This window comes from Vigna umbellata, chromosome 3 (assembly GCF_029865625.1).
Source record: "Vigna umbellata cultivar VRB3 chromosome 3, Vumbellata_1.0, whole genome shotgun sequence".
In the NCBI taxonomy this organism is placed as follows: domain Eukaryota; kingdom Viridiplantae; phylum Streptophyta; class Magnoliopsida; order Fabales; family Fabaceae; genus Vigna; species Vigna umbellata.
This window is the reverse complement of record NC_142167.1, coordinates 50,818,737-50,961,240: the sequence shown is the minus strand read 5'-3', so window position 1 is coordinate 50,961,240 and position 142,504 is coordinate 50,818,737. Positions and strand designations below refer to the sequence as shown.

Below are 142,504 nucleotides of genomic sequence, written 5' to 3'. Positions count from 1 at the left end.
GATAAGAAATTTTGCAGTCAGGACTTACAGTTTGCCCATTGGAGTTCACTCTTAGCTTAGCATCATGGACCGAATAGGGTTGTTTTCACAAACATCAACACTGACCAAAATTTTACCCCAGGTTAGAATAGTTAATACCAAAAATTCTGAGAAAACAAAACAAAATTATTACCTTGCAATGTAACACAAGTAATCACTTTTATCTTTTGTGACAACCTTTAATCCAAAAGTTGAGGAGCCCAGCGAGAAACCAAAGGGTCTATCTTTCATTTGCACATGGGGCTCACGCCTCCATTGCCAATTCAATATTGACCAAGGTATTAAAATTCGCAACTTGGAAAATAAGATCGATTTCCTGATTTATAAATATACCATAAGGCATCCCACAACATTTTTAAAGCAAAGAAAAGACTAATCCTTGTAGTCTTGGAAATAGGTAGACTGATTAGTTGCATCACAAGTAAACCAATGAAAAGTAAAAAAAAAAAAAAACCGTATAATTCTGTTTGCCAGAAAAGCTACGTAATCAATACCAACAATTTATCCAATTGTAACTAGTAGAAAAATTAAACTAATTATTTTACTCTATAGAGTTCATTCTAAAAGGAGATGGTTGTGTAAGAAAATTTCTGAGTTTTGATTGAATTACCTTAACACATTATAAAAATTGGTTTTCTTAGGCAACTGCTAAGTGGGGACATATTAGCGCCATGAAGTACGATCAGATGATGCAGTGATACAATAATCTCTATTCAAAGGCAAATTCCATGCACAAAGTACGTGTTACCTCTATACCTAAGAATTCTACTGTCTGCTCCAACACACCACATATGGCCCTGCAAGTCCAAATGCCCTTTCATTTCAGCCATTTCCCACACAAACTTGAAAATCCCTAGTGCCCGGTCCAACTGCTTCACACCACGCCCAATCATCTTCTCACTATCTGAAGTCAGGATTCTTCCCATAAACAAGCAAAACTTGCCATTACTTCCATTTGCATAGACCCCACCACACATGTCTACTTCAATATCTACCACCCTTCCATAGAGGTAATACAGTAATAAAGTGAATAAGCAGCGAGAGGAGTGACCCAACATTTTGGAAAGCTTCTTCCTCACAAGGCTTTCTTGATGCTGAGCTTCCTTATATCCAACACTGTTGTCAACTGAAACATCCCTTATGTGCAAAAGCCCCTCCTTCATGATCTCAGCCTTAGCTACATGCAACTTCAACCTTGTTTCCTTTTTACAGCATTCAATAAGATCATTGAACATCACAAGAACATCTTCCCATTTTTGTGGGTCACCGAAATCAAACATTTTAGAAGATGAAAGCTTCATCCATGAAGAAGACCCGGGATCCGAAAAGACACCAATTTCAGTCAGAAAGTTCAAACAGCTATGAACAATTTGGCCGCCCAATAAAGCATCGTTATTTAAGCCCCGAGAAGACAAACAATCCAAATCAACTGCAAAACCATTCAGAACTTCTTTAAGTGCACCAGTCCATATGTGATGCTGAGTAACCTGGGAGCACACTTTGTGACGAACCAACTTCCTTTGTTGGGCAGAAACACTAAGAAAGTTGCTCACTTTAGTTAGTGAATCAACCACCATAGGCTCTCTTTCATTTGCTTTACCAAAAGGGGTAAAAGATTCATGTTTTGCATTTAAAACAAAAGAGGTCATAACATGTTTCATTTTGTGCTGAACAAATGCGGACCCAACATACCCACGAACAAGGGACTTGAAGGTACACATGTCACGCTCAATGTCATCATCAAAAAGGGTTGAATTATTCTTTACATCAATGAGGCTACCATTAACTGCATCCACATGTGCTAGTAAATGGGTCAATTCCTTCACCTTGGGAAACTCATTCTGATACCATTGCAGGCTGAGAGCATCTTTTGAAGTGTGATAAAACATTGAGTTCAGGTAGAAAGCTGCAAACTTATTGGTTCTAATAAAATGGTTTCCACAATAAAGTAGCTCCAAAGATCTACAACGCATTGTGCCAAAAGTAAGTCACCTTCCAAGCAAGTAAAACAAGAGTCAAATGACTCTAAGAAAAGGTACTTGTATTCTTTCAGGCATCCTTCCAAACATATTGCTTGCAGTGACCCTGAAAAGTAAAAGGAACAAGGAACGCTTCTATGAGTATGCACCCAGACACGTTGTAACTATAGTCTATAAATGCACAGTGGTAGCTGAGTGTTACATCATGAATTTGGGTTAGTATGGACAAATATGTAACATCTCGTCTTACACAATACATTAGTCTATGATATTGACATGGATTGTATAGTCTATGATGAGTCAGTTTATTAAAATCATTAGATTTACTATTACAACATTAAATGGTTAAGATAAAGAAAGTAAACTTGGCATACTAGTTATTAATCATATTCCCAACATAAATTTAATTTACTCATTTGTCCTTTTGTTTAGGTGGTCATAGCTTACACCTAGGGTTTTCCCCTCAAGCTAGGGTTTTCCTCTCTCGTTTTTTTGGAATGGCTTCTCTTGGAATGACTTCTTCTATGTCTGCTACACCTAATATTACCACTGCAAAACTCAACTAGAAAAATTACTTATCTTGGTCCGCTTATGTGGAGTTATGGTTTCTTGGTCAAGGATACCATAATCATCTTGAACAAGATGTCTCTACTAATCCAGACTAAGAAAAACCTCAGTGGCAGAAACTGAATTTTCAATTATGTGCTGATTTGTGGCAATTTGTTGAGCAAGAGGTCATAGAAATTTTGAGACTTTATATGTTAGGTTCCTTGGAGACAAGAAACTAGATTTATAATTCAGTTTAAGGAATTAACATACAAATCTTACTGCACAATGGAAATAACACTCTAATTCTGAAAAACATAATACAAGAAAACATCCAATAGCTTCCAAGGGAAGAAATTCCCTTCTACACAGGACAAGCCTTGTTCTGAAACAAAATACACAGCACCACCAGGAGGAACTGTTTCCTCCTTAAAAGATAACCCTTACTAGATTAAATAACTTCTTCTAACCACCCATAAATTGTCCAACTACCGTCAACTGTTTTGTAACTTCTAATTTTGAACCTTTTCCTAACATATAATGTTGGAAGTCTCACATCGACTAGAGATAAAGTCAATTTATATATAGAAGTAGGTGCAAACCTCACCTTACAAGCCGGTTTTGTGGGATTGAGTTAGGCTTAAAGTCCACTTCTTAACATGGTATCAGAGCCAAGTTAGAGCCTATCCTAGTGATATTGTTGTTTGTTGGGCATATTGTTCCACCCGCTATCGGGCTGCTATCGGACCACCCATTAATGTCTAATTCACGCTCGATATGTATATACATTGGCGTGAGAGGAGTGTGTTGGAAGCCTCACATCGATTAGAGATAAAACCAATTTATAGTATATAAGTGGGGGCAAACTTCACCTTACATGGTATCAGGGGGCCGTTGAATGTACCCTTTTTGAAATAGTTTATGGGAGGCATCCACCCACTTTAACAAGGTTTATCCCCAAGGAAACGGTGGTCGAAGCAGTAGCGCAAGAGTTGCAAACCAACATTGAAGTATCATCTGGCCAGAGCCCAAGACCAAATGACGCAGTATGCGAACAGGAAAAGGAGGGCATCTAATATAAAGGAGGGGTACTGGGTTTTCTTAAAGATCAGACCTCATAGGTAAGCTTCCATGCCTACAAGATTACACCCTAAGCTGTCGGCCCGTTATTACGGACCCTTCCAGGTGCTCAAACAAATTTGACCAGTTGCTTTTCGGTTTCAGCTTCCAAAAACAGCTCGGATTCACCCTATGTTTCACGTCTCCCAGTTGAAACTGGCGATTGGGACACAACAGGTGGAAGGGAACCTACCAGCAAAGCTACAGGTCGAGGGGCCTCTTTGTTGGCCATTGAAAGTGCTACAAAGAAGGGTAAAGCAGCAACAGGGGGAGATGGTGCCACAGGTATTGATTGAGTGGCAAGAAGGGGGAAAAGAAGGAGCTACGTGGGAGGATGAGTTGAAAATCAAGGAACAATTTACAGAATTCAACTTCGAGAGTGACAGACTTCTTGACTAAAGAAGCCTATCACCTTCTCACATATAATTAACAAATAAACAATTAATAATCTAATTACCGTGAAAGGTAAGCCTAAGTAGATTAGATGGTCAAGAATGACCACGTTTACAAAAAAGAAAAGAAGAAAAACGTAATTTGAAAACCCCTTGCACTTTTTATGTGTTTTAAATATGCATTTAAAGTATTGGATATGCTTAAATAATTATAAGCAGAGTTCTCTGTCACTATTGCTATGGTTTCTAGAAACTCTTGTTCCAATCTCAAGCTTAACAGATAAGAAGGCCTATAACAACAGTGCTGATGATAGGAGGCACTACTGCATGGTGTAGTTTTGACCATCACAATAAATAGATAAGAGCGAGATTTCTGATAGGGAAAAGATTGTGCATGGAGATGAAGGCACGAATTGGAAAATACAAAGAAAAATAAAATGTTATTTTATTTAACTACTCCAGTGGATATATGTCAAGGTTTTCCATGCTAAAATCTCTTTCTTTTTGCTGCTGAGAAGATGCAAAAAGTTAATTTATAAACCTTTTGACATTAAAAAACACTAACAACTAATAGGTGAACCATGATTACCAAAATCTCAGGCATACTACGGGATACTAATGACTGTCACTTCTCTGCTTTTATATACAGTCCAACCTTTTGAGAAAGAACAGAATATGATAAGCAATAATACCCATCAGACCCTGTCGTTAAATCCTATATTCTAGACAACACTAAAGTGTTCATTTAATCTAGACTTATAACCATATAGCAATGTTAGTGACTATCATAGTACAAGAGGTATCAGTGCAGCAAGGCATTAGTGTCACGCAAAAAGAACAGCTTACATAAATAACATTTTCAGTTCTCAAGTTATTCTGCCAGGCTTAATTCACATTCTCTCAACCACATTTCATCAGCTGAACATGTATATCATATGAGGGCAATATCATATCCAGGAATTATTAGGCAAATAGAAAGTACACAAATTAATCAGATATCCAAAAAGATAAGCAATCCAAATACAAGTCTGAAATAATGTAATCACTTGTACCTAGCAACAAAATTGCACGCTTTACCCATTCCAATGTGTTTTTAATTCAACTTTTACTCCTCATTAAACCAACCCTCATGCTTGCATACTTTATGACAGTAGAGTAATAATTCTAAGAAAAATTACATTCCATTCATTTACAAGGTATGTCACCAGTAATAGTCTTGCTTTTATTTATTAACTAACTACTTATTATTTATGCAACGAAAAAAAATGCAAATTGAAACAATTAACCTAACCAAATAAAACCCTAACTTGCATACTAACCAACGGCGGTGACAGTGTGGAACACGTAGGACAACGACCGAACAGCACTGACAAGGTGGAATCACGATCCAACAACGGTGACAAGGTGGAACTCGAAGGACAACGATCGAACGGCGGTGACAAGGTGGAACTCAGGTGACCATCGAACGGCAGTGACAAAGAGGAACTCGGGCAACCGAGGCAATGGTGTTGTATTCAGAGAATGGTGTTAGCGGTGTGATTAAGGGGAAATGAGAATGGTCTTACTTCAGAGTTATTTTCAAAGGGGGAGAACTTTAGGCAATTTTTCACGTTTTTTTTAAGTTTGACGGGTGTGGGAAAATTTCCACTCAGGTTTACTTTTAGGTCACTCTTATTTTTTTAAAGTCCTGTAAGGAGTTATTTTCTTATTAAATAATTAATGACAAATAATTAATTAAATAAAACCTATATTTAACATCATGAGCATTATATATGCTTAGAATATATTAAACGTGAACCCGACAAGCTTAAACTGTGAAATCATGTTATAGCCTCCATATTTTTGTTCATCATTTCATCATCTTTTTAATTGTCATTTATGAAAAGATTTCAAATATGCCTTTTTTTATTTCTTTTCTATACTAAATTTATAATTTATTAATAAAGATCATATAAATCTCCTTAAAAAATAGTATATATTTTCTATATGATACAACATATAAGACTAATACTCTAATTTCCTTTTACAATTATATTTACTTCTAGAAAGTTTATATTCATTTATAATCATTTTAGTTTAATTAGTAATTTAGTTCATATATTTAAGTTTAATTTTTATGTTTTTTTATTTAATTAAATATTAGTATTTTCTGATAGAGTGAATTTTGTTCTTCTATTATACGCTTTAATGACATGTGAAAAGTATTGTGTTTCAAAGTGTTAGGTGTTAAAAACTGAAAGATTATGTGTCTAGACAGATTTTAGTAAAGATGATCCAAATTTTAACATTTTTAAACAATGTAAACGTTAATGTAAAATAATAGACTAAATTAACTATATTTTTTAAACACAATTAAATTCAATTGAATACAAGTATATTGAAATTGAAATGAATCTTATAATTAAATATAAAAACCAAAGTAAAGTTTTCTTACTTTCATTTCAATTTTGTGTTTATATAAGGCAGCAGTGTCTCTCCAAATTAAATTTGAACTGCCAAAAATATATTTAAAACGGTTTTACAACTATTTAATTATTTACTAAAAATATCGTTATAATACAAACTTATTTTTCTATTTAACAAGGAAGTTGGGAACTTACTTACCCTATTTTATTTTATAAGTTTTTTAGTTTGAATTTAGAAGGCTTGATATGATTCTAAAATCTTCAGTTTAAAAAGTTCTTCTTTCTTTCGCATTTAATTCAATTGTATAGCAGTTGTAAGTTTGATTATTGTTAAATTGAGATAGGAGAAACTAGTGAAGTGGAGAGTATTTTTTTTTTTACTTAGTGATTATTCATATATTCTACTCTTTGAAAACTTGCTTTTTCTTTATTTCTGTCCTCCAAATAGTGTGAAAAAAGTTATGCTTGTTCCAAATCTAAAATCACTTATCCACAATATCGTGAACAACTTTTGTCTACCTAATTTTTCTTATTTCAAACGGTATTGACTATGTTAAAGATAGAGATGAAAGCAAAGTCGAAGACGATTTGAGAATGGAAGATTTGAAGGTTCATTGTTTACAACATCAAACATAAATATTAATTATTTTTTCTTCTTCTAAGAAGCATATGTTTCTTTTCTGCTTTAAACACTTTTGTTGACGTCTAAGGTTTAATCGAAAAAGTTCAACAAAACAAAGATGGTGTTTACGTGTGTTTAAGACAGAGTTTCTTGATTATTATCAGGACACTTTGGATTTCTTAGACTTTTGTAAATAACAACATAACTTTCTTTTTGTTTTTTTAATATATTTAAACTCTTTTTTTTAACAATTTTATAACTTTTTAATGAATTTGAACATAAAAACTCTTTTCAACCTGTTTTGTTTACATACAAACCTTTAAAAAACTCAAAAATGGAAGTAACTTTTAGTTTTAATAAGATATAACTAAGTATATTTTGAGTAAGCATAGAGAAAAGATATATAATATCTTGCACCATTATGAGCTATAACAAGCGATAGACTCCAGACATTAAAAAAATTATAAAAATCAATTGTCGTATTGTTTGGTATGTCCTGTTTTTAGTTTCATGTTGTTCTTTTAGTACCTTGTTTGCATTAGATTGTGTTGGTTTTTGTTTATTTGTCGTCCCCTCTTCTATTCAGTTTTCCTTCCATTGAGGATACACTTCCATTTGAGGGAAAAGCTCTCTCACGTTGTTCGAATTGTTGTTTGTTAGGCTTTCGTTGGTGTGCCCTATTTTCCCTTCCCTCGTTGTTTTGGCGTGTTGTTTGCATTGTAGTGTGATAAGTTTTTATTGCTCTGCCATCCTTTCCCTTTGTTTCTTTTATCATTGACTTAGTTGTTTTTGGTTTTTGGTAGTGTGGTGTTGGCGTCTTCGAAGACACTGTAACACCCCGATTTAGGCGTTACAATTTATTTTCCACAAAATACATATGTAATTCGTCTTTAACAAATTTCAACACCCATAAAATATTAAGTTCTTTATTACAGCACAAGTCTTCTGAAAATAAAATTCCACACAGTTCATAGACTTCTGAAATTTAAAATTTCTCACAGTTCGGAAATTCAAACACAGATTTATTTTAGAAATTCCCCATGTCTCCTTTTCCCCACAGATCTCTCATCTTCTAAGCGAGTCCAGAACCATCTGCTAATTCATCTGATATAGTTTCTGCTCCCGTATAATATCACACATTATACGATCATCGCATTCACATGCACAAACACAAACACAAACAGTAGGGTGAGCTAACCGATTCAAGAAATATACATCATCCACAATCTTACTAACATCACAAGTATGGCAATCAGTCAAATACATGCATCTCAAACATACTCAAAAACCAACTATTACACTGATACTTTATAATATTTCTCCAGTCAAAATCATCAGTCGATTCACTAGAGTCAATACAACATATTATTAATCTGCCTACTTACCAAAGCACAATAGTCAACAATCCTTCTGTCTACTTACCAAAGTAGTATAACCATGATATACTGATTACTTACCAAAGTAATCTAACAAGGTGATTTTTATTATCTACTTACCAAAGTAGCACAAACCAAGTTCTTCTGCCTACTTACCAAAGTAGCGCAGCAAGATAATACTGTCTACTTACCAAAGTAGCACAGTATAGTTAATCTGCCTACTCATCAAAGTAGCCCGATTTATATCATTCTCTTTATCTCTTCATTCATCATCTCATCCTGCCTACTTATCAAAGTAGCGCAAATCACCCTGCTTACTTACCAAAGTAACACAGACCCAACATCTTCTCGCCTACTTACCAAAGTAGTGCAAACCAAGTTCTTCTGCCTACTTACCAAAGTAGCGCAGCAAGACAATACTGTCTACTTACCAAAGTAGCTCAAATTAACCAAATTACATTTTCCTAACATATCATTCATAACCAATCACATTCCATCTCAACCACTAATCCCAAACCAATCATGTTCAACAAGCACATAATAACCAATTAACATATCCCAGTTTCAATTCTGCCTACTTACCAAAGTAGCACAAATTAACCAAATTACCTTTCTCAACATATTATTTATCAACGATCTGAACCAATCAAACTAATCAACAACATGTTTAGATCATATGGTAAGATTTTCAGTCCAATCCAACGGTTAATGAGGCGGAAATCATAATTTATGTATAAATGATCCAAAAACATAAATTAAGCAATATTAAGATCCCTGAGAAGATACGAAATTAATATCTATAAATCTGTATCTCCGATTTCAAATCGGAACGGTCCAAGTATGACACTATCGTTTAGAAACAACATATTAAAATTTCAGGGTAATCCAACGGTTAACTAAGTAGATATGGAGGTTTTACCGAGGTAACTCAGAGACAGAAACTTAAGTGGTTCTCGGTTAAACTCAAAATGCGGAATGAATTACTCTAAGCACAGACATCTAATTCCAAATCTGAACGGTCAAGATCACCTAATATGTCTTATGAACTACATACTAAAGTTTGGGCTCAATCTAACGGTAAATGGAATATATATGAAATATTTACCATTATAACTTAAGAACAGAATTGCAGTGTTCATCAAATATTTCAAACTTTCGAAATTTCTTTCTCTAAACAGAGACCTTCAATTCCAAATCCGATCGGTCAAATTGTAATAATGTATTCTAAGAATCATATATCCAATTTTCAAGTTGATCTAACAGTCCCATAAGTCAGAATCTATACTTTACCAAGGGAACTCAGTAATAGAACTGCAAGGGTAATTAATTCACTCAAACATGCAGGATATATATCTCCAAGTACAGAATACTAATTACAAATCCGAACGGTCAAAGTGTATTAATATGTCTTAGGGATCATATATCAAATTTTGAGGTTGATCTAACGGTGCAATAGGTCAGAATCTATATTATACCGAGACAACTCAGTAACAGAACTACAGGGGCAACTAATTTACTCAAACTTGCAGGATTTATTTCTCCAATTACAGACTTCTATTTTCAAATCCGAACGGTCAAAGTTTAGTAATAGGTCTTAGGATTCACATACTAAAATTTTAGCTAAATCCAACGGTGAAAACAATTAATAGAAATTTTTCACCACAGTAACTCGAAAATAAGAAATTATAATCATGAAACCCAAATTTTTCACAAGTCAATAGATAACTACCATTACCAAATTTTAACACATTCATACTCATATTCATGATCATAATCAAGAAAGGATTAGCTCCCCTACCTCTTCTCCTTGCAAGAAATTCTTCACTCTTGATACCTCTAGACCACCACCTTTGCTTGTTTTCACTTTCAATTTCAAGGAAAATTCTAACTTAAATCTCTCTTCTTCCAAGAGAGCAATTCTTCTCCTCCTTGCTAGACCAAGTCAGTCTCCACACTTAGAACACTTAGGATTTTCGTTCACCTCCCACCAAGGACCTCTCTACTCTCCCCCAAAACTCCAAATCTGATTTGGAATTAAAGAAGATGCCTTAGACAACAAAGGACCTATGCACTTGGTACTTAGCAATAATAAACAACCAATGAACCATCCTAAACCATTTTTTTTTCAGCCCTAAAACATGGTAGGAAAGTCTCCAAAGGTTCCAAAATGTTCTCCTAGTTCAGAACACAACCTACCCACTCCAAAAAAATCGCAACTTGTAAAAATGTACCTAAAATTAAGGTTGGACGCTAGCCCCTGGACAGCAACACTGTCACGTTTTCCCCAGCTCAGTTAGACACCTTCCCGAAGTCCAAAATATGCGTATGAGTAGTCAAATTGAAGCTCTTTGAGTCTAGTTTCCAATGAAACAAGAATCAACTCAATTGGAGTTCGGTAGAGAAAGTAATAAGCAAAACAGTCATCATAGGTCAAAACTGAACATACCTGAGCGTGATTAACGTTTCCGAGTTTTAATAATTTTACTGCAGCTAGCCCGGTAGTCCAAAAATTTATATTTATATGTCCAATTAAAGATATTTGAGTCTAGTTTCCAATAAAACAAGAATCAACTCAATTGATATTTTCTACAAAAAGTTATAATTAAAATAGTAAACCATGTCAAACCTGACAGCATTCCATTTTACATTATAACTTGAACTTTTTACAACTTGGTAAATTCTTGAGGTTCTAGGGTCTTACATTCTACCCCCCTTAAAAAATTTTCGTCCTCGAAAATTAAGATGTTACTCAAACAAATGAGGGTATTCTTTTATCATATAATCCTCTAGCTCCCATGTCATCTCTTGGGTTTCCTCGTTCCAAAGCACCTTCACTGTATGAATTTCCTTTCCCCGTAACTTCTTTGTTTGAACTTCTAACACCCTTACTGGCATCACTTCGATAGTAAGATCTTCACGCACTTGAATGTCATCTGTTTCCAAAACATGAGTCAGATCAGAGACATACTTCCTCAGTTGCGACACGTGGAACACATTATGCAAGTTCGCCAACTGTGGTGGTAACGCTACCTCATATGCTACTGGTCCAATCCTCCTAAGAATATCGTAAGGACCAAGAAACTTTGGTGACAACTTCCTTGATTTAATAGCCCTACCTATGCCGGTAATTGGTGTCACACGTAGAAACACATGATCTCCTTCGTTGAACTCAAGAGGTCTTCTTCTCTTGTCTGCATAAGATTTTTGTCGACTTTGTGTTGCACGCATCCGGTCTTGTATCAACTTGACTTTTTCTGTTGTTTGCTGCAATAACTCGGGACCTACTAAAATTGTTTCTCCATCCTGAAACCAGCACAAAGGTGTCCTGCACCTTCTCCCATACAATGCTTCATACGGTGCCATTCCAATGCTCGCATGAAAGCTGTTGTTGTATGTGAATTCCACCAAAGGCAAAACCTCACTCCAACCTCCCAAATGATCCAATACACACGTTCTCAGCAGATCTTCCAATGACTGAATAGTCCTTTCAGTTTGTCCATCTGTTTGAGGATGATATGCTGAACTCATTCTTAACTTCGAACCCAAAGCCTCTTGCAATTGCTGCCAGAACCTTGACGTAAACCTTGGATCCCGATCTGAAACAATGCTATTTGGTACACCATGCAATCTCACTATTTCCTGAATATACAACTCTGCCAACTTCTGCATTGACATTCTCAGGTTGATTGGCAAAAAGTGAGCACTTTTCGTCAATCGATCAACTATCACCCAAATGGAATCATGACCCTTCAATGATCTTGGTAAGTGAGTTACAAAGTCCATCGAGATGCTGTCCCATTTCCATTGGGGAATATCCAACTGTTGTAACATTCCACCTGGCCTTTGATGTTCTATCTTAGCCTTCTGACATACCAAACAAGAAGATACAAACTTTGCCACATCCTTTTTCATCCCACTCCACCAGAAAGATTCTTTCAAGTCTTTGTACATCTTAGTCATACCAGGATGTATGCTAAGACGACTCTTGTGTCCTTCTTCTAGAATCATCTTCTTCAACTCATCCTTTGCTGGAATGCAGACTCTATTCTTAAAACGAATAATACCATCTAATCCCAAACTGAAGTCTTTAGCTTGATCCGTTCCCAACAACTCCACTGTATCTTGTAGACTTGTGTCTTCCTTTTGTCCCAATTTGATCTTTTCCAAGAAATCATTTGTGATCTTTAAATGACAACACCAAAGGTGATCTTGGCTCAACTTCAATCCCAAGTTCATATCTCTGAACTTCTCTATTAACTCAAACTCCTTCACCATCAAAGCTGACATATGCATTCGCTTCCTACTCAAAGCATCGGCTACAACATTTGCCTTCCCTGGATGGTACTGTAACTCAAAATTAAAGTCCTTCAAATACTCCATCCATCTTCTCTGCCTCATGTTCAACTCCTTCTGATCGAAGAGATACTTCAAACTCTTGTGATCACTAAAGATTTGAAAATGTGATCCGTACAAATAATGCCTCCAAGTCTTTAAAGCAAAAACCACAGCCGCTAACTCGATGTCGTGCGTCGGATAGTTCCTTTCATGTACCTTCAACTGTCTCGATGCATAAGCTACTGGTCGCTTCTCCTGCATCAATACACAACCGAGCCCATGGTATGAGGCATCACAAAACACTTCAAAAACTTTAGAAGTATCAGGAACTGCTAATACTGGAGCACTTGTCAACCGTTTCTTCATCTCTTCAAAACTTGTTTCACACTTGTCGGTCCATAAGAAAGGTTGTTCTTTACGAGTCAACTGTGTCAAAGGACCCATTATCTTGGAGAAACCTTCGACAAACTTCCTGTAATACCCAGCTAGGCCCACAAAACTTCTTACTTCTGTTACCGTCTTTGGACGTTCCCATTTTAGCACTGCCTCCACCTTCGTTGGATCTACAGAAATCCCTTTGGCAGAAATCACGTGGCCAAGGAATTGTATTTCCTCCAACCAAAATTCACATTTAGATAATTTCCCAAACAATTGATGCTCTCTAAGAGTCTCCAACACAATCCTCAAATGTTCAGCATGTTCTTCACGATCCCTTGAATATATAAGAATATCGTCTATGAACACAACAACGAATTTATCTAGCCACGGTCGAAATATTCGATTCATGTAATCCATGAATATAGCAGGAGCATTGGTCACTCCAAACGGCATCACCACATACTCGTAGTGACCATAACGTGACCTGAAAGCCGTCTTCTGACTATCCTCTGGCTTGACCAAGATCTGATGGTAACCAGACCTCAGGTCAATCTTTGAAAACACACCAGCTCCTCGCAACTGATCCAACAAGTCATCAATTCTTGGCAGTGGGTACTTGTTCTTAATCGTCAACTTATTCAGCTGCCGATAGTCGATGCACAACCTTGAACTACCATCTTTCTTCTTTACTAACAAGACTGGAGCTCCCCATGGTGACACACTCGGCCTGATAAACCTCTTCTTCAGTAGTTCCTCAATTTGTCTCTTCAGCTCTGCTAGCTCTGTCGGAGCCATCCTATACGGAGCCATAGACACTGGTCCAGCTCCTGGTACCAAGTCTATAGAGAACTCCACTTCCCTGCTTGGTGGCAACCCTGGTACTTCATCTGGAAAGACATCCTCGAACTCTTCCACTACTGGGATACCCATCGTCTGAACCTCAAAACTCTTCTTCTCTTGAGCTACCAGTACAAAACACATGGCCCCATCACTAACATCCTTTAGAACTTCTTTGGTTGAGATCAGTTCTAAACCATCCGAGTCTGGAAAAACCAATCGTTGTTGTCCACAGTCAAGAAGAACGTGATTGGCGGTCAACCAATCCATTCCCAGAATTACATCTAAGCCTTCGAGAGGTAAGGAAATCAAGTTCACTTTGAACTTGCGCCCGAAGACTACAATCGGGCATCCAACACAGATTGAACTGGTTGAGATCTGACCCGATGTTGGTGTCGAAACCACCAATTCATACCTTAGATTACTCACCGGTATACTGAAGTCTTTCAAACAAGTAGAAGAAACAAAGGAGTGCGTAGCTCCGGAATCAAACAATACATGCACACATTTACCAAACAAAAGGCATGTGTCAAGGATGAGATTACCTGGCTTTGCAGCCTCTTCACCGGTCAAAGCGAAAACTCTTCCAGCTATCTTGGGCTTCACGCCTGAAGAACTTGGTTGTTGTGGTGCATATGCTATCTTCTTCTCAGGACAAACATGAGCGAAATGTCCTGGCTTGTTACACACAAAGCACCTCTTCTCTTCAACCTTCACTCCAGAGAGCTTAGGACAATCCTTCTTGTAGTGCGCACCACCGCATTCAAAACATTTCACGGCTGTTCGCATAAGCGGTTGGGGTCGCTGATATGGCTTCTTCCATGGCTTTCCTCTAATAAACTTGTCCTTCTGAGTCTTGTCAACTCGGTTTCGGTTCATTTCCAGTAACTCCACCTTTTTTGTCTTCTCAACTAAGGCTGGAAACTTCTTGATTTCAAGAGGTACAATCATTCTCCTCAGGTCATACCTCAGACCCTGCTCAAATCTTTGACACTTCCACCCTTCCGTCATGTGCTGACTATAAAAACGGATAAGATACTCAAACCTGTCGATGTACTCTTGCACTGACATCCCACTTTGACGCAAGGCCAAGAACTCTTGCTCCCTTTCGATCTTGGCACTAGTCGGGAAGTACTTTTCCAAAAACTTGTCCTTGAAACTGTTCCAAGTAATAGCCTCTTCATCAAATTCCATCAGTCGCTTCATACCATCCCACCAGTACTCTGCTTCCTCTTTCAGTATGAAGGTTGCGTAATCTAGTTTTTCCTCATCTGTGCACTTGATCACATGAAAGATCTTCTCAATGTCCTTGATCCAAGCATCTGCTTTATCTGGCGTAGCTCTTCCATTGAACCTTGTTGGGTCGTGCCTCAAAAAGTCATTCAGCCTCGAATAAGTCCTCGGTTCCTGAGTGGTATGCTGCCTCTCCATTGCGTTGATCATCCGATCAACAGCCCGATTAAAATCATCAATTGGAGGTGTTTGACCAACATTGTTAGATCGACGTGCCATGTTCTACCATATACGTCAAAAGAAATTAATTTAAACACAAGTCAAAACAATGCATATCTCTACCTTTCAAACCAACGCTCTCCAAAAGAGCTACAAAATAATCACAACAAATCACAGAGTCACACAACAGAAGTTAACGAGCTCACTTCCCAAAAGCCCCAAAAGATTTTTGAAAACCATGGCTCTGATACCAAACAGTGTAACACCCCGATTTAGGCGTTACAATTTATTTTCCACAAAATACATATGTAATTCGTCTTTAACAAATTTCAACACCCATAAAATATTAAGTTCTTTATTACAGCACAAGTCTTCTGAAAATAAAATTCCACACAGTTCATAGACTTCTGAAATTTAAAATTTCTCACAGTTCGGAAATTCAAACACAGATTTATTTTAGAAATTCCCCATGTCTCCTTTTCCCCACAGATCTCTCATCTTCTAAGCGAGTCCAGAACCATCTGCTAATTCATCTGATATAGTTTCTGCTCCCGTATAATATCACACATTATACGATCATCGCATTCACATGCACAAACACAAACACAAACAGTAGGGTGAGCTAACCGATTCAAGAAATATACATCATCCACAATCTTACTAACATCACAAGTATGGCAATCAGTCAAATACATGCATCTCAAACATACTCAAAAACCAACTATTACACTGATACTTTATAATATTTCTCCAGTCAAAATCATCAGTCGATTCACTAGAGTCAATACAACATATTATTAATCTGCCTACTTACCAAAGCACAATAGTCAACAATCCTTCTGTCTACTTACCAAAGTAGTATAACCATGATATACTGATTACTTACCAAAGTAATCTAACAAGGTGATTTTTATTATCTACTTACCAAAGTAGCACAAACCAAGTTCTTCTGCCTACTTACCAAAGTAGCGCAGCAAGATAATACTGTCTACTTACCAAAGTAGCACAGTATAGTTAATCTGCCTACTCATCAAAGTAGCCCGATTTATATCATTCTCTTTATCTCTTCATTCATCATCTCATCCTGCCTACTTATCAAAGTAGCGCAAATCACCCTGCTTACTTACCAAAGTAACGCAGACCCAACATCTTCTCGCCTACTTACCAAAGTAGTGCAAACCAAGTTCTTCTGCCTACTTACCAAAGTAGCGCAGCAAGACAATATTGTCTACTTACCAAAGTAGCTCAAATTAACCAAATTACATTTTCCTAACATATCATTCATAACCAATCACATTCCATCTCAACCACTAATCCCAAACCAATCATGTTCAACAAGCACATAATAACCAATTAACATATCCCAGTTTCAATTCTGCCTACTTACCAAAGTAGCACAAATTAACCAAATTACCTTTCTCAACATATTATTTATCAACGATCTGAACCAATCAAACTAATCAACAACATGTTTAGATCATATGGTAAGATTTTCAGTCCAATCCAACGGTTAATGAGGCGGAAATCATAATTTATGTATAAATGATCCAAAAACATAAATTAAGCAATATTAAGATCCCTGAGAAGATACGAAATTAATATCTATAAATCTGTATCTCCGATTTCAAATCGGAACGGTCCAAGTATGACACTATCGTTTAGAAACAACATATTAAAATTTCAGGGTAATCCAACGGTTAACTAAGTAGATATGGAGGTTTTACCGAGGTAACTCAGAGACAGAAACTTAAGTGGTTCTCGGTTAAACTCAAAATGCGGAATGAATTACTCTAAGCACAGACATCTAATTCCAAATCTGAACGGTCAAGATCACCTAATATGTCTTATGAACTACATACTAAAGTTTGGGCTCAATCTAACGGTAAATGGAATATATATGAAATATTTACCATTATAACTTAAGAACAGAATTGCAGTGTTCATCAAATATTTCAAACTTTCGAAATTTCTTTCTCTAAACAGAGACCTTCAATTCCAAATCCGATCGGTCAAATTGTAATAATGTATTCTAAGAATCATATATCCAATTTTCAAGTTGATCTAACAGTCCCATAAGTCAGAATCTATACTTTACCAAGGGAACTCAGTAATAGAACTGCAAGGGTAATTAATTCACTCAAACATGCAGGATATATATCTCCAAGTACAGAATACTAATTACAAATCCGAACGGTCAAAGTGTATTAATATGTCTTAGGGATCATATATCAAATTTTGAGGTTGATCTAACGGTGCAATAGGTCAGAATCTATATTATACCGAGACAACTCAGTAACAGAACTACAGGGGCAACTAATTTACTCAAACTTGCAGGATTTATTTCTCCAATTACAGACTTCTATTTTCAAATCCGAACGGTCAAAGTTTAGTAATAGGTCTTAGGATTCACATACTAAAATTTTAGCTAAATCCAACGGTGAAAACAATTAATAGAAATTTTTCACCACAGTAACTCGAAAATAAGAAATTATAATCATGAAACCCAAATTTTTCACAAGTCAATAGATAACTACCATTACCAAATTTTAACACATTCATACTCATATTCATGATCATAATCAAGAAAGGATTAGCTCCCCTACCTCTTCTCCTTGCAAGAAATTCTTCACTCTTGATACCTCTAGACCACCACCTTTGCTTGTTTTCACTTTCAATTTCAAGGAAAATTCTAACTTAAATCTCTCTTCTTCCAAGAGAGCAATTCTTCTCCTCCTTGCTAGACCAAGTCAGTCTCCACACTTAGAACACTTAGGATTTTCGTTCACCTCCCACCAAGGACCTCTCTACTCTCCCCCAAAACTCCAAATCTGATTTGGAATTAAAGAAGATGCCTTAGACAACAAAGGACCTATGCACTTGGTACTTAGCAATAATAAACAACCAATGAACCATCCTAAACCATTTTTTTTTCAGCCCTAAAACATGGTAGGAAAGTCTCCAAAGGTTCCAAAATGTTCTCCTAGTTCAGAACACAACCTACCCACTCCAAAAAAATCGCAACTTGTAAAAATGTACCTAAAATTAAGGTTGGACGCTAGCCCCTGGACAGCAACACTGTCACGTTTTCCCCAGCTCAGTTAGACACCTTCCCGAAGTCCAAAATATGCGTATGAGTAGTCAAATTGAAGCTCTTTGAGTCTAGTTTCCAATGAAACAAGAATCAACTCAATTGGAGTTCGGTAGAGAAAGTAATAAGCAAAACAGTCATCATAGGTCAAAACTGAACATACCTGAGCGTGATTAACGTTTCCGAGTTTTAATAATTTTACTGCAGCTAGCCCGGTAGTCCAAAAATTTATATTTATATGTCCAATTAAAGATATTTGAGTCTAGTTTCCAATAAAACAAGAATCAACTCAATTGATATTTTCTACAAAAAGTTATAATTAAAATAGTAAACCATGTCAAACCTGACAGCATTCCATTTTACATTATAACTTGAACTTTTTACAACTTGGTAAATTCTTGAGGTTCTAGGGTCTTACAGACACTGGTGATAAGAAAATTGCACAATGTTTACACATCTGTATATATCTGATTATTGTGGTTTGATTATTTTTTTTTGTCTTTGTATTCATTTTAGTTTTGGAAACCCCTATTTTGTTTTTGATTTTAGGGTTTCATTTGTTTTTTGTTATTGACTCACGTTAGTTGGACAAGGTGTTTACTTTTATGTAGATTATTGAAAACATTGTTATAACTTTGGGAATTTGTTGGTCTATTTCACTAATGAATTTTAGACAAAATTGTCTGACAATACATGTTGTAAAGGAATCTTTCAAGTGGTACAAAATTGAAGATAAATTATCTTCAAAAATAAGGATATGATAAAAAACTATCTCCCCAACATTTATAAGAAAAACTTTAAGAATAAAATTTGCAATTTAAGGGATTTAGGACAAGATCAAAGATAAAAACATGTCTCTTAATTTTTATAATGTTTCATAAAGAAGAAAACCTAAATAACATGAAGATCATGAGCATAACTAAAGAATAATTTAGGAAATTAAATAAAGAATTTAGGAAATTAAATAAATTGTAATTTTATTTTAATTTTACATAATGTTAAATTCGTTGGGCGAGCGGACCTCGTTAGGCGAAAGTTTATATCTGTAATTTTCGTTTTATGTTATTTTTATGTGTTTTGGGCTTTATTTTAGGGTTTATAGGTTTTCTCAAACTTATGTGCCTATATATAGGTACTAAAAGTTGATGTAAACACTTTTGAGTCATATTATATACATTTGCATTCTTTGAGTGAGGATTCTCTTGGTTTTTGGATTACAATTCTAATTCTTATCAAAGATTAAGAAGACGTATTAAGAAGTTTCCCGTATCAATGATGATGGTTTTGAGAAAGTGATGGTTTTGAGAAACTTAAGGCGTGTCCTTCTAAGCATAATTCCGAAGAACTAAAACCTGTCCTATTTATCGAACCATAAACTAGTTCAATTGATGTAGAGGACTGTCATTTGCAAATGCTAAAAGGTATCAAGTTTTGCATAAACATATATGTTGTGTGGGAAACATCATGGAGAAAGCACAAATGACCTCCTTATATAGTGGACAAATGACCTCTACAATTCAAAAAGATTGGCAAATATGATCAATGTTAGTATAGTATAAGGGATAACCTATAGTATAAATTTCAAACGAAATTGAAAAATATACAACCTCAAATATTGTTGACCTTATATGTACAAAATTTCTAACAAATAATTAAGGCACACAAAACATAACACAACCAATATAAAACAAATTTTAGTCAATCAAGTTGAAATAATAAACCTATAAATTCCAAATCAAATTCCAAATCATTACGTGGCAAGCTCATGTCAATTGAGATGTAAGTTAAATATATTGATGTGAAAAAGTTAAAGAAAATAACAATTAGGTTAGAAGCAATTCATCATTAAAGCTTTATTTAAAAAACAAAACACAAAAAACTTCAAAATGCAAGATCACATATTCCAAAAACCCCAAAAGTGCAAGATCAAACTACAACGGTAGATCATCCCAAAAAGTGAAATCATAAAACAAACCCCCAATTCAAAAACCCTAACCCTTAAATCACATTAACAAAATGCAAAGGAGAAACAAGACACAAGAAATTCCCAAATCAGAACTCTCAATCCCAAACGAAAACCCTAAAATCCCCAAATCACAAAATCACGAAGAATCTCCACCATTACACTACCAACCTGTAGAGAAAATAAAACATAAACCCAATTCAAGGAAGAAAACCCAACGTCACAAGATCATAATCCCAAAAATAGAAACTCAATTCAAAGTCCTAATATGAACAAAACTAGAACAAGAAGAAGGAAAAAGAAAAGTTTCTTACGATGTCAACCTAGAAACAAAGGAGATGAAGGAGGAGGGTGTCTCCATGAGCGATGAGGAACACACTACTTGGTTTGTTCGAGAAAGAGGAAGTCCCGAAAATGGAAGTCAAGAGTTTCTAAAATTTTGAATAAGGTAAAGGGTAATTCACCTAAGCTTGCCACATAATGAATAACTATTGACTAAGGTGGACAATATGCTTTTTTAACATCCTTAGTAAAAAGAACCATTGAACCATTTTTACACAAAACATGGGACTACTATCAACAATTCAAAAATAGGAGAATCACTTTAAATATAACTAAGATAGGAGGATTACTTTAAATACAACTAACATTAAGCACTAAAATTGGTATTAAGCCTTTATAAAATAACTTTCTATTTTTATTTTAAAAAGAATATTATATTTAAATATATAATATTTTCAAATGCTATTTTTTTATTTCTTTATACTTATATGGTTTACTTTATTGATTTTTTCAAAGTTGATGTTAGATATTATATTTTATTGTTTTTAATCATATTTCTAAATGTATTTTCACCCATTTCTATAATCCAACTTATTAATTGTATATAGAAAATTATAAATGAAAGAAGTTTTACTTTATTTTCAGACTATTAAAATTAAAAATTATACTTTTGTCTTCTAACATTATGTGGAATCCATTTATTGCCTATGTATTGAAAACAAATAATCACTTCAAATTGTAATAATTAGTATACTAGTATATAATGCCCTAAACGGGATATTAAGAACAAAATTAGTAATTTCGAATTTCAAAATGGTGAAAAACAAAGAAAATTATTTACAGAAATTAAAACAAAAGTTCATAAATTATACAGGGACTCAAACAAAGATTTTAAATTTTATATATAAAAAAAACAACTTGAATCAAAATCAAAACTCTCTTAATGCATAGAAATTAAATCCATATACATATCTAATGCCTCAAAATTTTAGATTAATAATTATATATTAAAAAAAACCTTTTATAAATTTCAATCATCATCCCATACACACATAACTACAAATATTTGACATTTTTCCAGCATACTCTAAAAATGTACCTACTTTTTTTTTAACATCCTCTTCCTTTGTACTTATTTTTCCTACTCGAGACTAAAAGATACAAAGGAAATGAAAAAGCCGAACCCGACCCGTTTTAGGATCCATCCTAATCACATTGAATGACCCAAATGGCTTTCCTCAGTGGCGCAATTCCGAGCATAAGTTCAACTTCAGAACATCTTAGTTACGTTACATTCAACCATAAATATATATAAAGAACCTCGATTGCACACTCCAATTGAATGAAAGTCGAAGAATGGATCAATCACAGAATCAGCGACCAGCTACATCGACAACACCTTCGCGTTCTCTCCAGTTCCACCCTGCTCGTGGCACCATTCTCGATCTCTTCAACCTCTACTTAGGACTCGGCGTATTTTCTCTTCCTCTCTTTTTCGTCTGTCGTCTTCTTCTTCTACTTCTTCTTCTACTCTTTCTCTATGTTTTTTCCTTTTCATTCTCATTTTTTTTTTTCATTTTCACAGCGAAATAGCCGCCACAAACCCGAAGAATCACTTCGCGAACCACCGTAAGTTCTCTCACTCTGTAATTGTTACGTTTTTCTAAATTTGCTGCTGGAACTTTGAGAATTTATCACGATTTGCACCGGTGATTTTTGACGCAAAGAACTGCTTTCACTTAATGCTTTATGCAAACGTGGTTATAGGTTTTTTCGATATTGAAATGTTCGAATGCTTTTATTCTACATCTGCATAATAATAGTTGTCATAATTATTATAGTTTTTACAGCGCTTTGTTTTCTGAATTACTTATTGTACTTAAGTTCTGAATGATTACTTTCCAATTCAGTGTTTTTATTTATTTCCCAAAGTTGGTGAATAAGAAATGTGAGAATTTTTTCGCATGAGTTTTACAATATTTAGGGTCTGAATGGATAAACTTGTTCAAAGAAACATATACTTTACAATATTTAGGGTATGATTAGATAAATTTCTTCAACGAAGAAAAGTTGAATTAAACTTGTCCATAAGTTAAAGTTAAATTATTAACAGGTTAATTTATAGAAACTTTATCACATTATTGTTTTTAGAAGACAAATTTTAACTAAATTTTTCTTATTGAAAAACTTATTTAATTGTTTTTTCTTATTTTGTCTTCCAAAAATAGGCATAATGATGAGTAGGGTTGTGTGGTATGTTTTTGTTTTGCGCCTTCTTAAATTTTTCAAAGTTGGAATGATTACTTTCAGGAACAAGACTCAGAAACGTGTACACGCACTTAATCGGGAGCTTCCTCCACCAAATGAGCAATTCATTCTAGATTTTGAGCAACTCCAGAGCCAGTTTCCTGTGAGTTTGAAATTATATGTTGCAATTTTTGTTGTGTTGACTTTGGTTTGTTTTAATTTAAAAAACATGACATTTTATTTTATTTTAGAAGGATTGAGTGACTAATAGTTTTTTTATAAGCGTGATTTACTACAAAATTTGTGGCGTTGATTGATTTGTGCAGTCGACTTCACCATGTGGTAAAACTTTGGTTGATGTTGTTTATTTGTTGATTACATGGTTTCTTTTCAGGACCAAGATCAATTACGCTCTGTTACAGAAGCAATTCTTATATCGCTTGTAGTGCAGTGTAGTGGCCATGGACCAAGGGCAGACTTTCTTCTTTTTGTTTTACGTGGCTTATGTGGTATTGGATGCATTAACTGGGACTCCCTTCTGCAGTCCCTTCTTTCCTCGGTTTCTTCTGCAGAATTACCTGTTGGTCAACTGAGTCAAGCAGTGCCAACTGTTTCCTCATCGAGCTTATCACAGACGGGAATGCTGCCACCTCCAAGCACGATTGCTAATTCTTCTAATTTTCAGTCTTCAAATCCTGCATCTCCTTTGACATCTGTTCATGCTATTGGCTCCCCTGCTCAGTCAACGATAGAACCATTATCATGTGCAGCTATGTCTCCTGTCAAATCATCTGATATTTCCTCTGCTGGACAACAATCTAAACTAAGAGGTGGTTCATCTGTTAGAAATAATGATATCAGTAATAGTAGCCTTCGTCAGCTATGTTGCAAGATCATTTTAATTGGTCTTGAGTTCAGTTTAAAACCAGTGACTTATGCGGAAATTTTCAACCATATGCTAAATTGGTTGTTGAATTGGGACCAGAGGCAACAGGGAATCAATGAATCTGATGTTATAAAATCGTGGAGACCTGACAAATCTGTGATTGCATGGCTACACAGTTGTCTGGATGTGATTTGGCTTTTAGTTGATGAGGGAAAATGTCGGGTACCCTTCTATGAATTGTTACGTAGTGATTTGCAATTCATAGAAAATATTCCTGATGACGAAGCACTATTCACTCTTATCTTGGAGATCCATAGGAGACGAGATATGATGGCTATGCACATGCAAATGTTAGATCAACATCTTCATTGCCCTACCTTTGGGACTCATCGGATCCTGACTCAGACGACACCTACTGTTTCAGGTGAAGCTGTAACCCACATGCGACTATCACCAATTACATATTCAAGTGTACTTGGAGAACCATTGCATGGAGAGGTGATGGATCTCATTTCCATTTCAAGATGTTCATTAGTGATGTATGAGCATGTTTTTAAATACCAAGTACTATTATTATCATTGGTATCATGTTCTGGAAAATTGTCAGAAGACTAGTTAAGGATAGAAGCATATGCTATTTAGTATGTGACATATGTCTTTGATAACTTGCTTCACTCTTGATATCTTGTAATTCAGACAACATAGATACTTATAAAAACACTTCCTATCTCTAGTTGGAAAGATGAATATAATAATTGTTTTCTACTCCATTACTTGTATTGAATTTTAACTGCAATATTTTGTGGCATCAGTAGTTAGTGTTAGAATAATTACTGTTACATATCATCATTAAGGCTAGTCTGCTAGACCAGTAATGAGTAGTACCTAGTTCTGTACCTAGAGGTCTAGTCCAGACTCTTGATGTTCCATGTACTCTTGTGTTTTCAATATATATAGAAGATAATGAGAGGGACCTGTTAAGCCCTCAAGAATATATTTTTATCAGTTTTAATCTCAAGTTGGTATCAGAGCAGGTTCATTCTGCTCTGGTTTCTGTCCTGGTTGTCCACCAACATTGTCATTGTCATTGCTATTCGCATCTGTCCGGTGCCCTTTGCCGTTGTCCGCGGTTGTCTTGTCACTATCTGCAGCTGTCAATCTCAGTTTGAAGCTCTTCAACTTGGTTCCCTGCCATCTCGCATCTGTCCGCCGCCGTTCGCCGCCGTTCGCCGCCATCCGCCGTCACTGTTCCGTTCGGCGACCACTAGATCTGGTTCGTCTCTTCACGCGACGACCACCCCCACCGGTGCTAGAGTCTGATTCTCCTCCACGCCACACGCAACTTCTTTGTGCGCTGCGAACAGGTGCGTACTGTTCACACACCGCCCTTTGCCCATCAGAAAGTCACCGCGACACCTTCATAGCTGTCGCCTGAGCCTCCTATATCTTAAATGTCTCAGTCAATCCAAGTCATGCTCAAGGTCCTCCCGAACCTTCCTCTCCACATATTGATATCTTCCGACCCAGTACCCCGATGGGTAGTCGTCTTCCAGAAAATGGTGGATCTCCTCCTTCAGATTCTTCTCCCTCACCCCCTCCTGCCACGCCTCCTGGTGAAGATGATTCTGGTTGGCCCATTGCTCTCAAAAAAGGTACTCGTTCCACTCGAAACCCTCATCCCATTTATAATTTTCTTAACTATCACAGATTGTCGTCCTCCTTTTATTCCCTTTTATCCTCAGTGTCTTCTGTGGTTATACCCAAAAATGTGAAAGAAGCACTTGATCATCCTGGATGGCGACAAACCATGATTGCAGAAATGCAGGCTCTTGATCACAGTAATACTTGGGAGCTTGTGCCACTCCTCCCGGGCAAAAAGGCTGTTGGTTGTCGATGGGTATATGTAGTTAAAGTCGGCCCTAATGGTGACATTGATAGGCTAAAAGCCCGACTAGTTGCAAAAGGATACACTCAGGTTTATGGCCTTGATTATTGTGACACCTTTTCTCCCGTGGCCAAGATGACTACCATTCGTCTTTTCTTTGCAATGGCAGCCATTCGTCATTGGCCACTTCATCAATTGGATATCAAAAATGCCTTTCTCCATGGTGATCTTGAGGAAGAAGTTTATATGGAGCAACCTCCTGGGTTTGTTGCTCAGGGGGAGTCTGGTATGGTTTGCAAATTGCACCGATCTCTATATGGGCTCAAGCAATCACCACGTGCTTGGTTTGGAAAATTCAGCTCCATTGTTAAAAAATTTGTGCTAAAACGCAGTGAAACAGATCATTCAGTCTTTTATTATCATTCGTCTCTCGGAAAATGTGTTTACTTAATAGTATATGTTAATGATATAGTCATTACAGGAAATGATACTGCTGGAATATCTCAATTGAAGGAGTACTTGCGTAGACATTTCCAAACCAAGGATCTTGGAAGCCTCAAATACTTCTTAGGCATTGAAGTAGCTCAGTCAAAAGATGGAGTTGTAATCTCCTAAAGGAAGTATGCTCTGGATATTTTGCAAGAAACAGGCATGATTGATTGTAGGCCGGTTGACAGTCCTATGGACCCAAATAAAAAATTAACAACAAAAGAAGGTGAGTTATTTTCCGACCTAGAGAGATATAGGAGGCTAGTTGGAAAACTAATCTATCTCACTATTACAAGGCCGGATCTATCTTTTTGCAGTTGGAGTGGTTAGTCAGTTCATGCAAGCTCCATGTGTTGGCCATTGGAATGCTATCATTCACATTCTAAGGTATGTGAAAAAGGCTCCCGGGCAAGGGCTGTTATATGAAGAGAAAGGAAGCCTTCAGGTATTAGGATATTGTGATGCCGATTAGGCAGGTTCTCTTATTGATAGACGATCTACTACTGGATATTGTGTTTTCCTTGGAGAAAACATTATCTCATGGAAAAGTAAGAAACAAAATGTAGTGTCTCGATCAACAGCTGAAGCTGAATATAGGGCAATGACGTCACTAACATGTGAACTTATATGGGTGAAGCAGTTCCTTCAAGAGCTTAGCTTCTGTGACATCTAGAGTATGAAGATGTATTGTGATAACCAAGCTGCTCTTCACATTGCATCAAATCCAGTGTTTCACGAGAGAACTAAACATATAGAAATTGATTGTCATTTTGTTCGGGAACAGTTATTGTCAAAAGATATATGTACCGAGTTTGTTGGATCAAATGACCAACTCGCAGATGTGTTGACTAAGTCATTAAGGGGACCTCGGATTGAGTTTATTTGTTCCAACCTTGGTACATACAATCTGTATGCTCCAGCTTGAGGGGGAGTGTTAGAATAATTACTGTTACATATCATCATTAAGGCTAGTCTGCTAGACCAGTAATGAGTAGTACCTAGTTCTGTACTTAGAGGTCTAGTGCAAACTCTTGATGTTCCATGTACTCTTGTGTTTTCAATATATATAGAAGATAATGAGAGGGATCTGTTAAGCCCTCAAGAATATATTTTATCAGTTTTAATCTCAAGTGTTAGAAAGTAACCACTTAGTCAGCCAAGAGTTGAATACAAAAAATAAGGGCCTGGAATGCTTATAATAATTTTAATGAATTTAATTTTAATTATTACAAGTGTATGCAGTCCATTTGGTGATAGAATGAAAGTTTCCCATTTCATTGTCTTTATTTTGCTATGCTGCTTTTATTGAGCTGTAGTGTATTTTTTTGTATTTTTCATGACGTTCCTTTTACAGTCGTTGAAAAAAGGAGCATATCTTGTATAATAAAGAATATCTATATCATATATGTCGTATTAGTAATGATTTTATTTATTCCCGTGTCATATCTTCATTATTAAGTATATCAAATCTCCTTTATTTATTGTTTTGATTCCATTTTCTTACTATAAATAAAGTATCAGTGCTGTCTCATTTTTCAGCTCAGTGTCTTTCTCTTCTGTATTGTTCAACAATTCCCATTTATAGTGAAGTTGTTGATTCAGGATATGCCCCCAGTTTAAATCTACTTTTGGATTTTGCTTACTGATTTTGTGACTACTATTTGATTAGTGATAGCAGATTTAAGTAAAAAATTATGAGGATTGTCTATTCTTAAGCTCAAATTATTCATTGAGATCTTATATTTTATTTGAAAAGGCTTTTGATAAGTGGTGGTTTGTGACATCCATCAATTAGCATAGGCTCTTTGAACTAATGAGTTTTCTATACTTCCATGCATAAACTGTAGTGTTGTTTATAACTTCAGTATGAAGTATGGTTCTTGTTAGAATCTATTTTATTTCTGTCAGAAATCATTGTTTTTTATTAGTTATATTTTTTCCTTATTTAGCAGATTATAATTATTGTGAATAATGGGGATATTCCTCAATCATAGGGATCTGATTGTCTAGGAGTTATTATTATGCTTCCTAAAATAGCTTCCAAGCCTTGTAAGCCTTGTATATATGGATTGTATTCTCAGCACAATAATAATATAAGATTCTACCCTAAATTATGAGAGTTTTGTAATTTTGTTATTTAGAAGAGGACAGAGGTGTGAATCTCAAAACTGATTATTTGATGGCTATTGTGTTTTGAATATCCTCGTGCATGAAAGAGTTAGATGGTTTCACACTAGTTCTTAAATTGTGAACTTTCAATTGGAGGCGTAGACTTAATTGATGTGTAATAGTGATGCTTTGCTTTATGGCTTTATCTATTGTGAGTTCTATCCTCTAGCAATCACATTGTAATTAAATATATAAATGCTTATTTGATTATTATTTTTGTTTTTATGTATGACTTCACCTCTGTGATATGTGTGAGATATAACGGGCTTTTGCCTATATCTTTTTATTTTCCTATTTATAAATGCATAATACAACCCTATGTGCTCAATACACGATATTCAACTTATGTCTCTCTTTCATTTCAATAATATGGAATAACTATATTGGTTTTGATTGATCTATTGTGTGTGGACATTTGCTAATGTTTAATTTCTACAATCCATTTTTCATTTATGATTGGTGACATTTGTTTACCGGCCTTCTTTTCAGTATTTCATTATTCTTGTTTGTATGATTAATTGACTTTTCTCATTTAAATTTTTCTAGTTTCCTGTCTAATATTCTGTTTTATTGGAATGTATTTTCATAATTGCGCATTTATTTCTTTTAATTACTTGAATGTAGTTGACAGGTATGCTAATATGGTTTGCAACATACTAGCATGTAACTAAGCTATTTTACACTCTGAGAATTTGTCCTGAATTGGTAATTTTGTCACTTAATGCTGTGTATAGGATATCGCATCCTCTATTCAGAAGGGAAGTTTGGACTGGGAGAGAGCTGTACGTTGTATAAGGCATGCTTTACGTACTACACCATCACCTGATTGGTGGAGACGCGTGCTGGTGTTGGCACCTTGCTATAGACTTTCATCTCAAATGCCAACTGCTGGTGCTGTTTTTTCTTCGGAGATGATCTGTGAAGCAACTATTGATAGAATAGTTGAATTATTGAAAATGACAAATTCAGGCAATAATTTTTATCTCACTCTTTATAACTGTATGCATTACATAGAGTTCTTATTAGGCTTTGTTGGATAGATAAGTAGATTTGAATTCTGCTGTTTTGCTATGAGTTAGCCTTAAAATAAGTTTAGAAAAGGGATGTACATTAATTATTGTATTTTTTACATTCACTAATCTCCATCTTATGGGTAAACGACTATGCTTAAAAGGGGCAATAACAATATAGGGAATAAGGAAACAACAACACCAGGGAAGCAAATATCTAAAGAATAAATACAGAGATATTTTTAACCTCCTAATTGTCTATGATTCCTGAAACATTCCTCATCAAGTTGATAAATCAATACCAACAAACTTTTATTAGTTGTAAACAATCTGAATGCAATACCACTGAATTGCAGTACCCTCCTTAAAATATCCTAATTATCTTAGTTGTATACTGTCAGACTTATTCATATATTTGAAAGTCTTGATTGGCTTATAGAACTTGTTTTTTTCTAAAAAGAAAAGTCTTTCAAAATGTTTTGAAATATTAATCCACTGCATCCTCTTAGGTTTCCTCTTGACTCCTTTTTTTGGTTTTGTTTAATGTTTTTGAGTTTGTGGAGGATTCCCTGTCTTCCCATTTTCAGCCGTTCCCTTTAATGAAATATGTTCTTCCATAAAAAAATGATTATATGGAAATGAGTGTACAGATTAGTTGGAGCATTTGGTTGGGACAGGAATTCCTTATTTTCATACTGTCTTTTCTCTGCCAGATTTTGTTCTTTAGATTATTTTATGGCCTCTCTCTGATACTATGCTGATGTTTGCTGCAAGAGATTGGACAACTATGTTCTACTTTGTTTTCCTATTTTCTTTAGCTATTTTCTTATTAGGAGTACTTAATATTAAACAGAAAAATATGTTTTTGAGGGGATAATTCACACCCTTCCTCTACCCGTGTAAATATAGAATGACAACTCTCTATGAATTGAAAAGCCACTAAAGCATCTAACTCACACAACTAGCAATAATTAACATACAACTAGCATTAACCTACAACTAGCATTTTCTTATTCTAACACTCTCTCAAGCTGGAGTATGTACGTACGAAGCTTGGAATAAATAAATTAAATCCTAGGTCTCCTTGGGGACTTGGTTAACATATGTGCAAGTTGATCGTTTGATCTGACAAACTTTGTACAAACTTCTTTAGACAACAATTTTTCTCGAATAAAATGATAGTTAATTTTTGTGTTTAGTTCTCTCGTGGAATACTGGATTGGAAGTTATGTGGAGAGTAAGTAAGGAGTTTGTTCAAAAAAGGTAACATTAGTAAGGATAACATTGATACCCTTTTTGAAGTCAAGAATAACCCATGAACACAATAGCACAAGCAGAAAGTTTATCTAACCCTAGAGACATTTCATGAACAAAACATACAACCAAATACGAGAAACTTGAAAAGGAGGATCATTTGGAAAGAGAATGCAACAAACAACATTATTATTAAGTGAAGAGTATGACATTCGATTGATAAGAAAACATGCATTTAGGATGACATCTTCCAATGATAGATAGGAATATTGACACCATGTAATAGGGTACAAGCAATTTCAGCCAAGTGTCTATTTTTCCTTTTTACTATACCATTTTGTTATGGTGTGTGTGGACAAGTAGACTGATGTAATATAACTTATGAAATGTATTAAGTTTATGTTGTTTTTGTGTGTGCGCACCCAACTTAAGAGGTGGATTGTATTCTGTCATGGTATTCTATATATATATATAGAATACCAAAACCTTGTAAGAGTGAATGAATGAATAAAATGTTTCAGTTAGTTCTCTAACATGGTATCAAGAGCCAGACCCAGTGTGCCACTGCTGTCCCTGTCACTTTCCGCCGTCGCCGTCGCCGTTGTCCTCCGTCGCCTTTTGTCAGGCAAAGTTAAGGGTTAGGTTCGCCCTGAGAAGAGCGACCCAACCCTGGTGGTCGCCTCCCCTCCGCCGTCGCCGTCGCCGTTGCCGCCGTCCGCCGTCGTCCTCCGTCGCCGTTTGTCAGGCAAAGTTAAGGGTTAGGCTCGCCCTGAGAAGCGTGACCCAACCCTGGTGGTCACCTCCTCAGAAACCTCCGCACGCCCCTCCACGCGCCGCTTCTCTCCAGCAAGTCTCCGGCACGTGTTCCTCACGCGCCGCCTTCTCGGTGTCAGATCGACACCACGCCATTGCAGATCGTTTCGCCGGAGCTTCCTAAGCCTGTTTCGGCCCTTGCTTCGCTGTTTTGGTGGCTCTAGTTTGCACCTAGGGTTTTCTCCCTCAAGCTGTTTGTCTTCCTCAACGCTGTTAGCCTTCATTACTTGTGGAACCAGATTTCAGTTCCATATTGGGCCTTCTTCCTCATTAATACCAGATTTGGCAGTCTACTGTTGATAAGCTTCATTTCTTAGTATGGTTAGACAGGGATTCTGATTTCCCATAGTCATAAGACATTGTCTCTGTTTTGGATCCTAAGTTCTGTTTCTTCTCACAGATTTAGAATGGCATCCTTTACTAAAATTAATTTCTCCTTATCTGCCACTTCAAGGAGAGGAGCTAATCGAGGAGGCCATGGTAGTCGAAGTGGGTATGTGCAATGCTCATACTGTAAGAAATTTGGTCATACCCAGAAAAGATGTTATTCATTACATAGTTTTCTAGATCAAACTGTGCATCCTTACAAATTTGATAATTTAGAATCAAGAATCACAAATGAAGAGTATCAAGAATTTCTGAGATACAAGTCTGACAAATCCACCGGCCTTTGTCAGTTTCCTTTCGTGCCAAGTGTGTCAACTGCATGCATCTCACAATCTGTGGAATGTCAAGGTTCATGGATTCTTGACTCAGGTGTCTCAAACCATTTGTCAGGTAACACTCGTTTATTTTCCTCCATTACCCCTAAAAAGTTCCTCAATTGGTTACTGTTGCCAATGGATCCAAATTGACATCTCAAGGAAGTGGCAAAGTGTCCTTATCTCCTTCATTAAACTTAAATTCTGTTTGTATATTCCTCATTGTCCTTATAATTTAATCTCCTTGAGTTAATTGACACGTTCATTAAATTGTTCTATAACCTTTACTGCTACTTCCTTTGTCATACAGGAACATGGTACGGGTCGTCGAATTGGAGAAGGATATGAGTCAGGAGGACTGTATTTCCTAAAACCTAACTCTTTGTTTCCTGCATTTCAACTTCATCTCCTAAAATTTTACATGATCGTTTGGGTCACCCAAGTTTGTCTAAGCTGAAGTTGATGGTTCCAAGTCTTAAACACATTCCTATCTTAGATTGTGAGTCTTGTCAATTAGGAAAATATGTTAGATCTTCTTATCCAAAGAAATCTGAGACACAATGTAAGTCTATTTTCTCTACCATTCACTCTGATATTTGGGGACCGAGTCGAGTTACTTCCTTTGGTTTTAACTATTTTGTAACCATCATTGATGAATTTTCTCGGTGTACGTGGGTTTATCTTATGAAAGAGAGATATGAACTTTTAGTCACTTTTATGTCCTTTGTTAATGAAATTAAGAATCAATTTGGAAAGACAATTAAAATTCTCAGAAGTGATAATGCTAAGGAATATTTTTCTGCTGCATTTTCTTCATTTTTATCTTCCAAAGGAATTTTACATCAGTCAACATGTCCTCACACTCCACAACAAAATGGCATAGCTGAGAGAAAGAATAGACATCTCATTGAAATAGCACGTTCCCTGATGATAAATACTAATGTTCCTGTTCATCATTGGGGGATGCAATTCTCACTGCTTGTTTTTTGATCAATAGGATGCCTTCTTCATCTCTTGACAATAAAGTTCCTCACTCCGTAATTTTTCCAAATGATCCTCTTTACCATGTCTCTCCACATGTTTTTGGGAGCACTTGTTTTGTTCATAATGTCTCCCTAGGTCTTGATAAACTTTCTCCCAAGTCTATTAAATGTGTCTTTTTGGGATATTCTTGCATTCAACAGTGGCCACTTCACCAATTGGACATTAAAAATGCCTTTCTTCATGGTGATCTGGAAGAGGAGATATACATGGAGCAACCTCCTGGATTTAGTCGTGTTGCTCAGGGGGAGTCTAAGTTAGTTTGTAAATTACGTCGTTCACTCTACGGCTTGAAACAATCACCTCGAGCTTGGTTTGGTAAATTTAGTCATGTTGTGCAACAATTTGGATTGAAATGATGTGAAGCAGATCATTCAGTATTTTATGGGCATTCTACTCCTGATAAATGTGTTTATCTTATGGTTTAGGTTGATGATATTGTGATTACAGGAAACGATGTTGCGAGAATTGCTCAATTAAAGGATCATTTGTTCAACCACTTCCAAACCAAAGACCTAGGTCGTTTGAAATACTTCCTTGGTATTGAAGTGGCATAATCAAAAGTAGGAGTCATCATTTCACAAAGAAAATATGCCCTTGATATTTGGAGGAAACAGGTCTGACAGATTGCAAGCCCATTGATAGTCCTATGGACTCAAATCAAAAATTGATGAGAGACCACAGTGAACCTTTCTCAGATCCAGAAAGATACAGAAGGTTAGTTGAAAAACTAATCTATCTTACCATAACAAGACCTGATCTTTCTTATCCAGTGGGAGTTGTGAGCCAACTTATGCAAAATCCTCATATTGATCATTGGAATGCTGTGGTACGCATCCTTAGATATGTAAAAGGGAATCCGGGACATGGACTGCTGCTGTATGAGAACAAGGGAAGTACTGAGTTAGAAGGATATTGTGATGCAGATTGGGCTGGTTGTCCGAATGATCGAAGATCTACCACAGGATATTGTGTACTCCTTGGAGGGAACCTTGTATCATGGAAAAGCAAGAAACAAAGTGTTGTTGCTCGATCTAGTGCAGAAGCTGAATATCGATCTATGGCCATAGCAACATGTGAACTTATTTGGATCAAACAACTCCTTCAAGAATTAAAATTCTGTGAAAATAAGCCTATGAAGTTGTATTGTGATAACCAAGCAGCTCTTCACATTGCCTCCAATCCAGTGTTCCATGAAAGAACAAAATATATAGAAATTGATTGTCATTCATGAGAGAGAAGTTGTTGTCCAAGGATCTCATTACAGAGTTTGTCAATTCTAATGAATAATTTGCAGATATTTTGACTAAGTCTTTAAGAGGGTCTTGGATTCAGTTTATATGTTCCAAGCTTGGTGCATATGATCTATATGCTCCAGCTTGAGGGGGAGTGTTGAAATGTATTAAGTTTATGTTGTTTTTGTGTGTGTGCACCCAACTTAAGAGGTGGGTTGTATTCTGTCATGTATATAGAATACCAAAACCTTGTAAGAGTGAATGAATGAATAAAATGTTTCAGTTAGTTCTCTAACAATAACATGTCAACTTAAGACCGTAAAGAAGTTAGATGAGAAGTACTCTTTGACATTGTCACTTAAAAATTTTAATTATTTGACCGACTTGATTTCACTAAAAAAGGATGTGAAGATAGGCTACAATTCTGAACGGTCTTACATAAGATAAACTCAAGTACATCTCGAATATTCATCAATATACATGTCAAAGTATCTACAACTGAAAAATGAGACACGACTAGGGCCTCCAAATACCAAAATGGACAATAGAAAAACTAGAATTATACCTTGACTCAGTTCTTTTAGGGAAAGAAGATTTAACATGTTTTCCTAGTTGATCGGACTCACATTTTAAAGTTTGAAGACTACTAAATTTAGGGACCAATTTTTTTAATTTTGATAAATTAGGATGGCCTAACCGATCATTTAAATGTTTAGGACTTGGAGATACAAAACATGACACATGTGGACTAGATCCAAATAATAACCTTCTAAATTCATGTCCTTCTCCAATCCGTAGATAACCCCTTTACTGTGCTTGGAAAAGAACAAACAAGGAGCAAAATAGAGAGAGGGGGGATCTGCGAACCCAATTGAGGTGGCGCGACGTTGTTCTGGATGGTGGAAGGTGGCACGTGAGCTTCACACGCTAGATCGTGGTGAAGAGAAACAAGGTGGGGGACGGCGGAGACAGGGTCTGGGAGCGGCAGGGGTGGCTGTTGCTCAGAGAGGCAATTTAGATCCATTGGTCATTGGACAGAATTGTTACAGTGGCTGCTCGCCGGTGTATGGCGAGAGAAAAAACAGCAAAAAACATGTCTGAGATGGCTAAGACAGGTAGACTAGGATCGACTTGCTTTGATACCAACTTAATGTTAAACAAAGGGAAAAATATCTTTTTCAGGGGATAATTCACACCCTTCCTCTACGCGTGTATATGTAGAGTTTTAGGGAGCTATGATACATAAAATGACAACTGCCTATGAACGGGAAAGCCACTAAAGCATACAACTCACACAACTAGCAATAATTAACATACAGCTAGCATTTTCTTATTCTAACAGGAGTATTTTTATGTACTGAACTTCTCCACTCTCTGATGTATATTCTCTGTTCTTCTAAATTTTAAGAATCTAATATTCATTTATCCCAAAATGAAAATGATTGATTTTAGGGAGACTTTTGTTATCATATTCCAAAGCTGATTCTGTAAATATCTTGCAGAGGTAAATTGCTGGCAGGATTGGTTGGTCTTCTCTGATATATTCTATTTTCTTATTAAAAGTGGGTGCATTGATTTTGTTGATTTTGTGGACAAGCTGGTTTCACGACTTACAGAGGGTGATCATCATATACTTAAGACCAATCATGTGACCTGGTTGCTTGCACAGATAATTCGAATTGAGCAAGTTATGAATGCTTTGAACACTGATCCTAGAAAGGTAGTTAATTAAATGCAAAACCTTGTTATTTTATCTTGCTTCCAGTATGGACAAACAGTAAATTGTAGATCTACTTTTTTTGTGATCCAAACATAAAACATTTTCTAATGTTCTGTAAAATACACATTTTTTCTAGCCTCTAAATTCTTATCAAGAATGCAAAACCTTGTTATTTTATATTGCTTCCATTATGGACAAACAGTAAATTGTAGCTCTACTGTTTTTGTGATCCAAACATAACATTTTTTAATGTTATGTAAAATACACATTTTTTCTGGCCTCCAAATTCTTATCAAGAAATAAATATATATTTTTTTTCATACCCAGATTTACTAATTTCGTACAATTTAATGGAAGAACTGGTATTGGCAGTTGTGATAATACAGAAATAAGTGTCATCTTTATGGTTACAAATATCGGGATCATATCTTTATTAGATGATATAAAATCTCCTCTAATTATTGTATTGATTTCCTTTTCTCAGTATAAGTAAACCATCTATGCTATTGTAGAAACAAGGCTCAAACTCCATTCTTCTTTTTATCTTCACAATTTATCATGATATTATAGTGTACATCACTGGTGAGCCTCCCTAGTCAACATCAGAACACCCAACAATTTAATTATTTCTATTATCTTCCTAAATAAGGCCTTTGTTGGGGCATTCTTAATATATCTTAGGATCTGTACAACAACATCCCAATGTAAGGAGAATTCAAAAGTTGACATACTATGCTCATTGAAAGGGCAAGGTCACAGTGAATCATAGTAAGATACTTTAGGTTGCCAATTAACCATCTGCATCTCTCAGGATCTGGATATGACTCTTCTTGGTTTGGTACAAGTTTGATACTTGGATCATTGGTATGTCTTTGGCTTAGCATTTAACATCCTTTTTTCTTCTAAATATTTGAAGCATATTTCTTTGTGATATGAGCAAACCAACCTTGGACTAAGAAACTTTCATACTAAGGAAATACCACAATTGACTAAGGTTTTTTGTTTGGAACTATTCAGCATGATATTGTTTTAGATGGACAATACCCTCCATATCATTCCAAACTGCTGAATCACAATTTGAAAATGTCCAAACCATGCATGAGATGATTCCTTAAGGCCGTTAAGGCACTTGCAAAGATAACACACCTCATTAGACAACTCCCCTAGAACAACTAATATGCGGAAGGTTAGTGGAGAAATGCATTCTTTAGCAACAAAGAGAATGTGTTAGTGTAATCTTTGTAGGTGTACATCCTTTAGCAACCAAATAAGCTTTATAACGATGAATGTTCCCATCAGCACCAGTTTTAAGAGTGTATAGCCATTGAAACCCAACAATTGTTTTTCCAGTTGGAAGAGAAACCAACTCCCAAGTACCACTAATATGAAAGACCCAAATCTCGTCAATCATAGCTTGTTTCCATTCTGTTTGAGATAAAACTTCATTTAGGGAGTTATGAGTAGCCACAAAAGTTAAAAGGGAGACATGAGTATAGTGCATGGAGGAAAGATGATGATACCTGAGGTTAATGTAGTGTTGGTTGGGTGGGGGGGTGTTATGGGTAGAATGCATACTTTTTCGAACCAGTTGACTTCAAAATTTGAGGTTGAATTCGACATGAGTGATAGTGTCGAAGAAGGGCTAGAGATTGGTATATTTGAAGAGGTGTTGGAGAAACATCCCTAGGATTGGCAGAGTCATTTTGGTGGTGATGAAAGAAGATTGAGAAAGGAGGGGAAGTGACTGCATATGTCCTGGTTAGAAGGAAATCACGTATGGATATACCAAATTGTTTTCTAATTTCATTGTAAAATGTGTGGAAGATAGAAAACAACTCTGATTGATTTTTCATGAACCAAATCCTAGTACCTTAAAAATAATCATCAATAAAGGAAACCACATTTAAAACCAAAGAGGTAACAGTGTGAGGAGGATCCCAAGTATTAAAGGGAACTAAGAAAAAAGGAGACAAAACTTGTTTATTAATGCTACCAGAAAAGATTGATGCATGTGTTTATCTAACTGACGCGACTCACGATTTAAGCTTACACTTGGCACCATCTTCTACAATTTTGTCAATCTAGGATATCCTAATTGCTCATGAATCATCATTGGAGAAATGGTAGACACACATACAAGTGTTGATGGAGAGAGATAATACAGGCCATGTGGCTTGTCAGTCTCAATATCCGAACCTGCAAGGTGTTAGTATTTTTAGTGAATTTGAGTTTAATGTCATGGGATTTGGTCAATTGGGTAATGGACAGTAAATTAAATGGATAATTAATGAACAAAATCAAGAATAAGGGTTGGAAGTCGTTGGGTAGTGTCAATGCCATAGACTTGTGCATGTAAACTATTGACAATGATGATAGAGAGTATTTTGTCAGTAGTAGTAAGGGATTGCAAAGTCTTGATGTCCCAACCGTACAAAGCACAACCCTTAATAGGCATCCAGACTCACCTGAGGTACCAAAATCTCCACACTAGAAAAATTGTAGTCTAGAGTCCAGAGATATCAGTACTACTAGATTTGTCAACACTAGTAAACAACTGACATACTATTCACCAAGTCTCCAAAAGGACCACAAATTAATCACATTTTGTAGCAAGTTGAGCATATATGACTTATATGCTCTAATGCAAGGGGGAGTGTTATAATTATATAAATAAGAATCATATGTTTATAATTTTATATATTAGGATTATAGAATTGTATATGTTCTGAATGAATTGTGTGTCAAATGCAGACCACACAATATGTATTTATAGTATAATATAGAATCAATTATAATAAATACACCTAATAATTAGGAATGAATCATCATAGTTTCACATATTATGTAATGCTTAATTTCCTAGAAATTTGTAAGCATATATGTCTTATGTACCAAGCTTGTTACAAATGTACTCAATCCAAGGGCCTTTAAGGGACTTGGTGAGCTTGTAAGCTAATTGATTATTAGAGTTGACAAAATCAATAGGAACAGTAGCTGAAGCCATGGAAAAAAGTACCAAAAATGGGATAAAAAGCACTGCTAGGGTATGAGGTAGACAGGTTGAAGCATAGTCTGCCAGGTTAAAGCACGGTTTGCCGAGTTAAAGCATAGTCTGCCGGGTTGGAGCACGGTTGGCCAGGTTGGAGCACGATTGGTCGGGTTGGAGCACGGTCAGCTGGGTTGAAGCGGTGAATGAAGGGCAATGGTTGCCAGAGGAAGTCGATCTTGATCGCGGTGGTCACCAGAGGAAAAGGATGCTTGATAACAAAGGAAAGGGTCACACTGTGGTTGACGGTGAATAGAGGCAACAAATAATGGACAATAGCGAAAGAGGCACGACAGAGAACTGAAATTAGGAGAATAGTACTAAGGTACTCAGACACAAGTGTTTTTATAGTCGACGACGACCATGGCGGGTGGCAAAGATCGTTGTGGAAGAAACTCAAATACCATATAAAATTGTGTATGTTCTGAATGAATTGTGTATCCAATGCTAACCACACAACATGTATTTATAGCATAATATCAATTATAATAAATACACCTAATAATTAGGAATCAATCATCCTAATTTCCCATATTATGTAATGTCTAATTTCTTATAAATTTGTAACAACTGATTTCATTCTAACAGGGATCATATATTTGTAATAAAAGATGTCAAGATCATATCTTTGTTATAAGAGAATTCAAATCTCCTACAATTGAATTAATTTCTTGAATATAAATGAACCATTCGTGCAATCACAGAAACAAACTGTTTAAGCTCAGTGCTTCTCTTTATCTTTATAGTTTAGCAACAATAATACTTGTGTTGGTGTGTCATGGAAGTTTTATATTATGTTGTGCTAGGAACACTGTAACTGATGTGTAATATGGCACTGCATGGTAGGTGGAGACAACCAGAAAGATTTTATCATTCCATAGAGAAGACAAAAGTTCGGATCCTAATAATTCTCAAAGTATCTTGCTTGATTTTGTGAGCAGCTGTCAAAATTTACGTATTTGGTCGCTTAACTCATCAACCAGGGAATATCTGAACAATGAACAGCTTCAAAAAGGAAAGCAAATAGATGAATGGTGGAGACAAGCGAGCAAAGGTACACCAGAACACGATTATTTCACCCTAGTTTATCTTATTACATTGTCAAATCACTAATTTTTTACTGTTTATTTGGAAGATTATTTTGAAATATCATAATTTAACTTGCTCAAGTGTATGGTTTTGAAAAAAAACGTGAAGTTTTCATCTTTTTTATAAAAGTTTATGTGCCCTCTTATGGACATGGAAAGACTACAAATATGTATATTAATATGTATTACAAATTGTTGTATTTAGAGGAAAATCTTCCTAATTAGAGAAAATACATATAGAATCTTTCTAATTAGAGAAAATATTTTTAGAATCTTAGTTTATTTTTTCAATATAATGTTTCCTTATTTTTTTTTTTTTGGAAGATTAGATTGTTACAAATAGGTGTAAGGAGAATGTAACATGAATGATAATAATAAAATTCATTCTCTTTTGAAGTTGGTATCAGAACTCCTGATCTTGGGAGCTCTGTTTCTGTAGCCACTGCCACCTCTGTCTGGCCACTGCTGCTACCACCGTAGTTGTTGGTCGTCGAAAGGGCGGAATGGTGCACCCAACTCTAGCAAACACAATGTCAGAAATTGATCCAAGAATATGCTATTCCAGAGTGATCTATTTAAAATAATAACACTGATAAAGATTATAAATCGGTTCTATTTTAAAGATGTAAGGAATCAACAAACAAAAGTACTAACGCACAAACACCTATACTGTTACAAAGACAGTAGCTGGAAGCAGTTTTATTATTTTACAACAGTTACAACAATAAAAAACACCAGTGTAAACAAAACTACCCTCAAAAAGAGTAAAACCATCAACTCCAAGTGAGGTTCTATTTATTAGGTCCTTACCCACAACCACATAACTAACTACCCGGTTATAACTAATTGCAGTGTAGTCCATAATAATTAAATGCTCCTATTTCCAATAGTTCTGTACATTTTATAATATTTGACAGTTTTCTGAAATATTGTTCTGTTTTAGTTAAATGATCATTGCAGTGTTTTTTTGGTTGCATTATTATAACATACACTTGAATTTTAGGGGACAGAATGATGGATTATATGAATATGGATGAACGCTCGATAGGGATGTTTTGGGTTGTGACCTACACAATGGCACAACCTGCTTGTGAAACAGTAATGAATTGGTTAAATTCTGCCGGAGTTGCTGACTTACTGCCAGGAACAAATATGCAGCCTGCTGAGAGATTAATGGCTACACGAGAAGTGAGCCCACTGCCCATGTCATTGTTAGCTGGATTTTCAATAAACTTGTGCGTGAAGTTGTCTTATCAAATGGAAGATTCTCTATTTTCTGGGCAGGTTATTAAACTCTCTCTCTCTCTCTCTCTCTGTCATGTTAAGTAAGATTCCTTTACCAATATGATTGTTTTGCTCCATACCTTTTCTTATTATATAAGTATGCACCAGCACCACCATTGATAGGTTTCCGAACAAGAAACCCAACCAAGAACTCCCTCACAGTCTCTCACACCAAGAAAACAGAGAGATATATGATGAATTGTGTATTATTAACAGAAAGAATAGTGTGTTTTTACAAGATGCAGAGACATAACCCTCTTCACAGGTCTAAAGCCTGTCAACAAACAATGTACTCAAAATCTGCCTTCTAACTATCCAATCAATCTATTTATACAATTCCTCTGCCTTTTATCCTAATCCCCTTTCCCATTATATCCAAATACCCTATATCCTAACAACCATGCTATTCGGAATCCCAACTAAGTTAACACTCTAGATAACATCAATCACTTGTAGCATACTCAAATATTATTAATAACAAATGCAATATCACTTGTACCTCTTATTTCACAAACATAACTCCATCCATGAAAGAAAGCAAATAATCTTTCCATTCTATCAGCAATAGGCATGAAATGATTTTTTTTGGTTTTCCTTTGAAAATAGGCACACCAAGATATAACAATAGAATGTACTTGAAGAGAAACCTAACAGATCAATAATTCTACCTCGTGCAGCAGCAGGGGTAGGACCAGAATAGAATTTTGATTTTGATTTATTCTTTTGGCCACTTGCCTCTTCATATCTTTGCAATACAGCCATAAGATTCTTCAAATTGCTGATATTACCTCTATACAATAAATCATGATGTCATCTGCATAAAGAGAGTGTTTAGGAAAATTATATCCACTAGGAACAAACCATCCCTGTGTAATTTATCAATGCTCCTACTGAGAACTTCTGCTAAGCAAAAAAGAAAAGGAGAAAGTGGCTTTTAATAGTACAATCTGTACGACCATTGAGAAACGCCTAGTTATGATTTTTTTCAGTAAGGATTTCTTCTTCCAAGATGGTGATGAATAATGCTAGTGCATCTCTTATAGGTCAGAGGATATGATAGGTTGCTAGATAGAGGAATCCAAGAACACCATTGCAAAACACCCAACTCACTGAAAAGATCCTGTATTATTGATTCTAGGCACCAAGAACAGCAAGAATGCCTCCAAGGGACAATGTTCCCTTCACACAGGATGCCAATGATCCTGTCAACAATTCTCTAAAACATCCAAAAGCATCCCCTGCCTACAAAGACCCCCTCATTAAATAAAGGAAGTCTCACTCAACCTAACAACCCAACTAACAACTAATTTTTAATTTGTTTCCTCCTATCATACACATTATATCCTAGCATTACACACCACTACAGAACAATCTTGTCTTCAAGGTTGGAATGGTGAAGCTTGATCTGATGGCTCATCTTCATCAACATGTAATCATAAGAAGGGAACCCATTGGCTATTGTCCGCCAATTCAGGTCTGGATGCTTGGGAGGTGGTCGATATGACTCCTTCTGTTCCATTAATGATAAGAACTGCTTAAAATCAAAAGACCTGGAAAACCAGTGACTTCTTGCACGACTCAATTTCTATCGCATATCTTTGCGACAACTCTTGTTTTCTCATTTCTACTTCTAGATCTTCCATAATTACTTGGCCGTCCCCATAAAGCACAAGTGTCACAATATGCTTTAAAACTGTTTGCACTGCTTCCATTACTGAAGTTTCTTTCCTACCATCTTTACTTTCCTCCATTGTGAGTAATTCAAGATGGCTAGTTAAAAACAACTCTGCAAGAAAACCAGAAATTCCTTTGTAGCCATTGATAGAAGCAAGATCTACAGGTGTTATAACATCAGGAAATTCAGGATATGGATTTGTAACTGCTATAGTGGATGCACCCCTGGACACCAGGGCCTCAACTGGGTTGCTCCCTGACCCCACTATTTTAACCCCAGGCCTCAACAATTCTGCTCTCTCCTCATCTGGTTTACTAATTTGTGTAGATCTATCTTCCCTTTTCTCTTCATCATTAGCCAAGTACTCTCCTTCTGCAGAGAATTTATTGCCTTTCATGACAGATTTCTCACTTCCTTTTGAGCCCCTTCCATGATTTATGGGTTCTTGTAGCATGTCTTTCTTTTCTTGGACGATTTCTCTTATTTCTTGCACAATGTCTTTTTTTTCTGTAATGGCTCTTCCTTATTTGTTGGCCCCTTTCTCCAAAGTATTTACTCTTTCTTTCATCACCTCCTCAACCTCGTCCTTCCTTCCCCTTCTTTCCCCATCCACCGACCCTTGACTGCCCTCCGAATTCTTGTCTAAAATCTTGGAGTTTTTCATAAAATCTCTAAACATCTCCTTAAGTTCTTGATGATCCTCTTTTAGTTCCTCTTTTAGAAGAATCCAAGAACACCACTGCAAAACACCCAAACTCACTGAAAAGATCCTGTATTATTGATTCTAGGCACCAAGAGCAGCAAGAATGCCTCCAAGGGACAATTTTCCCTTCACACAGGATGCCAATGATCCTGTCAACAATTCTCTAAAACATCCAAAGACATCCCCTGCCTACAAAGACCCCCCACTATATAAAGGAAGTCTCACTCAACCTAACAACCCAACTAACAACTAATTTTTAATTTGTTTCCTCCTATCATACACATTATATCGTATCAGGATAACTACAGTCTGATATTTTTACTTGATACTGCAGGTTATACCCAGCATTGCAATGGTTGAAACTTATACCAGATTGCTGCTCTTAGCACCTCATTCACTCTTCCGTTCGCATTTCAATGTAATATTCTTCCCCCTTTGATGATAACATTTTTTTTCTTTATTATTTGGTTTTTGTACATAAAATTGTGTTATTTTTTGAATTTATTAAATGTTAGACGGAAGTAATTCTACTTTATCATTTGTTGAAATGGGAAATTGAATGTTAAATGAGTTATGCCTGTGGCAGAACTTTATTTTCTGGAAGTCATCGGGCTGCTTTTTTTTATCTTTATCTTGAAAAGAAGTCATATGGACAAATAAAGTAGGTGATCTAGCTTGTTACTGTGAATCTTTAATGTTAAATTACTTTGGTGAAAAACAAGAATGAGAACTAAAAGTCTAAAATAGTGCAATATAGATTTGTGTTTGTCACGTTTACTTGTTCATATAGAATCTAGCGTTCCCTAATTCTTATCCTTTTCCAGGCTTCATATTTTAGTCATTTTTGCTGCTCATTTGTATTCTTTATTTATTTAACCTTTTTTGTTCTCGCTAACTGATACAATGATTATCTCTAAAAAATGTGATTTATTACAGCATCTGGTTCAAAGAAATCCTTCTTTGTTGAGCAAACCTGGGGTAACACTTTTAGTGCTTGAGATATTGAACTACCGACTACTTCCACTTTACAGGTGATTATATCTAGACTTTAATACCATGTTCTGTCAGTGTAAAACCAACCAGAAGTCGCTGTTGGTATAATTTTTAAGGTAATTGTTATGAAAGTTAGCACACGATAGAAGGTTCTGGTTGTTGTGATTCGGTAAGTGCAAAATTGTTTTAGACTGACAAATGTGTAGACTATTTTCTCATTTAAGTCACAGAATTTATTTTCTTCTGTAAAATTTTTATTTTAACTGTATAGACATTTTTTTTTCGTTTCTAACATGTTCATGTTTTAAACTCATGTTAGAATTAAATTATGCTTTATGGTCCCATCTAGGCTTTTGCCCCAAAATTTATCTCTAGTTTCCAGAAATCAACATAGATGTGCAGATATCTTTTATTTTTAATTGAACCAGACATTAAAATTATGTTTCATAGTGTGAGAAAATCATGGTTGGTAGAATTCGAGGGAAGCATGGTTATCAAAATCACAGTCAAACGAGTTTACGTTCTCACACCCCTAAAATGATTTAACTCGTAGGTAGAATTGTTTTTTGATAGGCTCGTGTAAACTTGGCAAACTTGGTTAAACTTGTGTGAAATCGCAAATTTAGAGGCAATTCTGGGAGCTCAATTGGTCATTAGAAATTAGCTAGAAATGCCACTGACTTTGTTTGGTTCTAGGTCAATATATATGTAGAACGCATATAAGGAATGATTTCATGGTTCATTGGCTCTCTCTGGCAATAATCTGGCTGCTTTGGGTGTTGATGTTGATTCACCTATTGCACCAACAAATTTCTCCTATATCTTCTCCGCTATGCTCCATCTTTGTGTTTTTGTTCTTTATTCTTCTCCACGCTTTGCCATATCTTACTATTTTCAATTTTCTCTCCACCTCAGTTTTAAGGTCAGCGGCACAAACATGTTAGGGTTTTAACTTTTTCAGTTTTAGTCACCTCTTATTGTTTTGGACCATTGGGCCCCTTTACTATGCTGAACTTTTTGGCCAACATTTAAGTTCAACAACTTTTATTTATGTGAAGTATAAACTATAATCAATAAAAATTATGATGAAAGAATAATAGTATTAGAGAAAAATATTTAAAAATATATAATATGATAAACTAATAATTATAATACTGTAAAAAGAAATATTTATAACATTATAAATATTAAATTATTATGTTATTTATTTATATTTTAAAATATTTTTATATGAAGTAAACTCTTATGAGTTTATGATTCGAGTCTACGAATCTCTCACGAGCTTACGTAAACTCTCGAGTTTGACAATCTTAAAGGGAATACAGAATTGAGAAAAAGGTGTAAGCTGTATTCTAAGTGTAGTCTGGGGTAGAGTTGCATTTATATAGAGGTTAGTGAGCAGCATCGCAGACCAGAGCAGATAGCAGAACCATAGCTGGTAATAGTATAACTAACTACTGTTCAATGAGGGGAAACAGGTGCTAAGAACCATGTGTTTGAACTACATCACGGCCTTTGATTTACGTAGGGTCATTTCAATAAATACAAGCATTTATATAGGGATTTTGTTCCTATAATCATGATATATGATATGCCATAAAATAAAATGTATCATAGTTGCAAATATGTGATCAGATTTTCATCTGACTCAAATCAGAATTTCAACATAATACAACATAACATAATAAACAATAGCCATCTGCAGTAACTATTGCCACCTAAGTTTTCACTGTAGCTATATCCTAAAATAAATATAAAATTTCCATTTGTAGATACCAGGGAAAAAGCAAAGCCCTAATGTATGATGTTACAAAGATAATTTCGGCTATAAAAGGAAAACGAGGAGATCATCGAGTATTCAGATTAGCTGAAAACCTGTGCCTGAATCTTATTTTCTCGTTGCGTGACTTTTTCTTGGTTAAAAGGGAAGGAAAGGTACTTGCTTTTTTGTCTCAAAGCTGAAAACTGTATTCTTTATTCTTTTGTCAAGTACTAGTAGTCACTCGAAGCTAAACAAGACTTGTTTTATTTCCTGGACTATTTGCAGGGCCCGACAGACTTCACTGAAACTTTGAATCGAGTGACTGTTATAACTCTTGCTATCCTAATTAAAACTCGTGGAATTGCTGATGCTGAACACCTCCTTTACCTACAAAATATGTTGGAACAAATCATGGCAACTAGCAATCATACGTGGTCAGAGAAAACACTACATCACTTCCCTTCTGTTCTTCGTGAAGCATTGAGTGGTCGAACTGATAAAAGAAGCCTTGCTATACAAACATGGCAGCAGGTTTTTTATTCAAATTATGTTGCCATATCTATTGCATGTTTTGTAGATGAGAAAGAATAGAGTACATGATGGACCCAAATTTTGGTTTCATCTTGCAGAATTGTTTCCTTTTGTTCTAGAAAAAACTGAAAAATGCTTAAGCTAGAAACATTCAATGTCCCCCCTTAGTGTTAGTGAGGAGTTACCTTTATAGGCCTAGAAACAATTATTATATGGGGCAGATAATGGGTCTCCACAATAAGAAGGAATAATATTAGGGGTTTATTCCCCTAAGTGGACCTCGAGCCCAATTTTTGGAACAAAAATATATTAGATTTCTTGCCCTAAGGGGACAGACCACAGCCACCTAGGCTCAAGCCTTCAAGGTGAAGAACCTAAGAATTGTCCGATTATGGGTGAGTTAAGTTTGGACAAACTGATGACTTAGCATAAAAGCTTATGACATGGTAGGAACCGAGAGATTGCTACTTTAGCACAATGCTTTTTTAATATAAATGGGTGAGAGACCATTGTTAGCACATAGACTAACAGTCGAGAGACTACTACTTTGTGCTCCATTTAGTATTGTTAGAGTAGGTACTGAATACAGGTAGTAAGTAGTTGTATTGGAAACTTCTATACGAGCTGTTTACTTATTAGCATTAATTTTATAGAATTGTATATGTTCTGAATGTATTGTGCTAATGCATACCACCCAACATATATTACTATTTTATAGAATCAATTATAATAAAAACACCTAATAATTAGGAATCAATCATCCTAATTTCCTAGATCATGTAATGGTTAATTTCCTACAAATTTATAATAGTTGATTACATTCTAACACTCCCCTCCAAGCTGGAGCATATCTGTCATATGCACCAAGCTTGTTACAAATGTACTCAATATGAGAGTCTCTAAGGGACTTGGTGAATATGTCAGTCAACTGATTGCTAGAGTCGACAAAATGACAATCAATTTTCAATATGTTTGGTTCTTTCATGGAATACTAGATTTGATGCATTGTGAAGTGCAACTTGATTGTCACAAATAAACTTTGTTTCATGGATGTTCCCTATTTTTAGTTGTAGTAGTAGTTGCCTAAGCCACATACTCTCACAAGTGGCTGCTGTCATAGCATGATATTCTGCTTCTGCACTAGATTTGGCAACTATATTTTTCTTCTTGCTTCTCCATGAGGTAAAGGTTTCCTCCGATAAGAACATAGTACCTAGAAGTGGATCTTCTTTCTAATGGTGATCCTGCCCAATCCGCATTAGAGAAATAAGTGATCTTAGTACTGCCTTTGTCTTGATACAATAATCCTCGTCCTAGAGCATTTTTTATGTATCAAAGAATATGTGTAACAGCATCCCAATGGCCATCACAAGGAGCATTTAGAAATTGGCTTACCACACTAACTGCAGAAGTGATGTCGGGTCTGGTGATGATGAGATAGTTGAGTCTGCCCAATCCACGACCGAAGTAGAGTTTGTTGTTGCAACCGCTATTGTGAATCAAGCCTTATGGCTGAGAAACTTTTTACTCGATCTTGGCCTGGAAAGAAGGAAAGCACAAAGATTCTTGTTGACAACCAAGCTGCAATTGTTATCGCACATAATCCTGTGTTTCATGGAAAGACTAAAAACTTTAACATCAAGCTATTCTTCCTAAGGGAAGTACAAAAATATGGAGATGTGATTCTTATCTACTGCAAAACAGAAGATGAAGATCAAGTTGCATATCTTCTTACTAAACCATTGCCTACTTGCAAGTTTGAATTTTTAAGGTCAAGACTTGGAGTTTGCAACTCTTAAAGCAAGGAGGAGTGTTAAGAAAATGCTTTAGGAGTGTCTTACTGTTAATTTGATTGAGTCAAAGTCTGTTCCTGGTTTTTAGGAATTAGTTATTTTGTTTATTATGCTTTGCAGTGGTGGATTAAAATTAGGATCAAATTGTTAGTGGGTAGTTACTTTTTCAAGTTTTAAATATTGCAGCGTTTTCCATTAATTATACAGACGTTTTTTGGCTTCAATAGTGCTACAGTTTTTCTTTAGCTATAAGAGATATGACTAAATTATAATATATAAATTGTACAAACCTTTTCTTACAAGTTTGTTTTGTAAGGTTAAGTTAAACTTAAAATTCACGTTCTAAGAGTTATTGTTACACAATGTTATTTTGGATGGAGAAGTTATATAATTTTGGTTATGACTTAACTCAATCTTTCAATATTGAATTGTAAGATGAGTATTTCCTCCCTATTATCTACTTTAGTTTGGTCATATCATTAGTCAATGTCACATATTCAACACTGCAGTTCACATTGAGGATTGATATTTGTAGGGTGGTCTCAATGGCCGAAGAGCGGATGACTGAATTAACTCAACAATAATTCTTAGGATAGACTCTAATACTATTGTAGAGTTGTGTGCGAGTTAACTCAACTCTACAAAGTTAGTTTGTAAGGTGAGAATTGTCTCCCATTTATGTACTTAAATTTGACCATATCATTAGTGATTGGTTTGCCATAGGGTCAGGCTTGGCCTATAAATTGTACTCAATTTCGGATATGGGTTGGCCTCACTAGTCACACTTTTTCTACTTGGTCCATCAACTAGAGATGCACCACCCTGTTTGACACCTTTAGGTGTAAGATCTACAAGAAGCACCATCTAGGACAAATCTCTAAGTGATGTAAAGCTAATCCTGAACACAATGAAGGTGCTAGAAGCTGTGTTAGAATCCCTTCATTTTTGCTGCACTTAATGTTTTCTTGTACAGTTTTAACTACATAATTAGGAGATTTAATTACATTCATAACTAAGAGGATAATTTGGATGATATTAATAGGCTGACATTATATTTTATATTTATTGTTACAAGATCATTGATCCTGAATTGTAGGGATAGGTTATATCCATCATAAATTAGATTAAGTCTTTGTATTCTATTTTTCGTCTATTTCTCCCGTATGAATAATATCAGAAACAAATTTTCTGACAGGCCGTGATGGAGGCAAACCATAGAGTCCATAACTAAGACAGTTTTCCATTTCCTATATATTGACCATGATTAAACGATTGAGTTGTAGACTAGTGCCCTTGTTCCATGAACAATCTGGTTATAAAGTAAGTAGTCTATAGTTTATACATCTAAAACTAAGGTAAGAGGATAAGTGCTACTGGTCAACCATTGGTTTAATCCAGTAATTATAAGGAAGTCCTCTCCTTTCTTTGACTCTCCTTTTAATTAAACTGAATTTCTGAATGAGCTAAGATGGCCATGTGCTGTGTCACAATTGAAGCCTACGTGAATTTTGTATGAGGGTAAAAAAAAACTCTTCATAACCTTACCTTGTAGCATTGTTTATCCCTGTCATACACCATTTTTTGCCAACATAATTGTTAAAAAATTACCAAATTAAGAATGCCAGAGCCTGCAATTTTGTTCCACTTGTTTCTGTACACAGATACTTTTGAAGTGAAACTGTAGCAGTGATGTAAAGTTAACTCTTGGTTGGTGTAAAAAATCTTGTAATATATTTTGTTAGAAATTCATTGGATTTATGTGCTGATTGTATTCTTTGATGTGTAAAATTAACTTTTAATACTTGTGCAGGCTGAAACCACTGTAATAAACCAGTGCAACCAGCTTCTTTCACCATCAACTGATCCTAGTTATGTTTTGACCTATATCAGTCATAGTTTCCCTCAGCATCGACAATATCTATGTACTGGTGCATTGATATTAATGCATGGCCATGCAGAAAATATTAACAGTGGAAACCTGGTATCAATCTTTTAACTGCCTTCTTGATGCTTCCCATTTTACCATTACCTTTTTAAATTTACTATGAAACATATTGTTACGTACCTGAGTTTGGGCCGTAACCAGTAGGCTCACTCACACACTCGCACAGATAAGGAACACTGGAAATTTACTGAATATACCGCTGCTATTGAATAGAAAATACTGCACCAAAGATAACAACCAATAACTGGGAGCAGGATTCTCCAGTTCAGAGGTTCTTCCTGGCGTCCAACTCCATGCGGCACATTACCCCTGTCACTGTTCGATCCATCTCCTTCCCTACCAAACGGTCTATCGCCGTTTGGTTCTTCATCTTTCTTGCCCTCCTCTCGTTGATTTTTCTATTGACGGACCCTTGACTTCCTTCGTGTTTCCCGTCTAGGTATGGGGTTCGTGTGGTCATTACTCTCATTAGTTCTTGAAAATTCTTGCAGAGTGCGTCCATCTTGGTTTCCACCACGCCTATGGACACTTGCATGCTTTCCTGACTTAACCCCACGTGTTCCAATTTGATTTCGACGACGCTCATCCTTCCCTCCATGACGTCCTCTCTCTTTTCTGTCGCACCGGCTGGCCTCGTATTCTCCCTTGTCGGATCCGGCAGGTCGGACCAATTGTTAGTTTGGGCCGTAACCAGTAGGCTCACTCACACACTCGCATAGATAAGGAACACTGGAAATTTACTGAATATACCGCTGCTATTGAATAGAAAATACTGCACCAAAGATAACAACCAATAACTGGAAGCAGGATTTCCGTCAGTTACCTGAGAGTATAACCTCTCTTACAAATCTCACACATAAAAAACATATCTTTAACCATAGACTCTAACTTTATTTATACTAATCACTCTCTCCCGAAAAGGTAAAGAATCATAGTAATTATGCCTATTTATTAAGATTATCGGGTAAGAATATCTTCACCCTTATTTACTATATTTAATTTATATTTAATAATATCCTGAGATACGCCCTTAAATTCTAATAAATTTCCCGCCCATCCTAACTGCTGTGTCAGTTAGGATGCTCCTCGCTGCTCCCCACCGTTTGGCCCTCTATCCCTCTTCCTTCTACCGCTCGGTTAAGTCTCTCTCCCCCTTCTATCATCTGGACCGCTCGTTTCCTGTCATTAACCGTTCGACCATCGTGCTCCTCGTTCCTGTCACTAACCGTTCGGCCATCGTGCTCCCTCTTCCTTCTACCGCTCGGTTAAGTCTCTCTCCCCCTTCTATCATCTGGACCGCTCGTTCCCTGTCGTTAATCGTTCGGCCCATATCCTCTACCGTTCGGTCCTCTTTCTCTCTTCCTTCTACCGTTCGGTCTTTGTGCTCCACCCTCTCCACCGTTCGACCCATATCCTCTACCGTTCGGTTTCCCTCTTTTTCTCTCCTATATCTCTTTCTTTCATATACTCGCCAGCCCCTATCCTCTACCGTTCGCTTAGAATATATTAAACGTGAACCCGACAAGCTTAAACTGTGAAATCATGTTATAGCCTCCATATTTTTGTTCATCATTTCATCATCTTTTTAATTGTCATTTATGAAAAGATTTCAAATATGCCTTTTTTTATTTCTTTTCTATACTAAATTTATAATTTATTAATAAAGATCATATAAATCTCCTTAAAAAATAGTATATATTTTCTATATGATACAACATATAAGACTAATACTCTAATTTCCTTTTACAATTATATTTACTTCTAGAAAGTTTATATTCATTTATAATCATTTTAGTTTAATTAGTAATTTAGTTCATATATTTAAGTTTAATTTTTATGTTTTTTTATTTAATTAAATATTAGTATTTTCTGATAGAGTGAATTTTGTTCTTCTATTATACGCTTTAATGACATGTGAAAAGTATTGTGTTTCAAAGTGTTAGGTGTTAAAAACTGAAAGATTATGTGTCTAGACAGATTTTAGTAAAGATGATCCAAATTTTAACATTTTTAAACAATGTAAACGTTAATGTAAAATAATAGACTAAATTAACTATATTTTTTAAACACAATTAAATTCAATTGAATACAAGTATATTGAAATTGAAATGAATCTTATAATTAAATATAAAAACCAAAGTAAAGTTTTCTTACTTTCATTTCAATTTTGTGTTTATATAAGGCAGCAGTGTCTCTCCAAATTAAATTTGAACTGCCAAAAATATATTTAAAACGGTTTTACAACTATTTAATTATTTACTAAAAATATCGTTATAATACAAATTTATTTTTCTATTTAACAAGGAAGTTGGGAACTTACTTACCCTATTTTATTTTATAAGTTTTTTAGTTTGAATTTAGAAGGCTTGAGATAGGAGAAACTAGTGAAGTGGAGAGTATTTTTTTTTTTTGACTTAGTGATTATTCATATATTCTACTCTTTGAAAACTTGCTTTTTCTTTATTTCTGTCCTCCAAATAGTGTGAAAAAAAGTTATGCATGTTCCAAATCTAAAATCATTTATCCACAATATCGTGAACAACTTTTGTCTACCTAATTTTTCTTATTTCAAACGGTATTGACTATGTTAAAGATAGTGATGAAAGCAAAGTCGAAGACGATTTGAGAATGGAAGATTTGAAGGTTCATTGTTTACAACATCAAACATAAATATTAATTATTTTTTCTTCTTCTAAGAAGCATATGTTTCTTTTTTGCTTTAAACACTTTTGTTGACGTCTAAGGTTTAATCGAAAAAGTTCAACAAAACAAAGATGGTGTTTACGTGTGTTTAAGACAGAGTTTCTTGATTATTATCAGGACACTTTGGATTTCTTAGACTTTTGTAAATAACAACATAACTTTCTTTTTGTTTTTTTAATATATTTAAACTCTTATTTTTAACAATTTTATAACTTTTTAATGAATTTGAACATAAAAACTCTTTTCAACCTGTTTGGTTTACATACAAACCTTTAAAAAACTAAAAAATGGAAGTAACTTTTAGTTTTAATAAGATATAACTAAGTATATTTTGAGTAAGCATAGAGAAAAGATATATAATATCTTGCACCATTATGAGCTATAACAAGCGATAGACTCCAGACATTAAAAAAATTATAAAAATCAATTGTCGTATTGTTTGGTATGTCCTGTTTTTAGTTTCATGTTGTTCTTTTAGTACCTTGTTTGCATTAGATTGTGTTGGTTTTTGTTTATTTGTCGTCCCCTCTTCTATTCGGTTTTCCTTCCATTGAGGATACACTTCCATTTGAGGGAAAAGCTCTCTCACGTTGTTCGAATTGTTGTTTGTTAGGCTTTCGTTGGTGTGCCCTATTTTCCCTTCCCTCGTTGTTTTGGCGTGTTGTTTGCATTGTAGTGTGATAAGTTTTTATTGCTCTGCCATCCTTTCCCTTTGTTTCTTTTATCATTGACTTAGTTGTTTTTGGTTTTTGGTAGTGTGGTGTTGGCGTCTTCGAAGACACTGGTGATAAGAAAATTGCACAATGTTTACACATCCGTATATATCTGATTATTGTGGTTTGATTATTTTTTTTTTGTCTTTGTATTCATTTTAGTTTTGGAAACCCCTATTTTGTTTTTGATTTTAGGGTTTCATTTGTTTTTTGTTATTGACTCACGTTAGTTGGACAAGGTGTTTACTTTTATGTAGATTATTGAAAACATTGTTATAACTTTGGGAATTTGTTGGTCTATTTCACTAATGAATTTTAGACAAAATTGTCTGACAATACATGTTGTAAAGGAATCTTTCAAGTGGTACAAAATTGAAGATAAATTATCTTCAAAAATAAGGATATGATAAAAAACTATCTCCCCAACATTTATAAGAAAAACTTTAAGAATAAGATTTGCAATTTAAGGGATTTAGGACAAGATCAAAGATAAAAACATGTCTCTTAATTTTTATAATGTTTCATAAAGAAGAAAACCTGAATAACATGAAGATCATGAGCATAACTAAAGAATAATTTAGGAAATTAAATAAAGAATTTAGGAAATTAAATAAATTGTAATTTTATTTTAATTTTACATAATGTTAAATTCGTTGGGCGAGCGGACCTCGTTAGGCGAAAGTTTATATCTGTAATTTTCGTTTTATGTTATTTTTATGTGTTTTGGGCTTTATTTTAGGGTTTATAGGTTTTCTCAAACTTATGTGCCTATATATAGGTACTAAAAGTTGATGTAAACACTTTTGAGTCATATTATATACATTTGCATTCTTTGAGTGAGGATTCTCTTGGTTTTTGGATTACAATTCTAATTCTTATCAAAGATTAAGAAGACGTATTAAGAAGTTTCCCGTATCAATGATGGTGGTTTTGAGAAAGTGATGGTTTTGAGAAACTTAAGGCGTGTCCTTCTAAGCATAATTCCGAAGAACTAAAACCTGTCCTATTTATCGAACCATAAACTAGTTCAATTGATGTAGAGGACTGTCATTTGCAAATGCTAAAAGGTATCAAGTTTTGCATAAACATATATGTTGTGTGGGAAACATCATGGAGAAAGCACAAATGACCTCCTTATATAGTGGACAAATGACCTCTACAATTCAAAAAGATTGGCAAATATGATCAATGTTAGTATAGTATAAGGGATAACCTATAGTATAAATTTCAAACGAAATTGAAAAATATACAACCTCAAATATTGTTGACCTTATATGTACAAAATTTCTAACAAATAATTAAGGCACACAAAACATAACACAACCAATATAAAACAAATTTTAGTCAATCAAGTTGAAATAATAAACCTATAAATTCCAAATCAAATTCCAAATCATTACGTGGCAAGCTCATGTCAATTGAGATGTAAGTTAAATATATTGATGTGAAAAAGTTAAAGAAAATAACAATTAGGTTAGAAGCAATTCATCATTAAAGCTTTATTTAAAAAACAAAACACAAAAAACTTCAAAACGCAAGATCACATATTCCAAAAACCCCAAAAGTGCAAGATCAAACTACAACGGTAGATCATCCCAAAAAGTGAAATCATAAAACAAACCCCCAATTCAAAAACCCTAACCCTTAAATCACATTAACAATATGCAAAGGAGAAACAAGACACAAGAAATTCCCAAATCAGAACTCTCAATCCCAAACGAAAACCCTAAAATCCCCAAATCACAAAATCACGAAGAATCTCCACCATTACACTACCAACCTGTAGAGAAAATAAAACATAAACCCAATTCAAGGAAGAAAACCCAACGTCACAAGATCATAATCCCAAAAATAGAAACTCAATTCAAAGTCCTAATATGAACAAAACTAGAACAAGAAGAAGGAAAAAGAAAAGTTTCTTACGATGTCAACCTAGAAACAAAGGAGATGAAGGAGGAGGGTGTCTCCATGAGCGATGAGGAACACACTACTTGGTTTGTTCAAGAAAGAGGAAGTCCCGAAAATGGAAGTCAAGAGTTTCTAAAATTTTGAATAAGGTAAAGGGTAATTCACCTAAGCTTGCCACATAATGAATAACTATTGACTAAGGTGGACAATATGCTTTTTTAACATCCTTAGTAAAAAGAACCATTGAACCATTTTTACACAAAACATGGGACTACTATCAACAATTCAAAAATAGGAGAATCACTTTAAATATAACTAAGATAGGAGGATTACTTTAAATACAACTAACATTAAGCACTAAAATTGGTATTAAGCCTTTATAAAATAACTTTCTATTTTTATTTTAAAAAGAATATTATATTTAAATATATAATATTTTCAAATGCTATTTTTTTATTTCTTTATACTTATATGGTTTACTTTATTGATTTTTTCAAAGTTGATGTTAGATATTATATTTTATTGTTTTTAATCATATTTCTAAATGTATTTTCACCCATTTCTATAATCCAACTTATTAATTGTATATAGAAAATTATAAATGAAAGAAGTTTTACTTTATTTTCAGACTATTAAAATTAAAAATTATACTTTTGTCTTCTAACATTACGTGGAATCCATTTATTGCCTATGTATTGAAAACAAATAATCACTTCAAATTGTAATAATTAGTATACTAGTATATAATGCCCTAAACGGGATATTAAGAACAAAATTAGTAATTTCGAATTTCAAAATGGTGAAAAACAAAGAAAATTATTTACAGAAATTAAAACAAAAATTCATAAATTATACAGGGACTCAAACAAAGATTTTAAATTTTATATATAAAAAAAACAACTTGAATCAAAATCAAAACTCTCTTAATGCATAGAAATTAAATCCATATACATATCTAATGCCTCAAATTTTTAGATTAATAATTATATATTAAAAAAAACCTTTTATAAATTTCAATCATCATCCCATACACACATAACTACAAATATTTGACATTTTTCCAGCATACTCTAAAAATGTACCTACTTTTTTTTTAACATCCTCTTCCTTTGTACTTATTTTTCCTACTCGAGACTAAAAGATACAAAGGAAATGAAAAAGCCGAACCCGACCCGTTTTAGGATCCATCCTAATCACATTGAATGACCCAAATGGCTTTCCTCAGTGGCGCAATTCCGAGCATAAGTTCAACTTCAGAACATCTTAGTTACGTTACATTCAACCATAAATATATATAAAGAACCTCGATTGCACACTCCAATTGAATGAAAGTCGAAGAATGGATCAATCACAGAATCAGCGACCAGCTACATCGACAACACCTTCGCGTTCTCTCCAGTTCCACCCTGCTCGTGGCACCATTCTCGATCTCTTCAACCTCTACTTAGGACTCGGCGTATTTTCTCTTCCTCTCTTTTTCGTCTGTCGTCTTCTTCTTCTACTTCTTCTTCTACTCTTTCTCTATGTTTTTTCCTTTTCATTCTCATTTTTTTTTTCATTTTCACAGCGAAATAGCCGCCACAAACCCGAAGAATCACTTCGCGAACCACCGTAAGTTCTCTCACTCTGTAATTGTTACGTTTTTCTAAATTTGCTGCTGGAACTTTGAGAATTTATCACGATTTGCACCGGTGATTTTTGACGCAAAGAACTGCTTTCACTTAATGCTTTATGCAAACGTGGTTATAGGTTTTTTCGATATTGAAATGTTCGAATGCTTTTATTCTACATCTGCATAATAATAGTTGTCATAATTATTATAGTTTTTACAGCGCTTTGTTTTCTGAATTACTTATTGTACTTAAGTTCTGAATGATTACTTTCCAATTCAGTGTTTTTATTTATTTCCCAAAGTTGGTGAATAAGAAATGTGAGAATTTTTTCGCATGAGTTTTACAATATTTAGGGTCTGAATGGATAAACTTGTTCAAAGAAACATATACTTTACAATATTTAGGGTATGATTAGATAAATTTCTTCAACGAAGAAAAGTTGAATTAAACTTGTCCATAAGTTAAAGTTAAATTATTAACAGGTTAATTTATAGAAACTTTATCACATTATTGTTTTTAGAAGACAAATTTTAACTAAATTTTTCTTATTGAAAAACTTATTTAATTGTTTTTTCTTATTTTGTCTTCCAAAAATAGGCATAATGATGAGTAGGGTTGTGTGGTATGTTTTTGTTTTGCGCCTTCTTAAATTTTTCAAAGTTGGAATGATTACTTTCAGGAACAAGACTCAGAAACGTGTACACGCACTTAATCGGGAGCTTCCTCCACCAAATGAGCAATTCATTCTAGATTTTGAGCAACTCCAGAGCCAGTTTCCTGTGAGTTTGAAATTATATGTTGCAATTTTTGTTGTGTTGACTTTGGTTTGTTTTAATTTAAAAAACATGACATTTTATTTTATTTTAGAAGGATTGAGTGACTAATAGTTTTTTTATAAGCGTGATTTACTACAAAATTTGTGGCGTTGATTGATTTGTGCAGTCGACTTCACCATGTGGTAAAACTTTGGTTGATGTTGTTTATTTGTTGATTACATGGTTTCTTTTCAGGACCAAGATCAATTACGCTCTGTTACAGAAGCAATTCTTATATCGCTTGTAGTGCAGTGTAGTGGCCATGGACCAAGGGCAGACTTTCTTCTTTTTGTTTTACGTGGCTTATGTGGTATTGGATGCATTAACTGGGACTCCCTTCTGCAGTCCCTTCTTTCCTCGGTTTCTTCTGCAGAATTACCTGTTGGTCAACTGAGTCAAGCAGTGCCAACTGTTTCCTCATCGAGCTTATCACAGACGGGAATGCTGCCACCTCCAAGCACGATTGCTAATTCTTCTAATTTTCAGTCTTCAAATCCTGCATCTCCTTTGACATCTGTTCATGCTATTGGCTCCCCTGCTCAGTCAACGATAGAACCATTATCATGTGCAGCTATGTCTCCTGTCAAATCATCTGATATTTCCTCTGCTGGACAACAATCTAAACTAAGAGGTGGTTCATCTGTTAGAAATAATGATATCAGTAATAGTAGCCTTCGTCAGCTATGTTGCAAGATCATTTTAATTGGTCTTGAGTTCAGTTTAAAACCAGTGACTTATGCGGAAATTTTCAACCATATGCTAAATTGGTTGTTGAATTGGGACCAGAGGCAACAGGGAATCAATGAATCTGATGTTATAAAATCGTGGAGACCTGACAAATCTGTGATTGCATGGCTACACAGTTGTCTGGATGTGATTTGGCTTTTAGTTGATGAGGGAAAATGTCGGGTACCCTTCTATGAATTGTTACGTAGTGATTTGCAATTCATAGAAAATATTCCTGATGACGAAGCACTATTCACTCTTATCTTGGAGATCCATAGGAGACGAGATATGATGGCTATGCACATGCAAATGTTAGATCAACATCTTCATTGCCCTACCTTTGGGACTCATCGGATCCTGACTCAGACGACACCTACTGTTTCAGGTGAAGCTGTAACCCACATGCGACTATCACCAATTACATATTCAAGTGTACTTGGAGAACCATTGCATGGAGAGGTGATGGATCTCATTTCCATTTCAAGATGTTCATTAGTGATGTATGAGCATGTTTTTAAATACCAAGTACTATTATTATCATTGGTATCATGTTCTGGAAAATTGTCAGAAGACTAGTTAAGGATAGAAGCATATGCTATTTAGTATGTGACATATGTCTTTGATAACTTGCTTCACTCTTGATATCTTGTAATTCAGACAACATAGATACTTATAAAAACACTTCCTATCTCTAGTTGGAAAGATGAATATAATAATTGTTTTCTACTCCATTACTTGTATTGAATTTTAACTGCAATATTTTGTGGCATCAGTAGTTAGTGTTAGAATAATTACTGTTACATATCATCATTAAGGCTAGTCTGCTAGACCAGTAATGAGTAGTACCTAGTTCTGTACCTAGAGGTCTAGTCCAGACTCTTGATGTTCCATGTACTCTTGTGTTTTCAATATATATAGAAGATAATGAGAGGGACCTGTTAAGCCCTCAAGAATATATTTTTATCAGTTTTAATCTCAAGTTGGTATCAGAGCAGGTTCATTCTGCTCTGGTTTCTGTCCTGGTTGTCCACCAGCATTGTCATTGTCATTGCTATTCGCATCTGTCCGGTGCCCTTTGCCGTTGTCCGCGGTTTTCTTGTCACTATCTGCAGCTGTCAATCTCAGTTTGAAGCTCTTCAACTTGGTTCCCTGCCATCTCGCATCTGTCCGCCGCCGTTCGCCGCCGTTCGCCGCCATCCGCCGTCACTGTTCCGTTCGGCGACCACTAGATCTGGTTCGTCTCTTCACGCGACGACCACCCCCACCGGTGCTAGAGTCTGATTCTCCTCCACGCCACACGCAACTTCTTTGTGCGCTGCGAACAGGTGCGTACTGTTCACGCACCGCCCTTTGCCCATCGGAAAGTCACCGCGACACCTTCATAGCTGTCGCCTGAGCCTCCTATATCTTAAATGTCTCAGTCAATCCAAGTCATGCTCAAGGTCCTCCCGAACCTTCCTCTCCACATATTGATATCTTCCGACCCAGTACCCCGATGGGTAGTCGTCTTCCAGAAAATGGTGGATCTCCTCCTTCAGATTCTTCTCCCTCACCGCCTCCTGCCACGCCTCCTGGTGAAGATGATTCTGGTTGGCCCATTGCTCTCAAAAAAGGTACTCGTTCCACTCGAAACCCTCATCCCATTTATAATTTTCTTAGCTATCACAGATTGTCGTCCTCCTTTTATTCCCTTTTATCCTCAGTGTCTTCTGTGGTTATACCCAAAAATGTGAAAGAAGCACTTGATCATCCTGGATGGCGACAAGCCATGATTGCAAAAATGCAGGCTCTTGATCACAGTAATACTTGGGAGCTTGTGCCACTCCTCCCGGGCAAAAAGGCTGTTGGTTGTCGATGGGTATATGTAGTTAAAGTCGGCCCTAATGGTGACATTGATAGGCTAAAAGCCTGACTAGTTGCAAAAGGATACACTCAGGTTTATGGCCTTGATTATTGTGACACCTTTTCTCCCGTGGCCAAGATGACTACCATTCGTCTTTTCTTTGCAATGGCAGCCATTCGTCATTGGCCACTTCATCAATTGGATATCAAAAATGCCTTTCTCCATGGTGATCTTGAGGAAGAAGTTTATATGGAGCAACCTCCTGGGTTTGTTGCTCAGGGGGAGTCTGGTATGGTTTGCAAATTGCACCGATCTCTATATGGGCTCAAGCAATCACCACGTGCTTGGTTTGGAAAATTCAGCTCCATTGTTAAAAAATTTGTGCTAAAACGCAGTGAAACAGATCATTCAGTCTTTTATTATCATTCGTCTCTCGGAAAATGTGTTTACTTAATAGTATATGTTAATGATATAGTCATTACAGGAAATGATACTGCTGGAATATCTCAATTGAAGGAGTACTTGCGTAGACATTTCCAAACCAAGGATCTTGGAAGCCTCAAATACTTCTTAGGCATTGAAGTAGCTCAGTCAAAAGATGGAGTTGTAATCTCCTAAAGGAAGTATGCTCTGGATATTTTGCAAGAAACAGGCATGATTGATTGTAGGCCGGTTGACAGTCCTATGGACTCAAATAAAAAATTAACAACAAAAGAAGGTGAGTTATTTTCCGACCTAGAGAGATATAGGAGGCTAGTTGGAAAACTAATCTATCTCACTATTACAAGGCCGGATCTATCTTTTTGCAGTTGGAGTGGTTAGTCAGTTCATGCAAGCTCCATGTGTTGGCCATTGGAATGCTATCATTCACATTCTAAGGTATGTGAAAAAGGCTCCCGGGCAAGGGCTGTTATATGAAGAGAAAGGAAGCCTTCAGGTATTAGGATATTGTGATGCCGATTAGGCAGGTTCTCCTATTGATAGACGATCTACTACTGGATATTGTGTTTTCCTTGGAGAAAACATTATCTCATGGAAAAGTAAGAAACAAAATGTAGTGTCTCGATCAACAGCTGAAGCTGAATATAGGGCAATGACGTCACTAACATGTGAACTTATATGGGTGAAGCAGTTCCTTCAAGAGCTTAGCTTCTGTGACATCTAGAGTATGAAGATGTATTGTGATAACCAAGCTGCTCTTCACATTGCATCAAATCCAGTGTTTCACGAGAGAACTAAACATATAGAAATTGATTGTCATTTTGTTCGGGAACAGTTATTGTCAAAAGATATATGTACCGAGTTTGTTGGATCAAATGACCAACTCGCAGATGTGTTGACTAAGTCATTAAGGGGACCTCGGATTGAGTTTATTTGTTCCAAGCTTGGTACATACAATCTGTATGCTCCAGCTTGAGGGGGAGTGTTAGAATAATTACTGTTACATATCATCATTAAGGCTAGTCTGCTAGACCAGTAATGAGTAGTACCTAGTTCTGTACTTAGAGGTCTAGTGCAAACTCTTGATGTTCCATGTACTCTTGTGTTTTCAATATATATAGAAGATAATGAGAGGGATCTGTTAAGCCCTCAAGAATATATTTTATCAGTTTTAATCTCAAGTGTTAGAAAGTAACCACTTAGTCAGCCAAGAGTTGAATACAAAAAATAAGGGCCTGGAATGCTTATAATAATTTTAATGAATTTAATTTTAATTATTACAAGTGTATGCAGTCCATTTGGTGATAGAATGAAAGTTTCCCATTTCATTGTCTTTATTTTGCTATGCTGCTTTTATTGAGCTGTAGTGTATTTTTTTGTATTTTTCATGACGTTCCTTTTACAGTCGTTGAAAAAAGGAGCATATCTTGTATAATAAAGAATATCTATATCATATATGTCGTATTAGTAATGATTTTATTTATTCCCGTGTCATATCTTCATTATTAAGTATATCAAATCTCCTTTATTTATTGTTTTGATTCCATTTTCTTACTATAAATAAAGTATCAGTGCTGTCTCATTTTTCAGCTCAGTGTCTTTCTCTTCTGTATTGTTCAACAATTCCCATTTATAGTGAAGTTGTTGATTCAGGATATGCCCCCAGTTTAAATCTACTTTTGGATTTTGCTTACTGATTTTGTGACTACTATTTGATTAGTGATAGCAGATTTAAGTAAAAAATTATGAGGATTGTCTATTCTTAAGCTCAAATTATTCATTGAGATCTTATATTTTATTTGAAAAGGCTTTTGATAAGTGGTGGTTTGTGACATCCATCAATTAGCATAGGCTCTTTGAACTAATGAGTTTTCTATACTTCCATGCATAAACTGTAGTGTTGTTTATAACTTCAGTATGAAGTATGGTTCTTGTTAGAATCTATTTTATTTCTGTCAGAAATCATTGTTTTTTATTAGTTATATTTTTTCCTTATTTAGCAGATTATAATTATTGTGAATAATGGGGATATTCCTCAATCATAGGGATCTGATTGTCTAGGAGTTATTATTATGCTTCCTAAAATAGCTTCCAAGCCTTGTAAGCCTTGTATATATGGATTGTATTCTCAGCACAATAATAATATAAGATTCTACCCTAAATTATGAGAGTTTTGTAATTTTGTTATTTAGAAGAGGACAGAGGTGTGAATCTCAAAACTGATTATTTGATGGCTATTGTGTTTTGAATATCCTCGTGCATGAAAGAGTTAGATGGTTTCACACTAGTTCTTAAATTGTGAACTTTCAATTGGAGGCGTAGACTTAATTGATGTGTAATAGTGATGCTTTGCTTTATGGCTTTATCTATTGTGAGTTCTATCCTCTAGCAATCACATTGTAATTAAATATATAAATGCTTATTTGATTATTATTTTTGTTTTTATGTATGACTTCACCTCTGTGATATGTGTGAGATATAACGGGCTTTTGCCTATATCTTTTTATTTTCCTATTTATAAATGCATAATACAACCCTATGTGCTCAATACACGATATTCAACTTATGTCTCTCTTTCATTTCAATAATATGGAATAACTATATTGGTTTTGATTGATCTATTGTGTGTGGACATTTGCTAATGTTTAATTTCTACAATCCATTTTTCATTTATGATTGGTGACATTTGTTTACCGGCCTTCTTTTCAGTATTTCATTATTCTTGTTTGTATGATTAATTGACTTTTCTCATTTAAATTTTTCTAGTTTCCTGTCTAATATTCTGTTTTATTGGAATGTATTTTCATAATTGCGCATTTATTTCTTTTAATTACTTGAATGTAGTTGACAGGTATGCTAATATGGTTTGCAACATACTAGCATGTAACTAAGCTATTTTACACTCTGAGAATTTGTCCTGAATTGGTAATTTTGTCACTTAATGCTGTGTATAGGATATCGCATCCTCTATTCAGAAGGGAAGTTTGGACTGGGAGAGAGCTGTACGTTGTATAAGGCATGCTTTACGTACTACACCATCACCTGATTGGTGGAGACGCGTGCTGGTGTTGGCACCTTGCTATAGACTTTCATCTCAAATGCCAACTGCTGGTGCTGTTTTTTCTTCGGAGATGATCTGTGAAGCAACTATTGATAGAATAGTTGAATTATTGAAAATGACAAATTCAGGCAATAATTTTTTATCTCACTCTTTATAACTGTATGCATTACATAGAGTTCTTATTAGGCTTTGTTGGATAGATAAGTAGATTTGAATTCTGCTGTTTTGCTATGAGTTAGCCTTAAAATAAGTTTAGAAAAGGGATGTACATTAATTATTGTATTTTTTACATTCACTAATCTCCATCTTATGGGTAAACGACTATGCTTAAAAGGGGCAATAACAATATAGGGAATAAGGAAACAACAACACCAGGGAAGCAAATATCTAAAGAATAAATACAGAGATATTTTTAACCTCCTAATTGTCTATGATTCCTGAAACATTCCTCATCAAGTTGATAAATCAATACCAACAAACTTTTATTAGTTGTAAACAATCTGAATGCAATACCACTGAATTGCAGTACCCTCCTTAAAATATCCTAATTATCTTAGTTGTATACTGTCAGACTTATTCATATATTTGAAAGTCTTGATTGGCTTATAGAACTTGTTTTTTTCTAAAAAGAAAAGTCTTTCAAAATGTTTTGAAATATTAATCCACTGCATCCTCTTAGGTTTCCTCTTGACTCCTTTTTTTGGTTTTGTTTAATGTTTTTGAGTTTGTGGAGGATTCCCTGTCTTCCCATTTTCAGCCGTTCCCTTTAATGAAATATGTTCTTCCATAAAAAAATGATTATATGGAAATGAGTGTACAGATTAGTTGGAGCATTTGGTTGGGACAGGAATTCCTTATTTTCATACTGTCTTTTCTCTGCCAGATTTTGTTCTTTAGATTATTTTATGGCCTCTCTCTGATACTATGCTGATGTTTGCTGCAAGAGATTGGACAGCTATGTTCTACTTTGTTTTCCTATTTTCTTTTAGCTATTTTCTTATTAGGAGTACTTAATATTAAACAGAAAAATATGTTTTTGAGGGGATAATTCACACCCTTCCTCTACCCGTGTAAATATAGAATGACAACTCTCTATGAATTGAAAAGCCACTAAAGCATCTAACTCACACAACTAGCAATAATTAACATACAACTAGCATTAACCTACAACTAGCATTTTCTTATTCTAACACTCTCTCAAGCTGGAGTATGTACGTACGAAGCTTGGAATAAATAAATTAAATCCTAGGTCTCCTTAGGGACTTGGTTAACATATGTGCAAGTTGATCGTTTGATCTGACAAACTTCGTACAAACTTCTTTAGACAACAATTTTTCTCGAATAAAATGATAGTTAATTTTTGTGTTTAGTTCTCTCGTGGAATACTGGATTGGAAGTTATGTGGAGAGTAAGTAAGGAGTTTGTTCAAAAAAGGTAACATTAGTAAGGATAACATTGATACCCTTTTTGAAGTCAAGAATAACCCATGAACACAATAGCACAAGCAGAAAGTTTATCTAACCCTAGAGACATTTCATGAACAAAACATACAACCAAATACGAGAAACTTGAAAAGGAGGATCATTTGGAAAGAGAATGCAACAAACAACATTATTATTAAGTGAAGAGTATGACATTCGATTGATAAGAAAACATGCATTTAGGATGACATCTTCCAATGATAGATAGGAATATTGACACCATGTAATAGGGTACAAGCAATTTCAGCCAAGTGTCTATTTTTCCTTTCTACTATACCATTTTGTTATGGTGTGTGGACAAGTAGACTGATGTAATATAACTTATGAAATGTATTAAGTTTATGTTGTTTTTGTGTGTGCGCACCCAACTTAAGAGGTGGATTGTATTCTGTCATGGTATTCTATATATATATAGAATACCAAAACCTTGTAAGAGTGAATGAATGAATAAAATGTTTCAGTTAGTTTTCTAACATGGTATCAAGAGCCAGACCCAGTGTGCCACTGCTGTCCCTGTCACTTTCCGCCGTCGCCGTCGCCGTTGTCCTCCGTCGCCTTTTGTCAGGCAAAGTTAAGGGTTAGGTTCGCCCTGAGAAGAGCGACCCAACCCTGGTGGTCGCCTCCCCTCCGCCGTCGCCGTCGCCGTTGCCGCCGTCCGCCGTCGTCCTCCGTCGCCGTTTGTCAGGCAAAGTTAAGGGTTAGGCTCGCCCTGAGAAGCGTGACCCAACCCTGGTGGTCACCTCCTCAGAAACCTCCGCACGCCCCTCCACGCGCCGCTTCTCTCCAGCAAGTCTCCGGCACGTGTTCCTCACGCGCCGCCTTCTCGGTGTCAGATCGACAACACGCCACTGCAGATCGTTTCGCCGGAGCTTCCTAAGCCTGTTTCGGCCCTTGCTTCGCTGTTTTGGTGGCTCTAGTTTGCACCTAGGGTTTTCTCCCTCAAGCTGTTTGTCTTCCTCAACGCTGTTAGCCTTCATTACTTGTGGAACCAAATTTCAGTTCCATATTGGGCCTTCTTCCTCATTAATACCAGATTTGGCAGTCTACTGTTGATAAGCTTCATTTCTTAGTATGGTTAGACAGGGATTCTGATTTCCCATAGTCATAAGACATTGTCTCTGTTTTGGATCCTAAGTTCTGTTTCTTCTCACAGATTTAGAATGGCATCCTTTACTAAAATTAATTTCTCCTTATCTGCCACTTCAAGGAGAGGAGCTAATCGAGGAGGCCATGGTAGTCGAAGTGGGTATGTGCAATGCTCATACTGTAAGAAATTTGGTCATACCCAGAAAAGATGTTATTCATTACATAGTTTTCTAGATCAAACTGTGCATCCTTACAAATTTGATAATTTAGAATCAAGAATCACAAATGAAGAGTATCAAGAATTTCTGAGATACAAGTCTGACAAATCCACCGGCCTTTGTCAGTTTCCTTTCGTGCCAAGTGTGTCAACTGCATGCATCTCACAATCTGTGGAATGTCAAGGTTCATGGATTCTTGACTCAGGTGTCTCAAACCATTTGTCAGGTAACACTCGTTTATTTTCCTCCATTACCCCTAAAAAGTTCCTCAATTGGTTACTGTTGCCAATGGATCCAAATTGACATCTCAAGGAAGTGGCAAAGTGTCCTTATCTCCTTCATTAAACTTAAATTCTGTTTTGTATATTCCTCATTGTCCTTATAATTTAATCTCCTTGAGTTAATTGACACGTTCATTAAATTGTTCTATAACCTTTACTGCTACTTCCTTTGTCATACAGGAACATGGTACGGGTCGTCGAATTGGAGAAGGATATGAGTCAGGAGGACTGTATTTCCTAAAACCTAACTCTTTGTTTCCTGCATTTCAACTTCATCTCCTAAAATTTTACATGATCGTTTGGGTCACCCAAGTTTGTCTAAGCTGAAGTTGATGGTTCCAAGTCTTAAACACATTCCTATCTTAGATTGTGAGTCTTGTCAATTAGGAAAATATGTTAGATCTTCTTATCCAAAGAAATCTGAGACACAATGTAAGTCTATTTTCTCTACCATTCACTCTGATATTTGGGGACCGAGTCGAGTTACTTCCTTTGGTTTTAACTATTTTGTAACCATCATTGATGAATTTTCTCGGTGTACGTGGGTTTATCTTATGAAAGAGAGATATGAACTTTTAGTCACTTTTATGTCCTTTGTTAATGAAATTAAGAATCAATTTGGAAAGACAATTAAAATTCTCAGAAGTGATAATGCTAAGGAATATTTTTCTGCTGCATTTTCTTCATTTTTATCTTCCAAAGGAATTTTACATCAGTCAACATGTCCTCACACTCCACAACAAAATGGCATAGCTGAGAGAAAGAATAGACATCTCATTGAAATAGCACGTTCCCTGATGATAAATACTAATGTTCCTGTTCATCATTGGGGGATGCAATTCTCACTGCTTGTTTTTTGATCAATAGGATGCCTTCTTCATCTCTTGACAATAAAGTTCCTCACTCCGTAATTTTTCCAAATGATCCTCTTTACCATGTCTCTCCACATGTTTTTGGGAGCACTTGTTTTGTTCATAATGTCTCCCTAGGTCTTGATAAACTTTCTCCCAAGTCTATTAAATGTGTCTTTTTGGGATATTCTTGCATTCAACAGTGGCCACTTCACCAATTGGACATTAAAAATGCCTTTCTTCATGGTGATCTGGAAGAGGAGATATACATGGAGCAACCTCCTGGATTTAGTCGTGTTGCTCAGGGGGAGTCTAAGTTAGTTTGTAAATTACGTCGTTCACTCTACGGCTTGAAACAATCACCTCGAGCTTGGTTTGGTAAATTTAGTCATGTTGTGCAACAATTTGGATTGAAATGATGTGAAGCAGATCATTCAGTATTTTATGGGCATTCTACTCCTGATAAATGTGTTTATCTTATGGTTTAGGTTGATGATATTGTGATTACAGGAAACGATGTTGCGAGAATTGCTCAATTAAAGGATCATTTGTTCAACCACTTCCAAACCAAAGACCTAGGTCGTTTGAAATACTTCCTTGGTATTGAAGTGGCATAATCAAAAGTAGGAGTCATCATTTCACAAAGAAAATATGCCCTTGATATTTTGGAGGAAACAGGTCTGACAGATTGCAAGCCCATTGATAGTCCTATGGACTCAAATCAAAAATTGATGAGAGACCACAGTGAACCTTTCTCAGATCCAGAAAGATACAGAAGGTTAGTTGAAAAACTAATCTATCTTACCATAACAAGACCTGATCTTTCTTATCCAGTGGGAGTTGTGAGCCAACTTATGCAAAATCCTCATATTGATCATTGGAATGCTGTGGTACGCATCCTTAGATATGTAAAAGGGAATCCGGGACATGGACTGCTGCTGTATGAGAACAAGGGAAGTACTGAGTTAGAAGGATATTGTGATGCAGATTGGGCTGGTTGTCCGAATGATCGAAGATCTACCACAGGATATTGTGTACTCCTTGGAGGGAACCTTGTATCATGGAAAAGCAAGAAACAAAGTGTTGTTGCTCGATCTAGTGCAGAAGCTGAATATCGATCTATGGCCATAGCAACATGTGAACTTATTTGGATCAAACAACTCCTTCAAGAATTAAAATTCTGTGAAAATAAGCCTATGAAGTTGTATTGTGATAACCAAGCAGCTCTTCACATTGCCTCCAATCCAGTGTTCCATGAAAGAACAAAATATATAGAAATTGATTGTCATTCATGAGAGAGAAGTTGTTGTCCAAGGATCTCATTACAGAGTTTGTCAATTCTAATGAATAATTTGCAGATATTTTGACTAAGTCTTTAAGAGGGTCTTGGATTCAGTTTATATGTTCCAAGCTTGGTGCATATGATCTATATGCTCCAGCTTGAGGGGGAGTGTTGAAATGTATTAAGTTTATGTTGTTTTTGTGTGTGTGCACCCAACTTAAGAGGTGGGTTGTATTCTGTCATGTATATAGAATACCAAAACCTTGTAAGAGTGAATGAATGAATAAAATGTTTCAGTTAGTTCTCTAACAATAACATGTCAACTTAAGACCGTAAAGAAGTTAGATGAGAAGTACTCTTTGACATTGTCACTTAAAAATTTTAATTATTTGACCGACTTGATTTCACTAAAAAAGGATGTGAAGATAGGCTACAATTCTGAACGGTCTTACATAAGATAAACTCAAGTACATCTCGAATATTCATCAATATACATGTCAAAGTATCTACAACTGAAAAATGAGACACGACTAGGGCCTCCAAATACCAAAATGGACAATAGAAAAACTAGAATTATACCTTGACTCAGTTCTTTTAGGGAAAGAAGATTTAACATGTTTTCCTAGTTGATCGGACTCACATTTTAAAGTTTGAAGACTACTAAATTTAGGGACCAATTTTTTTAATTTTGATAAATTAGGATGGCCTAACCGATCATTTAAATGTTTAGGACTTGGAGATACAAAACATGACACATGTGGACTAGATCCAAATAATAACCTTCTAAATTCATGTCCTTCTCCAATCCGTAGATAACCCCTTTACTGTGCTTGGAAAAGAACAAACAAGGAGCAAAATAGAGAGAGGGGGGATCTGCGAACCCAATTGAGGTGGCGCGACGTTGTTCTGGATGGTGGAAGGTGGCACGTGAGCTTCACACGCTAGATCGTGGTGAAGAGAAACAAGGTGGGGGACGGCGGAGACAGGGTCTAGGAGCGGCAGGGGTGGCTGTTGCTCAGAGAGGCAATTTAGATCCATTGGTCATTGGACAGAATTGTTACAGTGGCTGCTCGCCGGTGTATGGCGAGAGAAAAAACAGCAAAAAACATGTCTGAGATGGCTAAGACAGGTAGACTAGGATCGACTTGCTTTGATACCAACTTAATGTTAAACAAAGGGAAAAATATGTTTTTCAGGGGATAATTCACACCCTTCCTCTACGCGTGTATATGTAGAGTTTTAGGGAGCTATGATACATAAAATGACAACTGCCTATGAACGGGAAAGCCACTAAAGCATACAACTCACACAACTAGCAATAATTAACATACAGCTAGCATTTTCTTATTCTAACAGGAGTATTTTTATGTACTGAACTTCTCCACTCTCTGATGTATATTCTCTGTTCTTCTAAATTTTAAGAATCTAATATTCATTTATCCCAAAATGAAAATGATTGATTTTAGGGAGACTTTTGTTATCATATTCCAAAGCTGATTCTGTAAATATCTTGCAGAGGTAAATTGCTGGCAGGATTGGTTGGTCTTCTCTGATATATTCTATTTTCTTATTAAAAGTGGGTGCATTGATTTTGTTGATTTTGTGGACAAGCTGGTTTCACGACTTACAGAGGGTGATCATCATATACTTAAGACCAATCATGTGACCTGGTTGCTTGCACAGATAATTCGAATTGAGCAAGTTATGAATGCTTTGAACACTGATCCTAGAAAGGTAGTTAATTAAATGCAAAACCTTGTTATTTTATCTTGCTTCCAGTATGGACAAACAGTAAATTGTAGATCTACTTTTTTTGTGATCCAAACATAAAACATTTTCTAATGTTCTGTAAAATACACATTTTTTCTAGCCTCTAAATTCTTATCAAGAATGCAAAACCTTGTTATTTTATATTGCTTCCATTATGGACAAACAGTAAATTGTAGCTCTACTGTTTTTGTGATCCAAACATAACATTTTTTAATGTTATGTAAAATACACATTTTTTCTGGCCTCCAAATTCTTATCAAGAAATAAATATATATTTTTTTTCATACCCAGATTTACTAATTTCGTACAATTTAATGGAAGAACTGGTATTGGCAGTTGTGATAATACAGAAATAAGTGTCATCTTTATGGTTACAAATATCGGGATCATATCTTTATTAGATGATATAAAATCTCCTCTAATTATTGTATTGATTTCCTTTTCTCAGTATAAGTAAACCATCTATGCTATTGTAGAAACAAGGCTCAAACTCCATTCTTCTTTTTATCTTCACAATTTATCATGATATTATAGTGTATATCACTGGTGAGCCTCCCTAGTCAACATCAGAACACCCAACAATTTAATTATTTCTATTATCTTCCTAAATAAGGCCTTTGTTGGGGCATTCTTAATATATCTTAGGATCTGTACAACAACATCCCAATGTAAGGAGAATTCGAAAGTTGACATACTATGCTCATTGAAAGGGCAAGGTCACAGTGAATCATAGTAAGATACTTTAGGTTGCCAATTAACCATCTGCATCTCTCAGGATCTGGATATGACTCTTCTTGGTTTGGTACAAGTTTGATACTTGGATCATTGGTATGTCTTTGGCTTAGCATTTAACATCCTTTTTTCTTCTAAAATATTTGAAGCATATTTCTTTGTGATATGAGCAAACCAACCTTGGACTAAGAAACTTTCATACTAAGGAAATACCACAATTGACTAAGGTTTTTTTGTTTGGAACTATTCAGCATGATATTGTTTTAGATGGACAATACCCTCCATATCATTCCAAACTGCTGAATCACAATTTGAAAATGTCCAAACCATGCATGAGATGATTCCTTAAGGCCGTTAAGGCACTTGCAAAGATAACACACCTCATTAGACAACTCCCCTAGAACAACTAATATGCGGAAGGTTAGTGGAGAAATGCATTCTTTAGCAACAAAGAGAATGTGTTAGTGTAATCTTTGTAGGTGTACATCCTTTAGCAACCAAATAAGCTTTATAACGATGAATGTTCCCATCAGCACCAGTTTTAAGAGTGTATAGCCATTGAAACCCAACAATTGTTTTTCCAGTTGGAAGAGAAACCAACTCCCAAGTACCACTAATATGAAAGACCCAAATCTCGTCAATCATAGCTTGTTTCCATTCTGTTTGAGATAAAACTTCATTTAGGGAGTTATGAGTAGCCACAAAAGTTAAAAGGGAGACATGAGTATAGTGCATGGAGGAAAGATGATGATACCTGAGGTTAATGTAGTGTTGGTTGGGTGGGGGGGTGTTATGGGTAGAATGCATACTTTTTCGAACCAGTTGACTTCAAAATTTGAGGTTGAATTCGACATGAGTGATAGTGTCGAAGAAGGGCTAGAGATTGGTATATTTGAAGAGGTGTTGGAGAAACATCCCTAGGATTGGCAGAGTCATTTTGGTGGTGATGAAAGAAGATTGAGAAAGGAGGGGAAGTGACTGCATATGTCCTGGTTAGAAGGAAATCACGTATGGATATACCAAATTGTTTTCTAATTTCATTGTAAAATGTGTGGAAGATAGAAAACAACTCTGATTGATTTTTCATGAACCAAATCCTAGTACCTTAAAAATAATCATCAATAAAGGAAACCACATTTAAAACCAAAGAGGTAACAGTGTGAGGAGGATCCCAAGTATTAAAGGGAACTAAGAAAAAAGGAGACAAAACTTGTTTATTAATGCTACCAGAAAAGATTGATGCATGTGTTTATCTAACTGACGCGACTCACGATTTAAGCTTACACTTGGCACCATCTTCTACAATTTTGTCAATCTAGGATATCCTAATTGCTCATGAATCATCATTGGAGAAATGGTAGACACACATACAAGTGTTGATGGAGAGAGATAATACAGGCCATGTGGCTTGTCAGTCTCAATATCCGAACCTGCAAGGTGTTAGTATTTTTAGTGAATTTGAGTTTAATGTCATGGGATTTGGTCAATTGGGTAATGGACAGTAAATTAAATGGATAATTAATGAACAAAATCAAGAATAAGGGTTGGAAGTCGTTGGGTAGTGTCAATGCCATAGACTTGTGCATGTAAACTATTGACAATGATGATAGAGAGTATTTTGTCAGTAGTAGTAAGGGATTGCAAAGTCTTGATGTCCCAACCGTACAAAGCACAACCCTTAATAGGCATCCAGACTCACCTGAGGTACCAAAATCTCCACACTAGAAAAATTGTAGTCTAGAGTCCAGAGATATCAGTACTACTAGATTTGTCAACACTAGTAAACAACTGACATACTATTCACCAAGTCTCCAAAAGGACCACAAATTAATCACATTTTGTAGCAAGTTGAGCATATATGACTTATATGCTCTAATGCAAGGGGGAGTGTTATAATTATATAAATAAGAATCATATGTTTATAATTTTATATATTAGGATTATAGAATTGTATATGTTCTGAATGAATTGTGTGTCAAATGCAGACCACACAATATGTATTTATAGTATAATATAGAATCAATTATAATAAATACACCTAATAATTAGGAATGAATCATCATAGTTTCACATATTATGTAATGCTTAATTTCCTAGAAATTTGTAAGCATATATGTCTTATGTACCAAGCTTGTTACAAATGTACTCAATCCAAGGGCCTTTAAGGGACTTGGTGAGCTTGTAAGCTAATTGATTATTAGAGTTGACAAAATCAATAGGAACAGTAGCTGAAGCCATGGAAAAAAGTACCAAAAATGGGATAAAAAGCACTGCTAGGGTATGAGGTAGACAGGTTGAAGCATAGTCTGCCAGGTTAAAGCACGGTTTGCCGAGTTAAAGCATAGTCTGCCGGGTTGGAGCACGGTTGGCCAGGTTGGAGCACGATTGGTCGGGTTGGAGCACGGTCAGCTGGGTTGAAGCGGTGAATGAAGGGCAATGGTTGCCAGAGGAAGTCGATCTTGATCGCGGTGGTCACCAGAGGAAAAGGATGCTTGATAACAAAGGAAAGGGTCACACTGTGGTTGACGGTGAATAGAGGCAACAAATAATGGACAATAGCGAAAGAGGCACGACAGAGAACTGAAATTAGGAGAATAGTACTAAGGTACTCAGACACAAGTGTTTTTATAGTCGACGACGACCATGGCGGGTGGCAAAGATCGTTGTGGAAGAAACTCAAATACCATATAAAATTGTGTATGTTCTGAATGAATTGTGTATCCAATGCTAACCACACAACATGTATTTATAGCATAATATCAATTATAATAAATACACCTAATAATTAGGAATCAATCATCCTAATTTCCCATATTATGTAATGTCTAATTTCTTATAAATTTGTAACAACTGATTTCATTCTAACAGGGATCATATATTTGTAATAAAAGATGTCAAGATCATATCTTTGTTATAAGAGAATTCAAATCTCCTACAATTGAATTAATTTCTTGAATATAAATGAACCATTCGTGCAATCACAGAAACAAACTGTTTAAGCTCAGTGCTTCTCTTTATCTTTATAGTTTAGCAACAATAATACTTGTGTTGGTGTGTCATGGAAGTTTTATATTATGTTGTGCTAGGAACACTGTAACTGATGTGTAATATGGCACTGCATGGTAGGTGGAGACAACCAGAAAGATTTTATCATTCCATAGAGAAGACAAAAGTTCGGATCCTAATAATTCTCAAAGTATCTTGCTTGATTTTGTGAGCAGCTGTCAAAATTTACGTATTTGGTCGCTTAACTCATCAACCAGGGAATATCTGAACAATGAACAGCTTCAAAAAGGAAAGCAAATAGATGAATGGTGGAGACAAGCGAGCAAAGGTACACCAGAACACGATTATTTCACCCTAGTTTATCTTATTACATTGTCAAATCACTAATTTTTTACTGTTTATTTGGAAGATTATTTTGAAATATCATAATTTAACTTGCTCAAGTGTATGGTTTTGAAAAAAAACGTGAAGTTTTCATCTTTTTTATAAAAGTTTATGTGCCCTCTTATGGACATGGAAAGACTACAAATATGTATATTAATATGTATTACAAATTGTTGTATTTAGAGGAAAATCTTCCTAATTAGAGAAAATACATATAGAATCTTTCTAATTAGAGAAAATATTTTTAGAATCTTAGTTTATTTTTTCAATATAATGTTTCCTTATTTTTTTTTTTTGGAAGATTAGATTGTTACAAATAGGTGTAAGGAGAATGTAACATGAATGATAATAATAAAATTCATTCTCTTTTGAAGTTGGTATCAGAACTCCTGATCTTGGGAGCTCTGTTTCTGTAGCCACTGCCACCTCTGTCTGGCCACTGCTGCTACCACCGTAGTTGTTGGTCGTCGAAAGGGCGGAATGGTGCGCCCAACTCTAGCAAACACAATGTCAGAAATTGATCCAAGAATATGCTATTCCAGAGTGATCTATTTAAAATAATAACACTGATAAAGATTATAAATCGGTTCTATTTTAAAGATGTAAGGAATCAACAAACAAAAGTACTAACGCACAAACACCTATACTGTTACAAAGACAGTAGCTGGAAGCAGTTTTATTATTTTACAACAGTTACAACAATAAAAAACACCAGTGTAAACAAAACTACCCTCAAAAAGAGTAAAACCATCAACTCCAAGTGAGGTTCTATTTATTAGGTCCTTACCCACAACCACATAACTAACTACCCGGTTATAACTAATTGCAGTGTAGTCCATAATAATTAAATGCTCCTATTTCCAATAGTTCTGTACATTTTATAATATTTGACAGTTTTCTGAAATATTGTTCTGTTTTAGTTAAATGATCATTGCAGTGTTTTTTTGGTTGCATTATTATAACATACACTTGAATTTTAGGGGACAGAATGATGGATTATATGAATATGGATGAACGCTCGATAGGGATGTTTTGGGTTGTGACCTACACAATGGCACAACCTGCTTGTGAAACAGTAATGAATTGGTTAAATTCTGCCGGAGTTGCTGACTTACTGCCAGGAACAAATATGCAGCCTGCTGAGAGATTAATGGCTACACGAGAAGTGAGCCCACTGCCCATGTCATTGTTAGCTGGATTTTCAATAAACTTGTGCGTGAAGTTGTCTTATCAAATGGAAGATTCTCTATTTTCTGGGCAGGTTATTAAACTCTCTCTCTCTCTCTCTCTCTGTCATGTTAAGTAAGATTCCTTTACCAATATGATTGTTTTGCTCCATACCTTTTCTTATTATATAAGTATGCACCAGCACCACCATTGATAGGTTTCCGAACAAGAAACCCAACCAAGAACTCCCTCACAGTCTCTCACACCAAGAAAACAGAGAGATATATGATGAATTGTGTATTATTAACAGAAAGAATAGTGTGTTTTTACAAGATGCAGAGACATAACCCTCTTCACAGGTCTAAAGCCTGTCAACAAACAATGTACTCAAAATCTGCCTTCTAACTATCCAATCAATCTATTTATACAATTCCTCTGCCTTTTATCCTAATCCCCTTTCCCATTATATCCAAATACCCTATATCCTAACAACCATGCTATTCGGAATCCCAACTAAGTTAACACTCTAGATAACATCAATCACTTGTAGCATACTCAAATATTATTAATAACAAATGCAATATCACTTGTACCTCTTATTTCACAAACATAACTCCATCCATGAAAGAAAGCAAATAATCTTTCCATTCTATCAGCAATAGGCATGAAATGATTTTTTTTGGTTTTCCTTTGAAAATAGGCACACCAAGATATAACAATAGAATGTACTTGAAGAGAAACCTAACAGATCAATAATTCTACCTCGTGCAGCAGCAGGGGTAGGACCAGAATAGAATTTTGATTTTGATTTATTCTTTTGGCCACTTGCCTCTTCATATCTTTGCAATACAGCCATAAGATTCTTCAAATTGCTGATATTACCTCTATACAATAAATCATGATGTCATCTGCATAAAGAGAGTGTTTAGGAAAATTATATCCACTAGGAACAAACCATCCCTGTGTAATTTATCAATGCTCCTACTGAGAACTTCTGCTAAGCAAAAAAGAAAAGGAGAAAGTGGCTTTTAATAGTACAATCTGTACGACCATTGAGAAACGCCTAGTTATGATTTTTTTCAGTAAGGATTTCTTCTTCCAAGATGGTGATGAATAATGCTAGTGCATCTCTTATAGGTCAGAGGATATGATAGGTTGCTAGATAGAGGAATCCAAGAACACCATTGCAAAACACCCAACTCACTGAAAAGATCCTGTATTATTGATTCTAGGCACCAAGAACAGCAAGAATGCCTCCAAGGGACAATGTTCCCTTCACACAGGATGCCAATGATCCTGTCAACAATTCTCTAAAACATCCAAAAGCATCCCCTGCCTACAAAGACCCCCTCATTAAATAAAGGAAGTCTCACTCAACCTAACAACCCAACTAACAACTAATTTTTAATTTGTTTCCTCCTATCATACACATTATATCCTAGCATTACACACCACTACAGAACAATCTTGTCTTCAAGGTTGGAATGGTGAAGCTTGATCTGATGGCTCATCTTCATCAACATGTAATCATAAGAAGGGAACCCATTGGCTATTGTCCGCCAATTCAGGTCTGGATGCTTGGGAGGTGGTCGATATGACTCCTTCTGTTCCATTAATGATAAGAACTGCTTAAAATCAAAAGACCTGGAAAACCAGTGACTTCTTGCACGACTCAATTTCTATCGCATATCTTTGCGACAACTCTTGTTTTCTCATTTCTACTTCTAGATCTTCCATAATTACTTGGCCGTCCCCATAAAGCACAAGTGTCACAATATGCTTTAAAACTGTTTGCACTGCTTCCATTACTGAAGTTTCTTTCCTACCATCTTTACTTTCCTCCATTGTGAGTAATTCAAGATGGCTAGTTAAAAACAACTCTGCAAGAAAACCAGAAATTCCTTTGTAGCCATTGATAGAAGCAAGATCTACAGGTGTTATAACATCAGGAAATTCAGGATATGGATTTGTAACTGCTATAGTGGATGCACCCCTGGACACCAGGGCCTCAACTGGGTTGCTCCCTGACCCCACTATTTTAACCCCAGGCCTCAACAATTCTGCTCTCTCCTCATCTGGTTTACTAATTTGTGTAGATCTATCTTCCCTTTTCTCTTCATCATTAGCCAAGTACTCTCCTTCTGCAGAGAATTTATTGCCTTTCATGACAGATTTCTCACTTCCTTTTGAGCCCCTTCCATGATTTATGGGTTCTTGTAGCATGTCTTTCTTTTCTTGGACGATTTCTCTTATTTCTTGCACAATGTCTTTTTTTTCTGTAATGGCTCTTCCTTATTTGTTGGCCCCTTTCTCCAAAGTATTTACTCTTTCTTTCATCACCTCCTCAACCTCGTCCTTCCTTCCCCTTCTTTCCCCATCCACCGACCCTTGACTGCCCTCCGAATTCTTGTCTAAAATCTTGGAGTTTTTCATAAAATCTCTAAACATCTCCTTAAGTTCTTGATGATCCTCTTTTAGTTCCTCTTTTAGAAGAATCCAAGAACACCACTGCAAAACACCCAAACTCACTGAAAAGATCCTGTATTATTGATTCTAGGCACCAAGAGCAGCAAGAATGCCTCCAAGGGACAATTTTCCCTTCACACAGGATGCCAATGATCCTGTCAACAATTCTCTAAAACATCCAAAGACATCCCCTGCCTACAAAGACCCCCCACTATATAAAGGAAGTCTCACTCAACCTAACAACCCAACTAACAACTAATTTTTAATTTGTTTCCTCCTATCATACACATTATATCGTATCAGGATAACTACAGTCTGATATTTTTACTTGATACTGCAGGTTATACCCAGCATTGCAATGGTTGAAACTTATACCAGATTGCTGCTCTTAGCACCTCATTCACTCTTCCGTTCGCATTTCAATGTAATATTCTTCCCCCTTTGATGATAACATTTTTTTTCTTTATTATTTGGTTTTTGTACATAAAATTGTGTTATTTTTTGAATTTATTAAATGTTAGACGGAAGTAATTCTACTTTATCATTTGTTGAAATGGGAAATTGAATGTTAAATGAGTTATGCCTGTGGCAGAACTTTATTTTCTGGAAGTCATCGGGCTGCTTTTTTTTATCTTTATCTTGAAAAGAAGTCATATGGACAAATAAAGTAGGTGATCTAGCTTGTTACTGTGAATCTTTAATGTTAAATTACTTTGGTGAAAAACAAGAATGAGAACTAAAAGTCTAAAATAGTGCAATATAGATTTGTGTTTGTCACGTTTACTTGTTCATATAGAATCTAGCGTTCCCTAATTCTTATCCTTTTCCAGGCTTCATATTTTAGTCATTTTTGCTGCTCATTTGTATTCTTTATTTATTTAACCTTTTTTGTTCTCGCTAACTGATACAATGATTATCTCTAAAAAATGTGATTTATTACAGCATCTGGTTCAAAGAAATCCTTCTTTGTTGAGCAAACCTGGGGTAACACTTTTAGTGCTTGAGATATTGAACTACCGACTACTTCCACTTTACAGGTGATTATATCTAGACTTTAATACCATGTTCTGTCAGTGTAAAACCAACCAGAAGTCGCTGTTGGTATAATTTTTAAGGTAATTGTTATGAAAGTTAGCACACGATAGAAGGTTCTGGTTGTTGTGATTCGGTAAGTGCAAAATTGTTTTAGACTGACAAATGTGTAGACTATTTTCTCATTTAAGTCACAGAATTTATTTTCTTCTGTAAAATTTTTATTTTAACTGTATAGACATTTTTTTTTCGTTTCTAACATGTTCATGTTTTAAACTCATGTTAGAATTAAATTATGCTTTATGGTCCCATCTAGGCTTTTGCCCCAAAATTTATCTCTAGTTTCCAGAAATCAACATAGATGTGCAGATATCTTTTATTTTTAATTGAACCAGACATTAAAATTATGTTTCATAGTGTGAGAAAATCATGGTTGGTAGAATTCGAGGGAAGCATGGTTATCAAAATCACAGTCAAACGAGTTTACGTTCTCACACCCCTAAAATGATTTAACTCGTAGGTAGAATTGTTTTTTGATAGGCTCGTGTAAACTTGGCAAACTTGGTTAAACTTGTGTGAAATCGCAAATTTAGAGGCAATTCTGGGAGCTCAATTGGTCATTAGAAATTAGCTAGAAATGCCACTGACTTTGTTTGGTTCTAGGTCAATATATATGTAGAACGCATATAAGGAATGATTTCATGGTTCATTGGCTCTCTCTGGCAATAATCTGGCTGCTTTGGGTGTTGATGTTGATTCACCTATTGCACCAACAAATTTCTCCTATATCTTCTCCGCTATGCTCCATCTTTGTGTTTTTGTTCTTTATTCTTCTCCACGCTTTGCCATATCTTACTATTTTCAATTTTCTCTCCACCTCAGTTTTAAGGTCAGCGGCACAAACATGTTAGGGTTTTAACTTTTTCAGTTTTAGTCACCTCTTATTGTTTTGGACCATTGGGCCCCTTTACTATGCTGAACTTTTTGGCCAACATTTAAGTTCAACAACTTTTATTTATGTGAAGTATAAACTATAATCAATAAAAATTATGATGAAAGAATAATAGTATTAGAGAAAAATATTTAAAAATATATAATATGATAAACTAATAATTATAATACTGTAAAAAGAAATATTTATAACATTATAAATATTAAATTATTATGTTATTTATTTATATTTTAAAATATTTTTATATGAAGTAAACTCTTATGAGTTTATGATTCGAGTCTACGAATCTCTCACGAGCTTACGTAAACTCTCGAGTTTGACAATCTTAAAGGGAATACAGAATTGAGAAAAAGGTGTAAGCTGTATTCTAAGTGTAGTCTGGGGTAGAGTTGCATTTATATAGAGGTTAGTGAGCAGCATCGCAGACCAGAGCAGATAGCAGAACCATAGCTGGTAATAGTATAACTAACTACTGTTCAATGAGGGGAAACAGGTGCTAAGAACCATGTGTTTGAACTACATCACGGCCTTTGATTTACGTAGGGTCATTTCAATAAATACAAGCATTTATATAGGGATTTTGTTCCTATAATCATGATATATGATATGCCATAAAATAAAATGTATCATAGTTGCAAATATGTGATCAGATTTTCATCTGACTCAAATCAGAATTTCAACATAATACAACATAACATAATAAACAATAGCCATCTGCAGTAACTATTGCCACCTAAGTTTTCACTGTAGCTATATCCTAAAATAAATATAAAATTTCCATTTGTAGATACCAGGGAAAAAGCAAAGCCCTAATGTATGATGTTACAAAGATAATTTCGGCTATAAAAGGAAAACGAGGAGATCATCGAGTATTCAGATTAGCTGAAAACCTGTGCCTGAATCTTATTTTCTCGTTGCGTGACTTTTTCTTGGTTAAAAGGGAAGGAAAGGTACTTGCTTTTTTGTCTCAAAGCTGAAAACTGTATTCTTTATTCTTTTGTCAAGTACTAGTAGTCACTCGAAGCTAAACAAGACTTGTTTTATTTCCTGGACTATTTGCAGGGCCCGACAGACTTCACTGAAACTTTGAATCGAGTGACTGTTATAACTCTTGCTATCCTAATTAAAACTCGTGGAATTGCTGATGCTGAACACCTCCTTTACCTACAAAATATGTTGGAACAAATCATGGCAACTAGCAATCATACGTGGTCAGAGAAAACACTACATCACTTCCCTTCTGTTCTTCGTGAAGCATTGAGTGGTCGAACTGATAAAAGAAGCCTTGCTATACAAACATGGCAGCAGGTTTTTTATTCAAATTATGTTGCCATATCTATTGCATGTTTTGTAGATGAGAAAGAATAGAGTACATGATGGACCCAAATTTTGGTTTCATCTTGCAGAATTGTTTCCTTTTGTTCTAGAAAAAACTGAAAAATGCTTAAGCTAGAAACATTCAATGTCCCCCCTTAGTGTTAGTGAGGAGTTACCTTTATAGGCCTAGAAACAATTATTATATGGGGCAGATAATGGGTCTCCACAATAAGAAGGAATAATATTAGGGGTTTATTCCCCTAAGTGGACCTCGAGCCCAATTTTTGGAACAAAAATATATTAGATTTCTTGCCCTAAGGGGACAGACCACAGCCACCTAGGCTCAAGCCTTCAAGGTGAAGAACCTAAGAATTGTCCGATTATGGGTGAGTTAAGTTTGGACAAACTGATGACTTAGCATAAAAGCTTATGACATGGTAGGAACCGAGAGATTGCTACTTTAGCACAATGCTTTTTTAATATAAATGGGTGAGAGACCATTGTTAGCACATAGACTAACAGTCGAGAGACTACTACTTTGTGCTCCATTTAGTATTGTTAGAGTAGGTACTGAATACAGGTAGTAAGTAGTTGTATTGGAAACTTCTATACGAGCTGTTTACTTATTAGCATTAATTTTATAGAATTGTATATGTTCTGAATGTATTGTGCTAATGCATACCACCCAACATATATTACTATTTTATAGAATCAATTATAATAAAAACACCTAATAATTAGGAATCAATCATCCTAATTTCCTAGATCATGTAATGGTTAATTTCCTACAAATTTATAATAGTTGATTACATTCTAACACTCCCCTCCAAGCTGGAGCATATCTGTCATATGCACCAAGCTTGTTACAAATGTACTCAATATGAGAGTCTCTAAGGGACTTGGTGAATATGTCAGTCAACTGATTGCTAGAGTCGACAAAATGACAATCAATTTTCAATATGTTTGGTTCTTTCATGGAATACTAGATTTGATGCATTGTGAAGTGCAACTTGATTGTCACAAATAAACTTTGTTTCATGGATGTTCCCTATTTTTAGTTGTAGTAGTAGTTGCCTAAGCCACATACTCTCACAAGTGGCTGCTGTCATAGCATGATATTCTGCTTCTGCACTAGATTTGGCAACTATATTTTTCTTCTTGCTTCTCCATGAGGTAAAGGTTTCCTCCGATAAGAACATAGTACCTAGAAGTGGATCTTCTTTCTAATGGTGATCCTGCCCAATCCGCATTAGAGAAATAAGTGATCTTAGTACTGCCTTTGTCTTGATACAATAATCCTCGTCCTAGAGCATTTTTTATGTATCAAAGAATATGTGTAACAGCATCCCAATGGCCATCACAAGGAGCATTTAGAAATTGGCTTACCACACTAACTGCAGAAGTGATGTCGGGTCTGGTGATGATGAGATAGTTGAGTCTGCCCAATCCACGACCGAAGTAGAGTTTGTTGTTGCAACCGCTATTGTGAATCAAGCCTTATGGCTGAGAAACTTTTTACTCGATCTTGGCCTGGAAAGAAGGAAAGCACAAAGATTCTTGTTGACAACCAAGCTGCAATTGTTATCGCACATAATCCTGTGTTTCATGGAAAGACTAAAAACTTTAACATCAAGCTATTCTTCCTAAGGGAAGTACAAAAATATGGAGATGTGATTCTTATCTACTGCAAAACAGAAGATGAAGATCAAGTTGCATATCTTCTTACTAAACCATTGCCTACTTGCAAGTTTGAATTTTTAAGGTCAAGACTTGGAGTTTGCAACTCTTAAAGCAAGGAGGAGTGTTAAGAAAATGCTTTAGGAGTGTCTTACTGTTAATTTGATTGAGTCAAAGTCTGTTCCTGGTTTTTAGGAATTAGTTATTTTGTTTATTATGCTTTGCAGTGGTGGATTAAAATTAGGATCAAATTGTTAGTGGGTAGTTACTTTTTCAAGTTTTAAATATTGCAGCGTTTTCCATTAATTATACAGACGTTTTTTGGCTTCAATAGTGCTACAGTTTTTCTTTAGCTATAAGAGATATGACTAAATTATAATATATAAATTGTACAAACCTTTTCTTACAAGTTTGTTTTGTAAGGTTAAGTTAAACTTAAAATTCACGTTCTAAGAGTTATTGTTACACAATGTTATTTTGGATGGAGAAGTTATATAATTTTGGTTATGACTTAACTCAATCTTTCAATATTGAATTGTAAGATGAGTATTTCCTCCCTATTATCTACTTTAGTTTGGTCATATCATTAGTCAATGTCACATATTCAACACTGCAGTTCACATTGAGGATTGATATTTGTAGGGTGGTCTCAATGGCCGAAGAGCGGATGACTGAATTAACTCAACAATAATTCTTAGGATAGACTCTAATACTATTGTAGAGTTGTGTGCGAGTTAACTCAACTCTACAAAGTTAGTTTGTAAGGTGAGAATTGTCTCCCATTTATGTACTTAAATTTGACCATATCATTAGTGATTGGTTTGCCATAGGGTCAGGCTTGGCCTATAAATTGTACTCAATTTCGGATATGGGTTGGCCTCACTAGTCACACTTTTTCTACTTGGTCCATCAACTAGAGATGCACCACCCTGTTTGACACCTTTAGGTGTAAGATCTACAAGAAGCACCATCTAGGACAAATCTCTAAGTGATGTAAAGCTAATCCTGAACACAATGAAGGTGCTAGAAGCTGTGTTAGAATCCCTTCATTTTTGCTGCACTTAATGTTTTCTTGTACAGTTTTAACTACATAATTAGGAGATTTAATTACATTCATAACTAAGAGGATAATTTGGATGATATTAATAGGCTGACATTATATTTTATATTTATTGTTACAAGATCATTGATCCTGAATTGTAGGGATAGGTTATATCCATCATAAATTAGATTAAGTCTTTGTATTCTATTTTTCGTCTATTTCTCCCGTATGAATAATATCAGAAACAAATTTTCTGACAGGCCGTGATGGAGGCAAACCATAGAGTCCATAACTAAGACAGTTTTCCATTTCCTATATATTGACCATGATTAAACGATTGAGTTGTAGACTAGTGCCCTTGTTCCATGAACAATCTGGTTATAAAGTAAGTAGTCTATAGTTTATACATCTAAAACTAAGGTAAGAGGATAAGTGCTACTGGTCAACCATTGGTTTAATCCAGTAATTATAAGGAAGTCCTCTCCTTTCTTTGACTCTCCTTTTAATTAAACTGAATTTCTGAATGAGCTAAGATGGCCATGTGCTGTGTCACAATTGAAGCCTACGTGAATTTTGTATGAGGGTAAAAAAAAACTCTTCATAACCTTACCTTGTAGCATTGTTTATCCCTGTCATACACCATTTTTTGCCAACATAATTGTTAAAAAATTACCAAATTAAGAATGCCAGAGCCTGCAATTTTGTTCCACTTGTTTCTGTACACAGATACTTTTGAAGTGAAACTGTAGCAGTGATGTAAAGTTAACTCTTGGTTGGTGTAAAAAATCTTGTAATATATTTTGTTAGAAATTCATTGGATTTATGTGCTGATTGTATTCTTTGATGTGTAAAATTAACTTTTAATACTTGTGCAGGCTGAAACCACTGTAATAAACCAGTGCAACCAGCTTCTTTCACCATCAACTGATCCTAGTTATGTTTTGACCTATATCAGTCATAGTTTCCCTCAGCATCGACAATATCTATGTACTGGTGCATTGATATTAATGCATGGCCATGCAGAAAATATTAACAGTGGAAACCTGGTATCAATCTTTTAACTGCCTTCTTGATGCTTCCCATTTTACCATTACCTTTTTAAATTTACTATGAAACATATTGTTACGTACCTGAGTTTGGGCCGTAACCAGTAGGCTCACTCACACACTCGCACAGATAAGGAACACTGGAAATTTACTGAATATACCGCTGCTATTGAATAGAAAATACTGCACCAAAGATAACAACCAATAACTGGGAGCAGGATTCTCCAGTTCAGAGGTTCTTCCTGGCGTCCAACTCCATGCGGCACATTACCCCTGTCACTGTTCGATCCATCTCCTTCCCTACCAAACGGTCTATCGCCGTTTGGTTCTTCATCTTTCTTGCCCTCCTCTCGTTGATTTTTCTATTGACGGACCCTTGACTTCCTTCGTGTTTCCCGTCTAGGTATGGGGTTCGTGTGGTCATTACTCTCATTAGTTCTTGAAAATTCTTGCAGAGTGCGTCCATCTTGGTTTCCACCACGCCTATGGACACTTGCATGCTTTCCTGACTTAACCCCACGTGTTCCAATTTGATTTCGACGACGCTCATCCTTCCCTCCATGACGTCCTCTCTCTTTTCTGTCGCACCGGCTGGCCTCGTATTCTCCCTTGTCGGATCCGGCAGGTCGGACCAATTGTTAGTTTGGGCCGTAACCAGTAGGCTCACTCACACACTCGCATAGATAAGGAACACTGGAAATTTACTGAATATACCGCTGCTATTGAATAGAAAATACTGCACCAAAGATAACAACCAATAACTGGAAGCAGGATTTCCGTCAGTTACCTGAGAGTATAACCTCTCTTACAAATCTCACACATAAAAAACATATCTTTAACCATAGACTCTAACTTTATTTATACTAATCACTCTCTCCCGAAAAGGTAAAGAATCATAGTAATTATGCCTATTTATTAAGATTATCGGGTAAGAATATCTTCACCCTTATTTACTATATTTAATTTATATTTAATAATATCCTGAGATACGCCCTTAAATTCTAATAAATTTCCCGCCCATCCTAACTGCTGTGTCAGTTAGGATGCTCCTCGCTGCTCCCCACCGTTTGGCCCTCTATCCCTCTTCCTTCTACCGCTCGGTTAAGTCTCTCTCCCCCTTCTATCATCTGGACCGCTCGTTTCCTGTCATTAACCGTTCGACCATCGTGCTCCTCGTTCCTGTCACTAACCGTTCGGCCATCGTGCTCCCTCTTCCTTCTACCGCTCGGTTAAGTCTCTCTCCCCCTTCTATCATCTGGACCGCTCGTTCCCTGTCGTTAATCGTTCGGCCCATATCCTCTACCGTTCGGTCCTCTTTCTCTCTTCCTTCTACCGTTCGGTCTTTGTGCTCCACCCTCTCCACCGTTCGACCCATATCCTCTACCGTTCGGTTTCCCTCTTTTTCTCTCCTATATCTCTTTCTTTCATATACTCGCCAGCCCCTATCCTCTACCGTTCGGTTTCCCTCTTTTTCTCTCCTATATCTCTTTCTTTCGGATACTCGCCAGCCCCTAACACATTCATATATAGAAATTTTTCTGCGTATTCCAATTTAACTTTATATTCTTTCTTGGATAGCTCTTTCGATTATATTTCTAAAGTTCTTGCTAGTTGATTTAATGTTTTCTATATTTATCTAGGGACGTGTCCTGCGGGAGTTCTCTCCTGAAGAGGTGACATCTAATATTTACACAATGGTGGACGTTCTGCTTCATCATATGCAGATAGAGCTTCAACAAGGACACTCCTTACAGGTTAATTGCTATAATGTGGCTTTATTCGATTACTTCTGTTGGTTGGTGGCTGTACATCTCCTTTTTCATATGCTTGCTCTTTACAGGACCTGATGTTAAAAGCTTGTGCAAGCCTTGCCTTTTTTGTTTGGACTAATGAATTACTTCCTTTGGATATCTTGCTTCTGGCACTTATTGACCGTGATGATGATCCACATGCTTTGCGTATTGTGGTATGTATATACGTTCGAACTCTTTGATTGTATATTTTTATATTTCTCATGAATATATTGAATCCCCGTTGGCCCTCCTTTCCAAAATTAATTAATGATAGAATGAAAAAGAAAATACAAGAACAGATTAAATTTGGTGATAGTTGTATTGTGTATTTTTATTCTGTTACCAAATAGTCTATTCAATTCTCCTTAAGATGTAATTCCTTCAATTTGTTTCATTGTTTTCGAATTTTTATTCACACAAATCTGACATAGTAGCAATGTTTAAGTGTTTATAATTAAATTATGATTCAGTTGAGATGTTTGAATATATATGGGTAACAATCTTGAGTTTATTAACCAAACACTCAGCTTTATTTTTGTGTGTATATGTAAAAAAAGGCTGAAACTAATGTACACCTATTAAAGTCCAAAACAACAGGGTGTGCACCTATTGCAGAAGGCTACAATCGATATAAAAGATGAAAAGCAACTTTTGTACTTTCAATAAAACATTATTATATCATACATAAATCTTGCACTCTTGTGTAAGATATAACATATTGGTCGTATGTACTAAGTTTAGAACATATGAATTTGTTAGAATTCCCATATCGAATAAAGATAAAATCAAATTATAGTGTATAAGTGGCTGCAAACTTTACCTTTCACATTGATTTTGTATGATTGAGTTCAGTTTAAAGTTCACTTTCTCATATGTTATCAAATTATGTTTTAACGAGGTTTGTTGGACCTATTGTATCTACCTGTAAATGTCTAATTCCAAGCTTGAGATGTTGAGTCTTCGGCATGCAGGAGTGTGTTGTAGATCTCATATTGACTAGAGAAAAAACCAAACTATAATACATTAGAGGGTCCAAATTTCACCTTACGAGTCATTTAGAGGGTTGAAATATGTTTAAAGTCCACTTTCTTAGATAATTAACCTCTCTCGAGGTGTTGTCAAGACATCTACAAGGTGATCGTTTGAGCTGATAAACTTAGTTCTCATTTCTGAATTTGATTCCCCCTCAAGTCTTGGTGAAGACATCTACAAGGTGCTCATTTGAGCTAATAAATTTAGTTCTCATTTCTTTCCGTAGTGTCTTATCATGAAAAAAATGAGAATAATTTTCTACATGATTAGTTATTGTCAGCAATCATATTTCATTATTCCACATTTAACAAATTATAATTAAAGTATATAATGAAAATATCTTTGGATCATAGGGATATAATTATATGAAGAATGGTAGGGACTTGATTTTATCCGTGAATCATAGGGATCTCATCACATTAAGTGTTGTTATTATATTTCCAAAATTAGTTTCCCAATCTTGTCTATATATATATATATATATATATATATATATATATATATATATATTAAAAAGAATTAATATGAAAGAAAGAAGATTTTTATTCGATTGATTCAAAATGGTACATCCACTTCTATATATAGAGAACTCAAACTCTAAAGTAAAATTACAAGAGATCTATAGAATCTTCTAACAACTTCCACTAATTCAATATCGTACCTACAATTTTCAATACTGTATTTAATATCCAACTAACAACACTCTCTCTTAAATTAGTGAATGGATATCAATCATTCCCAGCTTGCATGTGAGATCACGAAATAGCTCAATAGGAAGACCTTTTGTAAACAAATCTACTAACTAAAGTCCAAATGCGAGGTAGGAAGTAGTGATAAGGCTACTATCCAATTTCTCATTAATAAAGTGTCTATCCATCTTTATGTGTTTTGTCCTATGAAGCCGAACTAGATTGTGAGCAATGCAAATAATTGACTTATTATTACAATATAGGATCATAGGTTCTTCACATTCCACCTTGAGATCATTTAGAATAGTTCTCATCCACAATAATTCACACACCCATTGTGCTATAGCTGGGAATTCATCCTTGCACTAGACTTTGCAACAACATTTTGCTTCTTCTCCAAGTCACCAAATTTCCACCCAAGAACATGCAATATCCTAAGGTGGATTTCCTATCAATGACAAACCACTATCCAATTTCTCATTAATGAAGTGTTGGTATATCTCTATGTGTTTGGTCCTATCATGCTGAACTGGATTGTAAGCAATGCTAATAGCGGACTTATTATCACAATAAAGGATCATAGGTTCTTCACAGGCCACCTTGAGATCATTGAGAATAATTCTCATCCTCAATAAATCACACATCCCTTGTGCCATAGCTTGGAGTTCAGCCTTGCACTAGACCTTTCAACAACATTTTGCTTCTTACTTCTCCAAGTCACCAAATTTCTACCCAAGAATATCCAATATCCTGAGGTGGATTTCCTATTGATGACCGACCCTCCATAATCCTTAGGGTCAAGGCCAATGTAAGTTTGGCCACAATAAGATTTGCGTGAATTTTTAAAGTATTCTAAATTGCAAATTGATCCTAAATTTGTTAAATTAAATTTAAATTTGCCTTGATTGATTTTTACTATTTACTACTTAATTGAAAAGATAGGTCCAACCCAACATGTCGGGCTTGGCCGACTTAACCCAACTTGGGTTTAGCTTGACCTGACATTGTCGGACACAGGTCTGTCTTTGGCCAACTTGGTCTAAGCCTTAATAAATACGGTTTGATCTAAACTTGGCCTGACATGAGCCTGATTCGACTTAGCTTGACATTGTCTAACTCCACTTGACCCATTGTGACCATGATTCTACTTGGTTTCACGTGGGCTGGTTATACTCTACTCGATGTGGATAAGACATGACTTGGCCTAATGTGGTTATGACTCATTCGACTCAACATGGGCTTGACTCTACTTTGCCTGACATGGACCTAACTCGACTCTACTTGACTGATATGGGTGACTTGACTACACTTGTGGTGGGCTTGTTTGACTAAGCTTGAGGTGGGCCCGACTAGACTTGGCCCAACTCGGCTTGACTTGACTTGGTCTTGCATGGACCTAACTTGATGAAGCCCAACATGGGTACAACTTGACTTGGCTTGATATTAGCCCACTTTACTTGGCCCAATCTGGGTCGTACTCGACTCTGTCTGAGGTGCGCTTGACTCGACCGAGGTGCACTCAACTGATCTTGCCTTGAGGTGTGCCTAACTCGATTGTGCTCGATGGTGCTTGACTTGACTCGGCTTGATAGTTGTTCAACTTGACTTGGCCTAATGTGGGCTTGACTTAAACTGGCCAGACATGGGCTTGATTCGACTTGGCATTATGTATACCCTATCAACCTAGGCTTGACCTAGACCTCACCAGACCTTGCAAAACCCAACTAACCTACTTGACTTGGGCCCAACCCAACCGCATCCATCTTGACTTGACTCGAAAAAACTCGGTCTCTACCTAACCTTACTTGGCATAGGCTTGACCTAACTTGGCCCGACATGAGTGATCTCATCCTGATTTGTCTTCCCTAAAATTGGACTCAGCCTAACTTGATTTTTCTCATACTTAATTTGGATTTGGATTGATTAAATGTTTTTCATGTGAATAAAGATTTTTTTTAAGTAATTTTTTTTTTCATTTTCAATTTAGATAAGCTTTTAACTTTAGATAATGGCCCATGGGTTGGCCCTAGTCCATGGGGCTTTTGTTGGCATTTTGACCATGTGGACTTTTTCTTATATGGGGTTTTTGGTCCTATGGGCTTTTTTGGTCCCAACCCATGTTGGTTTGGGACAAATCGTGTGGATTGAGCCACATTAATAGGTCTAATAATCTCTTTGAAGGAAGCCTTAAATGAGACAAATATTACACAAACAAAAAGACAAATATTATACTAAACGTAAATCTCGTTGAAATTGTGATTATTATTCTATAGTTCAATTTTCAGACAGCTTCTTTTTGGGTGGATGTATATCTATCCCTAAGGATTGAGTGTAATAGGTTATATAGCTATTCCTTGTTTTGGACACTTGTATTTGTATTTATATGAAATGAATCAGCTGAGAAAACTACTCATTGATTTTTTGTCACCTCTAAATTTAGGTAATCTAAAAGAATTATTTCAAAATCAGTTCTCAAAATTCTTTTCCTTCTACTGGATTAATGAGATTCCACTGTCAGATTTCACATTTTGGGTTTCATGCATAGGTCAAACTATACAATATGCAATTTAGTTTTCTTCTGGTGTGCTTTAACTTTTCAGCAATATCATATTCTATTGACAAATCATTGAGTTGCGTACCAATTTTCCTTCAAAGGGATGAAAACTAATGTTGCAATAAACAGTATCTCAACAGCACATTATACAAAGAAACCCGATCATTAAAAAAATCATCAATAATTGGAGGATATGATCGCAAATGATCTATTAGAATTATAAAGTAGGGGAAATTGAGCTTCAGTGTTTTTCTTATATTAAGATTAATTGTGTTATGGCAATAATTGCAGATTAGTCTACTTGATAGGCAAGAGCTTCAGCAAAGAGTAAAGCTCTTTTGTATGACTCGTGGGTTCCCCGAACATTGGCTTTACTCAGGAATATTCAAGCGAGTTGAGCTACAAAAGGCTCTTGGAAATCACCTTGCATGGAAGGATCGGTAAATTCTTTTCCAACAATGAGAAACCATGTCATTTTTGCTTAGACAGCATGCCTTATTTTATTCATCGTGGTTGAGAGGAACATTATTGAAAATGGATCTTTCAAACCAATAAATTTGAGTTATATACGGTACCAAAAAGGAGCTTATAATGTTCATATATTTCTAAGAATTACAAGCAAATTACGTAAATAAATCATTGGAGACCTATAAATGTTTCTCAACTGAAACATTAAATAAGAATGAAAAAAATAGATATAAGAGATTGATGATGGTAATAATGGATGGATGAATATAAATCTCTAGTAGAGTTTTTTTCTTTTATTCAGTTCTTTGAGCTTGTATCTTGTACTCCAGAATTTATATAAATAAAGTAAAAAACTTATTTGAAAATAAGAGCACAAAAGTTCAAAGTCATAGTACAAGACAACCTCTAATTCTTGAAGTTACTAGAGAAATAAAAATAAAAGGTGATATAATTATTATATAAATAAGGCAAGTATCGTATATAATCAAGAATATCTATTATATATGTATTATTAGGAATGTTTTTATTTATGCCCATATCATCTCTTTATTATTAGAAGATATCAAGTTTTCTCTATTTATTGTATTTGTTCCTTTTTTCTCAATATAAATAAAGCTTCAATGTTATCTTAAAAACACGGTTTCAACTAAATATCTCTCTTTTTCCTTCAGTTTAATGTGGTATCTAGAACCCTTTACAAAACCGTGTTGGTCCAATAGACTCATTGTGTCTGGAAGATTTTTATTTGGCAAACCTTTGTTCCAGGTTTGTGTTTATTAATCCGGCACTGCCTCTGGCAAATGTTCTAATGAAATTTACTGTGACCACCATTTTCTTTGGTGTGCACAGGTGCTGATCTATTCAAACGTTGATGGAAACCGTCCATCCACACATCCTCACACAACTTTTTTCCTGCTCTGCTTAGGTTATTTTATTATTATTCTTTTTTCCAAATTTCAAGAAGAAAATGTCTTCCAATGTCACATTAACTTCCATAACGAATTCTCCCACTGTTATAACCATAGTTATTATTGAGCAGATGGATGAGTTTAATAATTCCACTTGAGCTTCTAAGACGGGGTTGTGGTTAAGCTGGCTTGATTACAGATCCCATCTCACTACAACCACTGAATTCGTTCCTACAAAACAACATGAACAATGGATAAAAATTGATGCTTAACTATGTAGTGTTATTAATTCCACCATTCAAACGTCACTCAAACCTGTTTTCCATCCCCATAAACAATGGTAGAACCCGATGTTCAAATTCTTTAATGGAACAATTAAACAGTTCAACTGACAGTAAAATAGTCACGGACCGACCACTGAAGCATAAATTTCACACTAATCAATAAAGCTAATGAGGAGTATTCACTAACATTCTATACTCAAATTCCACTACACCCAAACCATTACTCTAGTTGACATTGAGTTTATTCTTTTGCATAACTGTATTGAATGTACAAGACACACAACAGGTGTGCAAAGTGAAATAAGAAGAATTAAAAATCACAAGATTTAATGGGGTTCAACTAGCCACATAGCTTAAAAATACCAAGAGTGTTGTGAAAAGAAGCTGTGCCAAAATTTGAATAGTAACTTACAAAAACATTCCCAAAATTCTTGTTGATAAGAAAACGTGGGAAAGGAAGAGAGAGAGAAGAAATATTTTATTAATTACTATCATGATTATTAAATTCTGAACTCCTCTATTTGTAACAGTCATACTCTTAAAATGGGAAATGAAAAACATCTTAAATGAATGTGTCGATTCTAGAGATATTTTTCCTAATAACTATAGAGGTATTTTTATATATGAACTGATGCTGTCGGCAACGAACTTTCCAGGTATCCTGTGTTTTTTGATGATATTGCAGCACGTTTACTTCCGGTCATCCCCTTAATTATATATAGACTTATCGAAAATGATGCAATGGATACAGCAGAAAGAGTATTGGCCATGTATACCCATTTGCTTGCTTATTACCCTCTAAGATTTACATTTGTTCGGGATATACTTGCATACTTCTACGGTCATCTTCCTGGAAAGCTTATTGTTCGAATCCTCAATGTACTTGATGTCAGTAAGGTAACAAACTTTATTTTCTCTTGCTAGCCTTCTTGTCTTGAAATTGTTTTACTTGAAAATAGTCTTTTTCTGCAACAATCATTGAGTCTGTATTTCTTTCAGATTCCCTTTTCAGAGTCATTCCCTCAACAAATAAGTTCGACAAATCCAGTCATGTGCCCTCCTCTAGATTATTTTACAACTCTGTTACTGGGAATAGTGAATAATGTTATTCCTCCATTACATAACAATTCAAAATCTGGATCAATGGGAGATGCATCAAACAATACACTGCGTCCTACACAAAACAAGCCTGCTGCAGTATCCCAGTCTGGGCCAGCAAATGCTTCAGAGGGCCAAAAGGCATTTTACCAAATTCAAGATCCGGGAACATACACTCAGTTGGTTCTTGAGACTGCTGTTATTGAAATACTTTCCCTTCCGGTATCTGTCTCTCAGATAGTACAATCACTTGTTCAAATTGTTGTTAATATACAACCAACCTTGATCCAGTCCAGCAATGCTCTTCATGGTGGTTCAAATAGTGTAGGGCAGGGTTCAGTGTTGCCAACATCACCTTCAGGTGGAAGCACAGATTCCTTAGGTGCAAGCCGATCAACTCCTTCAGTTTCTGGAATAAATACCTCTAACTTTGCTTCTCGAAGTGGTTATACATGTCAACAACTATCTTGTTTGTTAATTCAAGCTTGTGGCCTTCTACTGGCTCAGCTTCCCTCTGATTTTCATTCACAACTTTACTTGGAAACGACACGTATTATAAAAGAGAACTGGTGGCTTAAGGATGGGACAAGGTCACTTGGGGAAATAGATTCTGCAGTTGGCTATGCATTGTTAGATCCAACATGGGCTGCACAGGACAATACCTCTACAGCAATTGGTATGGTTTGGCGGAAGGGTTTTATTCTACTAAGCTGCTTGCTTAAATTTTGCATTATATTTTTAGTTCTATATCATCAATCTGTCTTTGATATTAAAAAGTGTGACTTGTGTGAGATTTTTTCTTATCTGAAATATTGATGATTTGTATCCAACAGAATGGATTTGCTTTATGCAGCAAGGGTAAGCTATAGTTTTGCATGTTGAAGTTTATGCGACTCAAAATGTTATGTATGAAGATATTGTTTTACTCAAATCAGGGTAAAATAATTTATGTATGAAGTGTGACCAACCAACTGGGTAGAAGTTCTAGAAGATTTTTCTCAGAAATTTATTTCATTGGCTTGAGATTACTTTAATCTTTTGTTCTAGAATATGGACTGAAATAGGTTTTAAAATTTTCTATATTGTTTCCGAACAGATTTCTTTAATCTTTTGTTTGTAGATGAATATATTTGGAATTAAAGGATGACCAAAAATCATTTAGTATTTTCGCGGCTGATGTATTATATGTATATATCAATATACACAAAAGTGTGTGTTTGTGTGTGTGTATGAAAAGTGAGGACATAGCCTTGTGACTCTTAGCCCTTTAGCAAGGGTACTTAAGAATGGTAGCTTTTTAAGAGCTGTACAACAAATAATAAATAACTATTTGAACAATTACTAGGTTTTGGTACCCCACCCTATCATCTAGGATTTCTGTAGAATTTAAAGTGTAAATTACCTTTATGACGAGTGCTAGCTAGCAATATACTTTCTAACACACCCTTACCAAGATCCGTAGGGAATTGTGAGATCATGAGACCTGATGGGGAACCGAGCCCACTCAATTTCAGGATTTCCCATCAAATTTAGTAAAATATGTGTTTAAGAGGGTGTCTTGCTGACATTTTTTCTTTGAATAAAGCTCAGTGGTATATAGTTTACTGCTTTCATTTAATTAGGTGAATTTCAATCTATTTCTTGTTATTGTTTGTGCCTTATAAGGACTCTGACCTTTTGTGTAATCACAGGGAATGTGGTGGCCTTGCTTCATTCTTTCTTCAGTAACCTCCCTCAAGAATGGCTTGAAGGGACCAATGTCATTATCAAGCAGCTTCGGCCTGTAACATCAGTCGCCCTGTTGAGAATAGCTTTCCGTATAATGGGGCCACTCCTTCCAAAACTTGCCAATGCTCATGCACTTTTCAACAAGGTACAGGAAATCAACAATTCCACTATCTTGAGAAAATATTCTGATAGAACTAGATTACTTATGAAGAGAAATGAAATTTTATTCAAGATATTGCTCTGTATTAATGAAATCCTTTAACAAAAGAACTCTCACCCTAGTATTGTAGAATCCTAATTCTCCATGGTCAGGCAGGGTTTTTTATTTTCCGGCTCAGGGAGGGTTCTTTATTTCGAGTCACAGATACTATAAACAAACATCTGCCATGGATAATTGCTAGCCTATGCTCCATATCTCTTCTGGTATCCGCTGATATTATTATCACTTTGTGACATCAGAAACTTCTGTCCGAAAATTATAAAATTAGATTCAAAGAGTTTTCACTGATAGTTACAAGGTCTCGATCTCATGATAAATAACTGTCATCCCTGTGAGTTGACTTCTGTCTTATAGTTTCTTGACATTGTAGTCTTCCAGAATTAAGATCTTTCCAATTTGTGTTTCAAGGTGGGGAAATATTGTCCCAAACGGTAAGTTTCTAGTTCCTGAACAATTTATGAATAGTGAGCAACCAAATTATATAAGTAACAAACTTTTTCTATTTGAGGCATTGAAATTGTTGCAGTAGGATATAGTCAGAATTTGTCTGCTCACATATCAATGACTAGAGGTGCTGAAGCTCAACCAATGTCACAGTTTAGCCCTTGCTGATTTATTTTTCTGAGAGCATACTTTCTTGACCAAAATTATTTAAACCATAACAACCTCGTTATAGATATACTTTTAGGATTTTATCATATACTCATATCTCATGGGTTTTTTGCCCATATTTTTTATGGTATATCGGATCTTTGATACTGGTGGTCACTAAAATTGGGGTATTGATGGTTTTACTCTCACTTGAAAATGACAGACTCTCTCATCATTACTAAGTATATTAGTGGATGTATTTGGAAAAAATTCCCAGACAACGATTGCTGTTGATGCGTCAGACATAGCAGATATCATTGACTTCCTGTAAGTGTTACTGAATTTTTATAAAATGACCTTATTACTAGTTCTGAAATCCTGATCTTCTACTTTACCACTTGATTTTCAGCCATCATGTCGTCCACTATGAGGGACAGGGAGGGCCTGTGCAGGCTAGCAGCAAACCACGACCAGATGTTTTGGCCCTCATTGGAAGGGCATCAGAGAGTTTACGTCCAGACATTCAACATCTGCTTTCACACCTAAACCCTAATGTGAATTCCTCTGTATATGCGGCATCTCATCCTAAGTTAGTCCAAAATCCAACCTAGATGCTACTGTATTATATATACTTTGAAGATTCTGGCTCTAGCTGATGACAAATACACAGCATGATTTAGAAATTGTATGAACTAAGAGTTGTATATAAAACAATGTATATACTATTCATTTCATTTCTCCCAAAACTTTATCAGAAATAATAGTAGAGTTGTTAAACAGTAATATAATCTATCCCACGGTAATATTAGCAACTGTAATATAATCGTTTGGCTCAATAGAGAAGTGTCACATGCAAAGACTATTTGGGAGATGGCAAATAAATTTGGAGTTAATGGTGGTAAGGAAAATATGATAATTGAAAAATTGGTTCAGATGAAAAAAGAGGGAGTGCCTAAAAGTTAATACTAATAATAGGAAGGGAAAAGAAGGAGAATTTTGTCATTTAATATTAGGGGGTTGGGACAGAGGTTGTAGATAGGGATGACAACGGGTCGGACATAGATAGTGTCTATCCGTAACTGAACTCACACGTTAAAATCCTTATCCGTACCCGTCCCGTTAGCCTTTAAAAAAAATATAATTTTTAGAAATAAAATTGGGACCATGTTCAAATCCTTTATTTCATAAAAACGGTTCAAAAGTCCAAATTACCTTTTTTATTAAGTTTTCTTTGAAAATGGGTAGTGTCCAAATTTTTTTTTAGGTTGTCTTCCTTATGTAGTAAAAAATAAAATAAATAAGCATTAAAAAAACTAAAAAGGCTTAACAATCATTAAATCAGTGAGTCGTAAGGTGCCTGCTGCAAAACATAAAAAAGGCATAAAATAAAAAGGCTCAACAATAAAAAATGGTTAAATATGTTTTTGGTCCCTTAACTTTTAATGAAAATTGGAATTAGTCCCTCTTTAAAATTTTGGCCTAATTTAGTCCTCAAACTTTAGAAATGTGTGAATTTTGTTCTTTTAACTAAATTTTGTTAGGTTTATTTGATGTTTCAAGTGCGTTTTATGATAGCATTTGAGTTGTTTACACCGTTTGACACATTTTTGCTTCAATGTTAACTGAGAAATGCGTTTGAAACATCAAATAAAGTTCATAAAATTTAGTTAAAATGACTTTTGGGGACTAAATTGGTCCAAAGTTTCAAAGAGGGACTAATTCCAATTTTCAATAAAAGTTAAGGGACCAAAAACATATTTAACCTAATAAAAAATGCAGAGTAATTTAGGGATGCATAAGGAAGTCATAAGGTGGTTGCAAAAGAAGATAGGGTTCGTTTCCTTCAGCATAGAGAAAAGGAAGTTGCTTTCTTCTTCCACGGGTGGATCCTCCATGGTTACTGCTAGGATCAACAGGTTTCTGGCCATCCACCCTCCATGGTTACCGCTAGGATCAACAGGTTTCTGGCTAGCCGCCATGACCATCGTGATATCTGAAATGCCAACAGAACAAAATCCTTTCTTTCTCTTATTTTTCAGAAATGGCAAACCCTAAGGGTCGTTCTCGCTTTGTTTGTCGTCGTCCCTGCTTCGATTTCACGTGGAATGGAACGCACGTTGTATTTGGACCGAGATTTGTGGAGAGCGGCACACTCATCAGCACGCAGAGGATCGACGCCATGAAATGGGGCTTGCGACTGTTGCGCTGGCGGAAGGAAACCCATTGAACTTCATTTTTTTTATCTCTCATTCAATGAGGGCAATGGAAATGAAAGAATAATGTAGGAGAAAAAATAGTGAGATTTAGGTTTGACGACACAACAGACACTTGGAAAATAATTTAATGGAAGAAGGATAAAATTGTAATTTCATTTTTCAAACGGGTAACGGATACCCACGAATACGGATAGTGTGATACCCGAACCCGACCTGTTAACAAGCGGGTATTAAAATATCTGCTATCCGTGGGTACTTCTTACTCCCGGGTACCCACGGGTACGGGTTTTTATGCCATCCCTAGTTGCAGAAGGTTGTGAAGAAACTAGCAAGGCTTTTACTTCCTGCATCCCTTCAATTTCTTCATGCATCTCTCAAACATTTGTAATGACCATTTTACCCTTTAGAAAATTGACTCTCAGGTTACATGTTATGAAGCAGTTTAATAGCCAATTTTTTTTCCAGTTTCGTTGACAAATCTCAATTTAGTCATTCGTTTTAAAAGTTTTGAAATGGGTCCTAACTTTTAAAATTTGAAGTCAAATTAGTCCATTCTGTTAAATATAATCAAACGGCCTTAATGAGGTGATGATCTTGCATCAGTTAGTGGTAACGTGTCATAATTTATTTGTGTGCATGCTGACGTGTTCCTTAATTAAAGAAGGTAGGGTTTTATTAACAAATTGGGTGTTGGAAATTAGGGAAAAATTGCCAATAGTTAGGGTTTCTTCTTCTTGGGGAAAAATTGAGTTAGGAAACTACCACCGTCAAACCCATACGTTGATCGAAACGAAGCACTTAAAGATGCAAGCTTATAAAACTCAAACTCAAATCAACACACGAAGAGAGGAAACCCAGACCCAAATTCAAAACCGAAAACCTCACCTTCTCAAATCGCAAAACAGAAAAGAGGATCAGAAGCTCCAATTCAAGCCTTGAATCAACGAAGAAGAAATAGAATCTTAATCCTAATTCCCAATTTAAGAAACCCTAAATTCAATCCCAATTCGAAATTCCCATTGAGGGTTTGTGAGTCGGAGTTGTCTCTGTAGTCGGCGATTGAGGGTTTGTGCGAGGAATGGTGGAAGGAAAATTTGGTGGGAAGGGAGTCGCTGATTTCGCAAAGTCTCCGTTTCCTATTGTATAGGTCGCTCACGCTCAGCAAGAAGGTGGACGTGCACAAGGTCTGCCTGCTCCGTGAGGCGTTCACTCTGTTCGATTTCGACGAGAGCATCGATGACTTGAAGCTGTTGCTGATTCAGTGTATGATTTTGCCCTTGTATTTGAAAGCGGAGGATGAGAGGAGATTTCTTGCATTTGTCTTTGGGCTGAGCCATCAGGTTTTAGGAAGGAACTGTTGGTGATGATTCTGTCCCAAATTCCCTTCGGGAGAAAGTCGATGCTGGAGGCTTATGGGGGACATTCTGTTTCGAGCGTCGCACTACAAAAAAGTAGGGCATTACCGAAGGCCAGAAGCCCTCGGAAAATGCCAAAAGCCGTCGATAATGGACGTTTACCGAAGGCCTATCGACGGCCAAAAATCCTTCGGTAAATCCCTTGTCGCTAACCATTACCGAGGGCTTCTGCCCTTCGGTAATTACCGAGGGTCAGAAGCCTTCGGTAATTACCGAAGGGCGAAAGCCCTCGGTAATTACCGAAGGGCGAAAGCCTTCGGTAATTACCGAAGGGCGAAAGCCTTCGGTAATTTCCGAAGGGCAAAAGCCCTCGGTAAGGAGCATTCGAGGGTATTTACCGAAGGGCGGAAGCCTTCGGTAATGGCCAGACGAGGGCATTTACCGAAGGGCAAAAGCCTTCGGTAAAATGCAGAGCAGGTTTTAGAGAAATGGTTTTCCCTCTGCAACCCAAACCTGTATAACAAATTTAATTTACAAACAGACCTGCATAACAATTTTCAAAGACATACAAACATGCATAATGTGCATCTCAAAGATCCAATCAATGATCAATATCCAAAGCACATCAAATAATGCACAGGACATCCATTAATATATAAATAATGTATTTATAGTTCAAACATAAAACAATGTAACACAAGGATGTTGTAACATCCAAAGTCTGTAAGTACATCTAACATTGAAATGATATCAACTCAAAATGTTCTAATATCCAAATGTTTGTCTAACAAGTAATAAGAAAATGAAACCTAATAATGTACATAACTATCATCAGAATGATTTTCATCATCCTGCTCCTCTATTGATGGCTGGACTGGTGTGGGTTGGACTGATGAGGGTTGGACTGAAGTGGGCTGCTGAGTGGCAGCAGGTGATGAGGACGGTCGTGATTGGGTGGGAGGGATATTTTGTACGTCCTGTGAGGTTTGAGGCAAGACAGTCATGACCAGGGCCTTAAAATTTGAAAACTCTGCTCTGAGATCAGTGAGCTCCTGGTCACGTTGATGGAGTTCCTGCCTGAGTTGAAGAACCTCGTCAGGAGTACTGGTGGAAGAAGAAGGCTGGTGCTTCAGAGTACCTCCTCTGGATGCTGTATAGTTTGCAGCAAGCTGTCCCGCACCATACACTCGTCCCTTTTTCTTCCCACCAACGGTGTCGATCCAGCACTGCGTCCTACGGATGTCATCATCTGCATTACTGGCATCATCCGGTGTAGGAGCTGACTCATGTTCAGATCTAACCTGTGAAAGTCTCGTAGAAAAGTCTTCCTGTTGAAACATTAAAAGCAATGTCAGAGAACGACAGTATAACAGAAATAAAAAATTAGTAATAGTGTTATTTGCTTACATGAGTCTTCCGAGATCTTTCATCAACAAATTCATTAGTTCCCTTCCGAACATGAGTCTGTGCAAAGACCTCATCAACATGGACCGCCCGTCCTAGAGCCTGTGCCTGTAACATAATTAAGAATTACAAGCGTACATATGAAATACAATATACATAACTTGTGTATGAAAGAAAAAGTTATGTAATGAGATTATATGAAAAAGTTATTGCTGTTTGCCATTGTTTTTCTGTGGTGTTTTAGCCATTTTAATTCTCCTAGCTCAGATGTTCAAGCTAGATCTTGTTGTTTAGGATTTTTCCTACATGTTTATTGATCTAGCTATCTTTGATTCTGCTGTTTTGGTCATTTATGGTGCTGTTTTAGCACTTTTTGCTGCATAAATAGCAACTACAATAGTCATTTTGAGAAGTTGTGTACCTTTCTGTTTTTTAACCAATTATGCAAGTGTATGTGGTCATTACAAACTACTGTGCACTGTTCAAATGGTCCTTCACACTAATGTAAGAAACAACCAAAGACTAACTGGCTAGGAAGGACAAGGTTCTTAACCTTGTCCATATTATGACTTTTATCCTATTCTGCTAACTAGTTTTAGGTTCTAGGTAGTCATGTTTTCAGTTTTAGGTACTTTTGGTAGTGTCATTTTTGTACTAGGTAGGTTTAACTGTTCTAAACTTTTTAGAACAGTGTCTGTGTAGTTTGGTAGCCTACTTTAGTATTTTGTGTTTCTTGGTCAAACATTAAGACTTACTTTAAATGTGGTTGGATGTTGGACATAAAGGGAGAGAGTGAGATCAAGTTTGGACCATAAACATGAACCAAAGGCACGGATTATAGGTCTGTTATGTAGTTTTTTACCATACAAATCAGAATTTAAATCAAATACAAGTCCACAATTCAAAATATTCCAATAAGGTTATTTACAATGCTAAAATCAACACATACCCAACAAAGTTTACAATAAATGCACATTCAGGCACCAAAAACAGGACTTTGAAAACTTCAATAAAATATGATTGAGTACATACTTGTTTCAGATGCTTAACTCCTCCTAATTTGCAACACCTCCAAATTTGACACCAACTTTATTCAATTGAACAGTGGGTCTTCCTCCAAAAAACCTATATTTGCAACATATAATAATCTTTATATACCAACTTATAATAATGTTATATATTATAAACAAACAATAGCTTAAAATGAGTAATGCACGACAAAAAGTTCAAAATTACCACTCTACTTCCATTTTAACTCAAAAAGTAATGGTTTAAACACCAAATCTGGCTATAAGCTAAAATATCTGGTGTTGAAACTAGACCAAATTGATCAAAGTACTACTTCAAGATTCAATCGGGTAGAACAAATATTAATAAAATTACTATAATAATTTAATAACATAACATATAAAGTAATATTTAAAAATGTCATTTCAGCAGAGGCTCTGCCAGTGCCATTGGTGGCCCAAAGCCGTCATCGGGTAGCCCCAAATCAAATCATCAAACTGGCCATTATGAATACATCTAACTTTGTTTTTATTTGTCTTTTCTTCAACTCTTAAATATTAGACCAATGGACAATTGAACATGATCACCACCTGTTTGTAAATTTTCCCATCCCAGAATTTCGAAAAAAATAATACAAGGAAGAAAGAAAGTACTCACCCTCTATTCAATTCCCCAACTGAAATTCTAAATCACCATTTGAGATGGCATCATTTGCAGGCACCACCCAGAAGTGCACAGCTTGTGAAAAGAAAGTGTATTGGGTGGAACAGCTTACTGCTGACAACAAGGTGTACCATAAATCGTGTTTCAGATGCCACCACTGCAAGGGCACCCTCAAGGTGAGACCAAACACAGGATCATGCTTTTATATTTTTTTTCCTCTGAATTTGATCAAAGCTTCATTTGAGCTTTCACTCTTAGATTGGTCGAATGATTCTTTTTTTTTTTCTTCTGGTGGATTGATGATGATTTTTATGATTTAATGCTTGGAAAGTGTATATTTTCTTCTTTTATGAGGACACATAGCTAAAGAGTATATGCTCGAAAAATCTGTTCTGTTTCCAGTAATAATCATACAATGTGACTTGAATGAGATATAGGAAAAAGGAGCATTGTAATCATAGAATTGAGGGTTGGAAATAGACCAGAATTGATGATATCTATTGTAACTTAGAGAGAATGGTCCAGTGTGAATAACAGATTGAGATATATTATTTGTTTTTCAATCTGAATAAGGAGAATGTGGCCCTGAGTAGGGAAGAGGCCAAGGTGAATCCATGTGGCGAATCCATATGGCAAAGTGTAGAATAAAAGGATATTCCTGTTGACACTAAGTTCAGATGAATTAGTTCCTATTTCTACTTCATATCTTTCAAAGAGTGCTCAACACTCTTCAGATGAATTACTATTACTGTGTGAGGTTGCATTTTTCCATTATCTGATAAACTTTTTGTACCTTTCATGAATAGTTCTGATCGTATCTGGTATGCATTTAATTGTAAAGAACCTAATCTTAGATCCTTTATGTATCTTTATTTTATTCTACTAACAGTAATTTAAGAATTCATATTTCGATTCTGAAAGCATACCATTTATCTAACAGCTATCTTCTTCTCGATGTTTGAGATTTGGATGCACGTTACTTATTTCTTCAAATCAAGTACTTCTTTTAGTTCTAACAATATACACTATTTTGAAGTTATTCTGTTCTCTTTTCATCTGACTTTATAATTCATGCTTGAAGGTATTCCAAGAATTGCTAGAGTCGAAAGATCTGCTGATCAGGTTTTTACACATTCTTAATACACACAAAAAAAATCTTTCTATCTTTAGGATTACAGAAAAATGCAATTGCTACTAGTAAAAAAAAGTAATTCCCTCTGTATTGTCTCTGGGAAATCCACAGGTCCAAAACAACAAGGTTTCAAGATTGTTTTCTGGAACTCAGGAAAAGTGTGTTGTTTGCAAGAAAACGGTGTACCCAATTGAAAAGGTATATATAATGTTGTTAGTGATCTTGAGATCTTCCCATTGATAAATATTTCTCTAAAACAATTGTAAGTAGTAGAAATGAACAGTTAAGAATCTATGCACTTAAATTTTATAAGATTAATATCATAACAGGCTTTAAATTAAATTAGCAGTAGATACGTTCTCAGTGCTTATTTTAAAACCAAATTCACTTTGCAAAAATCATTAGCTTAATCTTATAAAACGTGGAAGTACCACTAGAAACATAAATTAATTTTCCAATATTTAATATCATAGCAGTATTTGTTTAAAAAGGGGAAAAGAAATGAATTGAAAGAGCCAGAAATAACAGCGAATAACGCATCTCACACTCTGGCATATAAAAATAATAGACCATCATCATCATATAAAAACATAAATGCTATAATTTTAAAACATCTAAATAATAAAATGGAAAATTTGCAATTGAAATACTAAAAATAGGAGACACTAGATTCAAATAAAACATATAATACTAGAGAAGATAAAATAAAAAAAATTGAAGATATTTGTTTATAATTGGATGAAAGTCAAATGCACACATTCATAGGTCTGGACACTTGGTATCCCAAGATATACCCCAGAAAAAGAGTGACCATAAAAGCATAATGAAAAACTTAACTACCTTAAACCAAATCAGATGATGTCTATTTTTACTTATAGCAGAGTTGTTTCTTCAGGTGGCTGTTGATGGGAAATTGTATCACGAATCAGTATATTACCATAAACCCAGTAGAGAGATAAGGCCAGAAGCATCACAAAATGAACAAAAAGTAGTATATGTAGTGAGAAAAATAATTGAACACCCCTAGCATAGCTACCAATATGTCTGTACATACACTACATCTACATCGATCCCTGTTTGATTTTAGATCAATAATTGGTGAAGTAAGACATTATAAAAGCAACTGTCTAGAAATTTTGGTAGTAAGACCAATAAATAAGGTCTCTGGTTGATTCTGGGCCATAATTTTTTACTGCCTTTACATGTTATTTATATAGAGGTGCTAGGTTAGATAATTAGGTTGTAGAATCACATGCAGAATGGCGATAAAGTAGGAAAGGAGGTTTGGCGTCCGGGATATATAGAAAAGGTGTTTGATTTTACATATTGATAACAGAAACCGATGTTCAATATTTGGTAAAGGAAAGGGAAGAAAAGGTTTGGGAGAAATGCATTACAGATTTGGATGTTCAGCATTATATACGAAGTGCCTGCTTTGTTTAAGTTGGTATTTGAGGTGGTACCACATATAATAATGAGAGATGAGTAAAGGTAATATAAAAAACTAGCAACGAGAAATCATGTGAAATGAGCTGAGATATTATAGACATTGATAAAGGTTATGCTTGCCTGTGTTCTTGAAACAAGAAACAGAGAGAAAAGGTAATCCATAATGTAATGATGGAGATGGGAAGGGAAGGTTATGGCCTAGGGCCCATGAAGGAGCAAACAATCAACAGAGTTGGAATTAAAATTGGGAGCCACCAGCTTTGTTTTCTTTTGCTGAAGTAAGGCAAACCCGTGGAAATGCATGGCAGCAGAGCACACACCAGCCACGTCCAAGGAGGTTCTGGACGTTACACAGATGCTGGATGCTGCTCTTGGATGGAGTTCTCTGCAGAAAAACAATTTGGTTGGAGGGCAATGAGCAGGGGGATGTGATCCAAACAAAGCCTCTAATAAGTAATGAATCAGAAGGGAAGATGCCTAGCAGAATCAAAGGTGACATTGACTTTCAAGATGTTCACTTTTCCTACCCATCACGCCCAGACAAATCAATCCTTCAAGGACTGTCCTTGTCCATTCCAGCTGGAAAAACAGTAGCATTGGTTGGTAGCAGTGGCTGTGGAAAGAGCACTGTTATTTCCCTAGTTAATAGATTTTATGATCCCTCAAAGTTTAAATAATCTTCCACTATCTCTTTTACTCTAACTATCTCAATAATTTCTGTTATTTTATTTTCTTAGTTCTACGTTTATATAAGGGATAATCTAATATAGTGTCATAACCTTCTGCCACACTGGAGTCTAATATTAATTTTACTATCTACAGAAAGCTTCATAAGAGAATCGCAATAAAACATGAGATGATCTTCTAACCTAACCCACCATAAAATAAGTGGCATGGTCTCTCCAAGCCACAAAACAAACGGGAGTCAATCCAACCTGCCCGGTTTTAAGCTGCCCTATTGTAGATGGGGATAAGTTGATGCACTCATGATATCTTGTGCATAAGTCCATGCACAAAAGGAAGTCATATAAAACAACCACAAAATCCAATACTTAGTTTTGACATACTGATGTACAGTTTCATATCAAATCAAGAAGTAGAAGCTAACTATATTTGATGGTGTTCGACAAAAACAAACAAACAATTTTGTGCATAAATCTTCTGTTACATTTTGATATGATGTTTAAATTCTTCCAAGAACATAAATAACGAAAAATCATGCTATTATCCAACACTAAAAGAGGAACTTCTAAATGCAGTTAACTACAGCGGTGGAAGATAGCAAACCTGATAAAAAGCTCCACAGCACCCTCTGCAATGGCAGACCCAGCCCAACTACACCACCAGTTAAAGCAACGTCCACAACACGTCACCACCGCAATGCCCTCCTCACGCTATCCACGAAGCACCACCCCTGTTGCCACAACCACAATCCAATATAGAATGACTTGCAAGGAATTGCAAGAATTTGGAAGCACGAAAACAAATAGAAATCAATTAAGGAGGAAGCCCCAAACCTAAAATTCAAATGAACAGAACACTAACCTTGCGGCAATCCTAGCGGGAACACCCTCCCTACTCCACGGCAGCCGCAATAAATGCCCCAATCACCGGCCACCAACACCCTTCCCGGAGAATCCCTCAAAAACACCTCCAAACCTACCGAATGAAGGATGACACCTCAGTCACCAACCCTCCTACTCCACGGCAGTCGCCTCAGTCAACGACAACCACTGTCACGCCGCCTCACTAACACGACCTAATGAAGGATGAGCTCGACGGACAACCGTGACGACAGAGACAATGCGCCTGAGGAGATGATTCGCAGGGAGAGGGAAATAGGCTTTCGTCGACGAGCTCGAAATGGGAGAGGGAAATCAGAAGTTTTGATTTTAATTCACCCTCAAACATACCGGCGGCCTAGGACCCTCGGTTTTTAAAATCACCAGTTCATTACCGAGGGCCTAAGGACCTTCGGTAAAAAGCCGCCTGTATTTTGCGATATTTTTGTATTCAATACCGAGGGATCATAGACCTTCGGTAATACTATAACTGACCGTCGGTAAATTACTTTTACCGAAGGCCGTGAGGCCGTCTGTAAATACCCTTCGGTAATCAAACAATTTCTTGTAGTGTCGAGAGCTGCCCAAGGGGATTCGAAAAGTGAGATAAAGAATGGGTTCTTGCAGGATTTGATTGATGTTGCCATACATGTTGCTTCTGGACCTTTTGCTTCGTATATTAGGACGGTCTTGGGAGCTTTTATTAATTAGAGGACCACCGATGGGGTTGAGAAAATGCTTTTTCGTCTCGCCGAGCTTATCGTCTTTCGGTCTCTACAGGTAAATGAAGATAGAGTTAATAAACTCCTCCTCGCCGAAGCCCAATAATGACACGTAAGCACTATATGCTGCCAGATCATCAATCCATTAATGTCTTTTGTCTCTATTTAACGAAAGGGACGACATTGACACAAAATTTAATAAATGAGGATCCATTTCAAACACTTTTAAAATGTGAGACTAAATTGAGATTATTCAATGAAACTGAAGACAAAATTGGCTATTAAACCTCCTGAAGCTCTTCGAAACACGCTTTCCAAAATTTCCGTGAATTTTTCAGAACAACATTTTCAAATCAAAATTTCCAAAATATGATTTTCGAAACAATTTTCAGAGTATAGAAAATGTTCTAGAATAAATTTTGCAGAATGGAATTTTCAAAAAGAATTTTCTGAAATTTATAAAATGTCTTCTAGAATGAGTTTTCTGAAATATCTATATATGAATGTATTTCGAGAAAAACTTTTCGGAGCATATGAAATATGTTTAAAAAAAAACCTTTACATTTTCATTTTTCTTTTTCCATATTATACCTCTCTTCTTCTTTGCAACAGTGGTGCAACGATGATGTGGTGGAAAAGTGATGATGTGTTATGATGCAATGGTGAAGGGCATTCAAGTATTTTACTAATATTATGGGGTTGCAGGAAGCAACAGGCCTATAGCAAAGGAATACAAGTTGCTACCTCTACCACCATCAAATGCTTAATATTATGGATGCTTACTAATATGATGGGATTACGTAATTACTTTAATTACTTATTTATTTAATTTAGTTATAGTTATTAAATTATTATTTAATTGATTATTTAAATATATTGTATTTGATTATTTAAACGGATATGCCCACATCCATTTACGGATATGCTACATATGTTTGAGTTTGTTTTTTTTAAAATTTTTTTGTAATTTTTAGTTTATTAATTTATTGTATTTTAAATTAATTTATAGAGTATATAAATTTAGTGTTTTTCTTAATTTGTTACGTAATTATATCTAAATTTAATTTATTTTATTTAATGAATTAATTATTATTAATTTAATGAAAAAATTATTATTATTTTAATAAAATAATTATTAATTTAATTAAAAATGTTTTCCCTTTAACAGATGTTGGTATCTGTTGACGGATTATTACATCCGTTGAAGGATTACCATCTTCTTTTTGCGCACCTGAGACGAAGCCTCCTCTGCTGCCTCCGATAAGCACCACCAGAAACACCAAGCTCTACCACTACTGGTTCTTTGTACCACTTGCAACCTCTTACCAAGCACAACCCAGCACAACCCAGCACCAAGACACACAACCACACTCACACAGAGGACAATGAAATAGTTAGAGAGGAAAAAGAGAGGGAGAGCTTATTTTCGTGTGCAAGTTGCGGTGTGGGGATGCATTCTTATAAGGGGGACCATTAATATTTCATTAATGAAGGTAGGTGGATGTGGGTGAAAATTTACTACAGTAAATAAATATTACTAAAGGGGCAAAAGAGGTATGGGGAGGTGTAGAGAGCATTTGGTGGTGATGGAGGGAGCAACACTCACAGTTCTCGTATATATAGAAAATAAAGTTGAAACTAATTGGGCTTTGCTTACTATTAGATATATTATCTTTATTTTATATTTATCTTTTACTTTTAGTTTGTTTGTTATTATTTCTTATTTGTATTTTCGGCTTAGTCCATATTTCTTTTATCATAAATAGAGGACCCTCTATGTATATTCAAAGGGTTACTCCCTGCACCACCCCACATTGCTTCATGCACTACCACATACCAAAAATACTATTCTTCAACGGATTTCGAAATCAATTAAAATTTTCCAAAATTCCTTAAACGAATTTTGAATTACATTTTCAAAAAATTCCTTAATGGATTTCGACATCCGTTGAAGGAAAATTTCTTCAACGAATCTCGATATCCAATGAAGAAAATAAGTGGGAGTGTAGGATTTTTTAAAATATAAAGAATAGTTTTAGAATTTTTAAAAAATGTGGTGGTACATGGAACAAAGTGGGGTGTGTAGGGAGTAACCCTAGTATATTCAAGTGAGATTAATCCCATATATTTTTTTCATTATATTCAATATTTACCATATCCATTAGTTTTTACACGTCCCTCTATAAACTTTGAAATACCGGTTTTGCCCTTTGGACTTTTGTTCTAAATCGTTCGTTAATGTTATTCCACTAGTCGTGGTGTTTAGAAGCAGTTTAGCTTGAGGTAGAGGGAGAAGGTATCAAAGGATATGTTTGTTTTGCTTATTTTTTGCAAATTGGGTTACCAGAATTCAAAATTTGGAAATAGTGTTATGGAACATGTAATCTAAAACCTGTTTTGACAAGTAGCATTGACTTCCATATTGGTGTTTAAGAAAGTTGTGGTTATACGTTTTGGAAAGCACACTCTAGATAACTATGAGAAGAAGAAAAAAATGTATTTGAGATTGTTGTATCTACAAGTACTTTTTGTATATTATAGAAACTTTAAGGGATAGGAAAATCGGAAAAGCTGGACAGAGTTGTTCAGAAGAAATATGATGTTCTTTAGTGTTTACATCCATACTTTTTTTCAATAATAAGATTATAATATTCGTACCCTTTTTTAGTTAATATAGTTAGAAGAGTAAATATAGTATAGTGGATAAGATGATTGTATTGCATCAAATTAAAGAAAGTTAATTTTGATATATGATTAAATGGAGTGAGATGTTAGATTTTTATTTTAGTTTCTTTTTTTTTTCTAGTTTAGTTTTAGTTAAATCATTTTATTTGTCTTTATTTTTTAGAAAAGTTTTAGATAAATTTCCTTTTTTGTGTGTTCCAATTTAGTTATTATTTTGAAAATTTTGATGTAATGAGGTATTTTTTCGTTAATACACTAACACGTTAAAGAGGTGTTACATGTTATTTAATGATTTTTTAAATACTTTTAACTATTTTTTTATTTTTATTTTTCAACTTTTCTTAAATATAAAAAGTTGTCACGTTGTGTCATGTGATAGTTGCATTATGATGTGACAATGATAATGTCATGTGTCACTGTCATGATTTTTTAAATAAAATTTTTATTAAATATTTTAAATAAAATTAAGTTTATTTATATTTGTATTTTACATTGAATATTATTTAAAATTGTTTTAAAGTGGTTAACAGAGAGTAATATTAATAGAAAAAATAATTTTGACTAACAAATATGCTAAAATTATTTATCAATTGTAATTAAAAGTAAATAAATTTGTCAACCTTTTCAATTCTTTTAAATAATTATATATTTTTAAAAAAAATTACAAATTCAAATGTAAAATTTTAAAATGATTTTAAACCATTTTATAACAATTTAAAACAAACAAATTTAAAATCAATTTCATATAAAGTTTAATGTAAAATATAAATATAAATAAACTTAATCTTGTTAAAAATATTTAATAAAAATATCAATTTTAATAAAATTATTTGTAAAACATTTATAAAAAAATTAAACTTCATTTAGAGAGGGATGAAATTACTTCATTTTAAAAGAAAAATTAGAACTGAATTGAGACAAAATAAAATATAAAGACTAAATTTAGATTAAGGTGGTAACACCTAACAAGACAGTGACATGTGACACTGCCACTTTCACTATCATGTGACACGACGTCATTTCAATGCGTAAAAAGTTTTATTTTTAAAAAAATATAAATAAAAATAAAAATATTTAAAAGAACACACGATTTGATACATGACACCTCTTTAATAGTATTAGCATAGTACTAACGAAAAAAACTTGATTTCATCTCATTTTTTAAAGTAAGAACCAAATTGAGACGCATAACAAAAAAGGACTGCATTGATATTTCTTTAAAAAATGAGGACGAATGAAATGATTTAATCTTTAGTTTTCTTTAGTTTACATTTGTTGTTTTGTAGTTTTTGGACATTGGACTTTTTAGTTTAGGTTTTGAGTTTTCAAATTCAGTTTGCAAACATTTACAATTGTTTTTGTTGTACCTCTTTATGCTTACTGAAGTAAAATTTTATGTCTCGGGTCATCCATATCTTTGAAGGTTTTATTTTGTTGCGATAAGATTTTTTAAAGATATTGTTTTATTGATCATGTGTTTCAGATGACATTTCCTTTTTGTCCACACCCTATAGTAGATCACTCTAGATATGCATTATGAGAGCAAAGTACTTAAGAACATACTAAATGGTCAAGGACCAAGAGTTAATGGAGATGTTTCTGATGAAGTTTTTTTAGTCTTTGAAATTGTTTTCTAAGTTTCTGAATTTTGAACTTTAATTTTTTTAATTTGTTTCTATTTTTGTTTTTTTACTTAGATTTATTTTGGTTTTCATTTTGTAGTGCATTCTATCATTCAAGACAATGTGTCATTGAAGTGTGGGGAATGTATTTTGCCATTGTTTAGTTATGGAGGACCATCTAGAATAAACATATGACATCTAACATGAGTCATGGCAAGAAGGATACAAGAGGAAGAAGGATAACAAAGGACTTTGCTTCTATGGAAGATTGACTATTAGTCCACCACCCAACAGCCACCAAGGAGTCGTCCAACGCCAGCCTTGTTGACAGACTCCCACCCAATGCCAACTCCAACTCCAACTCACTCAACGCGAGTAGAGTTAGCTACACCACATTTGTACTTGTTTTTCTTGTGAATTGGCATGAAAAATGTGACCACTCCAGCTGACATTTACTTCGAATTTAGAAGGGAAAGTTGGTAGATTAGAAGGCTTCCCTTCCCTTTAACTATGAGAGCTTCTCTCTATTGCAATTACTTTTGAGCTAAGTAATGAAATTATGAAGAATTGTTTCCAGCCTTTTCTTTTCATGTCTTGTTGTCATAGCAAACTTGCTTTTCATAACTTTATCAAAACCAGATTAGACTATTCATGTGGCACGATTTTTGATGAACAAATCATTGCACTTATATCTTCTTCTTCTTTCTAACGTTCATTTATGACTTGCAGACGAATGCTTGTAGTAGATAACCTATATAGTATATAATAAATGTTTGCATAAAAGATATATCCTTTTTCTTATTTATCTTTTTACTCTTAAACGTTGAACATTTAATGATATTTAATGTTTGTTCAAAGTTTTTATATTTTTTATGGTTTGATTAAAATTTGACTGTTTGAGTTTTCTAATGAGAATACTAGATGTTTCACGAGAGTTTTATCATTGAATGAAAGTGTGTTTGACATGTGATATCGTTTATCCTGTAAAAGACTTGTTCTTAGCTAGTATTTGTTCTTATCATTGAATGTCTTTTATTATGTGTTTTCAAGCAAGTTTTTTTCTTTTGATGTGTGTGCTAGACTCATCATTTCATGGTGAGAGCTCCTCTTGGTTAAGAGAAACTTATATTTTAATTATATTTTTGCCTAGAGGCAAAATGGTCTTTTACCTTTTATTAATAAGTTGTAGAAAGGAGAAGCATGCAATTCAATAATATGAATATTTAATTAAAAGATAACCTGAATCTTTTAAAAGATTTAGTTGTTAATATTTTAAACATAAAATTAATTAAGAGAAGATATGAGATATAATCTTAGTGGAATTAGAGATTATAATAGATATTATTGAAAATATAAGTTGGAAAATAAAAAAGAAGATAATAGAAGAGAAAAAGGAAGTTTATGAAAAACCTAAACTCTACTTGAAAGGAAGAAAGTTATTCCAGACAACTACAATACTCAATTTTCAACAATACTCAATTTTCAGCAATACAACATATTCAAGGATAATTGATTATCATTCCAAATAATCGATTGTTCCAATCACTTAAGATAATCGATTATTGTCGAACTCATTTCTATTCTAGACAATTATCAACTGTTCAAACACAAACATTTAACATATCATACATGCATTTACACCTCACATACTGTTGTAAACAAACCCAAATACATACATTATTTCATTTGAATAATCAAAAATCTATCATTATACAGATTACAACCCAAACAAACCCAACATACTACATATGATCATCGTTCTACTCTTTACAATAGATATTTGCATGGTAAAACCCTCAAACAACATATCTTTAATCTCTCTTAACATTAATACATATTATCATGGAAAAACTCAACAAAAACCTTATATTTCTTCCAAAACTATGTTTAAAGAATCTAAATCACTGTCAGATGGACCAACAAATGATGAAACAAAATAATACATTTACGTTGAAAAGAGAAATTAAAAAAAATGAATATTATTACTTGGTTGAAAATAACCTTAAAGGTTGAAGCTTTACGAGCCAAATATCACATCAAAAAATGTGTGGTTGTTTGAAGGTTTTGACACAAATGCACGCAATGTATAGTTTATTATTCTTCCATAGTTGAAATGTGATTGATGGTTGCACCACACACTGTACATGTTTTTGTAGATTTTTCTTCTTGCCATCATAGTATTCATACTTCTGCAACTTGAATAATAAAACTAGTTGTTTTTTTTATTATTTTGTGGTACCACACAAAATTATCTACTTCGCATGAAAGGGATTTTATTAAAAAAATATAAAGAAAATGAAAGTGAGAGAGATGGTGACCAAAGAAAGAAAGTGATAACACAATAAGAACCACTCAAATCTCTTGAAGAACCACCACTTGTTCATCACCATCACCCACGTTTTGTACCACATGAATGTTGTGCATGTTACTTGCAAAACTTCTGATTCTTTTCATATAATGTCTCTCATTTTCTCAAGTATTATAGAGTTTGTGTTTTTGTTCATATTTTAGTTTCAATATTTTACTTTAAACATGGTTTTAGACTAAACACCTCTAAATAAATACAAATGGGATTAAGTTAAATGATCATTCAATTTCTTTATAATTTTTTAATAAAATTTATTATTCTTAATTGTTTTTGTTAATTTTTGTTGAATATTTTAAAAAACTATGTAATTAGTGTTAATAAAACTAAACAAAGAAATATTATAATTACAATTCAGTGTAAAAACTAAAAATAAATTAGAATAACAAATAAATAAATTGTCAAATAATTTTTTTTACAATAATATTGATTGAATTGAGTTAGATATTGGACCTAATAATATAATTCACCACCTAATTCATAGATGATTTGAGAAGTTGGTGGTCTTGAGTTAGATTTGACCTAATTCTAAAAAACTGATTAGGTTATTTAATATAATAAACACTCCTTTAACTATGATAATGAAATATCTTTAATAAACTATAGAATTTTAAAATAATATTCATTTGTCTTAAAACTATCATTAAAAACCAAAATTACCTATTTTAATAATATTTATAAATAAAATATCATATAGTTATAAGAATGAATTCTTTGTTAGCTTCATAAGTGAGAAGTTCCTGATGAACAAAAATGAATAAAAATTACCATGACAAAAAAAAATTACACAGAGTAATAAAAAGTGTTTAACTCTCTATGCAAACAGTAAAGAGAAGAAAAAGTGAAAATCAGTTCAAATATGAAAGAAAATGTATACAAATTATATATATATACATATTAATATATATTTTTCATATAATCAATTATATTTTCCACATATAACTAATATTATTATTACAATAATAAATAATGAAAAATAATATTAAAATAATAAAATAAAAGTATTAATAATAAATATCATTTCTTCATTTTTACTCTTTTTTTCGTTTAGTTAAAAGAATTTTTTTTTCTGCTTCACTCATCGTTCATCCTTCGGTTAATGAAAGTATAAAACTTTTTAGGTTGTGAAATTGTCAATGGATATATAAATATCTACTGCAGCCTAATTGAAAGAATCAATATGATTTGACTGAAAGTCTATTTTTATTTTTGCACCACTGATGTTTGTCCATGGGAATCTATTCCTTTAATGTTAACCATATATTCATAATTTTTTTATTTTTTTTCAACAATTAATAGATTAGAGTAAGATACTGATGATATAGATAGAGCCATTATAAATGACAAAATTTTCTTCATTTATATATTTAACAGGTACATAACAGAATTCAGATATGAAATTATCAGTTAAACTAAAACAGTTTTATATCAATTCATTATGTCCAAAATAACAACAATTTTATCAAGTGTACCATTTTAGTAGTTCAACATTAACTCATTTATTTTTTAAATATTTTTCTCTGGTATGTTTCTAATATCCATTGTATCTTAATTTTTAATTTTATATATTGTCTAGTAGTCATATATTATGATTTTTCAGCAAATATTACTAATTCAGCATGTTCCAGTTCAAAATTAATTTCCTTGCAACCCTTCCTTATGCACTTATATGACAAATTAAAGATAAAAATATGAGTGAAGAAGGTATAAACATAATTAGTAAAACTAAAACTGAGTGATTTAAGGAATGTACAGAAAATAAATATAAATATTATTTAAACTTGCTTTTAATTCCAACACTGTAACAACTAATCCTGTTGGAAGGTAAAATGCAAAAACTTTCAAGTAATAAGGTAAAAGAGCCCTACACCAAAAATAATTAAAGTAAGACTCTACCTAATGACTGAAAACAGTTTGATACATAATAATCTCAGCCTAAGTTCTGATAAAAATAAAATCATCTGCATACAACATTACTATGTTACAAGTTGCATCAAATATTATCTACTGAAGTAGCCTCCTTCTGCAAGAAGGAGTTACTACTACTATCCTTGCTTGGTTACACCCTCACTTGAACTGATGTTAGAAACAGTTGCATTCTGTTCTGACATATTCTCATACTTCTTGTTCAGGTTATATGGTGCTGCACTCAATACCCTGCATGAACAGAAACACCTCAGACTCCAATAATTTTTCATCCATATAATCATTTTTCTTGTGGCTAGATTAAAATCATGTATATACTAACCTCTCCTTGCGCTTATGTAAAAATCGAGTCAGTGATGCCTTGCGAGCTTGTGGCACAGCTGCATAAAATGTGAAAAGAAAATGTCAAATTCATTCATAAAAACCTTATGATTGTAGAATCACTGAGTACAAACACTTGCAATGATTAAAAAAAATAATTTTGGATAACTATAAAGTAAATTTATCTTACCCCAAATGAAAAAGTATATGAAGAACTAAAGATACATTGAGGAGCAAGAAACTACCATACCTGATGGCAGCATGGTGTTTGTGTTGACTACTTTAGGAGATCCTGCTTTGTTAACAGAAGTAGGGGTACCACCAGATGTTTTAGCTGCCAGAAATTCATTACTGCTACTTGAAACACTCCCTGATTTTGCACCAGTATGTGAAGAAACAGATAAAGTACTTGAAAGTGGTATGGGTTTACTATGTCTGGGTGCCTGAACATTAGGTACTGTCACTTTAGAAGCAAGTGGTAAGCCATTCCTAGCCATCAACATGATTGCTTGAGCCTGAGGAAAAATGGTCAAGCATCAACAATGAGATGTATGCTTCTCTTCCTATACTCAATTCGTTTGTTCATTGTGTATGCAGCAAAACATGATAGAAAATACCTTCTCAGGAGTGATATCATCAAAGACATTCACAGTTCCAGCATAGAAGATGGTAAGTTTAGGAACAGATACAGATGGTTTCACACTGTTATTTCAAAACGATACAAGTTAGAGAATAACAAGTTTATTCATTGCAGTACTGCACTTGAATCATCTCTCTAAACAAGGTCAGTTTAAGGCACAAACAGATAAAGCCCTTGCTTTAGGTCTCCAAGAAAAAAAGTCTCAAAATTTTCTTAGTATTAATTTCTTTATGCCTCAAAAAAAGACCTCAAAATTTTCTTTTAGTACTAATTGTTTGAGGTCTCCAAGAAAAAAAACCACCAAAAAAAATCTCATTTTTAAGTTTATTTTAGGTCTCTTAAACTCTTAAACCACCATTGTCTCTAAATAACTGCTTTCAAGCACAAAAATGTAATTACCATGATTCGGTCATTCCAGCAACAGCACCAACACCAACTACAGGAAGAAATGAATGGAGTGCTGTAACAGGTATTTCCCCTAGTAGTGGTTGCTTCATACTAGAAGCATTCATATTCTGACCAACAGTTGCAAAAGGAGTCTTTAGGGATAGAGGTCCCATGGAAACTGGAATTGCTTGGTTGGGAACTGGAAACATCTTCACATTATGAGGACGGTTCGTATAATTCACATCATGTAGTGTAGGATAAGGAGTCAGGGAAAAATGAATGCCTACCACCTTGTTCATCATGATTGACAGATTTCTAAGTAATAAGAAAATTACAGTTAATGAATGGGAAAAACTTAGTTAATGTGAAAGTGGATTAAACAAATCTATGTGAACCAAAAGACATGAGGTAGTGCAAAACTTCTTAAAGCTAGGTTCAGATCTAAAGGACAAGTTCATAATTCAGAAAAACTAGTATAAGCAGATCTATACCAACTTACATTAACACAAAAGTTTTCCGAAACCAGACTCAATAAAAATATATCAATCTGAACGCAGTGGAGTCATCTGATCTGCTAAAAGTGAAGAAGTTTTACTCACTTCACTTTACAGAATATAAAGCCTAATCAACCAACTGTTGTGCTAATTTGCAATTTTGAACAAATACACAAAAACTGATAGAAGGTGTATATCCAAACCTGAGGAGTATTCAAAGACATCGAATGAGGATGGACAGATACTTTGTTCATGAAGGGCCATTTTACCATACCTCCTTTTGTGAAACCTACATACCAGTAAGGAACCATCAACATAAATTTCAATCTTATTAGGGGCAGTAAAAAAGAAAAAAAAAAAAGGAATTGTGTAGGAGTGTTGGAAAAATTGATTTTTGAAAATTGATCTTGGATGCTTTTATTATAGAAGGAAATTAGTAGGTAAAACTCAGTACCTATATTGCTTCAACCCAAAATCATTTTAGACCCAGAATTAATTCCTTCATGTGAAACCAAACACACGTGAAAATTTAACTAAAGTCATGTTACTTGGTACTTCAATATGATTCTGCAGAATCTAACATGAAACCAAATACAAGCTAAATAGACTGCAAAGGATGCAAGAGAGGAAAAGGAGAATTGAGGAGTAGATGGTCAAATTTTATGACTTGGCATCATTTTAAGTATCACTGTGCAGAAGCATCAACACCCAAATCAACATAAGTGGTAAAGAACTGAAGAATGATATTTTTTTTTTTCCAATTCCAGTACATAGTCACGTAGAAAAGTTCAAATATAGAAACAAGAATCACTACACATGAGTCCCTAACTATTAAATAGCCTGCAGCGCTACAGCTGCAGCACAAGTAAAGTTGCATGAACAGCTCTTATTGGTTAAAGAAGGATCAAATAGAGACTACAAATTATGTTCAAACTTATCCACAAAGAAAATTTAGTAACTGTTCGGATGTTCAATTTCCCAAAAAAACAGAAACACTGAAGTGGGTGATCATACAGAGGTCAGAAAAAAAACAAAAACACATAAACATGCCTGAGTTTTTGCACCCACTATCATTATTCATCACTTCCTTCACTTCAACGAAGGGTTCCTTCGAGTTCAGACCCATAAAATCCCTCTCCATTTTCAGAGCAAAAAACTAAAGAAATTCAGGAAACCCACTCTAAAAGTTTCTTTCTTTACCATTCAAAAACAAACTGAAGCAACCCCGTTGCTTTCTCACGTTAACCAACAAAGCAAGCACGCCATAAATAAAACTAAATATTATTATTATTATTATTATATAAAACACGTCGTTATAACTGCAGAAAATAAAAAATAAAAATAAAAAATAAAAAAATAAAACAGATAGAGGAAGGTGTTTGAAAATCCAAGGGAGTAATTAATTTGTTTGAATCACATTAATGAGATTTTGACCGCCAAGATTTGTTTTGTTTTTTTGGAAAAATTAAAGAAACAATGACGAATTATGAAAGGTTGGTGAGTTACCGGTAGAAGAACCGGATAGTCCGGTATAAGACCACGTGCGCGTCTGTCACACCTTACCATACTTGTCGTCGGTGTCCGACAGCGATCTTTTGTACCGCACACATGTTAAAATTATGCACGTGTGTAACACGTACACGTGCCTACATGTGTTACTAGTATATCATATCTCTTTATTTTCTATTATTAATCATATGGTACTCTTTTAAATGTCTTTTTCTTCATCACATAAAAATCACAAAAAAATAATTAAAATATTCCAACCTGTTAAATGATTAAATTCTATGATCATATCTTATCACAAGCTTAATTAAGATTTAAATTTTTATAAATTTAGATATGTTTTTATTAATTTTTCTATTTAATGAATATTTAAAATTTTTATATTTTTTAATTGAGTGAATGTTATATAATTATCATTTTAAATTGAAATATATGATTATTATTTTGTTATGCTTATCTTAATTGGTTATCCATATTTAAAAATATATGATTATAAATGTTAATATAAAAATAATATTACATATAATGTAAAATAATAAATAATGGTGGGAAAGTCATGCAAGAGCATCATGATCTCGTTAAGGTTTTCAAATGAAAATGACTATATTAACCTCATAGTTTCGTATTGACACATAAAATAATAGATTATGTTATTCAGTTAAAAAAACATTAAATGGTAATAAAATTTAACTAAAAAATATAAATATTTTATCTACTGAAAAAATTGGTAAGGATTGAATTAAAACTATCCAAATTAATTACCTTAAAACTTAATTAAGGTGTTATAAAATCCTTCCAATTAATGTTCTTATAATTCAACCTTTTTGGTTTCTTCATGGTTTCAAAAGTTAGTCAGATTCTCTTTTTTAATTAGTTTTTATAATCAATCAACTTGTAAGTTATTTTAACAGGAATAATTATTTTTTTTCTTTTTTCGTTTTGATTTATATGAATGTTTTTTTTTCTCTATATATACATGAGTTCAATATTTTGTTTCCTTCTTTTATTACATAAAATTCTAAATAGTTCATGCGTGAAAATTTTGAAATATCTTGATTTTCATTTTCTTTAAATAGTTTTAGTTTTTTATTTTAAACAATATTTAAATTTCACTATGTGATAACTAGCGCTTCACTGGATTGCCAAATAATAACACATTATTCTGACGTGTTTAATTTTAATTTTTTGAATTAAAATTAAATTTTACTTTTATAAATTGAAATCAATTATTTTATGATTTTCCATCCACTATTTTCATCATCAAGCCATCTTCAAGTGTTTCTCCTTGCACTTCACTTATCTCAACTTGCATCTCTTTATTTTATTTTATTTTTTTCCAACTTTCAGTTCCTGTCAGAAAGACTTTTTTAATTGACTGACCCATTCAACAAAATCCTACACCATCCATCTCTTTCTCTTCTGTCTTTCTCATTTACCGTATTTCAATTAAAAAATATGATTAACATATAAATATTACAATTTAAATAAACAAATAAAAAACATAAAAATATTAAACAAATATAAAAACAGAATAATATATATCAAAAAATTAATTAACTAATACTACATAAAATAACAAGTATTGAAAAATTGATAGTAGTAATAATACATTTATCATATTAGAAAAATTGATAATTTAAATGTATAAATAATAATTGTTGTAAAATGATTACTCTTATGTAATTAGTGTGACAATGTAGTTTGATTTTCTCCCAAAATTTATTAAACTAATAATTTATTGAGACAATCCAATTTTACAAAGTGTTTAGTTATGTATTTTAACAAAAATTAAGAAACAATAAAATATCTTTCCTAAAATATGATTAGCTTTCTCATAGTAAACTTTACTGTAAATTATTTCCCAATATAAAGTCTCTAATAAATATCATATCAAAGTTCAAAAATATTAATATATATTTGAGTACAATGTAAAATTAGTTTCCTAAGTTCAAAATTATAATATATATATACACTAGTACAAGCAGGAGAAAAGACAGCGGTTGTTTTTCATTATAGGCACCGGTTCTTGAACAGAGGCATATGCAGACGAGGCAAAAAGTGTACCACTTTTGGCCTCGGTTTGAACCGAGGCATAAAGAGAGACGATTTGGCATCGGTTCAACTACAACCGAGGCCGTATGTTCCACCTACTGCTTCGGTTGTAGTCTGAACCGAGGCCGTAGAGGTTTTTTTTTATTGCACCCTACTGCCTCGGTTGTAATCTGAACCGAGGCAGTAGAGGTCTTTTTCTTTTTACAGAATACTTTCGGCCTCTCTTGTGGTCAAAACCGAGATCATTCCACTCTACTGCCTCGGTTGTACTCTGAACCGAGGCAGTAGAGTTCTTTTTTTTTTTTTTTACGCAGTACTTTCGGCCTCGGTTGTGGTTTTAACCGAGGCATATATCGCTTTTCTACCTCGGTTGTGACACCAACCGAGGCATATATCACTGTTTTTTTTTTAAAATGAGGTCTGTTTCTGCGACATTCCCCACAACAGAAACAGACCTGCATATATATTTACAGCCAGAACAGTCGAGAATAATCCAGAAACGTATATTTTGAATGAAAATTATAATAAAACATAAATACATTCAATTGAATCATAAATCAACTTCTTATAAGCATAAATCAATCAAATTATAATCCTAAATCAAGTTTGAAGCATAAAAAAACTGAATGTACAATGTTAAACTAATAATAATGTAGAAAAACATCAAACAACTTAGAAACATTAACTTAGAACTTAGTATATCTTAATATCTAGTATATACTATTATATAAATGAATTACATATTTAGCCAGTGCTTTCCTCACAAGTTGAAGTGACTTCTCCGGAATTGGAGCAGTCCTATTGAATTTCTGCATAAAATACAATGATTTAACTTAGTGTATTTGAAATCTAAACTATAGGGAAAATAAAATTGAAACCTAAATAATACCGTTTCCCCATCCACTGGTGTAATGTGCACGAATATGGTCATCATCCAAAACATGACGTAGTAACCACATTCATATGACCCCGTTTGTATATTACACTACAAATATCATCATAATTATAAAATGTTAAGTAACATCAATTGAATGGAACCAAATGTAAATGAGTATGGACTAAAATACCAAACCTTAAGGGCAACCCATGCAAGCTTTTTAGCTGTAGCAGTAGATCTCCCAGATAACATCATATGTGTTGCAAGGGAACTATTAAAAGCAATTCCTTTAGCATACATTTATATATAAAAAAAGTAGAAACATTGAGATTCTTACCAATCTACTACATGTCTAAGAGAGCTGGGAGGAGACTTCTGCAATGAACAAAACCAGACAGCAGTGTTCTCCGGTATGGAGATCACAAGTAGCTGCCAATGACACCTGAAATTGGTAATAACTTATGAATCATATACCAAAATTAATAAATGAATGTGTTGAAGTTAACAAACTTCACTTACCCATGTATATAAGGGAGAAAATATATCTCCTTCCCCATTCCAAAACAGGTGCTGATGTATGTCTGGATATCATCAAATTTATTTCTTTCATGAGTCATAGAGGGGTCAATGAACCCATATACATCGTTGAACCCCTTCTTGTTACTAACATCAGACATATACCTAAAATGAAGAAATAATATGATATAAGTAAGTTGATAAAATAGAATATATAAAAAAGTTTTCATAAACTTACATCATCCACAGCTGAATGAGTGTAATATTAATTTCTTCTCTACCCGACGCAAGCTCCCTAACATCTTGATGATGCAAGTACAATGGGATCTGAGTTTCTCTTCCAAATGTAGTAGAATCCCAGTGTACATTCATCGGCACATTTGAAATGATTTTAGCGAGCTCGTCTAACGCACCAAGAGGGTCATCCTCAGATAAATGAGTCTTCTTCGGTGGAGGACTTCCCTCTTTACCTATCTGCTGTTAAATGCAAAAATGGTTATGTTATAACGTCAATTAGAAGTAAATATTAAAATTGAGAAGTATATAGTACAAGTGTTTACCGGGGGATTAGATACATCACCAACCAAATGTCTAGGCCAGGCAACAAAGGACTTAAATGCTTCTTCCACAGTGAAGAACTCATCTGTAGGCACAGGAAGAACAGCATCCGCTATGACAACTTCATCCACCGTGACCTTGACCTCATCTTCTGAAAGTTGTACACCATGCACTAAAGTGGCTGTCTCATAAACTGTACCACGAGCCACTAACACGGTCCCAGTATCAGAAAGAATAAATAACTGACATGGACGAGTTTCATCCATGTCGTCACCTGGGGCACCGGAAGCTGAACAACTTCCTTTACCGCTTCTACCTGTCAAATTAAATGTTAGGTTATGCAAAAAGTAAATTAGTTACCAAAAATAAATAAATAAGTTTACCTGTAGGGGGCACAACATGTTCCGCTACAGGAGATGGCGGAGGACGATTTGTGAATAGTGCATATATTTAAGCTCACTGTTCTTCTTCCTGAGCTGTGTAGGATTGTATCAGGTGTTATAATTGCAGGCTTTTTGTTTCTAACACTGACATTGTAATAATTCATCCTAACACCTTTTATGTTTACATATGCTTACTTTAAGGTATCTATTTGTTTAGGCGAGTTCATACTCTACTCTTGCTTTTTGGCATATTATTTCCTTTGTGTCATTACTATAGAAGATGACAATGCCATTGCAACAAATTAATCAGATTATAGCAGATAAATTGTCGTTAGTTTGTGAATCTTATTAGTGATGCCTCTGCTAGTTCTTAATCTGGTGCCATCAATTATGACAAATGTGATGTTAATTAAGGACAATATATGCTTGATCCAACAAAATTAAAAAAATCAACTCAACCAATACATACAATTTGATTCTCTTCCAGAAACAACAATTATTATCAGCAAGAAACAACAATTATTATCAGCAAAAATACAATCAACTAACCTCAATGTAGACAGGAAAGAATGAAACAGCGTTGGAGGCGGTACCGGTGGAGGCAGCAGTGGCGGAGGAAGCACCGGCAGGCGAGAGCACTGGCAGAAGCAGTGGCGGAGACCGGCGACGAACCAATGACAGCAGCAGTGGCGGAGGAAACACCGGCAGGCCAACGGTGACGCGTAGGTGAAGGGCGGAGGCGCGGCCAACAACAAGGCCTGAATGCGCGAGCACTGGCAGCAGTAGTGGCGGAGGTACACCGGCGAGGCACCAAGACGAGTCAAGGGGAGCAATGGAGGTTCTGCGGCGAGGAGGGAAGTGAAGAAAAAACAAAGGTACGAGGAAGAAGAAGAAGCTGTCTGTCGGGATTCGAAAATATGAAATTGAGATACGACCTCGGTTACTCATACAACCGAAGTCATATCACCGTATTGCATCGGTTAAAAGCATCAACGGCGTAGAACATGTGACAAATCGACCTCGGTTTCCCAGCTAACCGAGGCCCTAGAGGTATGAGCAGTTCAACCGGCGCGTAGCAGCATTGGATAGGTAGTTGCAGGTAGTTTAGGCACCGGTTTTTAGCTCACCGAAGCAATAGGGTGACATTTAGGCATCGGTTACAGGTGGACCGAAGCAGTAGCTTGTGGTTTAGGCACCGGCTCCTAGCCGACCGAAGCAATAGGGTGGCATTTAGGCATCGGTTTCTGGGAGAACCGAGGCAGTAGCATGCCTTTTAGGCTTCGGGTTCTGAGAGAACCGAGGCAGTATCTCGTGGTCAGACTTTTGCAGTTTTATCAGACTGAGCATTATCAGGCGCATAGGCCTCGGTTTGGCAGCGAACCGAGGCAGTAGCGTGTTGTCTGACACCAGTCCTTTTCAGCATGTTGTATAGGCCACGGTTGTGTCGGAACCGAGGCAGTAGCTCTGTTCTAAAACGGTTTAGTTGAGGACCGATGTATATAACTTTATACGCTTCGGTTTCCGTATAACCGAGGCGTATAATGAGCGTCAGAATCCAAATTTTTTACTAGTGATATATATATATATATATATATATATATATCAAAAAGCTAAAACTGCGTAAATACATATTAAAGTTGAACCACACAATGTAAGAAAAAAAAAGCATTAACTATATTAAATATCATAAAAGTAATAACACAGACATGAAACGAAGTTCGAAAGTTGCGGCATATCACCAACCAAAGTTAGAAATATGCTCACATTCAACCGAATTTTGAGATTTGGTTGCGAGTTGTCGAACTTTGAAGTACAACATACATAAATAGCGTCTGAACGTGAGTGCACCTTAACCGGAATTTCAATATCGATTAAGGGTGTTTACGTATTAATATCCTAATTTCAATGTCGTTCCAATATTCTAATTTCGATGTCGTTCCAATGTATGAATCACTTTTATCATCTTTCTCCTCCAAGAATCACATCACACACAACCGATCATCATCAAAGTCGATCAGAATCACCACCATGACAAACTCTCAACTCAGTGAAACAAGGAAACAATGAAGAAAATGTCACTCAACAGTGAAGAAATGAGAAAGGGAATGCATGTAGGGTTTATAAAAATAGAAGATTTGGAGTTATTGGTCGTTGGAACATCATTAGGTTATCATTAAACTTGATCATACTTTAATAAATGAAGGGTAAAAAAGTAAAATGAGAGGTGCAGGATAAGATGAGTGAGGTGTAGGGAGAAATACTCCCCATCTTACTATGAATAAAAAGGAAATATGATGATTGAATAATGATTCTATTTCATTTACTATTGATATTTTACTTTTTTTTCTTTTTTTTTCCTATAATAAAATAACCTTATCACTATTCACGAATATTAAATATACATTTTTTAAATCTACTATGGTATTATAAAAGTTTTACTATGTTCCTTTTATAATATTTAAATTATACTGATTGGAAAGTTTAGTTTAGAGCATTCTCTTTTTTTTAATTATTTAATTCCTCGTCTATTTATTTAAATATTAAAGATTGTTTGGTTAATCTTTACTACGAGTTTTTCATTTTTTACGATTAATTTTTCAACTGAAGTAAGTTAGTTTTCTGATTTTTTTCTAAGTTTAAGTTAGTTCTTCTTTTGTATGAGGGTAAATCTTACTTGTATGTTTTTGACCAATGGTTTTAATGACATACTCTGATCGTGTTTATGTTGTTTCTAGGGTAGGTAAGATTTTTTGTGTGTTTGAAGGTGTTATAAAAATTTTGAGCAATTTGGACTATTATCAAAGTTAAGGAAAATTAATGTTGTCATTTAGAGCTGTTTGGACTTTTATATGTCATTATTGAGCTTATAAATCTATGTTAGTGATTGATTTCAATTTAGAAATGACTGTGATTGATTTTGATGAATTGGTTTTGTGGTAAGCATGATTGATTTTGAATTTTGTATATGTTTGAATTATGATTTGTGTTGTTTTGGATTTTGTTTCATGTAATTCAAAGAGTTTGTGGAATGAGTAATTGGGCAACATAGTAAGAGCTTCTATGTTTGAAATTATTTTGAACTAATTGAGAAAAGAGTACCAATTTGATTAAATGAAGAGGCACAAGATCACTTAAAAACAAAAAATTACAAGTGTTGATATTTGATATAGCACCGAGTGGTACTAGTTGGGTGTTAAGCACAAGCTTCTTGGTGCAAGTCTAGGAGCATTTTAGCTTCAGACCACTAAGCGTCCCTTTCCACCGTTAAGCATGTAGTTTGCAAATGTTTTGGCGTTGAGCGGTAACAGAGCACTGTTGAACGCCATCTTGCACTGTAAAGCATAAATAATACTACACTAGACTAAAAGACATGTATCCAGATAATTGAGTCTAGTTTCAAGTTTTTGTGTAAATATATGTGTGACATGTTATATTTTATATATGTTAGTTTATATATAGCATAACTTTAAATAATTTAGAAAAGTCATTTTGTTCACTAGCTCACCCTTTATTCTTTTATCCTTTGTTGTTTTATGTGATAATCACTTCACAGTGTAAAAAGACTAGGTAAGTGATGATATGTTTTTAGTAGAATGCGAGAATGCGACATAGTAGTTTTATAGTTTTATGTAGATGTTTGTATAGGAGTTATTTCTATTTTGAAAAACTCCGATGATCCATAGTTAGTTTGTAAATATTTTATTATTATAGTTATTATTTTAATAACTAAATTAATATCTTATATATTTTTAATTTTTAATAATTTTATAATATTTTATTTAATAATTTTATACTATTAAATTATATGATACATTATTATTATTAATAATAATATTATTAGTATTATTATATTTAAATTTTATTAATTAAGTATGCATTTTAATTTAGGATATACTATTGAATGATTTTACCTATTATTTTTCACTTTTTTAATTAATTATATTTTCATAAATATTATATATAGTTGACTTTCAAATTTTTCCTAAATTTGTACATTTTTATTAAGTCCTTATCTTTTTTGCGCGGGTATTTAAAATTTGTATATTTCCTAAAATTGAGTTTCTACCTATTTCTGTTAAATTGAGACGAGGATATCGCCTGTGTGATGCTCCAGTCTTTGTCGAACGTTCGCTCCTCTCTCTGCTCTAATAACCAATCGGTTGGGGGTGACCTGCAAAATATACATTTTGACACTCAAGTTAGAATTTTTGATGTAAAGTAATTGATTATCAAAAAGCATAACCATTACCTCAAAAATAAATCTTTATTTATAGAGTTTATAAGAATCTGATCAATTAATTTACCTTTTAATGGTCATTAATATATGTTTTAACCAGTCATCAAAAGTCGTTACCGCCTTGATTACGCTTTAACTCTGTCCAATTGTTATCGCGACCGAACCACTCCTAAATTATTTTACGTGACTCGGCCGTTTGGTCCTTTGGGGATTTAGTATGCTATCGTGTCTTGCCGAGCGTGTCTACCCCTTGTAACACTATCTATTAATGTTTTTTTAACGGGTAACATCTCTTTGTTGTATGGCTTATTTGTCATTTCCACATGTGTAAAAATTTGTGATATTTTCTTATCATTAATATGATATTTTTTTAACACATGGAGCTGCAAAGTAAATAAGATGATGACAAGATAATATGTCAATTAACAAAAAAAAAAGGTTGAATACAAGAACTCAATTAGAAAAATATAAAACTTTTTAGCAAAAGGAACCAACTAAAAATATCCAAATATATGAAAAACTAATACTTAGTTAAACCTATATAAGTTTATATAAGTTTACCATAATATTGAATTAAATAGTTTTTATTTTATTTAATTTTGTATAGACTTGAAATAACTAAATAAAATAAATAATTTAAGCTTAATTCAATCTTTCTTTGGTTGAGTAAGTTGAGTGTGAGGATCCAGAAAGACCCTAATAACAATGATATAATAGTAAAAAGAATTTACTAAAATATACTCTGATGGTTTTAGTACATATTATGATAATAATATTGAGCTCAAACTATAAATCAATTCAATATAATATAAGATTTGTCGACGTTTAGTTTACATAATGTGGAATGGTATTATATCTTTAATAGCTTACCTAAATTAATCGGAGATGAGATTCATAATTTGAGAGTGATGTTTTAAGTTTATCCTTAATTTCCACCACTACTTGGATACATCATTTAACACACACATTTGAACTTTGGCTGACGGTTTGGTTTGAATTTCCGTTGCATCTAATTTGTAAGAAAAAACAAAAGGGTTTTCTACTCTCCACATGGCCATCTTTATAAATCAACCTAACTTCATTTCAAAACCCCTCCTGCAACTACAATAATTCATTGCTGCTTCATTCAATCCATTCAGATTTATAATAATCATGGTAATTATCATCTTTCTTGCGTCCATTTTTCCTCATATAATTTCCAGAGCAAAAAATTAGGGTTTGTTTGTTCGTCAAGAAATTTTCTCTAAGCATTGCCTTATTCTGTATTTAGGCAACATTGTTTTATTGTTTTTTAACTTTTCTATCTGTGTGACTGCTGCAGTCTCTTACAACTTTATTGTTTAGGTCAATGGTGAGGTTTGTGACATCTTTTGTTGGTGAGCCAACCACTTCCATCTCAACCCTCCTATACTACAGTGGTCTTCTTCCTCACAATGTCATTCTATTGAGAATGGTTCGCCACGAGTTGTTAGATCAAGAAAATCACCTTTTCCATCTTCTCATCTCTATGATGAGTTGTTTGTGGTGATATATATATATACTTACTGTGCGCATTGCTTTACATTTTCTTGATTTTCATTATGTGTGATATGCTGAATTTGATGAAAAGAATAGAACAATGCTAGATATATGAAAGTTTCAAGTTGAATGATCCAAATAGTATATGGAATATTTTGTTATATCTGTTAAAAAATATTAAAGACAAGTTGGAAGTCTCATATTCATTAGAGATGAGTAATTTGTACTATATAATTGGGTGTAAACATCATTTTACAAGTTGGTTTTATAAGGTTAATAAGATTTAAAATTCACTTCTTAACATGATATCGTCATGAATTAAAGTTTATCCTAGTTAAAGTTGTTTGTTAGATCTATTGTTTCATTCGTTTTTTGGATCACTATCAGACCAACCATTAATATCTTAAGAATAAGTTAAGTGTGTTGAAATATTCTCACATTGACTAGAGACAAGACAGTTTCATAGTATATAAGTAAATATAAATCTCATTTTACAAGTTAGTTTTATAAGATTAAGTTAGACTTAAAATTTATTTTTTAGCCGAATAAACGAAGTAACTCAATTTTGGTATTTTTCTACTTATATTTTTGGAAGATTTTTTATTTTTCAAGTAAACTAAATGTAAACGCAAATAGAATCTTGAAGATGAAGTTGATAAAAGGCTTAATACCAATTTTGGTCCCTAGTTTTGTTAGTTGTGCTCAAAGTGGTCATCCTATTTTTGAGTTGTTCAGAGTGGTTTCATGTTTTGTAAAAATGATTCAAGTTAGTCCTTTTTGCTGATGGTGTTGAAAACATTGACAGTGTAATGTCCACCTTAGTCAATAGTGAAAGATCACAAGTTGCCACATCATCACAAGCTGACACATCACCACATTTTTCCACGTCATCACCCTCTTCCACCAGAAACCCTAATTCCTCTTGCTTTCCCCTTCCACCGTCACTTACCATCTTCGTCGGCCATCACCTTTGTTGTCGTCAGCCTTGCACCACCTGCGTCTAACCTCGCACCAATAACCTCATGCCATCACCTCCGTGGTAGGGACTTAACTTCTTCACCCATTAGCCACCAATCTTCGTCCACTTTCAGACCACCACGAGTCTTGCTGTCAGCCGTTTTTTCCACCATGGCCATGACCTTCGTGTTTAGCATGCACCATGGTTTCGCGTCTTCTTTTCCTTGTGTCGTTGCCATCAATCTTCTCACACGGCCATCGAAAACCCAAAAACCATCATCATTCCCTTCATCACAAGCTCCACCGCAAAACATCCATGGCCACGACTTGCAAACCAAAAACACAGTGCCGCCCAAAACACCACCGTAGAGCACCTTTGTTCAAGTCGAGAAATCCCTTCTCGTGCTCCTTTGTCAAACCAAACCTCCACATCAAATCCCTAAAACCACAAAGAAAAAAAAATCTCCAATTCATTCAAAACCCTAATCGCTAAGAACCCCTAAAATCACGAGACCAAAATCGCGAGTTCATCTTCTCCTTCGCGAAGAACCCCTAAAACCTAACTTTGCCACGTAATTCACTTGGGTTTGCCACATAATTAATAAGTGGACATGTCATTCAATATAGACTAAGGTGGACATTATGCCATTAGCGTTTTTAACGCAGTCAGCAAAAAAGACCAACTTGAACCATTTTTTACAAAACTTGAGACCACTCTGAACAACTCAAAAATAGGAGAACCACTTTGAACACAACTAACAAAACTAGAGATCAAAATTGGTATTAAACCTTGATAAAATAAATGTTGAACAAAAATAATAAAAAAAAGGTTTAAACCTTCATTTGATCCTCATATTTGTTGGTCAGTCTCAAGTGAGTCATTGTTTTTTTTTTGTCTCAATTGGGTCCATAAACTTGTAAAATTGAGCCAATTAAGTCATGTCCGTTAAGTTTTCACTAACGTCGTTTACAGTTACTGACGTGGTGCACCTGATGTAAAAATATTTTATTATGTGGATTTCTTTTTAAAATTAAGAGTTTTGACGTGGCAAAATTTATTGCTAATCGAACCAAGGAATTTGTCCTCCAGAACATCACCTCCATCACTGTCTCCAGCGTTCAAATCAAAGCCTCCGGCCCCTTCGTCATCTTTCGCAGGGAGCATGTTTAATTGGATAGCCTCCGGCCCCTTCGTCATCTTTCGCATGGAGCATGTTTAATTGGATCTTTACTGTAAGAAAAATCAATTTGTATCAATTGAGGTTGTTTGCTTGATGGTCCTTCGACCTTGCGAGTGGTGCAGAGAGACCTGGTGTCAAACACAGAAGAAAAAAAAAGGGATTTGTGATTTTTGAATGAAATAAAATTGATTTTCTCAAATGCAAATGAAACATGTTAAATTGAAAAAAGAAAATAGAGATAAAAAGTGAAATTCCTACAAAACACAAGGCCTGAATTTAGCCCTTCGTGTAGCAATTTTCCATGATTTCCTTCCTTTTCCTGATTTAACATTCTACCTTTCATTCTCTTTTTTAGGTGACTTTATTGTGAATTTCATTTCTTAAACCTTCCTCGTGGTCTGTTATACAAGTCATAATCATGGAGGCGTTCATTGAAATGTTTTCAGGAAGAAAGAGGTTCATTAAAACAACAAAACCAATGCTACTGCTAAAACTTCAACCTATAGACAACATTCTTTACACCTAAAAAACAATTAGAAGCTTAATCTTTATTAACCTTTAACAAAGGAAACTTTAAATCTAATTCCAAAATATAAAATTTACACTCATTTATATATTTTAAATCAATTCTAAATTAGTTTTATATTTAATCTGAAACTTTTAACAATTTTTTTATATTTCCAACCTTTTCCTATAATGTTTCCAGCAAACCGTGTAAGGTTCAACCATATATACCATTACCCATTACCAATTCAAATGTTGGGTGCCATAAAGCAAGCTTTTCCATATTTCAACGTTAAGAATAAAGTTTAAAGGTATTAAGAGAGCATTAATAAAGAAAAAGAAAAAAGAAAAAGGACATGGAAGCAGTAATAAGTCCAAAATAACCAATTGCAAGCTGGCTACCTGTTTTGACTTTTTAATTCACGTTATATGTTCAAGTTTTAAAAAATTTAAAATATAATAACAATTTTAAAAATTTCGTAAATTTATAAAAACCAAAACTATATATATATATATATATATATATATATATATATATATATATATATATATATATATGTATTTCTATTTCAATTCTTAGTAAAGGTTTCAAGATATTCAAAAATTTCAAAAATTTTACTAGTTTTCTAATTATTTTATCTAAAAAAACAATTTGATTTTGATTATAGAAAAAAAGGATTTGGTTTTGATTATAGAAAAAGCGAAGTCATATAACTTTGTGGTCTCGGTTATCTTAGAATCAAAATTAAAAGTATGCCAAAAATTTTAAAATATATAAAAATAAAAAATAAACAAAGTAAAGAGACAAATTTGTACCAACTTCATCGTCATACAAATGTTTAATCTAAATATGGAAATATGTAAGAACAGTAATATAATACAATGTCTCCTTGTTTCAGTTTGTACAAACTTTTTAGGTAAATTCCAAATGATGACACAAAGAGGTTTGACTTGGCAAATACAACAATGATGAACATAAAAATAAACATACACTTTGAATGTTCAAACAAGCTTCCATCATAAAAATAAACTGTCTGAGATTTTCTTTTTACTTCTTTTTGCCTGAAGAGTGTTGTTTTTTCAGCTGTTCAAACAGGCTTCCATCATAAACACCTCTGATTGTATCTTTTTGCAACAAACCACTCTGATCTTTAGCAAGTTTGTAAAGTATGCTCCATTCCACAAAACTACCAATTCTGTGCATTGCAATATGTCAACAATTACTCCAATTTATGGCCAAACAATGAAAAACTATCACTAATTAATTTCATACAATAGCTAGACATTTTGTCACAAACTATATATAAATTCTTAACTTTTACAATAAATTTTATACAAGAGAGTTTTCCTCGTACCCAGAAATAAGATTGCTAAAACTCATAAATACGAGAAAGTATATAATTATTATTAGAAATTACTAAATTCAGTTCGGTTGATTAAAAGTATTTATAAAAAAAATCAAGAGTAATGCTATGATATGATACTTTTTTTTAACAAAATTTTATTTAAATAGAGGACTTATATTATAAAATGTTCAATGATATTTTTAACAACAAAAAAATGGCTAAAAACCATGCATGATCACATTATTGATCGAAAATATTACTTTTAAAAAGATAAATCAAAGACCATGAATTGAATGTGAAAATAATGTTAAGTATGCATGATGAATTTATAACTTTTACATTCAATAATATTATTTATTTGTGATGAGATGATAAATATAATTGTCTTATACTATAATAAGTCATATATGAGAAACTTACCTTCCTTTTAAATCCTTAGGCTCTCTATTTGCCTTAATCATTTCCTTCAACTCATCATATTTCAAATAATTTGGATTTGTATGTGCATGCTTGCTGAAAATTGCTTCAAATTTTGAAGGAACAAACCTAAAAACACCATAAAGAGCATAAAAAATAGAGATTTATCATTAACAATGTTTTATAATTGAGTAAAATTGTTACCAAAAGATATATTTTGAACAAATGTACCTTCCTTGAGTATCATAGACTCCACTGTCACTACCATGCTTGCCTCGTTGGATATTTTTAACTTCAATTGGGAAAAGTAAAGATGGAAACTTTCCCTACATCATGAAAAGTTAATAAGTGATAGAAACCAGACATTTTTTAACCAATTTATTTTACTTAATTATAGTAGAATTAAAAATATCAATAAAGTTATTGAATCAATTAAGTGTTTTTTTTCCTAAATATATAGATGACGAAATTATTATTAAATGGATAAGTTAATAATGTTTTATTTACTCAAACTGCTTATAGTAAAATATTAGTATTGCCTTTTAGTTATATTTAATTGAAAATTAACATTATCATTATAAGGAAATACAAGCACATACTATATCTATATTTTTATGTGATAAATAAATATAACAATAAAATGGTTAATTTATTATCATAACTTTATTGTAAAATAAAGACAAAATTGTTAAATATACATACTATAAATGGTCATTAAAGTAAATGGTCATTAAAGTGTGTGACTACAAAAAGACAACAGGTGATTACTCTAATTTAATGTCATCATTAATGATTCATTTTTCAAAAAGAAAATTGTAATTATTAAAACGGATGGCTAAAGAAAGAGTTGTCTTAAGGGGTTTTTGAAAGGAGTTCTCAATAATGACCTAAGAATAAATTATTATTTATTTTCCACAAAATTATTTTGGAGATTTGAATTTTCTTAAAGTATGGCCCAGGGATCAGATACCTTCTCTATAAAGGGATAAGATATTTTAAGGGCAATGTTGGTATTTTCATCCCTCCGTCACTTTGTTTTCTTTGTTTAGGCTAAAATAGTTAATATACACCCTTTTCTACTAACCCTTAAGGGATTAAATTTATTAAAAATAACTCCTTTTAATAAATTTCATTTTAAATCATAAAAAAAGTCACTAGAAAAAAAAAAGTAAAACCCATTAATATCTTTCACATTAAAAAGATAGTGACTTTAATAAGTTTTAATACAAGAAAGAGTACAATAATACAACTTTTTTTTGTTTGAGTTTGGTGAAATAGCATCTTGCTGTGAGTTCATTATCATACTTTGAAAGTAAACTCTAATTTTTAAAAAAAAGATAATGATAAAAATAGTAAAATTAAAGAGAAACATAGTAAGGATTTAACTGAGATTAAAATAGACAAATACTTCAAGAAAACATAAGAGTTTTCAAAAAGGGAAAGAGAGAGTTACCGGACGAGTAGGCTGACTGAGAAACACATTGATGAAAATAGCACTTCCAAAGGACAATAAAACCCCACTCCCAATTTCACGCATTCCTGCACTTACTCAAAACACAACCATAAAATCTATGAACTCAAAATTTTCTTTTGACAAATTCTATGATAAAAACTGTTTCTAATTTTTCTTCCCTTTCTACATCTGGGTTAATCTCATTTTTCATTTCAGCATTACTGTTTAGTTCTGGTTTTCTATTTTCTTTTACATCATGATCTTTTCCCGCAGAACTGATACTAAAAAAACAAGTTTTGTACAAGATTGTTCCCTAAAAACCCTAACCTTGTTTTCTCCAAAATGATCAGTTGTGAGAAGGAAAAAAATTGAGAATTGAAGGGAAAAGGAAAGAAGTGAAAACCTTGAAAAGTTTCCCATGGATAAATGACACCATCTTTGTTTATGTCGAAGAATGCAGCATGCTTCTGAAGAACGTTCTCCTCAAGTGAAATGGATTTCTCTCCAAGCACACCTGCTTCTTCTGCAAACATGTTCAACGGTTGAAGCAAGCATTTCAGTGGAGATCAATGACATAGATCAACCCCAATGTAGAATTAGAAAGTTTCTGAAACTATTTTCACAGAAAAAACCAAACTTTTAACAGAAATTTTCTGAAACCATGATGGATCCAAACTAAGAAAAATGAAACATGGAGTTGTTACATGCATACCCTCTTGTTTCTGGTTGAGTGAGGGTGGTGAAGAAGCCATGTGACTCAAGTTGAGAAGAAAAATACAAGTTTTTTATGGGAATGAAAAAGTAAAGAAGATGGGTATGATAATGGTTAATTAAGAGATGAGATGAGATGTATGTATATATAGGTGAGAGGTTGCATATGATGAAGCAATCATGGCTCTGAGAATTGGACACGTGTGAGATCTTAGCCGTCTTTGATGATCTGATTCCGAAATCTTTTGCTTCTTCGTCTTCGTAACGCAACAGCTGTGATAATCTGCTATGACATGTTAACGTGGAAATGGCGTTTAGTTTGCATTGTGTTGCAGAGATATCAAGATTCGAAAGATGATTATTCTCATCTGTTCACTCAGTCGGTTACGCAGAAGTTGAAGACTTCTATTAAAGTGAAGATGAAATGGATATTTTATAAGGAAAAGGGTAGATAGTTGTCGGTAAAATAAGTATTTGTTTAATTTTTTTTTAATTTCGCAACCGAAATGACGAATTAAAAAAAGAATGTTTTAAAAATAGAGTTTGAAGTTGTTAGTTTATTTTAAAAATTTAGAGAAAAATTGAAAATTAGCAAAAGAAACTAAATTTTGAGTTTGGAATTCGATTATTTGTAGGAAGGTATTAGTATTTTATAAGGTCTATTCTAAAATGATATTTTTAATTAAATATATAAAAAATATATGTGATTTTTTAAATATTTAATTTTTAAAAAAATATTGTTTAAAAGAAATAAAAATATTTTTCTTTTATTTTGTAGTCCGATAAGAACGTACCTAGCTATCGTTATAATATATTATTATTATATTGTAAAATATGAAAATGTTGTATTGCAACATTAGATTCGACAATGTTAACATTTCTTAATTCTCAACGTTAACATTTTAACAGCAACGTTCAAATAATTTAACTTTTGCAACGTTAAATTTTTTATAATTTTTAATTTTTTTTATTTAATTGATTCCTCTTTAGCTCTATAAATAGAGAGTTTTTCTTCCATTTCAAGACACACCAAATTCAATCATTCTCATTTTTTTCTCTTCTTAATTTCATATTCTTTTCCTCTTCTACAAATATTCTGGGTTATTTTTATATTCTTCTTAGAGATCCTTGCTAGTTTTGATATCCTTAGAAATATTCTGGGAAGTTCATGTTGTATCTTGGGAGACTAGCGCAATACACCGCGGATAATTCCTTAAGGACAGTGAAACTACACGCCTCAGGAAATTTTATTCGTGATTCTGTCAGCTTTCTACAACAATCTTAAGGATTTATGGCTGACATCAACAACATGCCTTCGAGAGCCAAACCATTGTTTTTGAAACCTAGACAGTCTTCGCAAAATCACTTTCGGACGTGTCAAAAATCGAGGTTTTCTCTGGACAGAACTTTTGGCGTTGGCAAGAACGTGTACCCACCCTTTTAGACGTGTGTGGAGTTGTTGTTGCTCCCAAAAGGTACGTACACAAACATGATCACAAAAAGAAAATTATTTTTCTTAAATCTCGTCCCAATGAATCTAAACCCACCTGGCGTAGAGTATGAAATGACAATCCTCCTAGGGTAAATATACTCAAAGGATCACATTATTGTTGCGGTCGTTTCTCAAGTAAACATGATGACCAATGTGAGCAAGTGGGTGGTAGACTCTGGTGCTATCAGGCATATCTGTGCAAACAGAAGTGCCTTTACCTCTTACACTAGTGTAGGGGATGGAGAAGAACGCGTCTACCTCGGTGATTCCAGGACCACTCTTGTTCTGGGAAAAGGTAAAGTTCTTCTCAAACTCACATATGGAAAGACTCTGGCCTTGAGTGATGTGCTACATGTGCCATCAATTAGAGTTAATTTATATCTGTATCACTATTGGGAAAGGTGGGGGTTAAAGTGTCATTTGACAGAAAATAATGTTTTTATAGGGAAGGGATATTGTGATCAAGGACTCTTCAATCTAAATGTTTCTAAAATTATTAATGAATCAAGTTCTTCTTCTTATATTGTTGACTCGTATGATATATGGCATGCTAGATTAGGACATGTGAATTTCTCGTACGTTTTGAAATTACAACGACTAGAATTGATTAATATGCATGATAAACAGAGTAGTAAGTGTGATATATGTGTAGAATCTAAAATAACAAAGAAAACATGTTTTTCTGTAGAACGCCAAACTGAACTGTTAGGGTTAATTCATACTGATCTAGCTGATTTGAAACAAACCATGTCTAGAGGAGGTAAACATTATTTTGTGACCTTTATAGATGATTATTCTAGATACACCAAAGTTTACTTAATCAAACATAAAGATGAAGCCTTTGATGTGTTTTTAACCTATAAAGCAGAAGTAGAAAATCAATTGAATAAGAAAACTAAGAGGATTAGATCAAATAAAGGTGGTGAGTATGTACTGTTTAATGAATTTTGTGTTAAAGAAGGAATTATTCATGAAGTGACCCCACCATATTCACCTGAGTCTAATGGAGTAGCTGAGAGAAAAAATAGAACCCTTAAGAAAATGATGAATGTTATGCTTGTTAATTCTGGTGCACCTAATAATCTTTGGGGAGAAGCCTTACTTATTGCATGTGTTTTACAAAATAGAATATCCCATAAGAAAACCGGTAAAACTCCTTATGAGTTATGGAAAGGATACCAACCTAACCTTAAATATCTAAGAGTATGGGGGTGCTTAGCTAAGGTGATGTTACCCTATCCTAAGAAAAGGAAAATAGGCTCTAAAACCTCTGATTGTATGTTCTTAGGTTATGCTGAACATAATGATGCATATAGGTTTCTAGTTGTTAAAAGTAACATACTTGAGAGAAATTCTATAATGGAGACGAAAAATGCTGAGTTTTTTGAACATGTGTTTCCCTTAAAGGTTAGTGAGATGTCTCAGCCTGTTGATGATAATAATAATACTGATACCATGAATAAGGATTTGAGAAGAAGTAAAAGACAGAGAAAGGAAACTTCCATTGGAGACGACTTTTATACTTATCTTGTTGATAATGATCCAACAAGCTTTGTAGAAGCTACTAGTGCTCCTGATGCAAAACAGTGGGATAAGGCCATTAGAACTGATATTGAATCAATTCAGAAAAACAATATTTGGACTTTAGTAGATTTGCCTAAAGGAACAAAACTCATTGATTGTAAGTGGATCTTTAAGAAAAAATATCACCTTGATGGATCCATAGAGAAATATAAGGCAAGATTAGTAGCAAAAGGTTTTACTCAAAAATCCAACATAGATTACTTTGACACTTTTGCTCCTGTGACCAGGATTTTCTCTATTTGAGTGTTGTTAGCTCTAGTAGTTATCCATAAACTAGTGATACATCAGATGGATGTTAAAATAGTCTTTTTGAATGGTGATTTAGAGGTAGAAATTTATATGACTCAACCTGAAGGGTGTGTTGCACTTGGTCAAGAGGATAAAGTATGCAAACTCTTAAAATCCTTGTATGGGCTAAAACAAGCACCAAAGAAATGGCATGAAAAACTTGATAATGTGTTGTTTTGTGATGGATTTTCACCTAATAATGCTGATAAATGTGTGTACTCTAAATTTGAAAATGGTGATTGTGTCATTATACGCTTGTTTGTGGATGACATGTTAATTTTTGGTACATGTAATGAGATTGTCGCTAGAACTAAATTATTTCTAGGATCAAAATTTGAAATGAAAGACATGAGTGAAGCCAATGTGATTTTAGGTATTAGAATCATAAGGAAGGGAGATAGTATATTACTATCTCAAGAACAATACATTGAGAAACTTCTTAAGAAGTTTGGGTTTTATGACCTGAAACCAGTGAGTACCCCTTATGATGCTAATTCTAAATTAATGAAAAATAAAAGAGAATCATTATCTTAGCCTTAGTATGCCCAGATAATGGGGAGCTTACTGCACTTGTTGAAATTTTCTAGACCTGATATTGGTTATGCAGTAGGTAGACTAAGTAGGTACACTCAATGTCCAAATCAAGAACATTGGGATGCACTTGCTAGGCTTATGAGATACTTAAGAGGTTCAATGGATTATGCCATTGAATATAATGGATTTCCCGCTGTACTAGAAGGATACAATGATGCTAACTGGATCTCTGATTCAGATGAGACAAAATTCACTAGTGGTTATGTATTCACACTTTGGGGTGGTGCGATTACAAGGAGATCAGCCAGACAAACAATTATTATAAGATCAATAATGGAATCTGAGTTTGTTGCTTTTGAGATGGCTGGTAATGAGGCT

General features: G+C 34.6%; 6 protein-coding genes and 1 long non-coding RNA gene across 14 annotated transcripts in view; 3 read left to right on the top strand and 4 right to left on the bottom strand.

Moving 5' to 3' along the window:
• LOC124819500 (uncharacterized) overlaps positions 1-5,535 on the bottom strand; it is a 10,097-nt gene extending 4,562 nt beyond the window's left edge. For 3 of the 8 annotated variants that reach the window (XR_015785287.1, XR_015785286.1, XM_088110986.1), the window contains exons 1-4: positions 5,395-5,535; positions 796-2,124; positions 173-355; positions 1-100 (exon numbers count right to left, since the gene is read on the bottom strand). The exon at positions 1-100 is cut by the window's left edge. Coding sequence is in view for 2 of the 8 variants with exons in the window: in XM_088110986.1 (XP_087967112.1) it covers positions 52-100; positions 173-355; positions 796-2,012 (1,449 nt within the window). In the remaining 6 variants the exon portion in view is untranslated. Of the gene's footprint in view, positions 101-172; positions 356-613; positions 2,125-5,394 lie in introns of those variants that run through there. The other 5 variants (XR_015785288.1, XR_015785289.1, XR_015785290.1 and 2 more) reach the window with 5 other exon arrangements.
• A 16,491-nt stretch (positions 5,536-22,026) lies between these two features.
• LOC148202880 (mediator of RNA polymerase II transcription subunit 23-like) lies at positions 22,027-54,835 on the top strand. The gene is made up of 14 exons (XM_088110985.1): positions 22,027-22,286; positions 22,399-22,442; positions 23,124-23,223; positions 23,455-24,444; positions 29,224-29,458; positions 36,046-36,263; positions 40,156-40,363; positions 41,401-41,681; positions 44,394-44,477; positions 44,996-45,090; positions 46,825-46,987; positions 47,100-47,345; positions 50,949-51,119; positions 54,543-54,835. Exons 1-14 carry the CDS (start codon positions 22,170-22,172, stop codon positions 54,627-54,629), a joined length of 3,039 nt encoding a protein of 1,012 aa, XP_087967111.1. The 5' UTR covers positions 22,027-22,169; the 3' UTR covers positions 54,630-54,835.
• A 2,795-nt stretch (positions 54,836-57,630) lies between these two features.
• On the top strand, positions 57,631-98,807 carry LOC124842844 (mediator of RNA polymerase II transcription subunit). The gene is made up of 21 exons (XM_088110983.1): positions 57,631-57,863; positions 57,975-58,018; positions 58,700-58,799; positions 59,031-60,020; positions 64,800-65,034; positions 71,622-71,839; positions 75,734-75,941; positions 76,978-77,258; positions 79,971-80,054; positions 80,573-80,667; positions 82,402-82,564; positions 82,677-82,922; positions 86,526-86,696; positions 88,337-88,450; positions 88,537-88,662; positions 93,056-93,204; positions 95,081-95,321; positions 95,424-96,198; positions 97,214-97,395; positions 98,285-98,388; positions 98,471-98,807. Exons 1-21 carry the CDS (start codon positions 57,747-57,749, stop codon positions 98,670-98,672), a joined length of 4,845 nt encoding a protein of 1,614 aa, XP_087967109.1. The 5' UTR covers positions 57,631-57,746; the 3' UTR covers positions 98,673-98,807.
• Positions 98,808-102,286: 3,479 nt separating this feature from the next.
• On the bottom strand, positions 102,287-103,217 carry LOC148202879 (uncharacterized). Its single transcript, XM_088108243.1, has 2 exons — positions 103,040-103,217; positions 102,287-102,960 (listed from the first exon to the last, which is right to left on the bottom strand). Exons 1-2 carry the CDS (start codon positions 103,151-103,153, stop codon positions 102,442-102,444), a joined length of 633 nt encoding a protein of 210 aa, XP_087964369.1. The 5' UTR covers positions 103,154-103,217; the 3' UTR covers positions 102,287-102,441.
• A 14,777-nt stretch (positions 103,218-117,994) lies between these two features.
• On the bottom strand, positions 117,995-121,208 carry LOC124842515 (protein TIFY 6B-like). The gene is made up of 7 exons (XM_088108549.1): positions 121,063-121,208; positions 120,216-120,301; positions 119,531-119,833; positions 119,109-119,193; positions 118,742-119,006; positions 118,493-118,550; positions 117,995-118,401 (listed from the first exon to the last, which is right to left on the bottom strand). The coding sequence occupies exons 3-7, from the start codon at positions 119,818-119,820 to the stop codon at positions 118,290-118,292; spliced, it is 810 nt and encodes a 269-aa protein (XP_087964675.1). The 5' UTR covers positions 119,821-119,833; positions 120,216-120,301; positions 121,063-121,208; the 3' UTR covers positions 117,995-118,289.
• A 10,014-nt stretch (positions 121,209-131,222) lies between these two features.
• Positions 131,223-131,798, top strand: LOC148202878 (uncharacterized). Its single transcript, XR_015784731.1, has 2 exons — positions 131,223-131,296; positions 131,463-131,798. It is a non-coding gene; the product is annotated as an uncharacterized LOC148202878 (long non-coding RNA).
• Positions 131,799-135,128: 3,330 nt separating this feature from the next.
• LOC148202877 (putative peroxygenase 5) lies at positions 135,129-138,623 on the bottom strand. The gene is made up of 6 exons (XM_088108521.1): positions 138,230-138,623; positions 137,921-138,040; positions 137,518-137,603; positions 136,296-136,390; positions 136,068-136,193; positions 135,129-135,497 (listed from the first exon to the last, which is right to left on the bottom strand). Exons 1-6 carry the CDS (start codon positions 138,267-138,269, stop codon positions 135,350-135,352), a joined length of 615 nt encoding a protein of 204 aa, XP_087964647.1. The 5' UTR covers positions 138,270-138,623; the 3' UTR covers positions 135,129-135,349.
• Between the last annotated feature and the right edge of the window lie 3,881 nt (positions 138,624-142,504).

Coding starts and splice junctions, on each gene's coding strand:
- LOC148202880 (XM_088110985.1), top strand. CDS start 22,170: ATGGATCAATCACAGAATCAGCGACCAGCTACATCGACAACACCTTCG. Junction 22,443..23,123: donor GAATCACTTCGCGAACCACC/GTAAGTTCTCTC, acceptor GATTACTTTCAG/GAACAAGACTCAGAAACGTG. Junction 41,682..44,393: donor ATTCTCTATTTTCTGGGCAG/GTTATTAAACTC, acceptor TTGATACTGCAG/GTTATACCCAGCATTGCAAT.
- LOC124842844 (XM_088110983.1), top strand. CDS start 57,747: ATGGATCAATCACAGAATCAGCGACCAGCTACATCGACAACACCTTCG. Junction 80,668..82,401: donor CGACTACTTCCACTTTACAG/GTGATTATATCT, acceptor TTCCATTTGTAG/ATACCAGGGAAAAAGCAAAG. Junction 95,322..95,423: donor ATGTACTTGATGTCAGTAAG/GTAACAAACTTT, acceptor TATTTCTTTCAG/ATTCCCTTTTCAGAGTCATT.
- LOC148202879 (XM_088108243.1), bottom strand. CDS start 103,153: ATGTTACAGGCACAGGCTCTAGGACGGGCGGTCCATGTTGATGAGGTC. Junction 102,961..103,039: donor AAAGATCTCGGAAGACTCAT/GTAAGCAAATAA, acceptor ATGTTTCAACAG/GAAGACTTTTCTACGAGACT.
- LOC124842515 (XM_088108549.1), bottom strand. CDS start 119,820: ATGATGAACAAGGTGGTAGGCATTCATTTTTCCCTGACTCCTTATCCT. Junction 119,007..119,108: donor ATGATATCACTCCTGAGAAG/GTATTTTCTATC, acceptor ATTTTTCCTCAG/GCTCAAGCAATCATGTTGAT. Junction 118,402..118,492: donor TTACATAAGCGCAAGGAGAG/GTTAGTATATAC, acceptor CTGTTCATGCAG/GGTATTGAGTGCAGCACCAT.
- LOC148202877 (XM_088108521.1), bottom strand. CDS start 138,269: ATGGCTTCTTCACCACCCTCACTCAACCAGAAACAAGAGG. Junction 138,041..138,229: donor ACTCAACCAGAAACAAGAGG/GTATGCATGTAA, acceptor ACATGTTTGCAG/AAGAAGCAGGTGTGCTTGGA. Junction 135,498..136,067: donor CCTAAGGATTTAAAAGGAAG/GTAAGTTTCTCA, acceptor TGCAATGCACAG/AATTGGTAGTTTTGTGGAAT.